The following is a 121896-nucleotide window of genomic DNA, read 5'->3' as shown; positions in this document are numbered from 1 at the left end:
GAGTTCTCGGGCATTGACGGGCCCCCTACAGACTTGGGGGCTGGGTGAGGCCCATCCAGGCTGCACCTGGGTGATCAGCCCATAGGACGACTGGGAGGAACCCCAGAGCTCAGCGCCCAGGACAGAAGGCCGCCATCCTTCATCCTGTACCATTTATAAATACATCGACCGTAGAAAAAGGGGGTTGTCAGAGAGGAAGGTCAACTGTGCTCTTCAATCAAGGGTCACATGGCCCCTCGGAGCCAGTGACCACACAGGGCGTGCAGACTGGAGAGGCCAGGGGTCACGCTGGAGTCCGGGCAGCCCCTCGGCCAAGTCTGGGGAGCTGAGGGCTCCATGCTGCCAGCCTGGCCACGCTCTCAGAGTGGGGTCAGCTCAGCAGCCCCAGGGTCAGGACTGGGGCCACCAAGTGGAGGCCGGGGGGGCCCGGCGGTGTGGAGGCTGCGGGGCGTCTCCATGGAGGTGGACCATCCTGCAGGCAGGAAACAGGGAGGAGGGTCACGTTCGGCTGAGCTGCCCCGCCTCACTGCTCCCTTCGCCCACCAGGCTCTGGGTCCCCACCAGCTGCCCCGCTGTGTGTCTGCGGCAGAGCACACAGAGGGCCCGGTGACTCCAGCCCCCGCCCTGGAACAGAAGGCAATGGGGCACCTTGGCTGCCAGCTCCCAGGTGCCCCGCCTGTGCCTGCTCCGTGCTTCCTGGGCTCCGACAGGCCACTGAATTTGGCTGGAACTCGGTCACCCCCGGTGGAGGGGTGCCTAGAGCGGCCCCAGGAGCCCCTGCCTGCCCTCCTTGGAGGCTGTTCCCACCATCCCCACATGGCGCCTCCAGGATGCCGTGAGGGGCTCCGTCCCTAGCTCAGGCCACCCCCAGGCGCTGGTGCAGGGGGAGCTGCACACCTCTCAGGGCCGTGCCCATCCGCACAAGGAGACCCGGGGTGGATTCAATGGCAAACCCAGAAGCCCCCTGCGACAGACTTCGGGGACTCGGTGAGGGACAGTTTTCTTAGGAGCCGTGGCTTCACGTGGGAAGCCAGCTCTGCCACACAGCACACAGGACAAATACAATTCCTAGCAGCCGGGTCTGACCCGTTTCCTACTTCCGGAAGTTTACCTAAGTGGCAACACTCAACATCTCCCACGGATGAGAATAAAGGTGTCAGGTCCTATTTCAGCAGAGAGTAAGATTCATCACAAGGAATCATCAAGGAAGATGAGAAAGGACTGTGGGGGAAGGCAGTGGGTGGATGGACCCCGCAGCCTGGGTCCAAGACGGCTGACCGGGAGGAGGGCTGCGTCCCACAAGGCCGACACAGCACGCGGTGCGACCCCACCCACACTCGTCTGGAAACCCTGGGCCACCGAAGGAGCCAGGTTCTCTATCTCCAGACTTGCTGGTGAGGCTGCTGTCACCTGAGGGAGGGGCAGGGGCCCCAGAGCGTCCCTTCCCAGTGGTGCTCGCAGAACTGTCTTCTGTAAAACGTCTGTTTGGGTCGCCCAGGGAGAGGGCACCTCCCTGTTAGGTGGGGAGACCACTTCACGCAGCCGCCTCACAGACTGACATCAGGGCATGTTGGTGTTCCGGAAGGTTCCAGAGGTGGGTGGGGGAACAGGCTAGTTGTCAGCGATGGGAGGGTCTCAGCTAGGGCTGAGTCACTGATCCCAGGACCCTCAAGGCTGCAAGAGCCTGACTGGGCTGCCTGGTCCAGATGGGAAATCCTCTGGTTCCAAAAGCCAGCATCAGACCCCGCACGACCACCTCTCAGGGGCACCTCTGCTTTGGTGTTTGGAGCGCTCTGGATTCTGAATCCAGGGCCCCGGAGAAGACACGGCTGTGGAAGGAGCCCGGAAAATGGGAAGGAACCCCCAGCGGGAGCAGGAGAGGGAGGGTGGCTGGGGCCCTCTCTCCAGCACCCTGCCAAGGCCGCCCGCAGAGCCCCCGCCCCGCGTGCGAAGGCGTCACGTACCAGCTTACTTCTCTAAACCACCGGAGCAGGAGCCGGGCCCCAGGGCTGCGCAGAGGAGGAGAGAGACGGAAGCTCGGTTAGCAAAGCGCTCAGAGGGACCGGCACGTTCCAGGGCAGAGGCACTGGCTTTAGGACAAGGTGCCAGGGTGGGGGTGGGATATGATGGAAATAAATGCCACACAAACCGATGTGCTGACACAAAAGAGACACGTGCTGAAAACGCTACCTGAGAAACAGCTCTGGGCCCAGTGCTAATGAAGAGGAACCCAGCCCAGGGAAGGATGCAGGTAGCTGGGGCAGGGCTGGAGGCTGGGCGCAGTGGAGCCCAGGAAGGGCCCCCACCCCGCAGGGCTGCTGGGATGCCGGACATCTAGGATTTCTCCATTTTATGGATTTGCCCCCATCTCCTTTCTTCCTATCTACGGGATACACTAAGATTCACTGAATCACGCTCCAGCCAGCCAGAGAACGCGGTGCTGTTAAAAAGAATCGAGATCCCTGCGTGTGTGCATTCTTAAACACACACACTGATGTGGAAGATGTGTAGGGTCTCTGCTAAGCAAAAAAGCCCGGAGAAAACAGAGGAAGAGGCGTGGGAATGGACGACTCAGAGGTGTGTGTGTCCACGAGGACCCCTGCCTGCCCCCCAGGTACAAGCAGCCATGCTTGTGAGGAGGGGGTACAGGACACCCACGTGCAGCCTCCTCTCTGCTCTGGCATCGAGAACCAGCCCCACCCTGCTGTCCAGTCAGGCCCCACAGCCAGCTTTTTGGCCTCTGTGGCCTCTCCTCTACCACCTCCAAAGCCGACTGCCTCCACCCCCAGTGTGGACCTAAAGAAGGCCCGAGACATGCACTGGGGGATCCAGAGAGCCAGAGGTCCTGCTCTCACCCGTGGGCTGGGCCAGCCGGCTGTGGCCTGTCCTGAGCTCCTGGACACTCCGTGGGGCACTCGAGGTGTGGGAAGTGAGGGGTGGCACTGCAGAGGCTGCGTGCACTCAGGGTGCCCTCACCCACACCCAGGGGCTGCCTGCAGGGTCAGGACTCACTCAGGGCTCTAGGAAGCTGAGTCCCTCTCCTGACCGCCCCTCAGCCCCCGACCAGGTTTTCATCCTCATGATATACTAAGTCCTCTGGAATCCTGTGTTAATCTAAGGTCCCAGACACAGCTTTCACCCAGGGGTTCCTTTGGGTAGGCCCGTGTGTGTCAACGAACCAACTAGTGCCCTCCTTCCTCACACCTGGGGACCCACTGTCCTCTAACCACACCCTCTGTCTGCACAGGCCGCTGCTCGTCCAGAAGCCCAGGAACAAGAGGCCCTTCCAGACCAAAGCACATCACAGTTCCCCCAATGCCCAGGCCAGGGGACCAGGCAGTGGTGGCTCCCGAGACAGGTAGGGGCGAGGAGAAGGGGCTTCCCAGCCACGAGGAAGCAGCCAGGCTCTGAGGGCAACGTGGTTTTTTATCTTGATTCCGGAAACCTCAGGTGGTGTCCCAGCAGGCCTGGGCACAAGCGTCTGAGAGACCCCTACTCCCGTCCCGTCTTTGGAGCCCAGGACTTGAACCTGAGGATCTTGACCCAGAGGAGCAGCGAGCAGAGCTAAGGCCACAGGGCCCTAGGTGGGGGCCTGGGAAGGGGTGCGAGGAGACGCAAGACCCCTTCCTGCTGCCCTTGGGCCTCGCTGGCACCTAGTGCCCCAGCCTGTGTCCCTTGCCCTGGCTTGGATGTGCTGCTTCACCCGGGCCCAGGGAGACTGTGAGCCCCAGGCCAGTGGTGGAGCCTGTTGGCCCTCGCCAGGCCTGCAGCCAGCGGGGAGGTTTCCGTCTTCAGCTGCCTGGGCAGAGGCCCGGCTGCTGGGGCACCCAGCACAGCCCAGGGATGAAGGAAGACAGCAGTGGCAGTGGGACCAGATTTGCCCGCCTGGACTTAAACAAGAAGCCTTTTCTGCCTTCCTGAGGCTGAGCTGGCTCCGGGATGAAAAGGAGCCTCAGGCACAGGCTCTGCCCCAAAGAACCAGGGGCTGCAGGGTGACTGTGTAATCCGGGCCTGGCCGTGCTTTGGGGGTCAATGGAAGGAGCGTGCGCTCAGAGCCAGGGATGGGGAAGTGGGCTTCCCCCAGGCCTGGCAGGCTCCCAGCGCCACCGGCCGAGTGCTGTTACCTGGCAGGTAGATGTCTGCAGCTGCGCTGGGCTGGCCTCGGCTGCAGGGCTCGGGGCTGCCGTCCTGCAGGACGTTCTCGATAGACGGCACTCGGCTCCCTGCAGAGGAAGGGGCAGGTTCGGGACCGGCAGGCAGGAGTCTGGGACCCCAGACCCCACCCTGGGGCCCAGACCCCACCCTTGACTCCCCCTCTGCTCTCCCAGGACCCAGAGGTAGACGTCTATTTTCTTTCTCTTTCCTTTTCTCCTACCCACCAGCGTGGGGCTTTATTTTGTTTTTATTATAAAAACATCACATACCCACATTTAAAAGACAACATGGAATGGTAATAGATCTGACTGTCTCCTATCTTCCTGGACAGGCAGGTGGGTGCTCAGCCCTCTGACCCCCAGGCCCGCAGCAGGGAGCTCACATGTCGGGGAACAGGGGGGTGTCCTCTCTCTCACACATCAGTTCTCAGCCCGGGACCTGCACTGTGCTTGTGGGGGCATCCCCTCAGGCAGAAGAGGGACCTGGATCCTGTGACAGGGCCTCCGGAGGGCCCCCAATCCTGGCACATGCTATGTGCAGGCGGGAAGGAGCCACAGCCATGGAAGGTAGGGAAGCTTAGGCCTGAGAGGCAGAGGGACCTGGCCCTGCACGCCGGGTGGGAAGTGACAACACCATGCTCCTGGGGGACACCTTAACCCTGGCACCATTCCCAGGCCCAAGGCCCTGCCCAGCGGCCTGCAGGCAGACATGGGTCACCCAGCGCAGCACTGGCCAGGGGCCACCCAGCAGGGAGGGGGTCACAGTGCCAGGGTGGCTGCAGGTTGCTCTGGGGGCCTTGACCACACTTTGGCTACCCCCTGGCTCTGTCATTCTCAACTAAAGGGCCTTGGGCCTCCCCCGACACCAACCCTGAGCCTCAGTCTCCTCATCTGTCTGATGCGGGGAGGAAAGACCAGGCCTGCAGAGGAACAGCGTCTTCCCACCTCCTGTCACCTCCCCACTCACAGCCAGTGCCGGCAGCGGCGGCTGGGACTGGACCCCAGGGGGCTGCCAAGTGCTAAACCTCTGCTCAGGAGGGACACCAGGCCCCTTACACAGGGAACACGCCGGGGAGGGGCCTGGCTGAGCTGCGCACCCACCGGCCATCGGCTACCCCAGGCCTGGGCAAGGCCCAGAGACCCCGGTGGGACCCTGCCCTGGAGGGAGGGGCACAGCCCAAGCCCAGGAGCATGGAGCACCGACCATGGGCAGAATGATCCAGGCGGGAAGAAAAAGGGCTGCTACCACTAAATGGACGGATAAGGAGGGAAAACCAGGAGCGGCCCAGGGCTGTCCTCCATGAGACCATGTAGGAACCAAAGTGTGTGGTCCCAGGAGGGCAACTAACACAGCTTGGAGGAACCTCCGGAAGAGACTTGGAGGCCCCGCTTCCTGCCGGGCAGGGATCACCAGGGCCTCAGGGAGGAGAGGGCTCACCTTGCTTTAGTGATGAAGTCTCGTCAACCTCCTCCGTTATGAAGCTCTAGGAAACAAAGGAAAAACATGCCTGGACCCTGGTGCTGACAGCTGGGCACCAGGCTGCAGGTGGCCGGGGAGGACACAGGGTGAGTCGGGTCCAGGACAGGCGGCGCCTTTGGGTGTGTCACACACAGCTCCTCCTACGGCCCTCGCTGGACTCCACCCAACAGCACCCACCCGACAGATGAGGAAACGGAGGCTGGGGGAAGTCACAGCAGCCAAGGTCAACGAGCGAGCGCGAGGGAGTGGTGGAGCGTGGGGATGGAAGGACAAATGGCAATGGCATGCCTGAGGAGGGCGGGCAGGGGCCTCACCTCTGGGGAGCTGCTCAGCGCCACCCCTGCCCCGCTCGGCGGGGGCGGGGCCTCCGAGTCATCCTCTTCATGGATGGGGGACGATGGGGACCGCAGGGTGCTGGGGACAGAGTGGGCGGAGGACAGAGGATGAGCAACGCCAACCCCACCCAAGCCAACTCCCCAGCTGGGCCAGCAAACGTGCGCTAGGCCTGGGGAGTAGGTGGCCCTCCACCTGCAGCCTGCACACGGCACTGTTTGCGGGGGAGAGGGGAACCGCGATGGTATAGGCTTAGGGGGAGGGCTGAGCAACAGCAGGAGAGACCCATGTGTCCTGCTGTATCTTTGGAGTTGTTTTGTCACACGTATAAGGCGCACGGGCTGTGGGAGTTTTATAGAACCTGTGCCTTCTTTATACTTTTCTAGAAAACCAACACACGTCTGAGCAAAGACTAAACACAGCAGGGCTGCTCGCTGGCACCTCCAAGTGTCCAAAGGACCAGGACTGACCCTTGCCCAGCCCCTGGGCATGTGGCCCTCGAAAGTCCCTTACATCAGTGATGATGATCCTGTAATCGCCAAGCAAGGCCAGGGCTGGCTCGTGGGGCACAAACAAGGTGGATGAGGTGCACCTGGAGGGTCCCGCACACCTTCCCCAGGGGGCTGCCGGCGGTGGTCTCACCTGTCGGGGGATTTGCTCCTCAGCTTGCCCTTCTGGAGGCTGCTTTCCATGATCCGATCGATCCCAGCAAGTGGACAACTCGCTTGGGACAGGCCGTCTGAGACGCCTGAATAGGTGATCTCTTCATAAAGGGGGGCCGAGGGAATGGCTGGGGAGGCAGCCCGAAGGCCGTTGAGCGCCTCGAGCAGGGAGATGGGCTCGTAGCCAGGCGGGATGCTGTCGGAGCTCTGCAGGGACAGGAGCAGGTGAGGGACGGGCCGGCCAGGCACCCTGCCCACTGCCCATGGCCACAGAGCCCCAGACGCCGGCCTGGCGCCCCAGGGATGGTCTGCTCCCCAGAACCTGCTCTCTGACCATCTCCTGTCCACTCCACCTTCCAGAGACTCATATCCCCCTCCCTCAGAGGGGCGCCAAGAACTCCAGAGCAGCATCGGACACCCAAGTGGCCCACTCGGTGCCCAGGATGGAGGAAGAGAGGGCCTTGGCCAGCCCCTACCTGGCTTTCTGCTCCTGCCTGGTGGGCGCAGAGAGTGAGAGAGGTGTTAGTGAGAGGAGGGGGCAGGGGCAGGGGCAGGAGGGGAGCAAAGCCATGGCAGAGGCGGGAGAAGCCGGTGGGAGTGTGTGGCCTAGGCCAGGAGGACCTGCCCGACACGGGGGCCCAGCCTAGAGATCCTCCTTGGGCCGGACAAGCAACTGCAGGGCTGATATGGGCTCCGGGGAGCCTAACAGGCACCTCCTCAGGACCAGTCTCACCCTCTCTGGGAGTAGATCCAATCAATAGGCTGAGTCTTGCTTTAGGGTTAAAGGCAAAGGGAGATGTTAGGCCTCCCAAGCCGGGGGGTTGGGCAGCCGCCTGCCCTCACTCTCGTGAACAAGGTGAAGGGCAACGCTCTACATGGGACTCCTGCCTGCCCGGCTGACCTGTGAGAAGGAAGGGAGCTGCCCTTCAGGGAGGTGACAGAGTGACCCTAGGGACCAGGGGGAGGCAGAGGAGCCAGGTGGTGCTCTCTGTCCTCAGCAAGCACCTCCTGGGTTCCCTGGGACCACGGTGTCTGCATTTGTCCCAAGCCACCCCCTTGCCCCTCGAAACAGGGAGAAAACCTCTCTGTCTAGGCTGACCCTCAGTGACCCCAACCCTCTACCATTTTCCAAAGGGGCCCGGGGCTCAGCGGAGGCCCCAGGCAGAGGCCCGGCCCAGCCGCCACATGCTGTCTGCTCCCTGAGATGCAGAAAAAACGTGAGAAATACAAGTGTTGGCCTGCAGAGCAGGGATGCAGGGTGAGCAAGCACGAGGGACGTTTGCAACAAGAGCGGCAGCCTTAGTTCCGCCTCCGTCATTCCACTGCCAGCAAGAAAAAAAAGGGAAACAGGGCATCAGGAGACCACGGGCAGAAGCAGAGCTGGCGAGAAGGGGCGCCCGGGGCTTTCTGCCGACAGACCTTGAGCTTTGCTTGTTCCACAAAACTCCCTTCCTGGGCAGGGACGCCGGGACTGGGGAGAGTGGATTTGACAGATTAAATGAACAGAACACGTTAGCCTGGGGTGAAAGTGACTTCCCATTCTTGTCACTGGTACAATAATCAGGGCACAGGGCAAAGACGTAGCCACAGGGCCAAACACACTTACTGTTTCCCTTTTAGGTTTCTTGCTGGCCAGTGAGGCAGGGTGCGACTTTGATTTTTTAAAGGGACACTGTCAAGATAAAAATCATAGATTTTACCGCTGCCACCCCCCATGCGGCGCTGGAGCTGGCTGGCTGGGGTCTCCCTGGTCTGCTGGTCTCCAGGTGTGCCATGAGCCAGCGCTTCGCAAACTCTACGTGCATGTAAATCGTGGGGACCTGGCCGAGCATGGGTTCTGCCTTGGGCCTGGGTTAGCTGCGCCTGCACATCCTTGCAGCTCTGGAAGAGCCCATCCCCGTCCGCAGCGGCCACTCATGGTCTGGGTCACCTTGAGCAGCAGGTCCTGGCCAGGGCAGGTGTTGACAGTGGCCAAGCGCTCCCCACAAGCGGGCCTGGCTGGGCACAGGGAAGGGACCTGGAGGTCCCAGCACAGCCTCATTGACTCATCACCAAGTCTAGCTCCTAAAGGTGGGGCTAAAGCCCCCGATGACCCCCACTCTGCAGCGATCTTAACAGACTCACTGGAGGAAATGCCCAATCTGGACTCTAGTACTACGTGGAAATTGCTCGTGCAGGGAATGTGGCAGAGAACAAGGGCCACTTAATTGGGACTGTAACCTCCAGAGAGGAAGGCGGTGGCCCTCTGGAGTGCGAGCTTACCATCCAAGCCCCAGGCTGCCCTGCACTGTGGGAGGCACTTCGGCTCTCAGGACAAGAAGGATAAACATGGGAGGATCCTGCCTGACCCTCAGATGCCAGGGCAGAAACCCAGAGAGGCGACAATAAAAACCCACCACCTGAGCCCACCCTCCGTGGAAGAGCAAAGCTCCTTTCTCGGGGTCAGGAACAACTTAGTACTGTTTTTCTCTCCACCAAAAACATGGTGCTGGAGAAAGTACTCGCTGTTCTGAAAACAAGTCCACTGTTAAATGGCTGAGGGCCTGGTTTCAGAGCTGGAAGCCCTGATGCCTATGGGCCCCACAGGCTAAACAGTGTGGCTGGCCCGGGAGAAGTGGGGTGATGGGCACCCCAACCTGAGGGGCAGCCTTGCTCCTGATCCAGCAGCAAGACCACACCTTCAGATTTTGAAAGAGAAGCCAGAAATCTGAGTCTTAAGGAAAATTCCTAGACTTTTAAACATTGGCCCAATTTTCAGAAATGCTGGGCTGAACACATCACACCTGCTGGCCTGGGGCAGGCGCCCTCTGTGGGTATGCCAATCCAGAGGGCTTTGGCTCTTTTTCCTTTTCCTTTTTAATTTTTTTTAAAATAAATTTATTTATTTGTTTTTGGCTGCGTTGGGTCTTTGTTGCTGTGTGTGGGCTTTCTCTAGTTGTGGTGAGCGGGGGCTCTTCGTTGTGGTGCGTGGGCTTCTCATGGCGGTGGCTTCTCTTGTTGCAGAGCATGGGCTCTAGGCGCCCGGGCTTTAGGAATTGTGGCTCGCGGGCTCTAGAGTGCAGGCTCAGTAGTTGTGGCGCACGGGCTTAGTTGCTCCGCAGCATGTGGGATCTTCCCAGACCAGGGCTTGAACCCATGTCCCCTGCATTGGCAGGCGGATTCTTAACCACTGCACCACCAGGGAAGCCCTCTTTTTCCTTTTTAGAGAGCTGGCAGGGCCTCTAAGAATCACTGGATCCAAACCACCTCAATTGAGAGCCCAGAAAATAGGTTCACTGGCTGACAATGCTCAAAGTCAGCTGGGACCCAGGAGCCGGGAGCCGGGCCTACCCCTGTCCGTCCTTGGTCCTTCTGCCCCCACCTGCCCACCTCAGCGACCCCCTAAACCCCACCCTGTCTGTGTGTCTCTCCACATCTCTTTCTGTGTCTCCCTGTCTGCCCATCTCTCAGCATCTCCCTTCTGAACCTCATCCCCATCTGTCTCTCTCTCTCTCTCTCTCTCTGTATCTGTCTCTCCATGTCTCTGCATTTCTGTGTCTCTCCCTCCCCATCTCTGTCTCTGCCCACCTCTCTCTCAAGGTCACCTTGGTGGAGCAGAGGTGATGACACCACGACCCTTCAGACTCAGTGAAGGGTCACCTGCATCTTAGGCTCTTGCTATTGGCAAAAGCAACGCCATCCGGCAGCCAGAGCTCACTGGGCCCAGCCTGGACCACCCACGCATCTTCACAGCTGCCCGTCGGGACAAGGCAGGTGAGCCAGAGGCCCAGAGAGCTGGCAGGCAGGGGTGCTGGCCAGATAGTCTGGGTCCTGGCCTGGCACCACCCTGAGGGCAGAGCCTGGGCAGCCTCCTCCTGGCCACACCTCCAGGGCTTCCTGACCTACTGGATCCCACCTGACCAGCCCCACCAGGAGCCAGGCACTGTCCTAACATGAAGGCGGGCCCTGCACAGTAGGCAGGGGCTTCCTCCAGGCCCCTCCTGTCTCCACCCCCACACCCTCCAATGCAGGAAGGAAGAGGCACTTACAGAATGTTCATCGTGGTCCATGCTCTGGGCCAAAACGGGGCTGAAGGAGATGGGGGACAGGGCTCCTGGCTTCTTCCTCACTGCCCGGATCTGCAGAAGGGCCCGGAAAGCTGTGGCGGAAGGACAGGGTCATGTGAGGCAAGGGGCAGCACCACTGAGACCCTCCAAGTTTCGGGGACACTGACCACCCACCCACCCCGCAGCAATCCCAGGACAAGCCACGTTTCTGAGTTGAAGGCAGTATTTTTTTTTGACATCAGTCTCAGTAAAATTTTGAGGGGTATGTCTCCTCAGGCAAGGGAAACAAAAGCAAAAATAAACAAATGAGACTATATCACACTAAAAACCTTTTGCACAGCAAAAGAAACTATCAACAAAATGAAAAGTCCACCTACTGAATGGGAGAAGATATTTGCAAACAATATATCTGATAAAGGGTTAAAATCCAAAATATTCAAAGAACTCATACAACTCAACAACAAAACAAACAACCCAATTAAAAAATGGGCAGAGGGGCTTCCCTGGTGGCAAGTGGTTAAGAATTTGTCTGCCGATGCAGGCGACATGGGTTCGAGCCCTGGTCCGGGAAGATCCCACATGCTGCGGAGCAACTAAGCCCGTGCGCCACAACTACTGAGCCTGCACTCTAGAACCTGTGAGCCACAACTACTGAAGCCCGCACGCCTAGAGCCCGTGCTCCGCAACAAGAGAAGCCACCGCAATGAGAAGCCCAAGCACGACAATGAAGAGCAGTCCCCGTTCGCCGCAACTAGAGAAAAGCCCGCGCGCAGCAACGAAGACCCAACACATACAAAAATAAATAAATAAATTTATTTTTAAAAAAAAGATAGATGTACCCCCTATGTTCTCTACAGCATTATTTACAATAGCTAAGATATGGAATCAACCAAAGTGCCCATGAATAGACAAATGGATAATAAAGATGTGGTGTATATACAATGGACTATTGTATATGTATATACACCATCAAAAAAGAATGGATGGACCTAGAAGGTATTATGCTAAATGAAGTAAGTCAGATAAAGACAAATACTGTATGATTTCACGTACATGTGGAATCTAAAAAACAAAATAAATGAACAAACATAAAACAGAAACAAGAGTTATAGATACAGAGAACAAACATCTGGCTACCAGATGAGAGTGGGTGGGGAGAGGAAGAAATAGGTGAGGGAGATGAAGAGGTACAAACTTCCACCTGCAAAATAAATGTCATGGGTATGAAATGTACAATGTGGGGAAATATAGTCAGTAGCTATGCAATACCTTTGTATGGTAACAGACGATAACTAGACTTACTGTAATGATCATTTTGAAATGTACAGAAAATAATTATTATGTTGTATAACAGGAACTAACACAGTGTTGTAGGTCAGTTACACTTCAAAACAAACACACACACATAGAAAGAGAGATCAGATTTGTGGTCACCAGAGGTGGGAAGGGGGAGGGGGAATTAGATGAAGGCCATCAAAAGGTACAAACTTCAAGTTACAAGATAAATAAGTATTAGGGATGTAACGTACAACATGATAACTATAATTAACATTGCTGTGTGTTATACATAAAAGTTGTTAAGGGAGAAAACCCTAAGAGTTCTCATCACACACACACAAATTTTTTTTAATTTCTTTAATTTCTATTTCTTTATATCAGATGATGGATGTTCACTAAACTTATTGTGATATTCATTTTGTGATGTATGTAACTCAAATCATTATGCTGGGCTTCCCTGGTGGCGCAGTGGTTGAGAGTCCGCCTGCCGATGCAGGGGACACGGGTTTGTGCCCCCGTCCGGGAGGATCCCACATGCCGCGGAGCGGCTGCGCCCGTGAGCCATGGCCACTGAGCCTGCGCGTTTGGAGCCTGTTGCTCCGCAACGGGAGAGACCACAACAGTGAGAGGCCCGCGTACCGCAAAAAAAAAAAAAAAAAAAAAAAAAAAAAAAAATCATTATGCTATACATCTTAAACTTATACAGATCTGTATGTCAATTATATCTTAATAAAACTAGAAGAAATAAAAAATTTAAAAATAAGGTTAAAGGGAAAAAAAAAAAAGAACAGAAACAACATGAATAGATTCCTCCCGGTAGTAAGCCAGAAGCTCAAAGGAAGCAAGACACCTTCTTGGAATCAAATAGTAAGAATGATTTCCTGAAGACAGTAATTCTCAGATACAAGGAATTTTACTCAGTCAAATATAGCTGATGAAATAGATAACCACAATTATATTCTAGTTTTCAAATGCATAAAGAGTTTGCTTTGTGAAAGTAAGTTGGTTGTGAAGTAAGAGTCCATGAGATATTAAAGAGTATTAACTTATTATTGAAAATGAAAATATGATTTAATTAGAACAAATGCCTTCAAAATGCCCTCCCTTTATCTCCTCTTACTGTATATACTAACAACGGAATACCTTTAACCTGGAATGCAATTCACTAAAGACAACTAAAGTAAATCAAACTGAGAAACAAAGTAAAATAACATGTTACCAACAGAGACTCACTGAATCTAAGTTAGGTTTTTGAGTATGCTAAACACAGGGCAAAGAACACTTCATTACAAAGATCAATTTGCATTAAAAAAATGATAAACCTAAGCTTTGTTCTTTTGTCTTTTTCTGCCTCGGTGTGCAGCTTTCGGGATCTTGGTTCCCCAACTAGTGACTGAACCTGGGCCACGGCAGTGAAAGCCGGGAATCCTAACCACTAGGCCACCAGGGAACTCCCTAAGCTTTATTATTTTTAAAACACACTTTCTTTTTCTCCCCCAGGGTTTCCCAAGGCCATGTATATTGATTAATTGCTGTGAAGCATAATTTTAACGTAGCCATAGACTACTCAACAAAAGAGAGTTTTATAATGAACAGTCATGAACCTAGGAAGTAAATGTAGCAATAAAGAGATATTTTCACACTTGGAGTTTTAAATCGACCAATACATTATTTCTGAAAGTGACAGTAAATCTGACAGTCTTTGTCTATGCTAAAAAAAAAAAAGCTGTCATTTATCTCCTCAGAGAAAATGTCCTGCAGCTCCCATAGGAGGGTGCTCTTGACGCTCACACCCAGTCCCTGCCAGGACCAGCAGGAACCGGGCCCAGGACTGCTGACCCACCAGCAGGACCTACAACCTGAGAATGTTTACTCTCTATTGGAGGATGAATATTTTGTTCAGAATTAGGCCCAACATGACAACTTTCTTTTTTTTAACGCCGTGTGCGCCACTTGTGGGATCTCAGTTACCTGACCAGGGATCGAACCTGGGCCCTCAGCAGTGAAAGCGCAGAGTCCTAATCACTGGACCTCCAGGGAATTCCCCCAACGTGACAACTTTTGACTGAGAAAGTCCAGATGCTCAAGGAAACCAAATTTAACTCCTTGATCATTTACACCCACCACACTTTTCATTTTATTATAATTTTTTATCAAAATATTTCCCACATACTCTTTTGAAATAAAGATCTGACTTGCTGATCACTTCTGTGCAGCTCACCCCACACACTGCCCTGCAGCCCCTCCTGGATACTTGCCCTGCATCTGACTTCCCTGGAGGCAGACGGCACCACCCCATCGCCACGGATGTCCCTGCCCACGTCTGCCACCGTGCCCGTCTCCCTGCCCGCCCATCCCACTCACGCAGCCGGCAGATGGGGCAGTTGCTGGCCTGGTAGCGCAGCGTGTCGGCGCACGAGTTGCAGAGGCACAGGTGGCGGCAGGGCAGGATCAGCGTGTCCCGTAGGTCTGACAGGCACACCACACACTCGTTGCTGTTGTCGCTGTTCTCCTCGTCTGAGGGCTGTGGGTACACCGAGGGTCCCAGGGTCAGTGGCTCCCGAGGCCAGATTCCAGGGGCCTTCCTGTTCCCACTTCCCCTGGGGGCTGCGGTGGCAAAGGGAAGCCCCAGGGGCAGAGGAAGATCACCAAAGAGCAGGACGCCCCCCTAGCCCAAGACACCTCCCCAAATCGAGAGATCTTGGGTCTCCTACTCCCCAGAACCAAAGAGGAAATGTGGGAAGACTCGCGTCTGCCAAGGCTGCCCATTTACTTGCTTAAAACAGCAACAACAAAAACATGGCAACGGAGTTCCCAGGCAGTCCAATGGTTAGGACTCTGTGCTTTCTCTGCTGGGGTCTGAGCTCCATTCCTGGTCAGGGAACTAAGATCCCACAAGCTGCGCAGTGCGGCCCCCCAAAAATAAATCAGGCAAGTCTAACTTGTTGAAGTGTTTTCCTTAAGTAATGGCACCTTCTGGAAAACAAAATTAGCTTCTGGATCAAGAGGTAGCAACAGCCTAAACAGGGATCAGCCAAGTCCAGCCTGCTGCCTGCTTCTGAAACCAAGTGTTACCAGAATACAGCCTTGCCCCTGTGTTTCTGTATGTCTGTGGCTGCTTCTGCATGATCCCGGCAGTGCTAGACAGATGAGCAGAAGTGACAGACGCCATAGAGGTCGACAACATTAACTACCAGGCCCTCTATGAGAAGTCAGATGACCTCTGATGCAGAAACATGACCTGGGCAGAGAGCACTTGGCATCCAGCCAGTTCCAGCCACCATGGAAGCTGGCCTGAGACCCCAGAGGTTTTTTTTAAAAAGGCAGCAGTTTCATTTGTGTCTTAAGACAATGACAAAGGCATGGACTAATTCCCTGGCTGTGCCAGACCTTGGCTCTGTGGACCACCAGGCTCCTGTCACAGGCACTGGAAGGCGAGCCGGCCCACGGGTGCAGCGCGGGCTCAACTGCTGATGAAGGGAAAGGCCAAGGCTGCACCGGGGAAGGGGGCAGCAGGAGGGGGTCCGGCATCCCCATGCTGCCCTGATGGCCAGCTGCCCAGTGATGGTAACAAGCCAGTGAATTTGCTGGAAAAAGGACAATGTCCCACAGACTCTGCTAACTCTAGAAATTAAGGAAAAATGATGGAGTCTGGGGGCCTGGGGTCTCCAGGGGAAGGCTCAGCAGGGAACTGGCTCATCTGCCACCAACCTGCAGGGCCCTGGCCAGGACAGGGGCCCCAAGCAGGTCACCCACAGGCCTGCCTCCGAGCAGCTGGGAGGAGCACAGGGGAGCACGGCCAGCCTGGCCCGGTGGTGCCACAAGCACGCACCTTCGTCTCCTGGTTGTTCTTGTTCTCAATGCCGTAGATCTCCTGCAGCAGATAGCTGACCCGGTCCACCTGGAGAGCAGAGAGGTGTCTGGGCACTTGCTCCCAACTCAGTGGCTCCTCTGCACCCACCTTTCCCGACAACCCCTCCCAGGTGCCGGGCTCGGGTCCTGGGGGCAGGTGTGGTTGGCGATTCTGTCTAGCCCCACCCCCAGGGAGCGGGCACTACTGAAGACAGGCAGGGAGAACCGTCACCTGCCCAGCCGACTGGTATCAAGGACACTGGGCTGGGCCCAGGTTCTGCCTGCCCCGGAGGGCGTGGAGCCAAGCTCTACCCGGACCTGGCGACCACATCTTCTGCCCACCTTACTGTGCCCAACCCCAGAGGAAAACACCAGCCCCACAAGAGTGACCAGAGTAAGGCCTCGAGCTGACCACAGTTTAGGGGTCAGATACTCCTCCTGAGAGCCACGGCCCTGCCGGTCAGCTCTCCTGAAACAAGTGCCCAGACCATCACTGGGGTCTCCTGCCCTCCTGCCCCCTCCAGGTGTTGCACCTGCCAGAGTTCTCTCAACCCCTCTTTTAAAAAACTCAGCAACACCACTCCTGGGTTGTGGCTGACACACCTGAGCAGCTACACACAGGATAATCTGATAATCACAGCTTTGAAGACAGACCCCACCACGGCCGCTGTTAAATCAGTCTCCAGGCTCATTTCAGGGGACCCTGTCCGCTAAATCCTCACAGAACGTACCTAAGTCGGAGGCCACCAGGGCTAATTCTTCCTGGTGTTAGACCATGGAATTACGGACCCCAAAGAAAGGCTGTACTGGTCTATAGCTCCCATTGGTTCCAAGATATTCCATCCTTCTCTCAAATATGGATTAAGTCAATCTAAGTCTTTGCCCAACACAGAGGTGATTTCAGCAATTTGTGAAGAGGAGGGGAGGCTGCAGTGTTTCTCCCTTCTTTCCTCCCTCCCTTCCTCCATCCCTCCCTCCCTTCCTTCCCTTCTTCCTCCATCTGTCCATTCATTCACTCGGCAAGTGTTTACTGAACACTCACTCGGTTCAAGCTGGACAAGGTTTGGCTACGATGGTCAATGCAGGTACGTGGTGGGTATGCAGGACACGCGGACACACCCAGTGACCCCGACCCTGACTCCCAGAGCCCAGGGCCCACAGTAGTGGTGTCACCAGCTACTTCCACAGCGGCCATGGTGGCCCGGGGAGAATAATCCACAGAGACCACTGGGTCACATGTGTGCGCCTGTCTTTTAAATCAAAAGGGCTCACGGTATTTCCTCTGATGGACTTACGATTTGCTTCTGCTTTAAAGGCTTCACAGAGAAGCTGCCGTCGACGTGCTGCAGGGAAGAAGGACAGAGAGGTTAACTCGGCCATGCGGAAGGCCCGTCCTCGGTCAACCCACATCTACGGCTGAAAAAAGAAGGGGCCACACAAAGACTCGAGAGACAGGCCAGGGATCCTCCAACTGTGGTCCTCTGACCTGGCTTCGAAACTACCCAGAAAATCTTCTAAAAATATCGCCTCCTGGGTCCCACCCTGACCTACAAAACCCAACTCTCCCTGGGTCGTTCTCAAGAACACTCAAGTTCACCACCATCAGCCAAGTTCTGACAATGGATAGGCACCTCCCCAGCTGCAAGAAGCAGCACCTGGATGACAAGAACCAAGACAGACGGCTCCAGCCCTCAAAGGGCTTGGTCGAATCGCGAAGACAGCACAAGGATGTCACTGCCTTACGTACCAGGAAGGCCCAAAGCTCTGAGAGCCGTGAGAACAAGATAGAGCAAATGCGTCTGGTGGTACCTGGGGAGGCACACGGCTCCGAGTCCACACAGTTAAGCACGGTACCAGATCTGAACTCTCGCTCACCAAATACCCCTTCTGAGTCCACTGAGACCAGCACCTGGCACTTTCTGTAAGGCTGATGGGTTCTGACAGAAGTTTCTAGCATGCTGCACTCCAAAAATAAGGTAGTTTCTCACTGGACTCTACACTGGAAGCACCAAATGGAGTGTCTGCCAGTGACGGCCCATCGCCCTGCCAGAGCACACAGATGGTAAATAGTCACCATCTCCTCCGACAAGGCCGGCCTGGGGAGCACAGCTGGTGAGCCCAGAGATGGAGAGGGCCACCTCCACCACGGCCCCAGGAGGCCAGGGAGAGCACAGACCCAACGTTGCCAGAGGGGCCTCAGGCCCAGCTCCACGGACCCCCTGGGGCATCTGGAAAGACCCAGATCACACGGAGGAGATGGGCTCTGCACTTAAGGCTTTCAGGGCTACAGGTACACCCTGGGCTGAGGAAGCCAGGGCTTGGAAGGACGTCCAGAACAAGCGGTCTGAGACTGGTTTCCTCGTGAGGTCCTTGCTCCTCGTCCATCTGGGCCACAGGCCGGTGCTAAAAACACAACTGCACAGTGCCGACCAACGTCAAGGAACACTACAAGGTGGGGATCAGCCGTAGCCTTTTCAAATAGGGGACACACCCCACTACGCTGGCAGGACTCTCGGTGACCAGGGACCCTGTCCCAACACAGCTTGGCCCTCGCTCGCTGCATGGACGGACGCATGGAACTGTCTGGACCCCGGTGAGAGGACCATCCCTAGAACCCGAGACACCCTAATGCAGAGTAAGTGGTGGGGCTGACTGTCCTCACCACCAGCCAACACCCCCACCACACACCATAAACACGGCCACAAAGCATGGACAGTCAGGGGCCTGGGGACTCAGGTCTGGTGGAAAAAAGGGCAAACACCTAAGTTCAAATACACATAATGCTAAAAAGGTAGTAGTAAATGAATCCTTCCATGTAAATGGTCTCTTTATATGCGGGGCACCCCCAACTCGGGGACCCCAGGAGAGTATGTATGTCACGTCTAGGACCGTACTAGGCAGGTGGCAGACCCTCGTCCACCCCACCAGCATTTACTGGGCACCTACTGCGTGCAGGATGCGATGACAAATGAGGAGTCGGCTGCACGATCAGGAGCAAGATGGCACTTACCTTCTCAAAGGCGGCCAAGAGCACGTGGGCGTGGCCGGTCACTTCCACACCTGCCCGGGAGAGAGGAGAGTGGTCAGAGCCGGCCTCTACCACCCCTGGCCCCCTGCCTCAGGCCTCCTCTTTCCAGCTGGCACGTCCCCAGCTCTCAGCCTGCAGGCAGGGCCTGGTCCTCTGAGGACCCACTGAGGTCTTGTCCTTGCCTCGCCCTCCTCTGCCTGCAGCTCCCTCCGACCCGCGCACCTCACCCGGCCCCAAAGCAGCCACTGCCGGCTGCCCACGGTTGGCTCTGCTCCCGTCTCACTCGGCATGGGGACAAGCCTAGGCCGGGCAGGGCTCCGGTGTCTGCACCCTCGCCCGGGACCCCACAGCCCACAGCAGGGGCAAGGAGAGGCCAGCAGGACTGGCAGGAAGAGGCAGGCGGCGAGGGGTCAGCGTGGCACTGGCAGCCTTCATTGTTCCACTGCGGGGTGGACACCAGCACTGGAGGCCTGTCTTGCCACTGTCAGCGCCGCGAGAGCCAGGCTCTGCCACAGGGGCGCAGGGACGGCACCAGCAGCAGGAGACAGAGCGCTCGGCGCCCGAGCCCCTCGGCCCCAAGCCCGCCCAGCAGGCTGAGCCGACGTCGTCCGCTGTTTCTGGACTGAGATCCCCGGACCTGGCTGACTGGGGTGAGGAGGGCCTCTTCCCAAGTGTGCACGCCTGGAAGGGAGACCGAAGGGAAGGGCCACTCACCGTCCCCCTCATCCACCACAGCCTGGATGACCACTGGAAACGTGCCCCGGTCCAGGTCAAAGTTCAGCTGCAGAGAAAGGAGGTGACAACAGTCAGACTGAGCTGGAGGGAGTGGGTGGGATGAGTAGGAGGCGTTGAGGTGACAGAGCTGAGGCCAGACAGGCGCCCTTTTCTTCTTTGTGGTAAAGCAGATTAAAAGGGCACATTTGTGTTCTAAGTGTAACTCAGTGTCATTAAGTACATCCGTACGGTCACGCGACCATCAGCACCATCTTTCCTGGAACGTCCTCGCCAGCCCTCAGCGGGCCGCCCAGCCCAGCCCAGCCCTGGAACCTCCATGCTGCTGCGTCTGTAGATGGGCCGACCCCTGGACATTCACAGAAATGGATGCACACAGTGTCTGTCTTTTGTGTCTGGTGTCTCTCAGGCAGAATCATCACGCTGCAGGCGCCTCCCCCTTAAGGCTGAGTAGCACTCCCCGCCTGGCCAGACCTCACTGTCACCCATTCACCTGCTCAGACACCAGGCCCCCCTTCGGCTGTGTTGAGCGGGGCTGCCTCTGCTGGACTCTGCTGGGTGGACCCCTAGGCACGGGAGTGCCGGGTCCCACGGAGATCCCGCGTCTAACCTTGTGAAGAAAGGCACCCAGCTCGGCCCCAACAAAGACGGAACCAACGTGAAGGAGAGACCACGTGGCTTGTCCGAGCTCACGGAGAAACCTCCTCTCACTTTTCCTTCTCCTCCTGCTTAAGTCCTCCGGGGATCCCCGCTGCCCTCTGGCTGCAGGCCACGTTCCTCCCCACGTGTCCACTCAGGTGCAGCTTCCACGGCTGCTCCCCAGTGGGGACCGTGGGGAGGTCACACAGAGCCTGCAGGGCAGAGGCGCTCAGCCAAACACACCCACCACGGGAAGGGTGCCCAGCGGGTCCCTGGCCATCAGTGGGCGGGCAGGGCCGGGCCGGGGCCAGTGCTGGGACAGGGCATACTCAGCACTGCCAGGTTCGGGTCTGGCTCTACAACCTGAGCATCAGGTCCCGGTCCTAACGCAAAAGTTCCGAGCAGGCGGCCGAGAGAGCACGCGGTGAGCACCAGCCCCTGGAGCTGCTTGTGTCCAGGCAGCGGGAGCCGGGGAGGGAATTGGCCCAGGAGGACCACGTTGGGTAGGGACTCCAGGGCACGGGGCTTGGTAGGAACGTGTGCGCACGGATCCACACGCGGAGAGGTGTCCAGGCCTACCCAGGACCCACAGCCTCAGGGTAGAAGGGCTGCACCACCAAAACTTGGACCTGGGAGAGGGAGGGACCCGCTTTCCCCGCTCCTGCCTTGCTCGGGGGTGCCCCACGGGGTGGGGGGGTGACCGCCCGAGACAGGAGTCACACATCCTCTACAGCTATCCCGGGGCCAGGGGCCTCCCACACGCCTGCTTCTGCCCTCCCTACACCGAGCCAGGGAACAGGGAGCCATCTTGCCAACGACCATCCCGCAGTTACCCCGGTGACGACGATGACGATGATGACGATGACGACGATGACGAAGCTGAGGTGGGTGTGATGCGCAGGTGCTGCCCTTCCCAGGCTGTAATCAGGCCCAGGAGGGGAGCTATTCAGGTGACAGAGCTGGACGGGGAGCAGTGCGGGCCCTGCCACCCCCGCGCTTCCGGCCTGTTGCTGAAATATAGTCGTCAGCGCTGACGTGGCGACTTGGTTGCTCTGAGGAGCTGCCAGTGATTTGCATTTTCTTTCTCTCTTGCACACTGAGTGCTGCCTCAGCACCAGCTGACGGGTGGAATAAAAGACACTGGTCTGGGGAGGTGTGACGGGGGCTCCTGCCCCGCTGGCCGTCGGGTTCACGATGGACAGCCTGGCTAAGTAAGCACCCTGCACCCCGACTTCATGGACCCCTGCGGCCACCTGCGAGGGAGGGACTGTTTCTATTTCCAGCTGACAGATGGGAAAGCAAGGTTCGCAGAGGTGGCATAACTTGCTGGATGCTTCATAGACAGAGTGACAGAGCCAGGGTTGCCTCCAGGCCTCGCCCACCTGTGTCCTCCCAGCTCCTGGGAAAGGCCATCACTGCTTCCTGCATGCCGCTGGTACTTCTGTCCTGGAGACTCTGCTCTTATCAAGCCTGACCCACCTGGGGCCTCCTGTCCAGCCCTGTCCAAACCCTACTGCAAAGGTGCAAATGACTGTTGTCCCACTTTTCAGGTGGCAGCACCCCGACTTTCCCTGAGGAAATGTGGGAACAACTTCTCTCCTAGCCTGGTACTGTGTGGCCTGGCCAGAGGATGGTATGTCTACCTGAGCACTCTGGGACGCAGGCGGGGACCGCACCTCTCACTGGTCTGCAGGGCGCCAGCAGAGAGCGAGGCCAGCTCAGCAGGAGCATACCCTTCCTGATGACACGGGCCCCTGCAGACACCCAGCCTTTTCAGAATCTATGCCAATTAGTTCCTGATTTTCTTTTCTTAAGTCAGACTGAGGTGTTTCTGTCACTTGTAACCAAAGAAGTCCTGACACAGACACCACTTTGAAGGCTCTGCCGCAGCAGCCTTCCCGGCGCCTCCCACGAACATTCAGTGCCCAGACCACAGGGCAGCACACTACATGTGACATTTGTCCAACAGACTTGCAAACCCAACAGAAGACGCGGTGCTGAGCCAGGGACAGAGGTGGAGACGACAGGGCACCATGACCCCCGCTCTCCCCAGACACCAGGGCCTAGGGGTGGGGGGGAAACCCTGGGAGTACAGGGACCTAGGGAGCAAGGACCACCTCCTCCCAGACTCCTGCTCCCCAGAGCTTGGCACATGAGTCACGCCCCAGAGCCAAGCATGCGGGGAGAGGACAGAGACTTCCACCCTCCCAGAGAGTCTGAGGGAGACGCTTTTTAGTTTTTGGCCACGCCAGGCAGCATGTGGGATCTTAGTTCCCTGATCAGGGATCGAACCCGCGCCCCTGCAGTGGAAGCTTGGAGTCTTAACCACTGGACCACCAGGGAAGTCCCAGGAGACACTTATTTTTAATGCAGGGAGTGAGGCTTTCTTAGGGAAAAAGGCAGCCAGGTGAGGAGAGAGAGCAGCAGCTGACGGCAGCAGGAGTCCCGCCCAGGCTCCCCTCAGGCTCTGCTGTCACAGAGGAGCCGTGGACGAGGGTCTTTGCAAGGCCTAGGTCAGATGGACACTGGGAAATAGGGGAAAGGCAAGGGGTGGGGGAGGAGGGGACGTGGCTTTGACTGAAATAAATGGAAGCCCATGAGGAGCTAGTGGGAAAACTGCAAAGAAGCCCCACGCGTCACGAGGAGATCTGTAGGTGTTGACCTGGAAAGACTCCACATCATGGTGCAGTAAGAAAAGAAAATGACGCATGTGTGGGGCAGGGGGCATATGGGAAACCTCTATACCTTCCTCTTAATTTTGCTGTGAACCTTAAACTACTCTAAAAAAGTCTTACAATTAAATTAATTTAAATTCAATTAAAAAGCAAACTGCACCCAAGAGGAATGAAAACATACATCCACACAAAGACTTGCACACAAATGTTCACAGCAGCAACATTCATGATGGCCAAAAGGCGGAGACAACCCACATGTCCATCAGCTGATGAAGGGCTAAACAAAATATGATCCCATCCATCCAGTGGAATGTTATTCAGCCATAAAAAGGAATAAAGCACCGATACATACTACAACCTGGACAAGCCTTGAAGACATGATGCTGAGTGAAAGAAGCCAGCACCAAAGGTCACATAGTGTCTGATTCTGTTTATGAGAAATATCCAGAACAGACAAATCCAAAGAGACAGAAAGTGGATGGGCAGTGGCCAGGGGCTGGGGGAGGAATGAGGAGTGATTGCTAGTGGGTAGAGGGTTTCTCTTGGGGATGACAAAAAAGTTCTGGAGGTAAGGCAGTAGTGACGGCTATACAACTCTATGAATATAGTAAATACCACCGAATTATACACTTTAAAAGGGTGAGCTGGGGACTTCCCTGGTGGTGCGGCGGTTAAGAATCCACCTGCCAATGCAGGGGACACGGGTTTGAGTCCTGGTCCGGGAAGATCCCACATGCCACGGAGCAGCTAAGCCCATGCGCCACAACTACTGAGCCTGTGCTCTAGAGCTTGTGAGCCACAACTACTGAGCCCACGTCCCACAACTACTGAAGCCTGTGCGCCCAAAGCAACAAGAGGAGCCACCGCAATGAGAAGCCCGCTCACTGCAACGAAGAGTGGCCCCCGCTCACCACAACTAGAGAAAGCCCGCGTGCAGCAACGAAGACCAAACACAGCCAAAAATAAATAAACAAAATAAATAAATTTATTAAAACAGAAACAAAAAAATAAATAAAAGGGTGAGTTGTATAGTATGCAAATTATGTCTCGATAAGTTGTTTTAAAAAAAACAAGCTACAAAATAATATTTGTAAAGTATGACTGCATTTTTGTAAAAAACAAATGCATACAGGAGAAAGTCTAGAAAATACACCCCACATGGTCAGAAGTGGTCACTTCTGGAAAAGGAGACTGAACTGGGAACATTCTGCTTGACAGATTCTGTGTAATCAGAACATTTTACTATAAGCATACATTACTGTTATAATCTTTAAATAGGCAAATCTGGGGAAAACGGCTAAAAAAAAAGGGAGGATGGCCAGGCCTCTGATGGCACAATGCTTGCAGCTGAAGGGACACCTGTGTCTGGAGACATCTTCAGCTGTCACAATTGCAGCAAGGGACATTCCTGACACCTGGTAGGCAGGGGCCAGGGAGGCTGCTCAACATCCCACAGAGCACAGGACAGTCTCTGCCAGAGAATGACCCAGGACCCAAATGTCAACAGCACCGAGGCTGAGAAACCCTGGTATAAAGGAGAAACCTGAGTTTGGTGCCAGAGTGTCGGTCACAACTCTAACACCTACCAACACCCGCTTCAAGGGGTGGCAAGGACGTCAGCTGGCAAGGACGTCATGCCAGGATGTAACAGCATCCTTCTGCTCTCCGTACAGCTTAACTTCCAGAACCTTCTATTTATGGCAAATCTTAGCCGTTTCCTAGCTACAGTAACGACTGATGAAGTTTCCATTTAAAAATACATGTAATAGGGCTTCCCTGGTGGCGCACTGGTTGGGAATCCACCTGCCAATGCAGGGGATGTGGGTTCGAGCCCTGGTCCGGGAAGATCCCACATGCCGCGGAGCAGCTAAGCCTGTGTGCCACAACTACTGAGTCTGCGCTCTAGAGCTTGTGAGACACAATTACTGAGCCCGTGTGCCACAACTACTGAAGCCCGCGTGCCTAGAGCCCGTGCTCTGCAACGAGAGAAGCCACCGCAGTGAGAAGCCTGTGCACCGTAACCAAGAGTAGCCCCCACTCGCCATAGCTAGAGAAAGCCCGCGCGCAGCAAAGAAGACCCAACGCAGACAAAAATAAAATAAATTCAAAATAAAAAAAATAAAAATAAATAAAAATACATGTAATAGAGGGAGGAATTGGGGGTGACTGCTTAATGGGTGCAGGACTTCCTTGTGGGTGATGAGAACGTCCTGGAACTGCCCAGTGGTCACACACTATGAATGCACTGTCACTGACGTAAGTTTATATTGTGTGTATTCTATCACAGTAAAAAACACCTGTAAGAAAAACTGAGCTGATTTCAACAACATATTAGTGGGAATTCTCTTTCGGTCCAGGGGTTAGGAATCTGCACTTTCACTGCCGAGGGCCCAGGTTCGATCCCTGGTCAGGGAACTAAGATCCTGCAAGGTTTGTGGTGTGCCCCCCCCCCCCCAAAAAAAAGAACATCTTAGCTGAAGTGATAATCAGAAAAGGCAAAGATGAGGACGGGGTCCCAGGATAACAACACTGGACAGGCCCACCAGGCCACATGCTGACAAGCCGAGGACGCAGGTTCCCTGATGCACTGAGGGAGCCAAGGGGGTGCCCTCGTGGAGCACCCAAGACTGGCTTACAAGTCAGGTGTGCGCTCAGGACAAGTGACCCAAACCGCTGGTGATACAGGACATCTGCAAACGCACAGGGGATGTTTCAGGGCCAAAATGCCAAAACTGGGTTATTTCAGAGGTCACCAAGCTGAGGTGCAGCCTCAGCCCAGCCGCCCCGCAGTCACCATAGGTGGGGGCACCCACTCACCTGCCCTCCCAGCCCCTCTGCCCTAGGGGAGCTGCCCCATCCCATTCACAGGAGGGTGGGTGGGACCAGATGCACCTGCCGGGCATCTGAACCGGGAATGTGTGCACACGGGGACGGAACCATCCTGACGGCACGGGGCTGTGGGCAGGGGGCCCCCAGGACTGCTATTCAGCTTGGCCTTTGACTTCGAGGGCCCCACCTGGCTTCCAGAAGACCTGCCCTTCTCACGTGGTAAAACAGAGGGGGCTCCTGTTGCTCGACATCAAAGCGCTCTGACCAGCAAGCACACGCGGCCGGGAGTAACTACCAGGGCGTGGCCTTCACCGTCTGACATATCCGTGATCCAGAACCTTCCTGGCAATTCCCACACCACACCATACCCTGCTACCTCCAATCCTTCCCACTCATGTATTTCAGTAACATAAGACGGGACTACCCTCTGTCAAAAAAAACTAGAGAATTCAGCTACGTCAAAGAAGCCAGACATGAAAGGCCACATACTGTACAGTTCCATCCATATGAAATGTCCAGAACAGGTAGATCCAGGGAGACAGAAAGCAGATTAGTGCCAGGGGCTGGGGCAGGAACAGGGATCAACTGTAAAGGGCATGAGGGATCCTACTGGGAGGATAGAAACATCCCCAAACTGGATTGTGGTCATGGCTGTGATCACAGATTTACTAAAAATCACTGAATTGAACACTTAAAATGGGTGAGTTTTATGATATATAAACTCTAACTTAATAACCTGTTTTTTTAAAAAAAACAAAATAATTCAGGGGTGTACACAGTACTGATACTCACACTGTACACATGTAGTGTGTTTGTGTGTGTCTTCCTTATACCAAGCTCCTTTGCAGAAATAACTACTGTCTTAAGCTTGACGGGGAACCTTCTCTGGCTTTTCCTCAAGGATTATGTACACATACATGTACCTGCAGAAGTGGTCTTGTGCACATCTGTGGCTGCCACATATGTGCGATTACATGGTATTTGTCTGTAATGTGCTCTTCTCCAAGCCCAGGAGGTGCTTCCACATCAGCACGTACAGCAGACATAAGCTCTGTCAGCTACTCTAAGGCTCACGACATCCCAGAACGGAGCTGGACTATGGTGCCCCCATTATGTATACAGGGGGTTCCCATGATGTCAGTGAACCAAGCGATACCTCCGTAATGGACATGTAGATTGTTTCCAATTTACTACTACAGACAGAGCTGCAGTGAGCACCCTCCACATCGTGTAAATCACTGTCCTTAGCTACAGAACCACTGGGTGGGAGGCATCCTGCCAGGCTGCAGCCCCGTGGCCCTGACAACCATACCAGAGCCCATACGGAGCTTCTAACTGCTGCTGCTCCGCCCGGCCACGATCATCCAGTCCAGCCAATGCCTGCACCGACCACAATCCACAGTCCAGGTACCCTGACTGGGCACACAGACCTTGGTCAGCAGCCATTCCTGACACTTATCAACCATGTGAGGAATCTGAGTGAACAGGCCCCACTGTGCTTGCCCCCCTCCAGGGGAAGGAACTCGGGGAGGGGCCAGGGGAAAGGGGGGCCCAGCCAAGCTGTTACCTCATCATCCTTCCACTCCGAGAAATCGATCTTGAAGGAGGGCAGGGAGAACTGCTGGCTCACTCCCCGCTTGTAGTGGACAGTTTCGGACTGCAGGGCCGGGCTCTTGGGGGTGTACCTGAAAGGGCCGAGAGAGAAAGGACAGTGAGACAAACTCTCTGCCGCATCCCATTCTCCCAGAGCCCATACCTGCCCAATTACTGTTACCTTTCCAGACTTGGCTACAACTTTCCACTAGGCTTTTATGGTTTGCTGACATTTTTGAATGAATACAGTACAAAAATGCACAGTGCAAAGTGACCCCAAGCCCCGGCCTCACGCGTGCTCCCAGCCACCTGCTTCTCTGCCCCGTCCACAACCCGTGTGTCACTCCTGGGAAAGCTGAGGCATAATCATGCCTGCATGAGCAGGTGTTTCTTCTTTAATATTCAAACAGCAGTCCACCTACAATCTGCTCCGACCACTTGTGTGCCCGAAGCTGTCCCACAGTCATCACAGATGGAGGTGCCGTGTTCTTGGGACACTGCATGGGTTCCACTACGGTTTTACTCTAATTGATTCAACCAGGCTCCCAGTGGTGGACACCAGGCGGTCGCCAACATCTTGCTATTCCAAACAAAGCTTCCAGGACTCTCCTCTGCACACATCTTAACCACACATGCAAGCATGTCCCCAAGATAAATTCCCAGGAAAGGAAAGGCTGAGTCAAGCAGCACACACATTTTCAATCCCGGTAGGCTCTGGCATCTCCCTATATAGGAATCCAACCCAGGACCTTCACCCACCTCCCCACACCTGCTGTCCCTGGGGCCTCACTCAGTCTCTAGGACAAAGGACACTCTCAAGGGCCTTGGCACGTCCGGCCTGAGACTGACACTGGGGGAGGGGCTGCTCTTACACGAACAGGGACTCACAGACCGAGCTCTCAGCCACCACTCCACCCCCGGATCAAATCTGGCCTCCGAGGGGTTTCCTCCGACAGGACGGAAGTGGGTGCGTTTCTGCCCATCCTGCCTGGGTCTGGCCTTACAGCCTGGAGGCAGGCCTGCCACGGTCATGCTGAAGTTGCAGATTTCAAACTTTTGGGGCCAGCAGGGCCCTATTTCAAATCAAAGCTCCGAAAGTTCAAATACACAATACAGACAGAAGCAGAACCACTGGGCCTGCCAGGCCCCACGGGGACTCACGCAGCCGTCCCATTCAGGAACTCCTCCACTGCCTGGCAGTAGATGGTGATGGCCACCCGGGCGTCGGCATCGAAGGTGAACTCCAGGCTGTAGAGGACTCGGGGCTTTTCGCCGTCCTCAGTGGGGCTGTCAGCACCGTCCTTGTACCTGCCCGGGAGACAGAGGAACAGGGCAGGTCAGGGGCTGTGCCTGCGACGGTGTCCCCACCCCATACAGCACCCCCGCCCCCGCAGGGGCCCCAGAGTCAGCTGCCTGGCTGCATCCCACCTTCCTAGGAACGTGGAGGCCGTTCCCTGTTTGGACAACAAGGCCCAACAACGCAGGGTCCTCCTTCCCTTGTCTCCTGCTCACAGAAAGGGAGACTAGTCCTCTGGGTTTAGAAATGGCCCCGATCCCTCAAGTCTTCCGGGTTTGAGGCGGTTTCTCAGCCCACTGACGCGCCGGCTGGACTGCTCGAGGCAGTGGGGGCGTGCTGAGCGCCGTAGGGTGCCGAGCGGCATCCCTGGTCCCTGCCTGCCAGATGCCAGTAGCACCGCCCTCACCCACCCCCAGCTGTGACAACCAAGACTGTCTCCAGACCCGGCCCAACACCCCTGGGGCACAGGTGCCAGGCTGAGGCCCGGCTTAAGGCTGGAGTTCCACAGGCAGAACCTGCGGGCCCCTCCCCTCCCCCCCCCCGCCCCCCAGGGGCAGCTCTGGAATCGAGTCCTGATTCTACACAAGGGGGAGTAGGGCCCAGGGTCACTCTCTCCCAAGCACCAGGGGGCCCATGGGGGGCCACAGCGCGGCACAGGGCGGGGGGGAAGGGTTACCTCACAAGCCGGAGGGAGTCTTTGCGGATGTTCACCAGGCTCCTCAGTGTCTTCACAGGCTCATGGGGGGCAGGGGTGACGTAGGGAAACTAGGAGGGAAAGAGCAATTCCAGGTAACCCCCAGGGCATGGCAGCGGAGGGAAAACAGGGCTTCATCAGAGCAATGGTCACAACCCTGCCTGATCATCCTGGGCCCTCGCACTGACCACAGGACAGCACTCCCCTCATCCACATCCAAGGAAACCACAGGCGACACGGCCAGCATGTGGGAGAGCCGGGACTGGAACTGCCCTGAGGATTCTGGGTCCCCAGTTGCAGGAAGGACCCTCAGCTAGGTCCCCGGGGCAGAGGTTAGGGTTGGGGCTCTCAGGCCACGTTCCTGGAGGTGGGACCTGTCGTCTCACTGCTGCCCTGAACAAGGCAGGCTCTCCACACAAGGACGATAGTCAATACAGATTTCGGAAGGGACTTGCGCCCACACAGGCACGCACGCACGCACACGCACGCACACACACACACACACACACGGGTGCTGTAAAACTGGTGGTGTCTGGAAGGCTTGGGCACGGGGTCAGTCTCCTGCTGGTGACAACGCACTGAGTCTTAGCAGATGTTTTCACTGGGAAGCTGGGTAAAGGACACCCGGGGTCTCTCCATCACTTCTCACAACTGCAGGTGACTCTACGATGGTCTCAAGGAGAAAGTGACACAAGACAACAGATCTACAGGTGGCCTGCAGAGCCAGGTCCTGGGTCTGAGCCAAGGCTGCAAAGACATGCAAGGCAGGTTCTGCTCCTGCTGTCACAAACTCGGGAGGGTGGGGAGCTCAGTACAACGTGGAAGCCCCACTGGCCCCATGGGTGGGGGACCAGCACTCTGGGCCCCAGGCCAGTTAAAGGACCAAGACTTCATGTCAACCAGCTGCTCTACAGCTAAAACAGCCTGGAGACCCCTGGTCCAGGGGATAGCACCCCCACCAGGCCCAGGACTCAGCAGCCTTAGGGGACAGAGTCCAGTGTCTCGTGAGAGAGAGGGCCTCCTGCCTGGGCCCTTGGCCACGCAGGGGACCATTATCTCAAGATGCAAAACCCAGGCCCCTGCTCAGCAATCCCCCACAGCCCTCTCTCTCTCTTTAGTCTCCATCCATCAAACATTCCCTTCTTTATTGCCTGCACCCCACATACTAAACAGGGCAGGGTCTGTCCTTCCAGCCCCTGGAAGAGTCCTAGGTACACAGCAGGTGCCAAATGTGCGTTGAACGAAGGGACAGCAGTGTGTGGAGTGCACTCCTCTGGTGACTAGTGAGGGCGAACTTGTAAAAAAGAGTCCTGGCTGTTTGTGTTTCTGCTTTGGATCACATCTCTTGCCCACTGCCCTATGGAATGTGGATGTTCTTTTCTCTTTTGAAAGACAGCCATCCAAGAGGCCTGGGATGAAATCCAGAGCCTTCCTCAGCCCCACAGTCTGGATGCACTGGGTTCAGTAGCAGCTGCTCTGTACCCCAGGGACCAACCCTCGGCCATCCAGCCTCTAAGGGGGGACAGGCCTCATGCACACATCACATGCCCACGTCCAGATGGCACCTCCGCCCCGTTTGGGGAGACTCGGTGCCTGCTCACAGCCAGGGGCATTGCCACCACTGCCCACGTGCCCAGCCCCACCGAGACCCACCTGGACTGGGCGATTGCCCAGGAAGTTCAGATCCATGTTCTCTCCAAAGAGGTAACCTTCAGGGTGGGGGGTGTCGAATTTCTCACCTCCCATGAAAAAGTGGGAGGCAAAGTAGTTTCCTGGTTAAAAAAGGAAACACAACTGTAGACGATGAAGCTCAATACAGCCCAATGGGAGCATCTCATGGCCAAGAAGCTCAGCCTGAGAAAGGCCAGCTCCAGACACGGCCTCGGCCCCTCCACCTGGCCCGGGGCCTCTCCTCCCCACTCCTGGACTCATCCAGACCCCCGCTCCAATATCACTTCCTTCTGCAGCAGGTTGAACCGCGTCCCCTACAAGGACATGTCTCAGTCCTCACCCCTGGCACCTGTGACCTTGTATGGAAATAGGTACTTTGCAGATGGAATCCAGTTAACAGGAGTCAGACTGGATGGGGGCCCCTAAACCCAGTGACTGGTGTCTCCATAAGAGAAAGAGGGAGATGTGGACACAGACACACACAAAGGGAAGAAAGCTGTCTGACAACAGAGGCAGAGATGGGAGTGACGCGGCTACAATCAAGGAGTGCCTCGAGCCTCCAGAAGCAGGGAGAGGTGGGAAGGAGCCTCCCCTAGAGGCCTCAGAAGGAACCAACCCTGTGGACACCTAGATTCTGGACTTCTGGCCTCCAGAACTGTGAGAATAAATTCTGTTGTTTTAAATCACCCAGTTTGTGGCACTTCGTTACAGTGGCCATAGGAAACGAATACACTTTCTCTGACCCCCAGACTAAATCAGCCTCCCTGCCCCAAATCCGAGCCCTGAGAACTTTTTCACCTCAGTGCTGACCACAGTTTAAAACTGTGTGAACCTGAGTTATTTCATTTCTATCTGACTCCCCTCCATGAAGACTGAGGCTATACGTCCCTGGCACACTTAGGCACTAAATTCACGTTTCTTGTAAACATAGATGGCTACAAGGCATCGGACATGGGTCAGCTTCAAAGAACTGAGCTCACAGCCTTGCTGGGGAAACACTAGAAGTACCGCCTCCCCCAAGCTTCCTGATCTGATACTTGCCCACTGTCCCTCGCTTCTCACTGGCACAGAGAAAGGCCAGGTAACCAGAGGGCCCTGTGAATTTTGTGGACCAGAGGGAATTCTGGGCCCCTTGAGCTTTGGTGGGTGCCGTGCATGGATCTGTGTGTCCTTCCTGAGAACCACAACCCCAGTTACGCGGGACACAGCCTTGGCTGCCTAGGCTGGGAGGCCCAGAACCAGGAGTACAGCCTGGTGGCTCTTGACTGAAGGGAACATAGCCAGGACATATCAGGCCAGGGCGTAACCCCAACCCACGCGTGGACCAGGAACCAGACAGAGCCAACTGCAGTGAGAGAAAAAGAATAAAGTGGTGACTAGTTAAATAAATACAATACTCCTGATTTTATGGAACACCATATAATAGCTGCTAAAGAGGGTCAAACAGACCTGGATACTGACACAGAAAGATGCTCACAGAATATTTGTTGGATGCATTCCAGAACCCCTTTTGAGAGGTAACTGCACACTTAGGCGTGCATGATGCAAGTTGTGAGTACACAGAGAATGGTCAAAAGGACACACCCAAAAAGCTGCTGAGAAGTCAGTCGGGACCAGGTGCGGCATGGACAAAAGCCCAGACGTTCTGCTCCATGTTAGATCTTTTCACTGAACACGAACCACCCGTGGTGCACTTATCAGAATAAAAAGACTAAGTGTGATGCAGGGAAGCACCTGGGCCCTTCCAAAATCACCTGGGATTTGCACTCAGTCCCGTCTACCGCACTGAGAGCATCAGTGGATTTTAATGTGCAAAGGCTTTAAAAAGGTGGTTGTTCCCACACTGGCCCTATTGGGGTGGGGCACAGGCGGTCTCTGGACCTGTCTCTGGACAGGTGTGCCTGTGGCCTACCCAACCTTGAGCCCGAATCACAGGGCAGTTGAGAAGGGTGTCAGCTGGGAGCTCTGGGGGAAGCCAGCTCAGAGCCACCTGGTCCGCCAGGACTACGATAGGCCGTGACAATGTCACACAGCACAGCTGACAAGCAAAGTCACATGCACTAGGCTCTGTGACAAGTCAGGGCCGCAGTGGCATGTGACAGAGGGTGCAAGAAAGCCCAGCGGCTGCCTGGGCCCCACCCTGCCAGGACCTCCACACTGCTCACAGGCCCTGAGGTGGATCCAGAGGCCGCACAGCACTGGTCTGGAGGGAAGGTTCCAGGCGAGGCGGAACTAGGCCTGGGGCCCAGCCATCCTTGCAAAGCCCTCCAGGAATAGACAGACCCCTGGCCCGGAAAATCCTGCTCCAACCTCGCCCTGGGGGGACCCCAAGGCCCAATCACATTATGTCCAACAAATCTCCAGAATTTCCGCTCCACAAGCAGAAAGTGGGTGAGGAGGTTCCCCTCTAAGAAGGCCCCATGTTCTCACCTCCTGGTATTCATGTCTCTGGGGAGACTTCTCAGACTGAACAGGGCTGACCTGTGTAACCAGCAGGACACTGTGGAATTGACGGAGTGGGACTTCCAAGGCTCTGGGGGAGGAAGCCGGCTGCCGTGCTGGACACTCAAACAGCCCCGTGAAGGGGTCCATGTAGTGACAAACTGAGGCCTCCAGCCACTGGCCAGCACCAACCGGCCAGCCCTGCGAGGGAACCACGTGGGAATCAGACCTTGTAGCCCAGCTGACGGCAACCTCAAGGGAGACCCTGAATCAGAACCACCCAGCGAAGCCACTCCCAAATTCCTGACCCATAGAAACCGTGATAATAAGCATTTATTGTTAAAAATGGCTAAAATTTGAATTTGTTACTCAGCAAGAGATAACTAACATGATGGGCTTCGAAATCCAGTCTGAGTGACCCTCTCTGGGCTCCTGAAAATAACATTTTTCTGTGGCCACCACGCTGCTCAACACCACCACCATCTACTGCTGGAGTCCTGCAATCCACTCCCCGGTCTCCCCACTTCCACAGCCCCAAAGGCTGTTTCCCACATCCCAGTGCTCATAATGAGGGGCCTTCTGATGCCTCCCTAATCACACCAAAACAAGTCCCAGACTCCTCCCCATGGCTTGCGGCGGACCCTGCCAACCCCGTCCGTAACCCCAGGGTCTCTGTACTTGCTGTTTCCTCTGCTTATGAAGTTCTTCCCCAAGAGTCTGCCTTGATCCTTAGACCTCACGTGTCCTCCTCAACAAGGCCTCTTCTGATCATTCTTTTTAAAATTTGCAACTTCCGCCCTCCCACCCTGCCTGCTGACCCCCCACTCCCAGCCCCCTTCCCTGCTTTATTCTCCTCCACAGCTCTGCCTACAACCTGACGATACACAGGAGGCCTGCACGTCTTAGTGTAGTTTTAAGCATTAATAACTTCAGAGGTATAAATGCTACAAACGGAAACCTCCGGATTAAGAGGCAACGGATGAGGGTTTTTTTTGGGGGGGCTAGGTTTTTTTGGGGGAGGCTTTAACTGCTTCTTTTCTAAATTAATGTGTATTGCGTTTTTTTTTTTTTTTTTTCATGTTTGGCCACACCTCGAGGTTTGTGGGATCTTAGTTCCTGGACCAGGAATCAAACACGCACTGTTGGCAGTGAAAGGGCGGAGTCCTAACCACTGGACCACCAGGGAATTCCCTAACGTGTATTGCTTTAAAACAAGAAAAATTATTTTTAAAAGACTGGAGGGGGATTTCCCTGGTGGCGCAGTCGTTAAGAATCCGCCTGCCAATGCAGGGGACACGCGTTCGAGCTCTGGTCTGGGAAGATCCCACCTGCCGTGGAGCAACTAAGCCCGTGCACCACAACTACTGAGCCTGCACTCTAGAGCCCATGAGCCACAACTACTGAGCCCACGTGCCTAGAGCCTGTGCTCTGCAACAAGAGAAGCCACCGCAATGAGAAGCCCGCGCACTGAAACGAAGAGTATCCCCACTCGCCGCTACTAGAGAAAGCCCACACGCAGCAACGAGGACCCAACACAGCCAAAAAAAAAAAAAAAAAGACTGGAGACATGGGACAAGGATGTTAGAGCAGTGACCATAAGAATCACAAAACTGGAACCGTGTTCTGGAAAAACCACTGGATCGTACATTTTAAAAGGGTGAAGTTTGGGCTTCCCTGGTGGCGCAGTGGTTGAGAGTCCGCCTGCCGATGCAGGGGACACAGATTCGTGCCCCGGTCCGGGAAGATCCCACATGCCGCGGAGCGGCTGGGCCCGTGAACCATGGCCGCTGAGCCTGTGCATCCGGAGCCTGTGCTCCGCAACGGGAGAGGCCACAACAGTGAAAGGCCCACATACCGCAATAAAAAAAAAGGGTGAAGTTTGTAGCATGTGAATTATATCTCAACAAGGCTGTTATTATGAACTGGAAGCACTTCAGTTGTCAGCTGGTAAATCATCAACAAATTTTTTTGGTATTAGATCTTCATATGATCTTTCTATTTTTTGGCAAGTAACTTGGAATTAGATGCTATTGCTAAATCAAACCCCTGTTAATTCCCATCTACTTTATTTACGTGAGCAAAGTTTCTTAACTTAAAATGAAAAACAGAACTAGAAGTGCTGTTGAGCCGTCTCATTCCAGCAACAGGTTCTATTCAACTGTGACTACATGAATTAACTGGGGGGAAAGCAGCCTATCCACTGACTTAAGAGATATATGTTCAACTTTTTTTTTTTTTTTACTATTTATGTTTGTTATTTATAAAAACTGTAGGGACTTCCCTGGCGGTCCAGTGGTTAAGAATCCGCCTTCCAATGCAGGGGACGCAGGTTCCATCCCTGGTCAGGGAACTAAGATGCCACATGCCGCAACTACTGAGCCCGCACACCACAACAAAAGAGGCCGTGTGCCACAACAAAGATCCCGAGTGTCACAACTGAGACCTGATGCAGCCAAATAAATAAAAATAAACATTAAAAAAAAAACCTGTAATATTTGTGATGTTTTGACCAACTGGTTATTTGTAATGGCCACTCAAACCAGGAGAAAAATTCTCCCTTTTAAGATTCTAATTTCAATTTATGTACATATTTTGGTTGCATACAATATAGGGACCAATAAAAGACTTTCAAGCATAAAAAGTTGGAAACACCTCACATGCTCGATAAGGAAATGGTCCAACACACCGTGGCAGTGACAGGATGGAACCAAACATCAGGTAAAGGAGGGAGCGGGGTCTCCGAGTATTAGCACAGAGCAGGTGCAGAACCAACACAACTCAAACACGGAGGACGTGAAAACATATCACAACGCAGCCCTACAGCACAGATGGTGGGACCCCACATTTGGAGGAGGAAGAAACCAACGTGGGGAGGACATGCCTGAGTCCACAATATGAAAAATGTAAACTGTGGACTCTGAATGGAGGGCATTCCCTATATTCCTCTCTGTATTTTCCTGTATGTTTTTAGATGCTCACACTTTTAAAATATTTATTTATTTATTGGTTGTGTTGGGTCTTCATTGCTGCACGCAGGCTTTCTCTAGTTGCGGTTAACGGGGGCTACTCTTTGTTGCGGTGCGCAGGCTTCTCATTGCAGTGGCTTCTCTTTGCTGTGGAGCACAGGCTCTAGGTGCGCAGGCTCCAGTAGTTGTGGCTCGCAGGCTCTAGAGTGCAGGCTCAGTAGCTGTGGTGCACGGGCTTAGTTGCTCCGCGCATGTGGGATCTTCTTGGACCAGGGCTCAAACGTGTGTCCCCTGCATTGGCAGGCGGATTGTTAACCACAGCGCCACCAGGGAAGCCCTAAGTGCTCACATTTTAACGAAAGGAACTTTTAAAGGAGGAATGTGCATCCTAGGGAAATGGCAGCAGCTCCCAGGTGTGTGCCTGTGTGTGTGTACAGGTGTATCGTGCATACGTATATGTGTGGATAGGTGTGTGTGTATCGAAATGTGTGTGGTGTGTGTGTGTGTGCGCACATGCATGCATGTGTTGTGCTTGTGTGTGCATGCATCTGTCATGTACACATGTATACGGTGTACATGTGTTGTGTGCATGCATGTGCATCTGTGTGTGCACACTTTGGAACCAAGAGGAGCAGGCAGGGCTATGAAGAGGAGAGAGGGAAAGAGAAAGACAAGACAACCGAGGGGGAGAAACAAAAAGGAAGACCTGGAGATGGGAAGAGAAGAGAAACCACCCCCACAGCCCCCAGGCTCTTCTTCCATGCCCCCGAGTCAGTGCCCCAGCCTGGGTTCCCCACAGAACCCATTGAGAGGGGATGGAACCTGCCCCCACTTTCCATGTGAGAAACTGAGGTCAGAGATCACCAAGCTAGTGATGGAGTCACGGCTCAAACCTGCCGACACCAAGCCTACCGTGTGTCTTTTTTTAAAATTAATTAATTAATTTATTTATTTATTCTTGGCTGCGCTGGGTCTTCGCAGCTGCGCACAGGCTTTCTTTAGTCGTGGCGAGCGGGGGCTACTCTTTGCCAAGCGCGGTTTGACAGACAGGGGACGGCAGTCAGTGGTGTCACTGCCGGTCACACATAATGAGCCATGTGAGAAGGGCGTCTCAATTGTGAAATCCTTCCAGAGGGCCTGCCAGAGGACACGGGTCCTGATTTTGACCTAGAAGCCCCAGCTACCTGGCACAACCCACTCCAGTACTCCAGAGCCTCAGAGGAGCCATCCTCAAACTTTATGGCTAGTATGTGGGTTCCTCAAAAAATTAAAAATAGAACTGCAATATGATCTAGCCGTCCCACTTCTGGGTATTTACCCAAAGGAAACAAAAACACTAATTCAAAAAGATACATGCATCCCAATGTTCACTGCGGCATTATTTATAATAGCCAAGGTATAGAGGCAACCTAAGTGTTGTCAATAGATGAATGGATAAAGAAGATGTGATATATATATATAGATAGATAGATAGATAGATAGATACACATATAATGGAATAGTACTGGACCATAAATAAAATGCAATCTTGCAATTTGCAACAACATGAATGGACCTAGAGGGTATTATGCTAAGTGAAATGAGTCAGACAAAGACAAATACCACATGAACTCACTTAGGTGTGGAATCTAAAACACAAAACCAAACAAACAAAACAAAACCAGACTCATAGAGAACAAACAGGTGGTTGGCAGAGGGAGGGGGCTGAGTGAAATAGGTGAAGAGGATTAAGAGGTACAAACCTCCAGTTATAAAATAAATAAGTCATGGTGATGTAATGTACAGCATAAGGAATACGGTCAATAATATTGTAATAACTTTGTACAGGAACAGATGGTTACTAGACTTGTCATAATGTGTGCAAGTGTCAAATCACTATGTATCAACAGTACAAAACTAACACAACATTGTATATCAACTATCTATCTATATATTTATAAATACACATATTGCTTTCACCCGTCTTATTTTTTCTTTTCCATTATAGTTTATTACAAGATATTGAATATAGTTCCCTGTGTTATACAGTAGGACCTTGTTGTTATTCTATTTTATACACATTAGCTTGCATTTGCCAATTCCAAACTCCTGATTTATCCCCCCCACCAATTTCCCCTTTGGTAACCATAAGTTTGTTTTCTATGTCTGTGAGTCTGTTTCTGTTTCATAGATAAGTTCATCTGTGTCATAGTTTAGATTCCACATATTAGTGATAATTAGTATGTTTTTACCTCACTTAATATGATAATCTCTAGGTCCATCCATGTTGCTGCAAATGGCATTACTTCATTCTTTTTTATGGCTGAGTAATATTCCATTGTATGTATGTACCACACCTTCTTTATCCATTCATCTGTCAATAGACATTTAGGTTGCTTCCATGTCTTGGGTATTGTAAATAGTGCTGCTATGAACACTGGGGTGTATGTATCTTTTCAAATTAGAGTTTTCTCTGGATATATGCCCAGGAGTGGGATCACTGGATCATATGGCATCTCTATTTTTAGTTTTTTAAGGAACCTCCATACTGCTTTCCATAGTAGCTGGACCAATTTACATTCCCAGCAACAGTGCAAGAGGGCTCCCGTTTCTCCACACCCACCTCCAGCATTTGTTATTTGTTACATCAACTATACTTTAATTTTTTTTAATTATGGCTAAAACAAATCCATGTCTCTGTCCCCTCTCTGCTGTCGCAGCCAAGGGACACTCAGGCTCAGACAGCTCACCTCCTCTCTGCCCGTGGGATTCAGACTCTGCCCTACTTATGGGTGTCCCAGTGACCTGGATGACAAACAGATGAACAGCCACCAAAACAAAGACCAAGAGTGCCCTTCCCGGGAGGCTCCCAGCGTCCCCTCAACTGGCTGTTTTCCTTTACATAAGTCAGGCGTGGAAGAACAAGTCAGGTGTAAGGCAGACACATGTTCATCATCTTCCAGGATGAGGAAAATCAAGGCTGTTTCTGTGACGGCCTGTGGAGGTGGAGGCAGAGAGGTATTGCCCCTTCCTCACGGGCCACAGAGCGAGCCGAGCAGACTTCTGGGGTTCCTTTCTGCTTTGTGTGTTCCACTTTTACACGTCTAGCTGTGTGCATGTGTGTGATGATCATCATTTACAAATGAAAACTGGAAACATTCTAGTTGCTTAAATGAACTAACCCTGCTAAAAGAGCTAGGTGCCAGGACACGCAAAGATCTCCCTGAGATCAGAGTCAAAAGGCAAAGTGTTGGTCAGCATAGAGAGCACAGATGGACTCTAGGGGAAAGAAAGGGTCAGGCAGGATCCATGCCAAACAGACAGGAATCTCCGAGGAGGCGGGGAGAGAGCGGGACAGTAAACCATGCCTTCAATGTTCTCCCCAAGAACATTGGCTATGCACCCGGAGTTCTATTTTTTTTTAAATAAATTTATTTATTTATTATTTATTATTATTTTTGGCTGCATTGGGTCTTCGTTACTGTGCATGGGCTTTTCTCTAGTTGTGGCGAGCAGGGGCTACTCTTCATTGCGGTGCACTGGCTTTTCATTGCAGTGGCTTCTCTTGTTGCAGAACATGGGCTCTAGGTGCACGGGCTTCAGTAGTTGTGGCACACGGGCTCAGTAGTTGTGGTGCATGGGCTTAGTTTCTCCGTGGCATATGGGATCTTCCTGGACCAGGGCTCGAACCCGTGTCCCCTGCATTGGCAGGCGGATTCTTAACCACTGTGCCACCAGGGAAGCCCTAGAGTTCTATTAAAACCTGAGTTTATCAAGAGACCAGAGTTTGGAACCCTGCTATAGAGTGAATGTTCGTATCCCCCAAAATTCACATGCTGAAACCTAAGCCCCAATGTGATGGTGTTAGGAGGTGGGGCCTTTGGGAGGTGATCCTGCCTGATTTACCCAAATCTCCCAACCTCTGAAACACCCACAACAGAAAGAAGCTGGGCAGGACAGGTGCCACCCAGCATCCCTGTGGGGACAGCCACCACTACGACCACCACAGCCACAGGGCAGCTCCATGGCTTCATCAACTCCTGGTTTCCCCCAAGAGCTGAGTGAAGAGCCATCGTCAGAGGCGGAGCTCCTGCACCAGGGCATCCTCAGACTAGACGCCGTTCCAGGTGGTCCCTTAAAACGCAAATGAGATGTCTGCACACAACCCGGGACCCCTTCAGAGCTCCCACCTGCACCCCGACTCCTCAGGGGTTCACAGGCCTGAGCCCCTCACCTCCCACCTCCAGTCTCAGCAGCGGCCCACCTTCCTTCCAAGTCCTTCCTACACAGCAGTGCCTCTGGCCTCGAGGTCTCTGCGGGCTGATCCTCTGCCCACACTTTCACACCCCAACTGTCCTTGGCTCACCCCGTGCATTGCTCAGACCTCCATGTGCTCAGAGAGGCCTTTGCTCAGCACCCACAGCATGCAGAACACGGAGGGACCCCCACGCAGATGACCCTCACCTCTCCTCGACCCAGGAGCAGGACTGTGCATCTTGGAGATGGAATGCCCACATCCCCAGAAGCCCCACGAGGCCCAAGGGTCGTCTGTCTCAGGAACATGGGATCCCAGTGCCCTTTCCAGCGCAGTTTCAGGTAACCCAGGCTCCCCGCCTCACACTCCAGACACTCTGGACCAGGGACACTGATGTTATCCTCAAGGGCAAACATGCCTTGCTCAACCCACGGGCTAGGCTCCGGCTCATCACTCTGCAGACGCTTATTCTGCTCTGCGCTGCCCACCTCACCGCACCATCTCCCCGCCCTGTCCCGGATCCCAGAGCTCTCTCCATCCCCTCTGGCCCAATGGGTTGCTCCTGCCTTGCAACTCCCCGGAGGCCTCCCGTGCCCTCCTGGCAGGCCTTTGCCCAACTCTCTGCATGGTGTTGATCCCGACAAGCCCAGTAATCACTACCCTGGCCTGGACACATCAGGAGCCCAATGAAGGTGGATGAATGACACCTGTATTCCTATGTGACAGTCATGGAAACTGAGGAACAGAGAGGTCAAGGAACTGCTCAAGCCACACTACCAGTGAGAGGTGGTGTCCTCATTGACAACCCATGCTGACCCAGAGCTGCGTCCTCAACGACGCCAGCCCAGCCAGTGTTTTCAACCCACCAGGCAATTTTCCAATTCTCAGCCGACACTGCCCGGGTGGCCTACAAACTTAGTTCAATCCTGACACCATGTACCTGGACACAGTTGATACTGTCAGATCCCACAAGATAAGGGCTCAGCCCATATGACTGCAAACCCCTACCCCACTTCAGACGCCAATCACAAGTTCAGGTGATCGATCACCTATGCTCCTGACCCACCAGCTATAAATCAAAGGTTCCCAGGACCCCCTTCTCGGGTCCAATTAATTTTCTAGAGTGTCTCAGAGAACTCAGGAAAAGAGTTCGTTTGCTAAATTATCAGTTTATTACAAAAGGATACAACTCAGGAACAGCTGGATGGAAGGGATGCACAGGGCAAGGCACGTGGGAAGGGCTGCGGAAATTCCATGCCCTCCGAGGGTGCCACCCTCCCAGCACCTCCACATTGTTCACCAACTGAGAAGCGCTCCAAACCTGGCCCCTCTGAGTCTTTTTGGAGGCTTCATTACATAGATAAGACCGATTACATCATTGGCCACTGGCCATCATCTCAATCTCCAGCCCTCTTAAGCTCATGGCTGGCTCCACCGGCAACTAGCCCCCAACCTCAGGTGCTTTCCAAAAGTCACCTCATTAGTATAAACTCAGGTGTGGCTGAAAGGGATCTGTTAAGAATATCAAAAGACACCCATTTCACATTATCACTGATCCCTTAGGAAATTCCAAGGGTTTGAGGAGTTCTGTGCCAGAAATGGATGAAGACCAAATTTGTATTTCTTATTATAAATCACGATACCCCCACCGGGTAAACCGTGATATGGACAAAGACACCCTAGGGCCCCCTTCTAAGAAACACAGGTGGCCCTGGAACCTGGGCACCGGGTGTGGCTTCGCTCAGCTGCCTCCATCATTCCCACTTGCGTGGAGGGGAGCGGGGAAGGTGAGAAGTCTGGGAACAGTTCATTGATTCCACTGGCCAAAAATGCTTCTCATTTTACCACAGCACAGATATTCCGGGTTACCAGCTTCCTGACATCCGCTGCCACTAAGCCCCAGCTGGGCCTGAACAACAGGGAATCAGGATGTCACTGCCCTCAGAGAGGGCCGATCTCGGGGAAGCATCTCCAGGCCCATGAGATCACTCCGGTGAGAGACAGCCCCTTGGGCTAAGAGGCTGTTCCCAAACAGTCTAAGGAGACTGACACCCGGGGCCCACCCACCGTAATCACGCAGCTCAGCAATTCCCCTGGGTCGCGTTCACACATTGCACAGAATAGCTTCTCTGCTCCCCACACTCAGGCTGGGGGACTCAGCACAGCCCAACCTCTCTGAGCCTCAGTGTCCCCATTTGTAACACGAGGCCTCGGTGAACACCACGGGCTGCAGACTACAGACAGAGTAGTAGTCTGCTCTGCTGATGGGAGCATGAATGGGCTCAACCCGCCACAACATTGTAAAAGCTGTGGACTCCGCACACGCGCACCTGAGGGTGCCAGACCCACTGCCAGGTATGAAAACAGACCCAAAGAGATGGGTATCTGGGATTGTCAAGACGAGACACAGAAAGTAGAGTGGTGGCTGCCAGGGGCTGGGGGAGAGGGCAATGGGAGTTACTGTTTAATGGGGACAGAGTTTCAGTTTCACAAGAGGAAGACTTATGGGGATGATGGTGCAGATGACTACACAGCAGTGTAAATGTACTTAACGCCTCTGAACTGCACACTTAAAATGGGTAAAATGGTAATTGTTATGTGGAATTTACCACAATTACTTTTAAAAGTGAAAAAAATAAAATGGACCCAAAGAAATCAGACTCCTGGGAACCAAAGCCAGTCACAAGAGTGTCCACCCAGCATCATTCATGAGAGCCCAAACCGGAAACTCCCCGAGTGCCCTCCACGTGAGCTCGTGGGTGAACACACGGTAGCGCCAGCAGACACTGGGATGTCACGCAGCAGAGACAGGAAACCGACTGCCGCCCCACTGACAGCGTCCACCCTCTCATCCCCCAACGTGCAGCCAAGAGCATCCACTTCTGTTTATATCAAGTTCAGAAACAGGCAAAACTCACCTCCACTGGAGTCCAGAGGGGGCCTCCCAGGGAGGAGGGGGCAGAGATTGGGGAGGGGCACCGGGGCCTTTGGGGGCTGCTACTCTTCTATTCCTTCAACACGCCCACCTGGTAATGGTTCATCAAGCGGAAGCTCCTGACCTGTACGTCTCCTCAATATGTTACACTTTGGCTGTACATGTACATACGTGCATACACCACACGTTTTCTACAGCACTGAACTGAATACAATTCCTTCTTCCGATTCACCCCTAAAGCACTGCGGGCATCTGGTCACTCAGGACTATCACAGGGGCAGGAGACCCGGGTAACAGAATGCAGCAGTTATCAGAACAGTGGACCCCCCCAGCAGGCCTGCTCTGCAGGTGCCGGGCCCCCAGAACCAAGCCAACGCTGAGTAGGATGAAAGGATGAGAAAATGGGTTCTTTGCAAGCACTGCACACACAGGGGTGGACAGATTTTCCCGTGTCAGTCATTCCCAAGCCTCTACCTCCCCTCCCAGCTCGGAGAGAGCCGGCCATGATTTCTAGACAGCGAGTGGCCCCCCCATGCTGCTCCACACCACTGGCTTGTCTGCAAACAGCAGGGGTGCGGGCCAGGCGGCGGCTGGGCCTGGCTCCCCCAGCTCTGGGGAGCTGGGCAGACACGGGGACAGTTGGCAGAACTGAACAAGTGCACTGTTATTCACTGAGCCTGAGTCCGACGCTGTGTGGGTGGCATGTGTGGCATCACTGCCCTGCGTTTTACAGGACAACACAGAAACGTGAGGCCTGATGGTTGTACCTGACCACATGGAAACACGCATGGGAAACGCCCACTGGACGTGGCCCCGTGCCAGCGTCTGGCCGCCGGCACCAGACTTGGGAGGCGAGGCAGGCAGCAGTGGTCACTGCCCGCAGGGTCATCCAGGAAGTGCAGGACGCTCCCAGGAAACTGCCAGGCCCCTGAAAAACACAGGCTCGGCTGGACCAGGGCTTGGTCCCTCCCCACCAGCTCCCGTGGACTCACAGAGTCAGGACTGAAAGGGGCCTGGGAGCAAGCGACCGGCTCAAGGCCACAGGGCAAGTCACTGGCATGGGGGCCGCTGCACTCTGAATCCAGTGCTCCGCCGTGGCTCCACAGGCGGGTGGGGGCAGAAGACCCCTCGAGGCGGGCTCACTCTCACAGTGCTGGGCTAAGCTCTGCCTGTGCCCACCCTGCTGGTGGAAGGGTATGTTGTCAGCACAGCGAAGGCCACCTCAACTGTGAGGATGAAAACACGCGCACACACCCCCCTTTGATGCTGGACAGCTGGGCCCTCCGCACCACGACCGACCTCCTGGCACCAGAGGAAAGGCCTGCCAGCCGGCTGGCCAGCCTAACCAGCACAAGCCTGGCTTCTTCCACTGACCAACAGGAGAGTGCAGCAAAGCCCAGGAGCTGGGCGAAGGATGCAGGGACCTCCGGGTGCTCAAAACCCCGAGGGCAGGCGACACAGCAAACCTCAGCTCCAGTGGCCACAGGGCCCAAGTGCCCACCGCAGGCTTCTAAACCCAAGCAACTGGCTTCTCCTTCAGGGAGACAGGTCCTCAGACGCCCACCCACCATGGCCAACTTAAAGGGTTTTTGTTTCTGCTGTTCTGCTGTTGTTGTTTTTACCTAAAACGTAACAACTGAAATTCCAAAAATACAGCTTATTTATACAGCTCTTACAATGATAAAATCCAAACCGAATTCATGTGAGCAGAAGCACAGAACTAGTTCTGCTATGTGAACGGGCACAGGTGGCACAATGCCGGCGATGATGGTGCAGGACTCTGAGCACGAAGGTGAAACCCCCGTGTGCAGGTGGAGCCCTTTCCCCACACCCCACCCCTCTGCCACTGACCCTGGGGCTCAGAGCACAAGCTCACTGCCTAGGGACAGTGATGGGGCCCAGGGACCCGGAATGTCCCCAATGACAGAGGACGCCCTCGGTGACACAAAAAGTGCTCCCTCGTCTTACAACACCTGCCTCGGTTCTTTCCTTCAGGCATCAATTATCCAGAGTCAGCAAGGCCCCACTTCAGAAAGGGCAAACCCAACACAGGCGGCAGCACTCATGAGCAGACGTCTCTAGACTGCCACCAGCACAAAAGTACACACCAAAGTCTCCTGGCACACACCTCAGGCCCCTCATCGCGTGGCAGCAGGCCCAGGAGTCCCCGGACCCCCGCCTGACACCCCAGGGGATAAGATGCAGCCCAGTCTGAGCAGCTTGTACACTAGGGAGAGGGGAGTTGTTTTCTGCAAGGCCTGCTGCACAAGCATTTATTAAACACCTACCGTGTGCAGGCCCAGGTGCTAGGAGACAAAATCAGCCTGATTTCTAGTTCCTCTGCCAAAGAGGACAAAAGTCTAGTGTCACAAGGACATGGCAAAGTTCCAGTGAGATAAAGGAGGTAAAAATGCTCTGAAAGTACATGCACTGATATACAAAAGGTTTAGGTCTGGGGCATAGTTCACCCCCACCTCCAGGGTTAGTGGATCACGTGGCTGACTGCCCCTCCTGATGCTTCTCTTGGGTGACCTGTCCCTACCATGACCTCCCTCAAACACCAGGGCAGGGCAGCCCACATGGCTTTAAGACACATGAGTAACAATAATAACGCAGGAGGAGGAACAACCAACCGTGGCAGCCAACAACAACGACCAGGCACTCCTGTGGGGACCTGCTGTGCTCCAGGCTTCCGTCTGCCATCTTCTCTTTAAGAACTTGACCGAGGTGTCCTAATGCCTGCGTTGACACCAGCCAGCCATGTGATCCGGGCAAGGGACTGCAGGGCAGTGGAGTGCAGAAATAAACTCTCACATTTATGGTCAGCTGATCTCTAATGAAGGTAAAAAGGCAATGTGATGGGAAAAGAATAGTCTTTTCATCAAATGATGTTGAAATAACTGACTATCCATATGCAGAAAAAACCACAAAACCCTAAATCTTTACCTCAAACCATACATTAAAAAATTAACTCAAAATGGATCACAAGACTTAATGTATGAGCTAAAACTATAAAACTTCAAGAAAAAAAAATAGGGGAAAATCTTTGTGACCTTGAGGTAGGCAAAGATCTTTTAGATATAACTCCAAAAACATTAACCATCAAAAAAATTGATAAGAATTCCCTGGTGGTTCAGTGGTTAGGACTCTGTGCTTTCACCGCCAAGGGCCCGGGTTCAATCCCTGGTTGGGGAACTAAGATCCCACAAGCCATGTGGCGTGGCCAAAAAAAAAAAAAAAAGAAAAATGATAAATCAAACTTCACCAAAACTTAAAATTTTGCTCCTCAAAAGACACCATTAAGAAAATGAAAAGACAAACCACAGACTGTGAGAAAATATTAGCAAATCACAGAGCTGATAAATGAACTGTATCACTGTATCCAGAATTCATAAAGAACTCTTACAACTCAAAAAGAAGACAATCCAACTTTTAAAAAGTGAACAAGACTAAAAGAGCCAACCCCCCAACACACACACACACACACACACACACACACACACACACACACACACAATATACAACGGCCAATAAGCACATGAAAAGATGCTCAAGGGCTTCCTTAGTGGCGCAGTGGTTGAGAGTCCGCCTGCCGATGCAGGGGACACGGGCTGGTGCCCCGGTCCGGGAGGATCCCACGTGCCGCGGCCGCTGGGCCTGCGCGTCTGGAGCCTGTGCTCCGCAGCGGGAGAGGCCACAGCAGCAATGAGAGGCCCGTGTACCGCAAAAAAAAAAAAGAAAAAAAGATGTTCAACATTATCAGGAAAATGCAAATCAAAACCACAGTGAGATACCTCTTCACACCCACTAGGATGACTATAATTAAAAAGGTAGGCAATAATAAGTATTGACAAGGATGCTGAGAATTTGGAACCCACACACACTGCTGGTGGGAATAAATGTAAAATGGTGCAGCCATTATGGAAAACTGTCTGGCAGTTCCTCAAAAAGTTAAACACATGACCCAACAATTCCACTCCTAGGTGTATACTAAAGAGAACTGAACACACCAAACAAACGTTCAGCAGCATTATTCATAATAGCCAAAAGGTGGAAACACCCCAAGTATTCGTTAACTGGTGAAAAGATAAACAAAGTGTACTATAACCATACAGTAAAGTACAACATGGATGAACCTCAAAAACAATGCTAAGTGAAAGAAGCCAGACACAAAAAAAGACTACATGCTGTACGATTCCAGTTGTATGAAATGTCCAGAAAGGGCAAATTTTAACGACAGAAAGGAGATCAGTGATGGGGTAGGGGTGAGGGTGACAGCAGAGACTGCCTGCAAACAGGCACAAGGCAAGGAAACTCTGATGATGGAAATGTCTAAAATTGATTGTGGTGATGGTTGCACAATTCTATAAGTTTACTAAAATTCTCCAGATCATAGGTTTACAAAGGATGAGTTGTACGGCACACGATTGATACCTCAATAGCTGTTATGAGTAAAGTAAATAAGTACAATAAAAACAAAGCAAATGCTGTTAAATTCAAGCTAGGTACTGTTGCAGGGCATGTTGAAAACTTCAAAGTAAAAGAAAATTGGACAGGGACTTCCCTGGTGGCACAGTGGTTAAGAATCCGCCTGCCAATGCAGGGGACACAGGTTCTAACCCTGGTCTGGGAAGATCCCACATGTCACGGAGCAACTGACCCTGTGCGCCACAACTACCGAGCCTGCGCTCTAGAGCCCGCGAGCCACAACTACTAAAGCCTGTGTGCCTAGAGACCGTGCTCTGCAGCAAGAGAAGCCACCGCAATGAGAAGCCCGCACACTGCAACGAAGAGTAGCCCCCACTCACTGCAACTAGAGAAAGCCCGCGCGCAGCAACGAAGACCCAACGCAGCCAAATAAATAAATTAAATAAATTAATTAATTTTAAAAAAAATTGGACAGATTTTAAAAGTCCTCACATACACACACACACACACACAGAGGTAACCATGAGATGATGGATGTGTAAATAACCTTATTGTGATAATCATTTCCCGATATATACACATATCAAATCATTACACTGTACACCTTAAACTTACGCAACGTTATATGTCAATTATATCTCAGTAAAGCTGGAAAAAAATTGGACAGTGTTACAGAGGTGTTAAAAAAATACTAGCACCCAATGATTCTTTCTAATATAATCAACAAAATTGACAGAGACCTGAAAAGATAACAACTGTCTCATAAATTGATTGTACAGTCCATGGTCCCTAAAATCATCTCAACCCCCCTTCCGTCCCCAGTCCATGCTTGGGAACACATACTCAAGTACTGCTTAGGTTCCAGACTGCCTCCCGGAATAAGGTGGCCCGAGGGACAGGAAGCAGAAAAGACAGCCTTTGAACTGGAGAGGCTGAGCACTCTAATCACTGGCAGCAAAATCGAGGTGGCCCATGGTATTCACCTGGGTGCCAGCCCCAATAGATTGTGGTTGACTCGGGTGTCCACAGAGTGAACCTGACTGATTAATAAGGTCTACCAAACAGAATCCAAAAGCAGTGCTGTAAGTGCCTTGTATTTGTGATTTTGTCCAAATGCCCAACTGAAGGGACATCAGGTTTGCTCTGGTCCCAGGCGACAGGAGGTACCACCTTAAACTTTTTGATATCTCTTCCAAGACACTGCTAACTGCTATTAGAGTCTAAGTTGTTCACTTAATTTATTTTTTGAGCCATTATAGGAGCTAACATTTTTCAAGGACCTCTTAGGCGCTAAGCACTGTTCTGAGCACTGTATGAGGATCAGCCCATTTTACAGATGAGGAAACCATGACCCAGGGGGCTAAGCAGCTTGCCTAAGATGACTCAGCCAAAGACGGGCTGGAAGAACATCAGAGATGGAAGAGGATGACTTCAAACAACTGCTCCATCAGATCTGGGGATGTCAGCCTCCAGGGGATCTCTATACCAGGCTGGGCTGCCCTGTCCTTGTGCCTGGGAAAAAGCAGGCGTGGATATCTCCCGTGCCTAGTAGGGAACAGAGCCCTCTGCCCAGCTCTGACTGCATCCCCTCTGACTGCCCCGAACTGTGCTAGTCTCCACTCCCTTTATTTCTGGTGGTCCCAGACACTTGCCTTCTTTCACCTTCCAAAATGAGCGTGAAGCAGTTCTCAAACTTGAGTGGACATCTGACTCACCCTAGGAGTGGGTTTTAAATGCAGGTTCCTAGGCCACAGCAGACCCCAACAAGTCTGAGGCAGGGCCTGGGAAATGCATGTTAAACAAGCTTCCCCACTGTTGGAAGCAGGTGGTGCTGGACCATACTCAGAGGAAACCTGGCCCAGGGGATGCCCACAGGCCAACTGTGAGGCCTAGAAGACCACAAGATGGGATCAGATATTTCAGAAGCCAGGATCAGAGGCTCCAGTCTGAAAGTCTCCATGATGTCCAAATGCCCTGTTCTCTTTCTTCTCTCCTTTCCAGGCAAGTGACCAGACGAGGAGATGGAGCATGAGGAACCCAAACTAAAGTTCCAGGGCAGGCCACACTCCTCATCAGAGGCAGAAAAACAGTGTGGATGAGCACAACTGGTCTGGTAGTCTGACTCATGGTCCTGTACCCAGATGAGCTTCCATCCAGCTCGGAGACCTTGGAAAAGTCACTTCCTCCCTGGGGTTCAGGTCTTTCAGCCACAAAAAAGGAGACTGGAGAACCTGGTAGGTCCCCTCCAACCATTCCCTGGTTGTCCAGCACGGCCTCCCAGCTCCTCTTCCACCGACAGTAATGCCTCCTTGGGCCGAGACCCCCCCCCCCCAAACACAAGCGCCAGGTCACAGGAGAGCTAAGCCTCTGTCCAGACGGGACGGATAGTGTCCAGAACCACTGGCCAGGTCTTCACAAGAAGCCACCAAAGAAAGGGAAAACCGGCGATGGAATGATGTCAATCCTTTTGACAATGACCACTTTGTAAGCACAAGCAAAGCATCGAGCACCGTGCTAAGCCCTCCCAAGCGTCGCGCCCCGGAACCTCACGCCGACCCTGGGGGATCCCTATTGAGCATACCCCAGTGTGCATACAAGGGAGCTGAGGCGCGCAGGAGTGAGCTGACTGACCCAAGGTCACCCAGCCGGGACGAGGCAGTCAGCGCCGTACCGACCCACGCCCCGGGGTTCGGATGGAGGGCGCGTGGAGCTCCATGCAGGGAAGCTGCAGGAAGGGCCGCGGGCCGAGCAGAGCCCCCAGCCCACCCTCCGAGGAGGGTCGTGCGCCCAGCCCCGCCGCCCCCTGCCCGCCCCGCGCTCCAGCCCGCGCCTCGCTGTCCGCAACCGGGACCGAGACCCGGGCCGGGGCGGCCGCTCACCGGATTTCGGGGGGTAGCGATAGGCCGAGTTCGCCTGGATGTCGATGTCCTCCACGCCCGCGATGCGGCGACTCAGGATGGAGCCCATGGTGCAAGGCGGGCCGGGCCGAGTATGGGATGGGGGCGGCGGCGGCGCCGGAGGCGTCCTCACGCGGACATAGCCGGTACCAGGCCGCACGGACGCTCGCCCACTGCCACGGGCGCTCGGCCTCCGAGCCCCCACCCCCGGCTCGGCTCGGGGCCAGACGCCACGGCAGCCCTCCGCCCCCCGGGCCCGAGGCACCTCGGGAAATGGAGTCCCCTTGCCGCCGAGGGTGCCCGGCGGCGGCGCGGGATACCCACCTAGGAACTACATTTCCCAGGAAGCTCTTCGCCCGGGCTCGCTGAAGTTGTTGACAAACGGTCCGGGACAAACCAAATGGACCTGAGTCCAGAGGGGAGGAACCATCAACCACACTGCAAACTATCCTTCCCTTTGCATTCCAAGCACAAGACTAACATTGTAACTCTTTAGCTTTTTAATAATCTGTTCATACATAGATCTTGCTAGGAACCAACGCCTTCCATTTACTCCCTCTCTGAAATATCTCCCGGAGCATGGTTCTCCCCACTTCCCTGGGTTTAATCTCCTGGCCCGGCCAGCAGAGGGCAGACCCTTACCTGCCACCCGCAAAGAGCTGGGATGGAACCCAAGATTACCTGGAGCGGTGCACACAGGGGAAGGGAAGCAACTTTTCCGGAACTCTAGGCATCTCTCTGGCTCCACGTCCAGAATAATTCTTTGAAGACATAATTTTAAAGTCCCCCGTGGAGGCAGTAGACCTCTCCCCATTTTACATATAGGGAAACTGAGGCACAAAGAAGGGAGGGGGCCACACATAAGGGTGCTCAAGTTTACAAGAATCAGGGTTAGAGTTAAAGCCTCTTCGCAGATTGCAATGTACTTTCTTGGCTTTGTGACTCACACAAAACTCTGTAAGGCCAGGTGAGGATCTGTTTCTACCTACTTTTCATTTGAGAAACAGCAGTTCTGAGGAAGAAAGTGACTTCCCAAGACAAGCCTGTCTATCCAGAAAGGAGCTAGGGAGGGCAGAGGCTGTCTAAGAGTCTCAGATGGTAAATTCACCACAGTCCACATTAAAGTGAGTCCTACACCTTTCCAGACACCAGAACCCAGAATACAACCTTCCTATTTTCAGGGGACCTGGGAAGCCAAAAGTAATAAAAGAAGTGAGGGACTTGTGTTATTATAAGGGAGAGTCCAGGTCTTGGAGCCTGATTTAACCTCTCTGCCCTGCAACCAAGATCCCCATTTACTGAGCACCTACTATGTGCCAGACATTGGTGTTGAAGGTTATGCACATATTCTCTCTTTTAATTCTCTGTTGTAGGTTCTATTTTCATTCCCAATTTACAGAAGAGGAAAGAGGCCAGAAGAAGTGAAGTACCCCACTCAGCTTGCATAGTAGATAAGTGGTAATAAAGCTGGAATTTGAACCAGGCCACTCCTCTTAATGCCACACTCCCCTGCCACCCCCAGCCCCTACCACCCCAGAGACCAGGAATGCTCCAGTGCCAGATTCCCTGTCTCTTGCTCCCAGATGGGCCTGAAGACATCCCCACCCCATGTGACCTTTCTTCCCTTACTTTAAATTTCTTTCTGTTGAATCACATAACACTGTTGAATCATATATACACAAATAGGTATACCAACACAGCATTCAATTTATCGGTCTCTCTGCTTGTGGGGAGGGAAGGAGAGTACTGAGGGCCTAGATGTTCCCACTGAAAAATAACCCTAAGAGCATGTCCTCCCTACAGATAGTGGGCCAGGGCAGTCATTTCCATGGGCTGATGTTTGATCAATTAAACATTCCTCTTAATAGAGCTTTGGACTTCGGGTATATTTTTCTGTGCTTATCCATGCCCCGGTGGGAGACAGGCCCTTTTTGATTTGATACTGGTTCTACTATCAACATCTTCGCTGGTTCACTTATTTATTCAACAAATATTTATCATGCAGCTACAATGTGAAAAGCAATGAGACAGGCAAAGAGCCAGGAAATAGAGATTAAATGGTGAAACCACCAGATATGAAACATCTAGTGAGGAAACAGACACTACAGGTGAACAAGTGTATAAATACAAAATGTGGTGGGTGCTATAAGGGAAAGGACTGAGGTGCAGTGAAATACTAGGAGAGACCTACTATTCATAGGGGAATCAGGGAAGGCTTCTCTGAGGAAGTGACGTTTAAGCTAGGACTTGAAATACAAGTAAGAGCCAAGCAGGCAAACGCTGAGGGAGTAGGCAGCCCAGGTTCCAGGCAGGGAGAGCAGCATGTGCAAAGGCCCTGAGGAGCTGAGTAAGATCAATGAGCTCAAAGGCCAGTGTGGCTAGAATCAAGTAGGCAGGAGAGTTCAGGAACAGAGGTCAGGAGTGAGGCAGTGGCCAGATCTCAAGGCCCCTCAGTCAGCCAGTATCGGGTCCTTTGAAACATGAAGAAAGACCCTAGGCATACTTCATGGCTAGTATGAATCCCTCAAGTCGACTTCTCAAGCCTTCTGAGGGGGCAGGATCCCTGCCTATTCATTCTTGTGCTCCCAGAGCCAGGCACCCAGTGGATGTCTGATAAACACATCTGTGGAGTGATTGAAGGAATGGAGGTGGAGAGGAGCCCGGGGTCCTGGGCCTACCATCAACTGGCTATGCCAACTTTGCCAAGGTCCTCAACCTCCCTGGACCTCAGGTAAGATGAAGGCATTGCCATAAATTCCTTTTATACCTCCATTATCCCCCATCTACTGGCCCCAGCTGTCAGGCCCAATCCGAGCCTGCTAAGAAATCCAAAGTCCACTCTCTAGCCAGGCTGATCCTGGCTGAAAACAAGGTTGTTTTTTCCTTCCCGCTGCCCCTGGGAAAACAAGCTGGCTGGGGGGCCATAGGGGCCAGAGGGGTGACCTTTGCTCCTGCTAGCCCCACCTGCCCCACCCAGCCAGCCAGCTGGCCTGGAAGAGCTCCTTCTGGGCTGAGCAAGTCTAGGCAGGTAACTGAGTAGTGCCCAGATGAGAGTGAGGGAAGGGGTGAAGGTACTTCCTGCCTCCCTAAGCAAGAAAAGCCCCCAGTGGTCCCTGCCAGGACAGTGCCCACCCTCCTTGGCCAGAAACACACCCTGCTGGCCCACTGGGTGCCTACTCTTTTCCACTGGCTCTGAACACTGTCAAGAGTGTAAGGAAGTTTGGATTCCAGCCTCGGTTTCCTTATCTGTAAAATGGAGCTTGGGTTCCCTACAGTGGTCCAGATGGAGGCAAAGAGGTGAGTGCTAAAATGGTGCTCTGAGCACCACAGGCATTAATCCCCCAGAGCAGTCCTGGGAGAGTTCTAAGCTGCTACCTTGGGTTCTACAAATGAAGGAACTGAAACTCAGGGCCAGAGAACCTTGTCCCAACATCAGAGTCATTGGCAGAGTCAAGACTAACAGCCAGGTCTGTCTGGCTCCAGAACCTGCTCACCTTCCACCATACCCTGTTGCTGTCCCAGTAGTAATAGTGATAGAGGTAATGACATTCAGAACTGCCCACCCCGTGCTGTGCTGAGCACTTTGTCCACATTAATTCACACTTATGATGCTTTGTGAAGGTGAGGGGCCATTTTTAATAAGAGCAGAACTCTCCTGGCACCATCAAGATTTGCAAAAAATGGTGCAGCCTGAGTGATCCCCATGTGGCAGAAAGGGGCTGAAACCTTATTTCCTGAGTGGACTTGGGAAATAAGTCCCAAGGTGACTTCTGCCAGGGTTGAGGCACCCACCTGAAGGGGACACTGAGTCCTCTCCCTGCCAAAGGGCCAAGCTCCCATCTCCAGCCCTCAGAGGCCTTTTAGCAGTCCCACTGCTCCAGGCTCCCCTCCTTCCCCCAGCTATCCCGATGCCCCAGCCTCCCCGGAGCCCCCATAACCTTGGGAGCCTTCAGGTCCTGTCCACCATCTTCCATCCTCCTCCTCTTACCAGTCAAAGCCAGAATCCCCTGGAAGGGTTGAGGGACCCAGGAAGGGCTCCTCCCAGAGCCCTGCAGGTCCTCCTCCTCCCCCCAGGGTGGGACAGTTCCCTCCATTCAATCTAATTCTGCAACAAATCCCTGGGCAGGGACGGACTCCCCTGGAACCAGACAAACCTAGAACATCACCTGACCCGGACTGGTCCTCTCTGCCACCATCTGGTCTCCACACTGCTCAGCCACAGTGATCCTAATGCACACAACGGATCAGATGTAGTAAACCCCCTCAATGGCCTTTAGCCCACCATCTCCAAGGCCTGTGCCTGCTTCCTGAAGGTACTTTCCACACTTGTAATTCTACATCTCTTCTTGGGATTTTTCTTTTTTTAATTTATTTGGCTGCATTGGGTCCTCGTTGCTGTGCACGGGCTTTCTCTAGCTGTGGCAAGAGGGGGCTACTCTTCGTTGCAGTGCGCAGGCTTCTCATTGTGGTGGCTTCTCCTTGCGAAGCACAGGCTCTAAGTGCACGGGCTTCAGTAGTTGTGGCACACAGGCTTAGTTGCTCTGTGGCATGTGGGATCTTCCCGGACCAGGGTTCGAACTCGTGTCCCCTGCATTGGCAGGAGGATTCTTAACCACTGGGCCACCAGGGAAGTCCCTGTTCTTGGGATTTTTGATGCACGCCCCCACCCCACGCACCAGCCGACCCTTCTAGAGTTTGTTCTCTGCATCCCTGGCCAGATCAGAGCCAGGAACAGAGTAAGGGCCCAATAAAGAGTTGCTCAACTAATGAAACTGGTGTCCAGGGAGCGCGGGGAACCGGGATAAGGTCATTCTGAGCCGCAGTGACGAAGCCCCCGGCCCCAGCTCCGAACCCGCCCGGCCCCTACACTGCCGAGCGGCAACGTCAACCGGAAGCGGCGCGTGCGGAGCTGTAAACACAACCCTCAACACCCTACCTAGCGCTCTCCTCAGCCCCGCCCCCGCCCTCCACGTGACGCGCCCCGCCCGCCCCAACCCAGTGCCCGCCCCCGCTGTTGCCTCATTGGGCGGCCAGCTTTGTTTACCTTATATGGCCAGGTCCTAACACCTCCCGACAGCCCATTGGCTGAGACGCGGCCTCATTCACTTGACGTCACAAGGACTGAGCGATGCAAATAAACCAGGGCATTCTGGGAATGGGAGTTCGGGGCCGCCCCGGAACTGGCGCCGCGCGGTCCTAGAGTCCGCCTACTAAAAGCTGAGATTTCCGGCAAAGCGCACGAAATTTTGCGTGGGAAAGTGCGAGCATCCCGCAGAGAGTATGCAGAGGCTCCAGAGACTGCTGGTCTCGCCTACCTGTCTCGGTCGCCATCCCTTCCTCTGACGTTCCTTGGGTTTACCGTGTGCTTGGCGGAGCGCCAGGCCGGGGAGGGACCCGTGTCACAAGTGGGCGACGCGAGCTTGTGCCCTGGGTGTTGGGGTGACTCGGAAGGCTTCCTGGAGGCGGTGACTTTAGGCAGAACCCTAAAGGGCAGATTAATTCATTCACTGAACGAGTATCTGTAGGCGCCTACTGTGTGCCAGGCTTTCGGGGCCTTATGGCCCTAGTGCTGTTGATTTGTGCCAAATTCTTGGCCCATCCCCCTCCCCAATAGTGCGCCTACTCAACACAGAGGGATGCCAATCACACTGGGGTTCGGGATACTGGGATCTTGGTAAATACCCTGAGGCTGCGTTTGCGCCCATGCACAGTGTCTATGGCCCCCGTCTCCTGACCCTCCTCAGTTCAGTCACGGGCCTCGGTACGTGCCCGTCCAGCTTCTGCACACAGTAGGCGCCCAACGCTCAGACACACCTTCGGCCCCGGGCTGGCCCGCAGCTCCCGGCCGAGCGCGGCGGAAGCGGCGCGGGACTACATCTCCCAGCATGCCCCCCGCGGCCCGGAGCGAGGCGAGGCTCGGTGAGTCAGAGCCGCACAGTAAATATTTGTATTAGCCGGAGCCGGCTCGCTAATGGTGGACGCGTGAGGCGAAGGAGCGCGCGGCGGCGGGAGGCCGGAGCGGGCAGGCGGCGGAGGCGCCATGTCCGTGAACATGGACGAGCTCAAGCACCAGGTCATGATCAACCAGTTCGTGCTGACGGCCGGCTGCGCAGCCGATCAGGCGAAGCAGCTGCTGCAGGCGGCCCACTGGCAGTTCGAGGTGCGCGGCCGGGCTGGGGCCGGGGCGCGGGTGTCCGTCCCGCGTGGCTACGCGTGCAGTGGAGCATGTGCGGGCCGGTGTGGACACGTGCCGCGGCGCGCTTGGCCGGGGTCGGGCCCGCGCACTCGGCCCGGAGCCCCGGCGGTCGCGCGCCCCGGCGGCTGGGCCGCAGAGCGCACACGCGGCGTGCGGGTCAGGCCCGCGGCGCGGCCGCGTCTACGCGGCCCCCGGAAACGCCGTCCGCTCGGGGTGGGCGGAAGGGGCAGTCTGCCTCCCCCGGGCCCGAATCCCCGCCCCCCAAATTCCTGGGCGATCGGTTTTGGGGGCCCCCCTTTTTGTGCGGGTAACGGCCAGGGCGGGGCGGCGCCGAGGCCCAAACGGACAGACTGGCGGGCGGCCGGAAGGAGGACGCCCCAGGCCTGGGCCGAGCTGGGCCCACGCCGCCCCCGCCTTGGGAGCTGCGGGTTTAAGATAAGGGAGCCCCGAGCCCGCGGTTGGAGCCGCCCGGTGGGTCTCAGGGTCTGAGGATCTGCGTGTGGGCTGGACAGCTCGGCGGCGCGTGTCCACGTACATGTGCATTTGTATTTACGCACGCGCCACGCTGCGCGTGGACATGTTGGCGCGCGTGCGCGCGTGTGTGTAAACACGCAGTCCACCGGTGCGCGGGTGCGGGGTGTGTACCCACACCACAGGTCGCCGTTTTGCAGACGGTGCTCTCGCGTGCGCACACATGTGTACAGGTGTTGTGTCGGAGCCCCCCACTACAGCTACGTGTGCATCTGTGTACCCTGCTCCAGAGGCGTGTCCAGGTGCTCTCCTCTGTGCTGGCCGGCGAATCTACCTGCACAGTGCATGGCATGATATACACGGTTCAGTAGCTTCTAGCTTTCAGCCAGCTGGGCAGGAGGTGGGGCTGCCCCAGCCTGGCCCCCACCTCCCCAGGCCTCCCCGACCCATAGGGCACTAGTGCCCAGGGCTTGTGCTGCCAAGAGGCCACCTGGCCTTCCCTACTCTGCCGCCCCAGAAATAACCCAGGATGGTATCTAGGGATGAGGCCAGAGCCCCTTGAGCTCTTCCCCTCACAAGTGTAAGGTCACAGCCCCAGCCAGTCTGTAGAGTCTGTGCCCAGCCCAGGCTTCAGAGCCTGGTTTCTAGATGGGGAGCAAGCTCAGGGAAGGTATTTGGGCCGTAGGAGGGACAGGGAGCCAGGGTACTCTGGAATTCAGCTTCCTGGGGGTGGGATGGGGATCAGAATTGCTGCCCGAAGGTTGGGACAGTCTGGGGAGGCAGTGGCCTGTCCACCCAGGGGAATCCTTGCTCACTTTCCTACCAGAGATCTCAGGGGGACTGCTAACCCTGCGGTGGTCCTCACATCACAAGATGGGAGGCTGCTCTGGCTCTCTGAGCAGGTCCCACTCTCTGGCCTCAGTTTCCTCAGCTGTACCTGGGGCATGTGAGTTGACCTCTAAGGAGTGAATGGCCAACCCCAGCAGCCCCACCCTGCAGGAAGCTCCCCAATCAGCCCGTTTGTCTCAAGAGCTGGATGTGGCAAAACTTGCAAAACCACATTCATGGCAGTTTGCTTGAGTCCCACATCTGCATACACGGCTCCCCCGTCTGCCTGGGGCTGGGCAGGCAGGTAGGTGTCCGGTCTGCCTGGGGCTGGGCAGGCAGGTGTCCGGTGGGAAGCGGCCCTGCCTGTCCGCACTCTCAGCCCAGCCCACAGAGCCTGGCACCAGCCTGGCAGTCACTCAGGCAGCACTGGTTGGTGTCGCTTGGTCACAGGACTTGAAAATGTAACTTTGAAAATGGAAATGCCTGGGGAAAAACTCTGATCTCAGGAGGAGCAGGAGCAGCTTGCAGACTGGGGAGCTCTGGTGGCCCCCAGGGTAGGAGCCCTGTGCGCCAGGCTCCCTGAATCTCAGTTTCACCATGTGTAAAATGGGGAGGCGGATAGTAGGGAGGTCTGCTTAAGGTAAAAATGGATTGTGAACATCCAATCCTTAGGTCTTCCTGGGAGTGAGTGGGGTTCCTTGTGGCAAACTCCCCTCTGTGCCCTCCTCCCTGGCTGGCTGCACACTTGGACTGAGGGCTGGCGCAGCAGGAGGCCTTGTTTTTGGGTCATACTCTCTGTGATTCAGGTGTTAATGGGGACAGAAGGCTGCTGGAGGGGGACCTGTGTGCTTTAAGGTTGGGGGTGCTTTAGGAAGGCAGGAAAAGGGCAGCCGTTTCTCCCTGGAATCCTCACACACAGCAATGGCCTTCAGAATTGCCGTTGGGGGAGGAATGGTTTGGTGGGTCCCTTGGGGCTCCTGGGGGTGTGTGTCACAAGGAGGTGCTTAGAGATCAAGGCCCTCCCCCCAGCTCCCACACCCATGTTTGGGGACACTGGGGTAGGGCATCTCCAGCAGGAAATTCCCAGAGTAATTCACTTGAATTTAATAATAAAACCCCTAGGGTAAGCCCTAGAAGCCAGGCTGGGTTTCTGGGTGTGTTGGGAGTGGGGGAGGGGCTGACAGCGATGGGCTGTGTGGTGGTGAGCCCGAGGGGGGAGCCATGGAGGGCAGAGCTGCCTGCAGACCCTTCACACACTTGACGCTCCCTCACCCAGCACTTTTGCAAGAGCAGCTGGTTCCTTTATTTTCCTGGATGCCTCTCCTGCAGGGGTCGAACCAGGACACACCAATGCCAGCGGAGGCCACCCTGGGGCCCCTTCTCCCAGCCCCCCAGGGTCACTAGAGGAGCTTGTCTGACCCAGGCCAGCTGCCACCCCCTTTCCCACCCACTTCTCACAGTCCTGGGTGCATACCCCACTTCAGCCTTCCTCCTGCTCCACCACCTTGAGAACATTCCAAGGAAGGCACAGGTAACTGGACAGGGGTGCAAACCCCAGACCATCCTACTTAATTCCGGCTCTCCCAGCTGGACCGTGGATCTCCGGAGGTCACTGCGGCTAGGGAGGGGAACCTGCAAGCCACCTAGTCCCATCACCCTGTGGTGCAGACGGAGAAACCGAGAACCAGGGCAGAGTCCCTTGGCCAGCCTAGGAGAGGAGCAGATGGGTTACACACTCAACATCTGGGTGCCTTTGCCGTCCTCTGGCTCATAGACAAGGAAACTGAGGCTCAGGGAGGAGTAGGGACTTGCCATCCATGGAGTTGGTGGCATAGGGCTAGAATCTGCCGGAGGCCCTTCCCCATGAGACAGGCCCCCATGTCAGGTGAGCTGGAAGCACTTGGCAGCCAGGTGGCAGGCAGTGTCATGAGGGTCCTCCCCACCCACCAGACCTGCCCAGAGGTCCACAGTGCCTCTTTGGGCTGCGGCGAGGGTCGAGGGATGACAGGCATGCTGCCTCAACTTGCCAGGCCAGGGCCACAGGGGTCCTGAGGGTAAGCGTGGGCCTTTCTTCCCGCAGACGGCCCTCAGCGCCTTTTTCCAAGAGACCAACATCCCCTACAGCCACCATCACCACCAGATGGTAAGTGTCCCCTGCAGCCCCAGGGGCAGCCCTGCGGGGCTGTCCCAGTTCAGGGCAGGGGGAAGCCACCCAGGGCCAAGGAAGGTGCAGTGGCTCTTGGCCACGGAAGAGCCGCTGGGATGGGACTCCTGGGAGCCTGGCAGCAGGCACAGTGGGCTAGCCCATCTCGGACACCACACCTTTCCTCTGTGAGCTCCTGGCTGGTGGACCGCCTGCAGGGTGGGGTGCCTCTAGGGAAGGGGCATGTGTCTCCTCGTGGGAGCCCGGGGCCCTTCCAGAAAGGGGGTGCTCACCCCTCCCTCTCTGTTCCTCTTCCCCCACAGATGTGCACTCCAGCCAACACCCCCGCCACGCCCCCCAACTTCCCCGATGCCCTCACCATGTTCTCCCGTCTCAAGGCCTCCGAGAGCTTCCACAGCGGAGGCAGCGGCAGCCCGATGGCCGCCACGGCCACGTCGCCCCCGCCGCACTTCCCACTCGCCGCCACCGGCAGCTTCGCGGCACCCAGCTGGCCGGCTGCGGCCTCGCCCCCAGGGGGGGCACAGCACCACCAGCCGCAGCAGCCGCCCCTGTGGACTCCGGCACCCCCTTCCCCGGTGTCAGACTGGCCGCCCCTGGTCCCCCAACAGGCCGCCTCAGAACCCAGAGCCCACCCTGCCATGGAGGCCGAGAGATAAGGGAGGCCCCTCCCCCCTCCCGGAGGCCAGAACCCCGTGGGGCGGGGGAGAGGACGTCTCTGCGGGCCCCCTTCACCCTCTGTCTGCACCCCCATTCCCCAGAGCCCTGGGGGGGAGAGACCGGACCCTTGTGCCAGTACGCAGGCTGCCCGCATGCGTACCCAGCAGCGCGGGCCTGCGGCACCCAGCTTTCATGGATTTGGTTCAGAGTCGTCTGGGTGCTGGTGGACAGAACCTCAGAGAACAAGCAGCCTTCCCCCGAGGACTCACCTGCCCCACCCCACCCCAGGGGGCTGCGGAGCTCCCTGGGGCTGGTGGGCCTAGATCCCCACCCTCGGGAATGCAGAGCCTTCTCCGCATGTGTGCGTGTCGCTGTGTCTGTGTATTTATATGTATGTCGCTCTTCGAGAAGCAACCTAGTTTATGGGGCAGCTGGACTTTGCATGTTAGAGTGAGCCCCCTCTCCCCTTGTCCGCCGTCCCTCTCCCCAGGGCCCTGCCCCTCTCCCCTGCCCCCTGGGCAGTCAGCCTTGCTGTTCCCTGCAGAGAAAAGGATTGTGGGAAACTCCAGGACTCTTCCCACCCATCCCCCAGCGCCTGCCTGCTGGGGCTGCCTGCATGCCTCCCCAGAGCCCGGGGGTACCCCATCCCCAGTTCCTTTCCCCCTTTTAACAAAGGAGAAGAAAGAGTTCCAAACCACCACCAGGCTCTGTGGTCTTGCCTCGTATCCTAAGCTTTGCTGCCAGCTGGCCCTGTGTGGAGGGGGAGGGAGCCAACGGAGCCCAGAGCAGGGGCCCACCCCCCAGTCCCGCCTGGCTCCACACCGCTCCTGTCTGTTGCTGTCTTTTCAACCACAACATGCTCTGGAATCTTCCTGCCCACCCCAGGCTTTTCCCATGAAGTTAGTTCCTGCCCTGTGTTCCCAGAACCCCTGCCTCCATCTGCTTACCCTTCCCCCTGTCCGACTGGACAGATCCCGACCTCCAGGGCTAACAGCTGCCTTCCGGTCTGCCAGGGTTTCACAGAGGACTTTTCTTCCTGGCTTAGGGCCCCAGTGACTGGCTGCAGGCTGGACCCTCAGCCCAACCTCCAGCAAATATGCTGTGTGGGCAGGGCCCTCCCTTGGGGAGGCACAGGACACAGCACCCGTAGTAAGATAGCAGGCTTGGCTGCAGAGCCCGTGGGGGCTAGCAGCAGGGACCGGACAAGGCTGAGCAGAGTCTAACCCGCAGCTCAAACCTTTGGTTGCTAAGGAGACAAACCACTCGGGCAACAGTGGATCCCCGGCTGCTATCAAGCCAGGCTGGGGCAGGCACCTGTTCTTGCTCCAAGGGAGAAGCCAGGGCGCCCCACTCTGTCCTGGGCAGCCTGTACCAGTGGAGGGCATCCCTGGGGCGGCTTTGGGAGAAGGTAGCCTTGGCCTTGTACCCCTTCGTGACGAGCTGGAACGTGGGGAAAGAAGGAGGCGGGGGCCTCTGCAGCTCTTCACTGACAGACCTTACTCCCTAATCCGGGAGAGCCTGCCAGCACTCAGCCCTCTGTGGACGGCGTCTGGGTTGGGGAGTTCTATTTTGGAAGGGCTCCTGCTTGACAGGTGTCTCAGCGCCTGCCATCAACAGTCCTGCTCTCGCTCCCCAGGGATGCCGTGCTGCCACTTAGCCTCACCTCTGCCCTGTTGGAGCCTGGACAGGCTCTGCGGACCACTGTCTGTCCCCGCTTATCACTGAAGACTGACCGCGGCGCCCCTGCTCTAGCTGTTGCTTATGTTCTGGAAGTGTGTCCTCACCTTGAAGCCCACCCTTCTAATGGCCTTCAGAGGGGGCGCAGCTCTGTCTGGGGTGCCTGTGGTGAGGGAATTGCGGGATGGGGCAGGATGAGAAGGGGGAGGCTGCCCTAGGCCTCTTTACTTTCATCCTTTTGGATGGAAGACAATTCTCAGGGAGCTGCCACGTCTCCCTCCAAGTGTAGGAAAAATGGTTTGTAGAGGCAAGTAAGTATTTCTGGGTTATCTGTGACATGGGGGTCATCTGTAACAGTGTGCCTGAGCTCCCCAGTGCGCAGATTACTGAGGTGGCCGTATGCGTTGGAGCCACACAAGACAGTGTACAGTCCAGAATGTGCACTCAGGCTACCCCTAGGTGGGCCCCTGGGTGGCCTGTAAGTGATCCACACCCTTGCTACTCAAAGTGTGGTTCCCAGACCAGCGGCATAACCTGGGAACTTGTTAGAGATGCAGGACCTCAGCCCCCAGCCCAGATCTACTGAAACAGAATCTGCTTCTGACAGGATCCTCACGTGCCCAGTGGACATTCAAGGGTGAGAACGTCCCAACCTGACCAAGCCTAGTTCTGTTTCTGGAGGCCCCCACGGGCTGGGCCTGGAGGTCCCTGGTGGTCTCATTAGGGCTGGCAGGGACTTGAGGTTCCTGTAGATCCAGCTCTTCTAGCGTGGGCACTCTAGACATCGGAGGCTGGGTCCTTCTCTGCCATGGGCGCATCCTGTATGCTGTGAGATGCTGAGCAGTATCCCTGGCCCCTTCCCATGAGTAGATGCCAGGAGCAGCCCCCAGTTGTGACAACCAAAAAATGTCTATAGGCACAGTGAAACATCCCCTGGAAGCAAAGTCACCCCAGTGGAGAGATCCCACGCTGCCTGTGGTTCCGTAGCTGGCTGCACAGCATGGCCTCCAGGGAGCTCCCAGGCCCCACGGCATCAGAATCCCTGGGGAGGCCCTGACAGTACAGTTTTAAACATTCCCCAGGATATCAGTGATCGACTTGTGAATGTACTAAAAACCACTCAATCGTATACTTTAAAAACTGTATGGGGGCTTCTCTGGTGGCGCAGTGGTTGAGAATCTACCTGCCAATGCAGGGGACACGGGTTCGATCCCTGGTCTGGGAAGATCCCACATGCCGTAGAGCAACTAAGCCCGTGCGCCACAACTACTGAGCCTGTACTCTAGAGCCCGTGAGCCACAACTACTGAGCCTGTGTGCCGCAACTACTGAAGCCCATGCGCCTAGAGCCTGTGCTCCACAACGAGAGAAACCACCGCAACGAGAAGCCTGCGCGCTGCAACGAAGAGTAGCCCCCGCTCACCACAATTAGAGAAAGCCCGCATGCAGCAACAAAGACCCAACACAGTCAAAAATAAATAAAATAAATAAATTTATAAAAAACTGTATGGCATGACACTTATGTGTCATAGCTGTTATTAAAAGTAGAATGGTTCCCGGGTGATTCTGATGCAACACAAGCCCCTCGTGGCAGCTGGGAGCCACCAGACTCGTGACCCTCCAGCATGCAGAGCACAAGGGTCCCTTGGGTCCTTGAGGCAACTGTTCTGGAGGAGGGCCCAGGAATCTGATTTCTCTCTTTTTAAAAATTTTTTTAATGGACTTTATTTTTTAAAGCAGTTTTGTTTTTTTTAATTCTGTTTTTGAATTTTATTTTATTTTTTATATAGCAGGTTCTTATTAGTTATCTGTTCTATACATATTAGTGTGTATATGTCAATCCCAATATCCCAATTCATCCCACCACCACCACTTTCTCCCCTAGGTGTCCATATGTTTGTTGTCTACATCTGTGTCTCTATTTCTGCCCTGCAAACTGGTTAGGAATCTGATTTCTAACAAGGGCCCCAGGCACAGCGGAAACTGGAGCAGGAGGGGGCAGAGGGCAGGGCTGGAGCTTTCCAGCAATGCTGAGGCCCTGCCAGGTGTGAGCCTCTGAGCATCTCTCAGGCAAGCAAAGGGGTCAGGAAAACTCACTCAAGGGGAGCTAGAGGTGGGACAACATAGATGCCACGTGACCCAGAACTCAAGGGCAGCACAGAACCAGGAACTTCAATTTCCCCAAACCTTGAGTCTCAGAAGCAAAACTGAAGGAGTCAGTAACCACCTACTACACGTTCAAGTGTAAACTGGCTAAAAAGCAAAGCTGCTGATGTAGGAACGGAAGAGACTCACATTTACAGCCATCCTCAGGTGTCCACCTCAGGCACCTCCTAGGAGCTGCCTCAGCAGCACACAGAGACCAGCCTTGTCACCTCAAAAGTCCAGCCTCTGGGCTTCGTCACCACTAGACTTGAGCTCCAGATCGCTCTCTTTCCAAGATTCCATTGTGAAAACACCATTTGCATCCATGAGGTTGCTGGAAAGAATGTGATTGGAGCTCTCATTTCTGAAAAGGGTACATGGCAGCATGTGGAATGGAGGCCTGGCCTCCCCAGGTGACAAGCGGTGGGTGAGCCCTTCAGGTCTGATGTTAAATGATCAGGGCGTGGCTGTCTTAGGGGTTTGCAGATTCACAGGCCTCTGATATGTGCTGTTGGGCTTGATTTGTCGGCCAGCACTTTAAAATCAGGAGAGTTAAATAAAAAAAAAAAAAAAAAATCAGGAGAGTTTACAAGAAAAGCCTCACTTCTGGCTTACCTTAGAAAATTTGTAGTATCTGGACCAAGTTCCCTTAAGGCCACAAATGGTTGAAGCTGACCACCACGGTGGGGACATAGCTCAGCGTGTCCCTGGCCAGCCAGCCACTCCTCTGCCCACCATGGACATGTGCGTGTCCAGCGTCTGTCTTGCATCTGCTGGAATCTCTGAAGGGGATTTGCTCTTCATCAGGAGCATCTGTGGAAGTAAATGTCCTGCTCTGTGGCGTGGCAGGGTGGGGGGTGGGGACCTGGGTGTGTGGGGGGGGTGAATGGAGGCTCTGAAATGCTTTCTGTGGGCAGGCAGGGCTCCTCCTTCAGAGCTTTAAAGAGAAGGGCTTGTTCTGAGATTCCCTTGGATGAAGGTGGATTCTCCCAGGGCCGCTGCGAGCCCCCAGGGCTCTCTGGGAACACATTGTGGCCGCTGCAGAAAACCACACCGCTCTGGAGACTGGCCCCCCAGCCCAGTGGCGGGCAGGGCTGTTGTGGCCCTGGAGGTCTCTGAGGGGCTTTTTATAGCAGGACTCATCTGAGGACAGATGAGGGTTTTGACTCCAGCCCCTGCCGCGGGAGGGGAGGGGAGGGCCCACTTCCTGGAGGCCTGTCAGTGGCGCAGCACGAGGTGCTGGGAGCCTGTTGGCAGAGTCCTGCTCTGCTTTCTGGGGCCGTTTCTCATCTGGGGAATATGAGGTGTAAATACTGGGGATCTCATTTTCTATGGATCCTGGGGAAGCCATGAGCAAGAGGAAGAAAGGGGAGAGAGAAGAGAAGCCCCTCTGTGGAGGGGGGTGTGGTGTGTGTGTGTGTGTGTGTGTGTGTGTGTGTGTGTCTGTGTGTGTGTGTGTCTCTGTGTGTGTGTGTGTGTGTGTGTGTGTGTGTGGTCAAGCCAGCCAAGACGGTGGTGCCAGGGGGACCTGTGTGTCCCTAAGAAGTCCCTGCACAGAATGTCCTCCCTCCAGTGCCTCCTGGTGGCCTGCTTTTGGGTACTGGTGGTGCCTTTTACCAAGGCAGATCATCTTGTTTGGGACATGTTTGCTGTTGTTTATACCTTAGGGTTAATGAGTTTGTGGTCTTTGAAAGAAAGAACATGTTCAGTGACCCTTTTACTTGCATCGGTGGGTTATGGGGCTGGGTTTGGGGGTGCAGAGCAATCACCACGCTGCACCTCGAGGCAGGACCCTCTGCTCGGCAGCAGGCATCTCATTCATGCCCCTCATACCAGGCCAGCCCACATGCTTCCCTCTCCACATGACTGATTCATCTCAGTCTTTTGTTTGTTTTGTTTTGGCTGCCCCACATGGTTTGTGGGATCTTAGTTCCCCAACCAGGGATCGAACCTGGGCCCTTGGCAGTGAAAGCCCGGAGTCCGATCCACTGGACCATCAGGGAATTCCTTCTTGGTCTTCAAACTGAAAGTTCCAGGGATCCCCTTCACTCCCAGGCAGACCAGGATGGTTGGTCACCCTACTCCTTGTCCAGCTTGGCCCTGCCACTGTGTCCCAGTCCAGGAGCTGTGGTCCCCCCTGCAGAAGAGGAAGCTGGACCCAGGGCCTCCAAAAATTCCCACTCTACTGACCCCATCCCCAGTTCTGTCTGCTCCCCAAGCACCTTCCCCTGCTGGGATGGGGTGGGCCACCCTTCTGAGCAGCAGCCCCAGGAGTAGGTGCAGTACCTCCCTCCCAGCTGCCAAGACCTGCAGGTCCCACCCCCAGGGGTGGGGCTAGAATAGGCGAGCCTTGTCCTTGGCAAAGATCCTGCCTGCACCTCCCACCTGGGATCAGGTCAAAGGTTGGCTTCCCTACCAACCCCCACGGGAGATAGAACTGTCATCTTCAAGATGGCTCCTGGCTGGCTGCAGTTGGGTTCATGGTTCCCCACCTTTCAAAGCACCCAGTAGGCCTGTCAGTATGAAAATGGTTACACAGTGACCTACCTGGGTCTTGCTCGTCGCTCCCTGGGCTGCAGGAACCCACTCAAGCACTGATTCCATTGGTAAATCTGAGAAATGGGCTGGGAAGGCAGCTACGAGGGGCTGAAAGAGCAGGGCTTGGATGCCTGTGGTTCCACACATGTCAAGGCTGCAGTGCAGGAGACAAGCCTGACCACACCTGGCATGGGCGTGTCCCTAAGAGCCCCCACCTCTCCATCTGCCCGAGCCCAGGCCACACCTCCTTTTCCTGAAAGTTGGACCCCTCATACCTGTGTACAGCACCCACCCAAGAAGTACAGCCTTCTGGGCAGGTGGCCAGAGAGCTAAGGCCTCACTGTGTGACCCTGGGCAAGTCACACCACTGCCCCTCCCACAGGCCCGTGATCTGCCCACCACACAGGACCAGGGCCACACGGGGCGCTTTGCCACGGGGCGACCAACATGACGGGGTAGGGGCGGTTTGTTGTGATTCTCTGCTGAGACTCAGCCATGGTGGTTCTGGACAGTGGTTCTGGGAGGCTGACCCTGGGCTGATGGCCCGAGGAAGGACTGGCAGGTCCACCCACCCATGTGGGACTGGCAAGGCCTCCCCTCGCAGAGGGCATGGGGCCAGTCACCCTTATCCACAATCAGAAAAGTAAAAGATTTTATTCTGGGGAGAAGCTGACAAAAACACTCATCTGTGATATGGGGGTGGGGCCAGGGATGCACTGGCCAGTATCCCCCAAGGCGGTGTAGGTCACCTGGGTCAGGAAGAGCTCGGCCTCATTTGGACACAGTCCTTGGAGAAAGAAAAGAGAAGTCAGGAGTGGTTGCAGGTGAGGAGCAGGGGGAGGGGGAGGCAGGGCTGGGGGACAACTGGTGGGGAGGGGCAGGCACGCAGCATCCAGGACTCCTTTGGCCGCCCGTCCAGAGAACCCTCCTCCATGCCAGCACCCTGGCTCCCCCAGGCGGACCCCCGGGCAGCTTGCCCACCCCACTCCCTGACTCGCTCCAGGAGCCTCTGGTGGATGTTTGGGGGAGCCATGCCCCAAAACTATTCAGAGGGAAATTTTTTTTTTTTTAGTCTTTGTGGAATGTGATACAAGTATCAGAAGCACAGAAAGGGTAGAGGGCGCAACTGGACAACCTAGGGGGTGGAAAGGGAGAAAACGCGAAACGGAGAAGGAGGGACCAGTAAACCGTCCAAGGGGCAGAAACCACGCCAGGCTGCAGGACCCGCCAGGCAGGCATGAGCAGGCCGGGCTCTGAACCCCAAATCAGGACGCTTTGACACCCCCGCCCCCTCCATCAAGTGCATAGGCAGTGAGCGCGGGAACCAAAGAGGCAGAAAGATGCCAAACAGGACAGAGCGGTCCTGGAGGATTCCAGGGCCATTGCTCCAAGTGCCTCATGGATTAGCCAGAAGTAAATACAAACAATCAGGTTCTTTAAATATCCAACTCATAACTAATTACTGGTGGGAACAATCAACAGACAATAAAAAACCATGCACGCAATAAAATTTGGTTCCCATGAGAAAATTGGTCCTGGTAGAAATAATGGTCCCCAAAGAAAATGGACAGTGGCGTTAGCTGTAATTGGAACTGATTCTGATAAAATCATTTCAGCAAAATAAAAAGGAAAGTGATTGTTTTTAAAACCACTTTGTGTTGTATTGAAAATTGGTCAAGGAATTAAATTGGTTTAGTGGGAAATTCTATCTAGAAAGCTGTGTTCTCCATGAAACGTAGCATGAGAAGGATTGTATTACAGGTATTTATATGACAGTTAAAACAGCTACTGGATCAAAATGAGCTCCTTACAGAGACCCTCCCCTAAGTCCAGGGCCCCTGCACCTTCCCCAGACTAGGCTCAGGGCAGGGTCTCCACCTGCTCGGGGGAGGGGGCGACGCTGGCACTGCAGGCTCACAGCTTGGTGGGCTCCTTGGTGGACTGCATGCCGGCTTGGGACTCAAGGCGCAGAGGCCTTGGGTGCCCGGCAGGCCCTGGGGCCGGCTGGGGATCCTGCAGGGATGGCATCAGCTGTGGCAGCAGTGGCAGGGGAGGCAGAGACGGAGGCTGAGCTGGCATGTCGGCTGGGGGCCTGAGGTGGCTAAGCCCATGCTGGTTTGGGGGGGCAGGCTGCTGGGGGGCAGGTGAGACCCATGATGTGTCCCAGGAATATTCTGGAGAGAGGCTGGCCCGATGGGGTCATCTTCTCCACTAAGGAGAAGAGAAGCCCCAAGACTGGAAGTGCTCCACCTCTGCTCACCCAGTCCAGGCACCTGACACTTCCTGGGTTTGGGGGGCGGCCCAAGATAAATGAAACCAGAGGTGGACACAGAAGTGGAGCAGGGCAGCCGAGAGGACACAGGACTTGGAGTCCAGGATATGGACTTTGGCCCAGCTCTTGCATTCCCCAGTTCACGGTCGTGCGCCTCAGCTCCCCCACTTTAAAATGGGCTAGCTGTGCTCACCTCAGCATCCTGGTTAACGGGATAAGGACTGGGTGAGATGAGAAGGGAGGAAGTGCTTTGTATGCTGTAAAGTGCTCTCAGATGCCTGGTACGTGGTGATGTGACCAGAGGAGTCATGAGCTCAGTTGCCCCCAACTTGGCTCACGGGCCCTCAGCAGAGAGGCCTGAGGGAATGAACAGGCTCCCTCATCCCAGCTCTGCAGCCGGCTGGACCCCAGGGCACAGACACCTGGCTTGGACCCCAGGGATGGCTTCTGGGCCAGGAAACCTGGCTGAAGGGTAAAGGTGGAGCCCAGGATGGCTGGAGGCCCTGGCCAGGGTGCTGGGTGCCAGGTGGGGGCCACTCGAGGGATTTTCTCTGGCCCAGGTCTGGGCAGGGCAGGTGAGATATGGATGAGGTGGGGTAGGAGAGCCCCAGGCTGGGACTGGGGGGCCCAGAGACCCTGCAAGAATCCCAGCTGGGCCAGGGAGTTGGGGGGCAGGTACTCACAGGGGTAGATGGCACCGAATAAGGCACTCGGGCGCGCACCCTCATATGGGCTTCGAGCTGGGGGATGCGGAACCTTAACAGCTTGGTGGAAAAGAAAGGGGAAGAGACAGGAGCTGGTGGGGGGTGCTTCCAGGGCTCTGCCCCACCCTGGAGGCCCTTTCGCTCTGGTGGGACCTGCCCTGCTGCCCCCTGCCCCACTACCCGCTGCCGCCTCTTCACATACCCAATCCCCACCCAGTCATGCAAGGAAGACCCTTCCTCCCTCCCCACCTTCGTAAGTCTAGCGCTTCTAAAAGCTGAGATGTCAGAAAAAGGCTTTTTGAAAGTAACTCAAGGCCAAGGAGGAGAGAGACATTATTTTAGCATGAAAAGATACAGGTGACGTGCTGGCCAGCCTGACAGTTCTTCAGCTGTTCCCACCAGGACCAGGCCACCACAGTGCCCCACCCCACCTTCCTGGCCTTCATCTTCTGTGCATGCACATTTTTCTGAGGTAAACTTCACATAAAATTAACCATTCAAAGTGAACAATTCAGTGGCATTAAGTGTATTCACAAGGCTTTGCAACTGCCATCTCCATCTGGTTCCAGAATACTTCATCATGCCCAATAGAAACCTGTACCCATGAGGCAGTCACACACACCCCCATTCACCCCTCCCCCGAGCACCCAGCAACCGCTAATCTGTTTTCTGTCTCCGTAATTTGCCTGTTCTGGACACATCATGGCAGGGGTGGGGGGTCACACAATATGTGGCCTTTGGAGTCTGGCTCCATCCTTCACTTTTGAACCCAAGGCGTCCCCCTCTCCCCGTCCAGCCAAGAGTCACCATGACCGGCCATCCGGACCAGAGACCGCTGTACGAGGTGGGAACGTGCAGGGAAAAGAGGCCATGAGAGCGAATATGCAGGAAGGACGGGGGTGGTGGTGGTATTGGGGGGTCGCAGACGGCTGAGCAGGGCACCAAGTCTGGAGGGGATGGGCCAGGCCTCCCACCTGGGACGAATTACAGGGGCACGAAGCTCCTTCCCATGCAGGACCCCGACTGTTCCTTCTGCTTGGACGACTGTGTCCTTCCCTGGCTGTCTCCTGACCTTCATTTTCAGAGAGTCCTTCAGACCACATGCTCCACAGGGACAACCTCCCGACCCCAGTCATTCTCTCCCTTATTTCCATGTTTCATCTTTTTTTTTTTTTGGCCACACTGCACGGCTTGTGGGATCTTAGTTCCCCGACCAGGGATTGAACCCGCGCCAGAGGTAGCACCTGCCAACCAGCCAACCAGTGAGACTGTCATACTGCTTCCCTCCAAGGTGAAGCACATGAGCCTGGGATACAGATACAGAACCAAGACCCATTGAGGCCTGGGAACCCAGCTCTGAGCCTGCACTCTCCTTGAAGGCCCACAGACACCTTGGATGCAGAGGCCCAAACCGGAACTTGCCACCTGACCCCAATATCTGCTTCTCCCACGATCTCCTCCACGGCTTTCCCACCTCTGCAAGAGCCAAAAGCCAAGCAGCTGGGAGGTTCCCAACGGGAGGGGACATTTGAGCCCTGGCAGATGAGAAAGTTTCCCCAGGGATTCCAGGCAGAGCACATGGCACATGCAGGGGCTCACAGCCTGGATCGTTGAGAGAGCAAGCAAGCAGTTTTGTTTTGTTTTGTTTTTTGTTTTTGTGGTACACGGGCCTCTCACTGTTGTGGCCTCTCCCGTTGCAGAGCACAGGCTCCGGACGCGCAGGCTCAGCGGCCATGGCTCACGGGCCTAGCCTCTCCGCGGCATGTGGGATCCTCCCGGACCGGAGCACGAACCCATGTCCCCTGCATCGGCAGGCGGACTCTCAACCACTGCGCCACCAGGGAAGCCCAAGCAAGCAGTTCTGGGAGGCTGGAGGCAGGGAGCAGACGAGGCTGGGGCGGGGAGTGGCCAAGGGGCCCTGCAGACCAGCCAAGGAGATCGGACTCTGGGGACAATGCACCCCAAGACATCCCTGTCCTAATTCCCAGAACCTGTGACTATGTCACCTTACATGGCAGAGGGGGCTTTGTAAATGTTATCAAGTTAAGGATCTTGAGATGGGGAAATGATCTTGGATTAACTGGATGGGTCCAATGTAATTGCACGATTCTTATGAGGGGAGGCCAGAGGGTCAGAGTCAGAGAAGGAGATGTGAGGACAGACACTGAGGTCAGAGAGATGCACTTTGAAGATGGCAGAAGGGGCCACGAGCCAAGGAATGTGGGAGGCCTCTGGAAGGACACGGAGTCTCCCCTTGAGCCTCAGAAGGAACCAGCCCTGCAGACACCTCGATCTTAGCCCTGTAAGATTCACTTCTGATTTAACCTCCAGAACTAAGATAAAACAAACTTGGATAGTTTTAAGCCCCTGTTTGTGGTAATGTTACAGCAGCCATAGGACACTCACCCTGCCGGGTTCTGAGTGGGGGAGGGGCCTGGTCAGGAGCAGGTTTGAGACCATTCACTCAATGCTGGTGAGGACAGTGAGGCTGGTGAGGCATCTCCCCCTCCATCTGCTCCCCTGCTGCCTCTGCCTACCTGAGCCCTGCCTGTACTTAGCCCCCCTTCCACTGAGACCTCTCTGGAAGTCCAGCCTCATGCTGGGGGCACTGCTTACTAGGGCTCAAGGGTTCCTCTGCCCGGCCTGAGATCCTGACCACTGTGCAGGCATCAGGAGGGCACAGGCTGGCTGGACGGCCCTTGATGGCCCTGTGGGCAAAGGATGGATGGATGCATCTGGGATCAGGCTGGACCTGGGAGGGGGCTCACATCAGCTAGTTTAGGTTTAGATATTGAGTGTGTTTTGGATTAGAATTTTCTTTTGAGTAAAAAAATGTGCAATAAGACAAACTGGTCAAAAGATCCAGCCACAGGTGGGTTTCGAATTGATTCCAATTTCTAGTTAGACTTTGTGGCCCCCAAGCAGGATAAAGCAATTGAGGCATCCTGATCCACTCCTGCTTTGCTGCATGGGTCTGGAGAACAAACAAGCCCTGGGGAGAAGAGCCCCTCGCTCTTGATGACAGCCCTGGGGAGCTGGGTGGGGACGCCATCCGATGGATGACTAGAGATGAAGGGCGGGTCTGTAGATGACCCTGACCCCTCCACCAAGGGTGGGCTCCTGGCAAGAGACCCTCACCTGCTCATTTGTGTAATGCCTCACCAGCTGGTGCAGGGTGAGAGGAGGCAGTGCAGGACCTGGCAAGAAGTTGAGTTCATTAAATATTGGCCACCATTGCTGTTATCCTGCCTGGTGATCCCAGGGGCCCAGCCTGAGTTTCTTCTCGACAGCATCTGCGTCCGGGGGCATCGTCCAGGTGGAGCCATTAACACTGTAAGGGCCACATCTGTGCCCCAGGGGGAATGCAGGGTTCAAGATGGTGACCTGCTCCCTGGACCAGGGCAGGGGCCTGTAGCAGGTTGAATGGCAGCTGCCCAAAAGATGTGTCCCCCTGGAACCTGTGAATGTGACCTTGTTTAAAGAAAAGGTCTCTGCAGATGTAATTAAGTGAAGGATCTTCAGATGAGGGCATCTGAGTTAAGAGACAGAAGAGAAGAAGACACAGGGAGAAGCCACACGAAGAAGGAGGCAGAGACGGGGGTGATGCAGCCACAAACCCAGAAATGCCTGGAGCTCCCAGAAGCTGGAAGAGGCAGAAAGGATCCTCCACTAGGGCCTTCAGAGGGAGCACGGCCCTGCCAACACCTTGATTTTGGATTTCTGGCCTCCTGTACTGTGAGAGTTAATTTCTATTGTCTTAAGCCGCCCAATTTGTGGTCATTTGTTGCAGCCCCGGGACACTAAAGCAGGGTGCTGTCCTCTCTGTCCAGCACACCCAGGAAAAGAGTACCCTTTCCTTTGCTTAGGGGTCTGGTGGATGTTCTCAAGTCAATGGAGGCAAAGTGGGGTGAGGAGGGACACCATGGGCGGAATTTAACCCGCTGACCACTTTGTGGCTCCTGGACCAGCCCCAGTAGGGCAGTGTGTGGAACCCCTCTTCCCAGAGCAGGGTAACCTCAAAGGGGCAGGCAGAGAAGGTATTGCTGGCCCAGTGCAGGAGCTGAGTCCCAGGGTCCCTGGTCGGAGCCAGCTGGAGACAGGGCCTCGACACTGCAGTAACCAGAGCAATTCATTCCATGTCTCCCTCTGGCCCAACCCTCCCCAACCCGTGACAATTAGGACACAGGCCTCCAGTCTGTCCTGGCGTCCTCCTCATCATGCTCAACCCCAGCCCAATCTTCCCACTCCAGGGAGACTCACCTTCCCGAGTTCCTAAGTGTGCCTGCCTTCCACCCACCACAGGGCCTTTGCACTGCTATTCCCTTCCCCCAGATCACTCTCCTCCCACCTGATCCCTTTATCCAGCTAAGCCTTATTCCCTTTTCAGAGGCCTCAGGACAGCAGTCTAGGACGTCCTCCTTGAACCAGTGTCCCTTGTCACAACTCTCCCATCACCACCCAGCATTCTTCTTTGGGGAGGCCATCCAGTACCCCTCCCCAGCATCCCTTGTCACAAGCTGTCCCAGTACAGTACCTGGCATACAGCAGGATCCCATGTTTGCGAGTGGCTGTGTGAGGAACCCCCAGTCTCGGATGTTGCCGGCTCTGGGCCCCACCTGCATCACACTGGGCCTCACAATGCCCAGCAAAGGCAGGGCACGGGTCAGGGGTGCCCAGGAAGGCCTGATGCTCCTCACCTGCCAGCTCCTTCTCTGTGTCGGTCAGAGGCCGCGCTCTGTCCTTGCTGTTCATTCGGCCCTTGTACAGGATCCCGTCCACTCCCAGGATGTCCACCTCGGCCTGTTGGGCAGCCCGGGGCCCCGGGTAAGGGAGTGTTCACAGAGGCAGCAGGGCCTGGCTTACCCCAGGGTTGCCCACCACCAGGGGCTGCAGCCTGACTCATGGAATCATAGTCCAACAACTCAGGGTCCCTGTAGGGGTAGATTGTCGACAAGTTACATGATTTGAAATCAAGGTTGGCATCATTTCAGGGGCCATCACCCCAGTCCTGCTGGGAGCCCAGCGAGTCCAGGCTCCCCTCCAGGGCTGCAAGGTTCTGGAGCTTCTGCAGCTGCTGCTGTTCCCCGGGGCAGGGCAGGGGGGTCAGCAGCCACTTGGAGACCCCTCCGCCCCAGAGGAGCCTCAGGTTGGGTCCGAGGGCCTGGCCAGTAGCGAGGGAAGACTGGAATTTCTTCCAGCTTCAGCTTGGGTAATGCAGCCGGGCAGGCCTGGGGCCTGGTGTGTGGATACAGACAGGCACCGTCGGGGCAGAGGGCAATTGAGACCCATGTTCTCCCAGACCTGGAGCCCTGGTCTGGCTTGCCAAATGCAGGCTCTTAACCTCTTTTTTTTTTTTTTGGCCGCACTGTGTGGCATGTGGGATCTTAGTTCCCTGACCAGGGATCAAACCGGCGCCCCCTGCAGTGGAAGCGCAGAGTCTTAACCACTGGACCGCCAGGGAAGTCCCTCTTAACCTCTCATCCCAAGAGGGAGTCAGGCAAGTGAGGGTGGGGGCACCGGGCACAGGCCCCCATGTCCCTCCCCTTCATGTGGCTGTGGCTGCTATTCAGCCATCACTCCCCACCTGGCCAGACGTACCCTCGGGCCTGGGGGCCTGGGAGCCAGAAGCACCCATGAAGCTGTGGGGTGTCAGGGGATGAGGGGCAGGGCTGGGGCCCAGGGAGCTAGCCATGGGCAGAGGAAACCTGCAGGTTTAGGTGCCAGAGCCCGCCACTCACTAACTGTGAGACCTCAGGTGGGTTGCTCAAGCTCTTTGAGCCTCGGTTTCAACTGTGAAATGGGATGATAGCAGAATGACCTCAGAGATAATGTGTAAGGATTCAACGAGGTCAGGTCTGTCACAGAGGTTGGCACAGTGCCTGCCCGGCCGCAGCAAGCCCCACAGAGGACCCAGGGTCATGAGTCACTTCTTCCAGCGGGAAGCAGGCCCATCAACCCTAGCTCACAGGGGGGTGTGAGCTTTAAATGGGGGGTGTGAGCTCCCTCCCTTAACAGTTCTTGGCCCATGACAGATGCCCAATAACCTGTCCGTTCCTCTCCCCATGAGCACCTCACGTGCCCGTCTGCAGCCCCACCACCCAGGACGGCTACCCTGCAGACGGCTACAGTGCCCCAGGCAGCCTTTGCATCTTGGAACTGGAGTTTGCGTCTCTGTTGGCGCCTGGACCCCCACCTGCTCACCTCACCTGTTGCCGCTGCAGGTACTCGTAGCTGTTGGCGCTGGCCGGCCGCAGCCGCGACAGCAGGCGGGCACTGTGGATGGTGATGAGTTGCCTGTGGAGGACAAGAGCTAAGTGGGAGGCGTACGTGGCCAGCAGAGGGCCCAGCTTCCACCTCTTCCAGGAAGCTCGCCCTCAAACACAGCCTTCCCTCTAGAAAGATCCACAGCATGGGGCCACCACCCTCTTCATAAATCATAAAGAACAGCTGTTCTGATAATAAAAGGAAAACCCCCGAACAGGTGAGTCCTAGAAGTGGGATGCAGGTTGGAGGTTGGCAGGGGTGGGTGGAGGGGAATGGGGAATGATTGCTTATGGGCACGGGGTTTCCTTCCGGTGGGTGGAAAGGTTCTGGCAGTAGATTGTCCGAGGTGGTGGCGGCACAATATTGTCAATGTACTAAATGCCCCTGAACTGTTAACTTTAAAATGGTTAATTTATATTATGTGTATCTGACCTCAGTACAAGAAATAAAAATAGTAAAAACATCAGCCTTCTGAGGAGCTGGAACTGTTCTACTTCTTGATCTGAGTGGTGGTTACCAAGGTGTGTACACATGTTAAAACCCATCAAGTTGTAAAACAAACGTTTACATACTTTACTGTATGCATGTTAAGCCGCAATAAAAATTTAAAGTCATGCATATTGTCAGCATTTTAGAAAGTATAGAAAAACACAAAGAAATCACTGTAACCACTGTAATCAAATATTTTGATATGTGTCCTTCCAGTATTTTTCCATATTCATGTTTTTTTTTTTAACAAAAATAGGGTCATAACACACATCCTACTTGTTTTTCTCATTTAAGTTACTGCAAACGTTTTTCCAGGTCATTAAACATTCTTTTGTGACTGTGCCATCCAATATGGCAGCCACTGGCCACATGTGGCTATTTAAATTAACTAAATTTATTTTAAATTTTAATTTTAATTAATTAATTTATTTTTGGCCACGCCGTGTGGCATGTGGGATCTTAGTTCCCCAACCAGGAATAGAACCCGTGCCCCCTGCAGTGGAAGCACAGAGTACTAACCAATGGACCACCAGGGAATTCCCCATATTAACTAAATTTAAATAAAATTAAAAATTCAGTTTCTCTATCTCATTAGCCATCTTTCAAGTGCTCCACAGTCAAATGTGGCCAGTGGCTACTTCACTGGACAGCACAGCTATGGAACATACCCCCCCACATCTCAGAAGGTTCTACGTAAGGCCTTCCTCTACGACTTGCCTTACTGGCTGATGTGAACGTACCGTGACTCACTCACCACTTCAGGTTGTTTCCTTTCCTCTTTTTTTGAAAAAAAAAATATGGGGCAGGCAGGGATAAATTAGGAGTTTGGGATTAACATATACGCACCACTATATATAAAACAGATAACCAACAAGGACCTACTGTATAGCACAGGGAACTCTACTCAATAACTTGTAATAACCTATAAGGGAAAATAATCTGAAAAAGTGTGTGTGTGTGTGTGTGTGTGTGTGTGTGTATATATATCTATATATATCTGAATTACTTTGCTGTACACCTGAAACTAACACAACATTGTAAATCAACTACACTTCAATAAAAATATTATAAATAATGCTGCGATTTTGAAAGAAAAATTCTGGCTGTATATCCCAACATGGCCAGGTGTGGGGTGGTGAGCTTCACGGGTCACCAGGAACAGCCTAGCAGCGCAGAGGCCATGGGCACTGCAAGATCCTAGGGTGTGTCCACACAGTGGGATATTATTCAGCCATAAAATGGAATGAATCACTGACACAGGCTACAATGCAAATGAACCTTGAAAACATCATGCTCAGTGAAAGAAGCCAGACACACAAGGCCACATACTGTATGATTCCATTTATACAAAACGTCTAGAACAGGCCGATCCGTAGAGAGAGTGAGTAGATTGGTGGTTGTCAGGGGCTGGGGGAGGGGAATGGGAGTAAGTGCTGACGGGTCAGGATTTCCTGGGGGAGATGGAAATATTTTTGAATTAGAGGTGAATGTGCACTAAATCCCACTGAACTGTTCACTTTAAAATGGTTGATTTTATAAGTGAATTTCACCTTGATAAATAAACAAAAGTATTAGACTATAAAAATATGTGCAAGGAAGTCCCACAAAGTTCAGCTTTTCCCCAGAGTTTCCTTTCATCCTTTTCCTTTTGGAGTTGACCCTGCCCCTGGACACAGTGGGCACCAGACAGGGCTGGTGAAGGGAGGGATGCTAGCGCCTTGCCCAGGTCGGAGGCTAATGAAATGATGTGTATAGAACGGTGTACACGGATGTACACGTCACAGATGATCCCCGGCGGTACTCACGGGCAGGTCATCATGTTCATGGGCCGGTGGCCGGAGATAGATTTCACCCGCTCAAACAGTTTCCTGGAAGACACCCAGCTCCATCAGCTGCTGCGCCAAACCAGGCCCTACGAGGCCACGCCTGTCCCAGGCAGTGCTGGCGGCGGAAGCTGCAGGTCCATCTGTGCCTCAGGGCCAGGGCTTCCCCCACATCCTACTCCCACTGGCCCAGCCCCTGCGCTCAGCTCAGCTCTACTGGCCCCTGCTGACCCCCATGTGCGGCCACTTGGGGCAGCAGCAGGCGTAAAAGTGTGTTTAGTTTCTCTCCTTGCCCCAAACACAAAGGAGGTCTTTAAAACCAGGGAAAGCTACTCTTCACAGTGGACATTTGGGAGCATGAGGGGTGATCTGAGGACAGGAGCACCCCCAGGAACATCAAGTCCCTCTGCCTGGGGCTCTGTCTGGAGCGGGTTGGGACCTGGCTCTAGTCCCAGATCTGCCCAGGCTCCCTCTGGGGAGCCCCTTCCCTCTCTGAGCCTAGGTTTCTTCACATGAGCACCTGGAGCCCCCTCTGCACTCAAGGGCAGGCCTGCCCACCTCTGAGCCCCTGGGTGCTCGCAGCCCCATCCCCCAACCCCGCAGCTGGGAAGCCCCGCCCCCTCTCTCTGGGTCCACAGGTCTGAAATCCTTCCTCCCAGAGTTCAGAATCCACTGGGATACTCCTCTTGTTTCCTCTCTGGAGAGACTCCTAGCCTCTGGGAGCTGCACCCCTATCTGGGAGAGGCTCACTTCCTAAAGCCAGCAGCACTGTTGGGGTCAAACCAGAAGCCTTCAATCAGCAGCTTCCTGACTACTTTCCAGACCTCATCCATGTCTTTCTTCAGATCGTCCAAATCACTGGGAACCAGCTGTGAACAGCCAAAGGAAGAAAAGAGACTTTAGTCAATTAATTCACACTCTGCCTTGCTCCAGAAAAGGATTTGCAGCAACTTGCAAAGTTATGTAGAGTGTAACAAGATTAATCAAGAAAAGTGAAGTGGTGAAGGAAAGGGAAAATGACAATGCTTGGGTTAAGGCTCAGACCCATAATGCATGCTTTTCCTGGAGGGGAGCTGCAAAGTGAGCTTCCCGGCAGCCAAGGCAAGGAAACACCATCAGTTACTGCCTCCAAAAGACAAACCAACTCCACTGCTCTTCTGAGTGCAGGCCCGAGAAACATTCTCCCGATGGCTCCAAGACACCTGATCTTCACGCATTCAACACCTATTTAATGAGTGTAAAGTGTATATTCAATGGCTTTTAGTACATTCACAGATCTGTGCAACCATCACCACAATAAGTTTTAAAATGTTTTCATCATCGCAAAAGAAATCTCATACCCCTTAGCAGTCACCTTTCTTTTCATCCCAAACCCCCAGGCGTAGGCAACCACTAATCTACTTTCTGTCTCTATGGATTTGCCTATTCTGGACACTCCAGATAAACGGAACCACACAATCTGTGTCCTTTTGTGTCTGGGTTCTTTCATTCAGCATCATGTTTTCAAGGTTCATCCATGTTGTAGTGTGTAGCTGTACTTCATTCCTTTTTATGGCTGAATAATGTTCATTATATGTATATACCACATTGTGTTTATCCGTTCATCTGTTGATGGACATTTGGGTTGTTTCCACCTTTTAGCTATTGTGGAAAATGCTGCTGTGAACATTGGTGTGCAAGTTTTTTTTGTGGGCTGTTTTCATTTCTCTTGGGTATCTACCTAGGAGTGGGAGTGCTGGGTCGTATGGCAACTCTATGCCTAACTTTTAAGAAACTGCCAGACTCTTTTCCATGGTGGGAATTTTGAATTTTTAAAGTGTTCCTTCCAGTGCCCAGATTTTGGTCCCTAAACACCATTCCCCCTAAAGGCACCAAGACTCCACAGAGAAATGGCTGATTCAGGTCTGAGGAAGGGAATGTAGAAGATGAGCCTGGAACATCTTGTCATAAGAAAGCAGGACAGCTATCCAAGACAGAGGGTCACGTCAAGGGGCTCAGGGGCCAGCTTGCAAGCCTAAGATGAGACCATGTGAGCGACAAAACAGTAACTTAACTGATTGAACAAAGTGAATATTTAAAAACTCATGATTCATAGTGACACCCACAAAAAAGAAAAAAAACAGAAACCCTCATTTGCCGCCATGTATCGGAGGTGGCTACCGCACCAATATTTTACCCTGAAAACTGGTAATTAAAGGAAATAATTCACCATTATCTGTCTTTCCTGCAAGAACCCTATTTCAGGGTTATCAGCTCAAGTTGGTGAGGGAAAGCTCTTCTTTACAGATTTCTAGCTGATATAGAAGCTAGGATTAGAAAAATCACCATTTTGTAACCCTTAATGAAATAATGGGTTCAGGCAACAATCCTCAACTTAGGAGGAAACTATCAATACCAGGAGAATGGCCAATGAGGCAATGGCCATTCCCAGAGTGACAGAGAGTTACCCCCAAATTACTTGCTGCTTATAAGGGGAGAATATACGTTTACACTGGTGGTATCAGCTAGGCTAGCACCGCTGGGCCCTGACGAATCTTCACTCCGGAAGGGACCACCTGCCAGCATCGACTTACCTGCTAATCAAACACTACAGGAAGCGCATGGCATACCAAGAAGATTCTTTTCCCCAACATTCTAAACTTAAAAAAACTCAAAAACTTAAAAAAAGTTATTTATTTTTGGCTGCGTTGGGTCTTAGTTGCAGCATGGGGGATCTTTCGTTGCAGGGCACGGGCTCTTCGTTGTGGCAGGCGGACTTCTCTGTAGTGTGGCATATGGGCTCCAGAGCACATGGGCTCTGTAGCTGCGGCACGTGAGCTCTCTAGTTGTGGCATGCAGGCTCAGTATTTGTGGCACACAGGTTTAGTTGCCCCGCGGCATGTGGGACCTTAGTTCCCAGACCAGGGATTGAACCCACGTCCCCTGCATTGGAAGGCGGATTCTTAACCAGTGGACCACCAGGGAAGTCCCTCAAAAACTTTTTTTTTTAATTAATTTATTTTATTTATCTATTTTTGGCTGCATTGGGTCTTCATTGCTGCGCACGGGCTTTCTCTAGTTGTGGCAAGCGGGGGCTACTCTTCGTTGCGGTGCGCGGGCTTCTCATTGTGGTGGCTTCTCTTGTTGTGGAGCACGGGCTCTAGCCACGCAGGCTTCAGTAGCTGTGGCTCGCGGGCTCTAGAGCACAGGCTCAGTAGTTGTGGCACACGGGCTTAGTTGCTCCGCAGCACATGGGATCTTCCTGGACCAGGGATCAAACCCGTGTCCCCTGCATTGGCAGGTGGATTCTTAACTACTGCGCCACCAGGGAAGCCCCCCCTCAGAAACTTTTAAACTTACAGAAAAGTTGCAAGAATAGTCCAAAGGATACTCCTATATCCACTGAAATTCACCAATTTTTAACATTTCTTCATGTTTTCTTTTTCTATACATATGTATGTGTGTTTTTGTTTTTTTCTGAGCCATTTGAGAGTTAATTGCAGACATCACTATATATCACCCCCACAAAAACTTAAACACAGAATTACCATACGACCCAGCAATTCCACTCCTGGGTATCTACCCAAAGTAGCTGAAAACAGGTGTTCAAACAGAAATTTGTATGTGAATGCTCATAGCAGCATTATTCAAAAGGTGGAAATAACCCAAGTGTCCATCAACAGAGAACAAACAAACAAAATGTGGTCTATCCATTTGACGGAATATTATTCAGCCTAGAGAGAAATGAAGTTCTGGGACTTCCCTGGTGGTCCAGTGGTTAAGACTCTGCCTTCCAATGCAGGGGGCACAGGTTCAATCCCTGACTGGAGAACTAAGATCCCACACGCCATGCAGTGTGGCCAAAAAAATTAAAAAAAGAAAAGAAAAGAAAAGAAGTCCTGGTTCATGTTACAACATGAATAAACCTTGAAAACATGATGCTGAGTGCAAGAAGCCAGACACAAAAGGTCACATACTGTGATTCATTTATATGAAATGTCCAAAATAGGGTAATCCAGAGACAGAGAGTAGATTAGTGGTTGCCAGGGGCTGGGGGAGCAGGGAGTGAGGAGTGACTGCTTGATGGACCTGGGGTTTCCTTTGGGGGGATGGAAATGCTCTGGAACTAGATAGAAATGGTGCCCACACAACACTGTGAATGTAACAAATGCCACAGAATTAGTCACTTTATAATAGTTAATGGTTAATTTTATGTCATGTGAATTTTACCACAATTAAAATACACAAAGAAAAGAAGAGCAATGAGGATAGGATCACTTCAACCAACAAACAACAAAAAAGCTTTCAATCAGGAAAAAAATTCAGACACATAGAGAGGAGAAAAGACTAGAATCATGAACCCTGATATACCCACCATGTAGATTTAATCATTATTAACATGTTGCTACATTTGCCTTTTTTTCTTTGTTTCTTTTCTTTTTTTTTTTTCCATGCCATGCAGCTTGTGGGATCTTAGTTCCCCAACCAGGGATCGAACCTGTGCTCCCTGCAGTGGAAGCACAGACTCCTAACCACTGGACCGCCAGGGAATTGATGGAGTGTTTTTTTAAAAAGTTACAGAAATCATAACATTTCACTCAAATATTTTAATTTTCTTACATGCCTGCAATACCATTATCCCATCTAACATAATGAGCAGTCATTCTTGACGTTGATCTAATTCCCAGCCCATTTTCAGAGTTGGAGCAACTGAACCAGGAAACAAAGTAAGTCTCCTCGTGTGTTGCATTTGGTTGTTGTGCCCCTTGAGACTCTCTTAATCTAGAACAGTCTCTGTCCTACTTTTTTTCACCCTGCCATTGAATTATGGAAGAAAAACAGGTCAGTTGTTCTGTAGATAACTGAGTTACCCCGGCTATAATCCTGCATTGATTTGTATGATTTCTATGACAAGTGTGTTCCATATCTGTTTTGCTTATCGTCATATCCTCGCTAACCAGCATCAGGGGTACCCAATAGGTGGATGATGAGTGAATAAATCCTCATTTTACAGATGAGAAAACTGAGGCTCGAAGAGGTTCTATAACTCAAGGCATACTGCCAATCATGGTGGGGCTGCAACTCGGACCCAGAGCTGCCTGATTCTAAACGCAAGCTCTTTTGTCCTCACCAGCCACCCCAGCTGCAGGAACCACACAACGCTGAAATGGCTGGCCTGACTGTTCCTGTCTCTCTATTGGATGGTACACATTAAGGCTATGACTTCTTATCAACATTTCCCCAGGATCTGGCTCAACACAGGTGATCATTAAATGATGAATAAATGAATGACCAGCAGGACACCCCCTCTGCCCGCCATGTCCCTTTGCTTGCGTTATGGTGGTCAGCCTCCAAGATGCTCCACAACTATACCTCTTGGTATTCACACCCCCATATGGTCCCCTCTCGCACTGAACAGGGCTGACCTGTGTAACCAACAGGATACTACAGAAATGATGGAGTGTGAAGTCATCAAAGATGTTGCAGCTTCTGTCTTGCTTTCTTGGACCATGTGCTCTGGGTGGCCCACTGGCTGCCATGTTGTGAGGCCAGTCAAGCAGCCCTAAGGAGGATCCGTGTGATAAGGAAGTGAGGAGTCTTGCCCACAGCCATGTGAGGGCGCCATCTTGGAAGCAGCTCTTCCAGCTCCAGTCAAGCCTTCATATGACAGCAGCCCTGGATGACATCCTGACTACAGCCTCGTGGGAGACCCTGAGCTACTCAGCTAAGCTGTTCCCAAATTCTTAACCCTCAGAAACTCTGAACGTTTGCTGTCTTAAGGGACTAAATTTCAGGGTAGTTTGTTATGCAGAAGGTGGTGACTAATACAGGGGTTCTCACCTTGGTGCGTAGGTCTTTGTCCAGCTGCTCCACAGTCTTCTTCCAGTCATCCTCATTGGCCATAACCCTGAAGAGCATGCCCTGAATCGTCTCATTCAGCTCCATCGCCACTGCGTCCAGGTCAGCCCGGCTTCCCTTGCCTGCCAGGGAGCGCCTGTCGGCTTTCTAGAGAGAGATGGGACTCAGGGAGGCAGGGCTGCTGGGGTGGGAGCAGGAAGAGGCTGGGGGAGATCAGACCACTTTGGTCAGTTTTTCTAGTTTGGGACCCTAGATACCCAGCCTTGGCTTAAATTCAACCTTGGGGTCTCTGTTGGCTCAAACACAACCATTAGATTGAAGCAAAGGTTTTCTGTGATGGAGAAGGGGCACGGTTTTTAAATTCACATAAATTGTCACAAACTCTAATTCAAAAAGATACATGCACTCTATGTTCATAGCAGCACTACTCACAATAGCCAAGACATGGAAACAACCTAAATGTCCATCAACAGATGAATGGATAAAGAAGATGTGGTACATATATACAATGGAATATTACTCAGCATTAAAAAGAACAAAATAATGCCATTTGCAGCAACATGGATGCAACTAGAGATTATCATACTAAGTGAAGTCAGAAAGAGAAAGACAAATACCATATGATATCACTTATATGTGGAATCTAAAATATGACACAAATGAACCTATATATGAAACAGAAACAGAATCATGGACATAGAGAACAGACTAGTGGTTGCGAAGGGGGAGGGGGTTGGGGGACGGATGGAATGGGTTGTAACTATTATATATAGGATGGATAAACAAGAAGGTCCTACTGTATAGCACAGAGAACTATATTCAATATCCTATGATAAACTATAATGGAAAACAATGTTAAAAAAGAATGTTTATGTATAAGTGAATCACTTTGCTGTACAACAGTAATTAACATAACACTGTAAATCGACTATACTTCAATTTTAAAAAATTGTCACTAATCCTGAGTTAACTGAAAATAGGATTTGATGGAACAACTTTTGAGAACTTCCCCCAAACTTTCTACATGATAAAGGTGGAAGGAGACTCCGGAAGTCTGCCTGCCTTTGTCTTGGCTGGATGATTCCATTATCCTGGTGGGAAAGCTGGGCTCAGGATAGGGGAGGGGGTAGGGAGAGGAATCTCTGCTCACTCACCTCTTTCAGCTCCTGCTCCATCGCACTTTTGTCTGCCTTGTACATTTCTAGGTTTTTAATCTGAGAATGGACAACCTAAGAACAGAAGCAGAGGGCATGTCAGGTATCCTCGGAAGTCCTGAGGATAGCCTCTACCTCCCACATCCACCCTAGGAAGGGACAATGGGGCCAGGTGGACAGCAGGCGGGTGGCACATTGGAAGGCTTGGGCTCCAGGTGCCCAGATCAGAAGGGAAGGAACATGGGACTTGGCAGAAGAAGTCCCCTTGGAGGTGGCCTCACAGAACTACAGGTGGCTACACAGGAAAGGAAGGAAGACCTGAGGAAGGAAAGCATAAACAAACGCTGATGCTTTGGGTCCCTAGATGTTTAAGACAAGTGCATCTCTTCTGATCTGTAATGGGATCCCCGTGAGAATGAGAGTCAATTCACCCACCAAGCACTTATATTCCACACATGCTGTGCCCCAGGGTCAGGGGAAAACCTTATTTCCCATCCCCATGACTCCATGAAAAAACAACTCCCTGCATTAATTCTGCCCTCTCTCCACTTATTGGGCCCTCCCTATGACAGCAGCAGCCAGCTAACCTGCTTGGGAAGAGCCTCACATCCAATGGGCCATGTCCCCAGAGGGTAGGGTCACTCCTCCTCCAAAGCTGGCAGCAGGCTTCTACTTCTCCCTACATATCTGGTCTCCCTTTTACCCTCAGAAACAGAACCCCCAACTTTTAGCTGGCATCTGGCAGACCAGAATCATGACTATATTTCGCAGCCTCCCATATAGCTTGATGTGACCACTGAGGTGTAAATGGAAGTGGGTCAGTGTCCTCTTCACTGCTGGCTTGGAAGCAGAGTTAATGACTGGAGTGCCAGCAGCTGTCTTGGACCATGTGGTGTCCTTGTGAATGGAAGTGACACACCATGGAGTTCAATACCAGCTCTGAGTTTCTTGAATGTAAAAGAGAGATACACTTATGCCTTAAGTCAGTTATTTGGGAGTTTTATGTTATTCAAAGATGAACCTAATTCTTTTTTTTTTTTAATATTTATTTATTTATTTATTTTGGCTGCACAGGGTCTCAGTTGCGGCATGTGGACTTCTTAGTTGCAGCATGCATGCAGGATCTAGTTCCCTGACCAGGGATCGAACCCAGTTCCCCTGCATTGGCAGCGTGGAGTCTTTACCCACTGGACCACCACGGAGGTCCCAAGATGAACCTAATTCTAATTAATGCAAAGCTCCTTCACATCCACCTTGCCCCAGATGGGTCTCAAGGTCTAGGATGGACGGCGGAGGTAATGGAAGGGAGATCCTGCTTCAGCCTTGTGTCAGGCTGCTTCCTCCAACACCACATTAGCAGGGAGCTGACCTTTTGGAGTCATCAGGCCCAACATTAACACTTAGATCCCCACTTGGCTCTTCCTAGTTAAAATCTAGAAATAAAGAGGAGCCGGGAGCCTCTAACTTCCACTGCCACAGTAACCTGCGTACTGGGTTGACTAATGTCCTCCCCAGAATTCATGCCGGCCCAGAACCTGTGGACATGGTCTTATTTGGAAATAGATCTTTGCAGATGTAATTAGTTAAGATGAGGTCATACTGGATTAGGGCAGCCCACATGGATGAGGAGGCCACGTGAAGACACAGATATACACACAGAGAAGAAGGCCACGTGACAACGGAGGCAGAGATTGGAGTGATGCGTCTATAAGCCAAGGAACACCTGGAGCCACCAGAAGCTGGGAGAGGCCAGGAAGGATCCTCCCCTAGAGGCTTCAGACAGAGCAAGGCCCTGCCAGCACCCTGATTTGGGGCTTTTAGCCTCCAGAACTGTGAACGAGTACATGTCTTGTTTTAAGCTATCCAGTTTGTGGTCATCTGTTACAGCAGCCGCAGGAAACTGGTACACCCACTAAGTGGCAGAATCGGGATTGAAACCCAGGCCTATCCAACCACAATAGCAGGCTGCCTCCCAACTGGCTGGTTACTCTGCCTGAATCTGTTTCCTCCTAGTTCAAGTGGCATTAATACCACTCCTGTCCCAAAGATGCTGAGGGGACTAGAAATGGCACTTTCCTAGGAGAGTTGGCATTTGATACACATCAGCTGTCTTATCCTTCCCCTCCTGCACCAAGCCAGAGCCTTGGATATAATAGTTTGTTCCAAGAATGGCTTTGGAATGCAGCCTCTGGCTTATAAAAGACACCTGTCCACTTGCAAAGGGCAAATAATGTTTTCACATTATTTGGGTCAGTAAGAAAGAGTTCTATCCTCACTTATTTTCCTGCTGGGTTCTTAGTGGGAAACACTCCAAGAGGAGCACTCTAAGGTGATGGAAACATTTCCATCTTGATTGGGTGGTGCTGACATGGGTGTACCAAGAGGCAAAAATTAATCTAGCTCTTACACTTCAGGCCTGGGCATCTTACTGTGCGTAAAGCATACTTTCATTGAAAGCAGATACTACTGCTCCCCCGCAAAAAACACGTAAGGGCTTTGGTGCTGTCCATCTTGTTGACTGCTGTATTGCTGGGCCCTGGAAGGGCACCTGGCACACAGTGAAGGCTCAATGACGTTGGCTGAATGACTCAGGGAATGAATGGGGATTTCTCGTGCCACCTGTTAGGTCCAGAACATTTTCTCCCAGGCATCCAGGTAACACAGTAACAGCGGTGTTTCCTCTCTAGTCCCGATGTTGCGACAGAACCAGGGCAGAGGTGTCTGCCCTCCATCCTTCCTCTACTGGAAGGGCTCCATGAGGCTGCTGATCTCTTGCAGCCCATGTTCATTTAAGAACTATTTAATGAAGCGTGCTGGGTACAAAGCCCAGCTCCTGATCCTTCCAGGGTTCACTTTTATAAGCAATTAGTTCTTGCTGGCACAACGGGCAGGAAGGAAGTCTGGACAAAGGCTGACTTGATCCATTTGGTCTGTTTGGCCAAACTCCTCTTGACTTTCTCTCAACGAGTGACGAGTGACAGCTCCTTGGAGGCAGATCCTACACCCACCCCCGCCACCCCGAGCAGGGCAGGACATGGTGCTGGACACACATCAGAAGTGCTGAAAGAACTGGCCCCAGTCTCCAACCAGGAAGGACACCAATAGGTCCCTAGGACATGGCATCCCAGTCTCTCTGAAAAGCAGTGGCTAAATGAGGGCGCAGAGTTGGCAGGAGACTATGGAGTTCCTGATCCTGGTGCTCACAAAAGTCTGGGCCTGAAACTGTGTATTGGGAGCCCACACACGGCCCAGGCACTCCCTTCTTTCCCCACTTGGGCTGGGCATCGGCTCACCTTCAATGAACTCCTCTCCCGTCCAAGTTGCCTTGTGCACGCTAGCCTGGTCACTCTGTGTGACCGCCTTGGGAGGGGGAGCTGTGCCCTCGCCTTTCGCTCCCCACACCCTAATGCATCCCACCAACAGCCCCCTGACTTGGAATCAGAAGCCCTCTATGGAAATCACCTCAGGTGGATCTGTTTGGGATTTTGTCTCTTTATACCCTGGGGTCATCTCCTCCCACCGGGAATAACTTTGATCCTTTCCCCAAGGGTCTGGGATGCCTCTGGGACAAGGCACAGATGGGACTGGTCCCGAGGTCATCAGGGCAGGGTCATCAGGCCAGCTCAATGAGCCCAAGGGAGAAGGTGTCTGGTTGAATGACCCCTGGGAGGTGCTCTGCATCGTCCTCACATTTCTCATGTCAGACTCTGCTGTTCCGGACAGGTCCCATGGTGTGAGAACTCGGGAACAAGCCAGTTTAGGGGAAAGGTTATGAACATGAACAGCTGGCCCAAGAAATCCTCTTATCCACTCACCGACTCATTCAGCACATTCTGAGCCTTCACTTTGTGCCAGGCACCCTTCTGGCGTGGGTGACCCAAGCGGTGAACGAGACAGATCCTGTTCAGGCCCTCTTGTTTATGTGTTGGGGGTGCAGGTGGCGGGATTTGTTTGCTTTTCATGGAAGTATAACTTACACACAGTAAAATGCCAGGAAAGTGTCCCTGGTTCCCCTGCCTTCAGGGTGTCTGTGAAATCTTTGGGGAGAATCTGAATGTCCCAATGAGGAATCCTCCCTCCTCTGGGCCCTTCCGGACCTCCGAACCTTAAACTCATCCAGGCGAATCTGGAGCTTGTCCACTGCCCTGTCCAGCACGAGGTGGTGGTCCTTTATCATCTCTATCTGGTGGCCCCAAATTCTCTCAAGTTCCTCCTCCTACAAGGGGGAGACATAGACACAAGAGGCCTCTGCTTCTGAGGTCGCCACGGCTGGGAAGGGACTTCAAGAGAGTACCAGACCAGGGCGTCCCCAGCCTGCCAGCCAACTGCCACTTTAGACACTTGTCAGAGGGAACCATGTGGCCGCCCACCACTGGGAGCCTTGCACCAGCCGGGGCAGACCTGCCTCCGCGGGGCTGCACCTCCCTTCTGAGCCCCACTCCCTCCCCAGGGCTCCTTTCAGCTCCAGGACAAATGCTGCATCCAGAAGGGCAGGGCCTCCACCTGGCTCTGGCCATGGAGTCTGCCATCACCTCAAGCCATCGTCTTCTCAAATGCCTTTTCTGCCCGGGACACTGACCCTCATCCTGGATTTCTGGAGGCTGCCAATCTTTTCTTGCAATACGTCCGCCGTTGTCCCAAGCTTGGAAGAGGCTCCCATATTAGCTGAAAGCAAAGGAGGGGGTGGCTGTTGGGGGCAGGGATGGGGGAAGATGCTTCATCTAGAGTTCCACCTGCTTCTGTTATATTTAAGGCAGTGCTTTCCAACAGAGAGATGCTGTGAGCTTGGGGACCTTTGAGATCATCTAAAATTTTCTAGTGAAAATTTAAAAAAAAAATCTAAAAATAAGCAGGTGAAATTAATTTTTTTAAAGATTTTTTTTTGATGTGGACCATTTTTAAAGTCTTTATTGAATTTGTTACAATATAGCCTCTGTTTTATGTTTTGGTTTTTTGACCCCGAGGCAGGTGGGAGCTTAGCTCCCTGATCAGGGATCAAACCCACATCCCCTGCATTGGAAGGTGAAGTCTTAACCACTGGACCACCAGGGAAGTCCCAGGTGAAATTAATTTTAAGAAAATATTTTGTTTAACCCAATATAATCCATGTGGGTTTTGGGGGGGCCACACTGTGGGGCATGCAGTATCTTAGTTCCCCAACCAGGGACTGAACCCGTGCCCCCTGCATCGGGAGCTTGGAGTCAACCACTGGACCGCCAGGGAAGTCCATAACCCAATATAATCCAAAATAGCATCATTTTGGGAATTCCCTGGCAGTCCAGTGCTTGGGACTCCACGTTTTCACTGACGAGGGCCCGGGTTCAATCCCTGGTCAGGGAACTAAGATCCCACAAGCTGTGCAGCCAAAAAAAAAAAAAAAAAGCATCATTTTAATATGTGATCAACAAAATGATTAACGAGATATTTCACATTCTTGTTTTCGTATTAAGCCCTCAATATCTGGTGTGCACTTTGTGCTTGGACCATATGGGAACTTGAACTTGCCCCATTTCAGATGTTTGACAGCCTCGTGGTTATCCTATTAGGGAAACCTCTCTGGAATTTATTGCCCTCCCAGAAATGGTCCTGAGAAAAACTATGGAGTATTTACTTGTGAGAGTTTATGAAATGTATTATCTCATAACAAGATGCAAAGGGGGATTTAACATAAAAGGAGAGGGGTGAAAAAAAAAAGTGCCCTATATCCAGTTTTGGATGAGAGGCCAAAAAGTGATGTACATGACACAGCTAGGAGGGTAGGAAACACTGTAGCCAAGACACATTCACAACCTATTTTTAGTTTTCTTAACAAAAATGGCAACTAGTCAGAAGTAGAGTTTGGGCTATTATGGCATTATGTTTTATATTTAAATTCATGACTATCATGACCTAAGCTGTGCCCCAGAATTCACAGAGATCGATGTGGTTCTTTTTAGCTGCTCGAAGTTCTTTTTCAAGATCTGTGGAATGGCACTGCCCATCAGGGGTGGCACCATGTATGGATTTGACTTAGGCTAATTCAACTATTACACCTGGCAGAGAGCGAAAAAGCAAGATAATGATTCAAAGAGGGGAGGACAGTGGATCTGAAAGTGGGTTCCCTGAGCCAACAGCAGCATAAGCAGCATCCCCCAGAATGGGTTAGAAAGAGAAATTCTAGGGCCCCACTCACACCAACAGGTCAGATCTGGGGCTGGGCGCAGCAGCCTGTGCCTTACCAAGCGCCCCAGGGATGCTGAGGTGAGCTTAAGGTTGAGAACCACTAGGGTAGGCCATTCTCCTCTCCACTCCCCACAGTGAACATATGCCCATCATGGGCATGAACTGGGATCATAAGTCTATTGGTACTACTGCCACCTAGAACATGACTGTGGTCTTTTTTTTTTTTTTTGCGGTATGCGGGCCTCTGACTGTTGTGGCCTCTCCCGTTGCGGAGCACAGGCTCTGGATGCGCAGGCTCAGCAGCCATGGCTCACAGGCCCAGCCACTCCACGGCATGTGGGATCTTCCCGGACCGGGGCATGAACCCATGTCCCCTGCATCGGCAGGCGGACTCTCAACCACTGTGCCACCAGGGAAGCCTGACTGTGGTCTTTAAGAAAACATATGTTTGCCCAGCTGTTGTTCCTAATCCCAAATTGACCACTTCATCTGGGGTCTATTCAGTGCTATTAGACACTCTGGTTGATCTGGACTTATCAAAATACTGTACAGCAGTACTATTTTATGGGCTATTGAAAGGGAATTTCCAAGAGTAATTTTGACTTGATTTTCCTTCTTGAGCACCAACTTTAGACCCTAACCACCCTTCTTCCCTAAGATAAGACCTCACTGTACATTCATTGTAAAATAATAGACTAGTAAGAGGCTAATGCTTAAGCCAAAGGAATGAATGGCTAATGGTTGAATGCACATTTTGTTGGGGCAGCTAAATGAAGGAGAGGAGGTGCTTTTCAAAGGCCACAGGGAGGGCCTGAGCCCTTGTTACCCTTCCAGAAGCCAGGCCAGGCCTACCTAGATAAGTCATATGCTGATGCAGGTTGGATGACAGCTGGGAAAACTCTTCTTTCAGGGAGTCATGTCTAATGAGCATCTGGGCTATGTGGCTCATGGAACACCTGACAGCCTTCTTCTTGTCTTCAGGGGTCATGGCCTGTTTGGCAGCCAGCATGGCCTGCGACAGGGCCATGTTGGGAGGGACACGGGCAGAAGAGAATGAAGGAGAGAGGACGTCCTCACAGTCCACCTCTTGCAAGTCTTCCATCTCGCCGTCCTCGGTGAAGGCCCCACGGGAGGTCCCTGTGCCCAGGATGTCTGCAAGGACCCCTAAGGGCCCGGATGCGGCCACGGCTGTTGCTATGGTGGCCAATTTGGTGGCCGCGGTGTCCTTGACCAGCCTGGCAGCCGCTTTAGCTGCCCGGGCTGCCGATGTCGCTGCAGCTGTGAAGGTGGCTGCGGCAGCAGCTGCAATGGCAGCATTGGATTTTATCTGCTGAACCGCAGACGGGGATCCCTTAGGGAGTACTTCCGTGGAGGCCTCAGCCCTTGGGGCTCCATCCTGAGGGACTCCCACTTCCACGGAGGAATATTTCTCCTCCTTTTCTGAGAGAGCTGAGAGCTTGGATGTGTCTCCCTGGCGAGACCATGACTGCAGTAAATGAGGCTAACCTGAGCCTAGTTCCGTGGCTGGGGGTAGGGTCCTAGAGCCCCGGAGCTGGGCAGACAGGGAGCCCGACGGGCCTAGGCCAGGCTGGAAACAGCCCAAGCTAGTCCCGGGCAAGCCTCTGGGAGGAGGCCAGCCTCGTGGTGGTACAGGCCAGGATCCTGATTGTGTGGGCTGAGGACCTGGGGCAGGCCCCAGTCCAGGGGCAGGCCCAGGTCCAAACGCAGGCCCAGGTCCAGGTGCAGGCCCAGGTTCGAGCACTTGGGCCTGGTCCGGCCCCTGGGCCCTGGGAAGCAGAGCTGCTTGGGCAGACTCCTCCTCCTGTAGCTGCCCTGGACTTGGTAATGCCAGATGGTCTCCAGGAACTGGGGCGCTGGATGGCCTCCACGACCTGGCCGTGGCTAACTTCTTCGTGGTACTCAGCCGTCTGAGGAAGGTCGATCTGCAACATGTTCCGCAATCTGCCACCGCTTGGAATCATCCAGCAGTTGTGGAGCAGTTCCCTGCGGAAGAGGGGGCTGGGCTGGCCAGGGCTGCTCCAGACCAGCTCAACGATCACCCTGCCCACTCCTCACTCCGCCTTCCCCGATGCTCAGATGCTGCCTCTCCGCTTCCTCCTTCACTTACCAGGGTGAACATGGCCTCATGGAGGCTGCTCCAGAGCACCATGTCCTCAGTTTTGGGCATGGTAGTTATCTTGTTCTGGAGAGAAATCTGGGGGGGTGGGAAGGAGATTGGGAATAAGGGTCATGAACCCAGAGGGTGTGGAACCCTCAGTGGCTCCCTCCTCCATGCTGCCCTCCACACTTGCAAATAAATTGGCCTTTCCAGATTGTGTTCTCCTCCTACCCCTCCTTGCCCCCAGCACCCCTGGGCCTGGAGGGCGGGGGTCTGGCGTGGTAGGATGGGCCCCAGACCCTCACCACTTCCAACTGCAGTGCACTCATCTTCCAGTTCTGCCCTTTCAAATCTTCAGAGAAAGCATCTATTCTTTCCAGATGCATCTGTCAAATGAGCCGAGCCTGTGAGCCAGTGGGTACAGGTTCTGGTCCCAGCCCTGCTTCTCCCCCAGCTCAAATGCAAAGCCTTAGCTGTAGGTAACTAAGAGATGGAGAAGGAAGAACAGATTCCAAAATAACTGTTTCCCACTGAGTGGGAAAGGGTTCCCTGGGCAAATAAGTTTGGGAAATGCTAGGCTTAAAAAACATTCAGGGCTTCCCTGGTGGTGCAGTGGTTGAGAGTCCGCCTGCTGATGCAGCGGATGCGGGTTCGTGCCCCGGTCCAGGAAGATCCCACATGCCACGGAGAGGCTGGGCCCGTGAGCCATGGCCACTGAGCCTCCGCGTCCGGAGCCTGTGCTCCGCAACGGGAGAGGCCACAACAGTGAGAGGCCCGCGTACCGTAAAAAAAAAACCCCAAAAAACATTCAATGGGTTTCTATACTGAAGGACTTCTCAGAGCCTTTAATGGGCCAAAGTACCTTAAGAATCTCCAAGAGGTAAGCTGAGAAGGCATTGTTTCCCAAACAGATTTGGCCAACTGTCTGTTTTAGTGTTTCATGACAGTTTCCTGGCAGTGCCCTTTCTGCTCAGATGGGAGCTACACAGCCCAAGACTGAAGTTCTCACAGTTGCCATCATGATCAAATACGTACACTGACCTGTGTATTAGGGATGATACAGTAAATCATGTTATTTGGGGACAAGTTGTAAAACCTCAGCCATAACACCAGCCTGGGGTGTTGAGGCCTGGCTTTGGAGCCCAGCTCTGACTCACCAGCTGTGACCTTACACTTCAGGGATTCCATATCCTTTCCCATCACGGTAAGGAGTTAGAACATGTCTGGGTTGATATTCTTGTGGCTACAGAGGGAGCTAGAGTGTATGCCTATGCTAGGTTTACTCCACTTTTCAGTGTGAACAAAGTTTTCTAGACAAGGAATAAGTATTCTCTTTCTGATAAGTTGATGGACTATTATAAGCCTGGAGTTACCAGGACTTGGGGAGTACCTGCGTGAGAATGAAGCCAACCCAGAGGAAAGCATCACTGAGGGAGAGATGTTGAGCACCTTGGTATGTGGTATGAACATCTTGATCTGGCTGTAACTGAAAGCATTCCTGACTTTTTAGTAAATGAGACAATAAATTCTCTTCTTTTGCCTAAGCCAGGATGAACTAGGTTTCTGTCACTTACAAATGATGTCTTAACACAGCAGGGTGAGGATCATTGTGTAAGCTGCAGAGAGTTCAGTGGGATGGACCAAGTGGCTCAGCCATGTCAGACCCCTTCTCCTGCCCCCATAGCTGTGTTCTTTGACTAAGAACAGGCTTCTTGGATTTACCCTGTTACCCCAACCACCAGATGTCCAAGCAGCATGGCCAGTATGAAGGATGCTGGGGAGGGTCTACCTTGTCAAACATGTCCTTCAGCATGGCCACATCCTTCCTGAGGGTTTCAACAGTGACCTTGAGTGCATAAATGTCGGTGAGCAAATCCTGCAGGGTCTTCATGGACTGAAGAGGGAGAAAGGAAAGGAAAGTGTGAAGTTAGGTGCAGCTGGGGGAAAAGGCAAGTAAAGTGTGGAAGCTCTCTGGTGATGGCCATGGTTCAAGAAGTCTTTTGGGCTCTTCCAAGGCCTAGGCTGGAACATATTCAGAGGCCAGAAAATGACACTGAAGTGAATCCTGCTCTGAGCTCTCAGGTGGCCTAAGTGGGAAGGAGGCAACCCTCGGTTTGAATGTGTTCAGTAAGCAGGAGTCACTCATCATGAAGCATCTCATGCCCTTTGGTAGGAGCCACTGGAAGATCAACAAGGAATTTATTGGATTTATATTTTTAAAGGGTACTTCTGGCCGCATGTGCAGATTGGCCCTTGGAGGGTAAGGGGGAAGCCAGAGGAGCAGGGAGGAAACTTCAAGGCAAGAGCTGATGGGTGCAATGTTGGTCTCATAGCTCAGCTCCAACAATGACTGGGGCTGTTACTGCATCTTCCTAGATTTTAGACTCCTCAGTAATTAAATGGGTATGAAAAAACTGTGATAATTTATATAAAGGGTCTAGTGCATAGTTAGGCATTCAGATAACAAAAATAACAAATAGTGAAATGGCAGAAGTCCTTCTTACCTGTAATTACATTAAATGTAAATGGCTGAAATTTCAGTTAAAAGGCAGAGATTGGCAGAATAGATAAGAAAACATGATCCAACCTCATGCTGTCTATAGGAGACACATATTAGATTCAAAGATACAAATAGGTTGAAAACAAAAGGATAGAAAAAGATATACTATGCAAGTCAGTAACCAACAGAGAAGCAGAGTGGCTACACTAATATCAGACAAAATAGACTTTAAGATAAAAATTGTTACTAAAACACAGAGGTACATTTATAATGATAAGAGGGTCAATCCATCAGGAAGATATGATAATTATAAACAAACATGCACCTAGCAATGAAGTCCCAAAACTAAATGAAGCAAACACTGAAATAACTGAAAGGAGAAATAGTTGAAGACTTCAATACCCGATTTTCAATAATGGATAAAACAATTAGATAGAAGATCATCAAGGAAACAGAAGATATGAAGATCACTATAAACCAAATGGATATAACAGACATCTATAGAACACTCCACTCAACAATGGCAGAATATACATATTGGGTTGGCCAAGAAGTTCGTTCGGGTTTTTCCATAAGATGTTACGGAAAAACTGAACAAACTTCTTGGCCAACCCAATAGAACATTCTACCGGATAGACCATATGTTAGGCCATAAGACAAGACTCAATAAATTTAAAAAGGACTGGGCTTCCCTGGTGGCGCAGTGGTTGAGAGTCCGCCTGCCAATGCAGGGGACACGGGTTCGAGCCCTGGTCTGGGAAGATCCCACATGCCACGGAGCAACTAGGCCCGTGAGCCACAATTACTGAGCCTGCGCATCTGGAGCCTGTGCTTCGCAACAAGAGAGGCCACGATAGTGAGAGGCCCGTGCACTGCGATGAAGAGTGGCCTCCGCTTGCCACAACTAGAGAAAGCCCTTGCACAGAAACGAAGACCCAACACAGCCAAAAATAAATAAATAAATTTAAAAAAAAATCCTCAAAAAAAAAAAAAATTTAAAAAGGACTGAAATCATACAAAATGTGTATTCTCGACCACAATGGAGTTAAATTAGAAATCAATAACAGGGGCTTCCCTGGTGGCACAGTGGTTAAGAATCTGCTTGCCAACGCAGGGGACAAGGGTTCGAGCCCTGGTCCAGGAAGATCCCACATGCCGCTGAGCAACTAAGCCCGTGTGCCACAACTACTGAGCCTGCGCTCTAGAGCCTGCGAGCCACAACTACTGAAGCCTGGGCTCCTAGAGCCCGTGCTCTGCAACAAGAGAAGCCACCACAATGAGAAGCCCACGCATGGCAATGAAGAGTAGCCCCTGCTCACCGCAACTAGAGAAAGCCCACACGCAGCAATGAAGACCCAGTGCAGCCAAAAATAAATAAATAAAATTTATTTAAAAAAAATCAATAACAGAAGAAACTTTTGGAAGTTCACAAATATATGGAAATTAAACAACATTCTCCTAAATAACCAATGGGCCAAAGAAGAAATTGCAAAGGAAATTAGAAACACTTTGAGATGAATTAAAATGAAAACACAAACACACCAAAACTTACAGGATGCAGCTAAAGCAGTGCTTAGAGAGAAATTTTAGCTGGAAGTGACAATATTAATAAAGAAGAAAGATCTCAAATCAATAGCCTAATCTTCTACCTGAAGACACTGGAAAAGACAGATCAAAATAAAACTAAAGAAGGTAGAAAAACTGAAACAATAAAGATTAGAGTGGAAACTAATGAAATAGAGCAGGGGTCCCCAACCCCTGGTCCACGGACAGCAGGAGGTGAGCAGCGGGCAAGCAAGCAAGCTTCATATGTATTTATAGCCGCTCCCCATTGCTCACATGACCACCTGAGCTCCACCTCCTGTCAGCATTATGGTGAGTTGTACAGTTATTTAATTATATACTACAATGTAATAATAATAGAAATAAAATGCACGATAAATATAATGCTCTTGAATCATCCTGAAACCACCCCACCCCCTGGTTCGTGGAAAAATTGTCTTCCACGAAACCAGTCCCTGGTGCCAAAAAGGTTAGGGACCACTGAAATAAAGAACAGAAAAATAATAGAGGAAATCAATGAAACTAAAAGCTGGTTCTTTGAAAAGATCAACAAAATTAGCAAACCTTTAGCTGGATTGACCAAGAAAAAAAGAGAAGACTCAAATTACTAGAATGAGAAATCGAAGAGGGAACATTGCTATTGACCCTACAGAAATAAAAAGAATTATAAAGGAATACTATGAACAGTTGTATGCCAACAAATCAGATAAGGTGGATGAAATGGACAAATTCCTAGAAAGACATAAACTGCCAAGACTGACTCAAGACAAAATAATCTGAATAGACCTAAAACAAGTAAAATGACTGAATTAGCAAAACAAAAACAAAAACAACACGTGAAAAAAGGCCCAAGCCCAGATGGCTTCACCAATGACTTTTATCAAAAATTTAAGGGACAATTAATACCAATTCTTAACAAACTTTTCCAAAAACCAGAAGAATTCCTAACTCATTCTATGAGGCCAATATTGCCCTGATAAAAATCAAAGATATCACAGGAAAACTAGAATAGGGATGCAAAAATCCTCAACAAAATACTACCAAACTGAATCCAGCTACATATAAGAAAAATAATCCAATTAAAAATGAGCAAGGACTTCCCTGGGGGTCCAGTGGATAAGACTCCACAGTCCCAATGCAGGGGGCCTGGGTTCGATCCCTGGCCAGGGAACTAGATCCTGCATGCATGCCACAACTAAGAGTTCGCATGCCGCAACTAAAGAGTCCACATGTCACAACTAAAAGATCCTGTGTGCCTCAAGGAAGATCCTGCATGCCACAACTAAGACCCAGCGTGGCCAAAATAAATAAATAGTTTTAAAAATGGGCAAAGATCTGAACAGACATTTCTCCAAAGATGATATACAAATGGGCAATAAGCACAAGAAAAGGTGCTCAACATCATTAGTCACCAGGAAAATAAAAATCAAAACCACAGTGAGATATGCTAGGATGTTTATCATCAAAAAGACAGAAAATAAGAAGTGTTGGTGAGGATGTGGAGGAATTGGAATCCTTATACACTGCTGGCAGGAATATAAAATGGTGCACCTCTTTGGAAAACAGGCTGACAGTTCCCCAAGACTGAAACACAGAGTTACCATGTGGTCCAGCAATTCCACCTTTAGGTATATAGAAATGAAAGCCTATGTTCACAGAAAATCTTGTACAGCAATGTTCGTAGTGGCATTATTCCTAATAGCCAAAAGGTGGAAACAACCCAAATACCCATCAACTGATAAACAAAATCTGGTCTACCCATACAATGGAATATTATGTGGCCAAAAAATAAAGTACTGATACATGCTACAGATAAGCCTGAAGACATTACGGTAAGGGACTTCCCTGGTGGTCCAGGGATCCCATTGAGGCACACGGGATCTTTCATTGCAGCGTGGGCTCTTCACTGTGGTGGGCGGGCTTCTCCCTAGTTGTGGCATATGGATTTTCTCTTTCTAGTTGTGGAGCCCAGGCTCCAGGGTGCACGGGCTCTGTAGTTGTGGCCTGCAGGCTGCAGGGTGCATGGGCTCTGTAGTTTGCGGCATGTGGGCTCTCTCGTTGAGATGCACAAGCTCAGTAGTTGCGGCATGCAAGCTTAGTTGCCCTGTGGCATGTGGGATCTTAGTTCCCCGATCAGGGATCGAACCTGCGTCCCCTGCATTGGGAGGTGGATTCTTAACCACTGTGCCACCAGGGAAGCCCCCAGTATACTTTAAATGGATGAACTTCCTGGTATGTGGAATATATCTCAATAAAGCTTTAAACAATAGCATTTTTGTTTTAACTGCGGGAAACTGCAACACTGTCTATTGGGTGGTATTCACAAGTTACTGTTAATTTTTCTGGGAGTGATAATAATATTAAGAGACCAGTTTTCCAAGGCCTTATCTGCTGTAGATAGAAAAATGCTTTTCAGAGAAATCTACAAGGTCCAGATTCCCCACGTATGCAGGGATGCTTCCCCCTCCCCTTATATCTCTGGGTGTAACCAGGGGACCAAATCACCTGAGCAGGAATCATACCCCTCTCCCATGGGTAACTATAGGGCAAACCCAGAAACGATGGCCTGGTGGGCTGCTCCATGGGTAGGGGCTGCACAGGAGAGGAGGAAGACGCTTTTCTCGTGGGTCTCCTAGGACATGCAGTTAAAGGTTTCCCACAGCAGATCTAGCCTGCTTCTCACCAGGGGGGGTCACGCCCCGAACTCTGGACTGTGTTGGTGGGAGAACAGCCAGGAAGATCCCACTTGGCCCCTCAGGCCACAATCAGGGCTGGGATGGAGCCAAGTTCAGGGAAGCGAATTCTAGAAAGCTGCCCTTCTTGGAAGCAGAATGTCCAGACATTCATTCTCCCTCTGTCTTTCTGTCTCTTTCTCTCTGTCTGAAGATGGCTTCAAGCATGTAGGTTCGACCTGGGGTCCAAGTGCTTCCAGAAGCTTTCAAGGGCTGATAAGGGGGTCCAAGACAAACATCCTCTTGAACAATCAGCTAGACTGGTCTACAAGGCCTCAGAGCCAGAACTTGGGAAATGGGAATGCTAACATCACTTCCTTCCCAGGGAAGGAGGAATGCAATAGCTCTTCCCGGCACCCTGGGAAGAACACTGCCAACGCAGGAAGTTCATTACTATTACTGCAATGACTTTCACCTTGATTCTCTAAAACCCCAAAGGGTCTTCCGTGCCCTTAAGCTTTGATTTGGAATTCTCAAAAACCAATTTAAATTTAAAATCATTTTAATTGTGGGATACACAGCAGGAGATTTTGGTTGGGGGAGTAAAATGGGGAGGGAGTTTTGAAATTTCAAAAAAAATGCAGCAACAGGTTGTTACAATCCCCTAGTGGGACACACAAGTTTACTTATGGAAATGAGGTTAGCCAGAACAATCTTAATAACAGACAGTGGACATGGCCCCTGATTTTCCCCTGTGACGCCAGCAGGGGTTATCATAACAGATGAGATAACCTGAGATAACCGAGGCCTCGAAGAGACAGCCAGGGGCTTCTGAGCAGCTTTCTAAAACTCCTGTTCAGGGCTGCCTGGGAGATGCAGGCAGGGCCTGGGAACCTGCAATTCTGGAAATGCTCCCTGGCGCCGGGAGCCTGGGTGGGTGCCCCCCTGGAGGTTGCACAGCAAGCAGGGAGCCCAGGTTTTCTAAGCAGTTCTCAATGGGGCGATTTGGCCCCCAGTGGGCATTTGGCGAGTCTGGAGACATTTCTGGTTGTCATGACTATGGGGTGTTCCTGGCATCTAGTGGGTAGAGGCCAAGGATGCTGCTCAGCATCCCTCAGTGCACAGGACAGTCTCCACCACAAAGAATTATCCGGCCCCAAACGTCAGTCATGCTGAGGGTTAGAAACTGCAATCTAAGCTTGCTTAGCGAGGACCTGCTGCCCTACCCGAGCCCCCAAATCCAGCGGTGTGCTGACCAAGAGCACCACCCCTTGTGCTGCACCTGTGGGTCCTCCCAAACCTCTCCAGAAGCCCCCTTGGTGCCTGCCCTAGTTTCCAGGGCACCATTCACCCCATCTAGGGTAGGTGCTGGGGCTGGAAGGCTTGTCTTTCCCCATGAAGGGTGGCATTTGGTCTGCCAGCCTGGCTGACGTGGGCCGGAGTTGGGGGGACAGTGGGAGTGGGTTGTAGATTCTTAGCTAAGCAGCTTGCACCGCCCTAGAACCAGCTACCATGGCAACCCCGACAATGGGTCAGCGTGGTAACCCTGGCAACCTCAGCCAGACTGGGACTTGGCGACATTCTCTAACGGTGGCGGGGACATTCCTAGGTGCACAAACAGTCCTCTGAGGGCGGCATGACCAGTTCCGAACCTGTCCACCAGCCCCCTGTGTGAGCTGGCTGGGCCACTCTGGGTCCTCGTGCATTCTAGGAGACTTCATCCATCAAGGCAGGCCGGGAGCAGGCTGCTCCGGAGGGGCTGGCACCTCAGACATCGTGTCCACCTCTCCAGCTTTGAGGTCCCTGTAATCTGCCCTCAGCCACCCCTGCAGCCTTCTGTGTCTCTAGTAACACTTCTTGTCTTAAAGTCTATCCTGTTCTGATGTTAGTACAGTAACTCCAGCTCTCTTCTGGCTACTGCTTGTGTGGAATATCTTTTTCTATCCTTTAACTTCCAACCTATTTGTCTTTGAATCAGTGTGTCTCTTGGAGACAGCATATAGTTAGATGATCTCTGCTTTTTGTGCGTGTGGTAAAACACACATAACAATACTAAAGTGAACAATTCGGTGGCAGTTGGTACATTCACACGTTTGTGCAGCCGTCACCACTATCTAGTTCCAGAACATTTTCATCGCCCCAGAAAAAAACCCATACCCACCAGCACTCAACTCCCAGCCCCCGGCAACTGACATTTTCTGTTGCTACCGACTTTCCTATTCTGGGCGTTGTCTATGAACAGAATCATGCAGTGTGGTTCTCTGTGCCCGGCTGCTTCCACTGAGCACGAAGATTTATGGCTCACACCGTGTTGCTTTGCCTCTCGCCTGCATCAGCCCATCTCAGCCAGAACGGACGTCCAGCTCTGTGCTAAGCAGTTCCCATGCTTTATCTTGTTTGGTTTTAATTGTTGTAACAATCCTGAGGGGAGGAGGCCGTGGCCATCCCTCACCCCTTCCAGGGGGTAAGTGGCATCTCAGCACCCACAATCCTATGCCTTCCAACTACCCACTCGGCTCAAGTTGGCACTGGCTCCCCATTTTCTAACTCTGTGACCTCGAGTGGGTTACTTAACCTCTCTGTGCCTCCATTTCCTCATCTGTAAGCACGGGATAATGACAGCACTTTCCTCTTAGAGTCGTTAAGAAGATTAAAGGAGTGAACAGATGGAGCATCCAGCTCACCTGGCATGCAGTGAGCGCTTGTTCTCAAGATCATTCCCCTGGGGAGGGAGCCAGTGGAGGAGTGAGGGTGAAGGGGACAGTGAGGAGAAGAGGCACAAGGCCCAGGAAAGTCAGGCTGGTGGACTCTGCTCTGTGCTTCTCATGGCCTATAGAGTCTCTGAGTTCTAGGAAGGGTTCTTGCATTGTCTGTTTCTGTCACCTCTACAAACACCTGCACCAGGGCTCCCACCTTCTTCAGCCCCCAGGTTGGACGTAAAACCTGGTGGTCCCTGTGTATTGATAGCTTTGGGGTGCCTGCCAGTCCAGGCAGTGGGAATGGGCCCCCAGGAGCTCTAATTCTTAGGCACGACCCTGCCTGCCTGGCCAGGAGTGGACACCTGACCCCAGGTGTGCCATCTCATTCTCTTACCCAAAAATTATAACCAGAAGACCCGGAGACTGGCAGCTGGAAGCTGAGACAAGTTAAGGGCTGTTTTTAAGATGCAGGAGATCTACGAACACTTCCTCCCTTTGAGGCCTGTCCACCCACTTCTTCCTTGGTGCCAATGAGAAGCCCCAGCGTCCTTCAAATAATACACTGCTTTTGTTTAAAAAGAGTCTCAACCCAGGAATTCCCTAGTGGTCCAGTGGTTAAGACTGGGTGCTTTCACTGCAGGGAGCCTGGGTTCAATCCCTGGTTTGGGAACTACAATCCTGCAAGCTGCACGATGAGGCCAAAAAAAAGAGTCTCAAGCCAAATGCCCAGCAACAGGTGAATGGTTAAACCCAATGTGGTCTGTCCCTACAATAGAATACTATTCAGCCATAAAAGGGAGTGAAGCACAGACACAGGCTACAATGTGGATGAACCTGGGAAACATGACGCTCAGTGAGAGAAGCCAGACACAAAAAGCCATATATTGTATGATTCTATTTATATGAAATGCCCAGAATTGGTAAATCTTTAGAGCCAGAAAGCAGATTAGCATTGTTGGGGTGGAGGGAGGAGGAGTGGGGAGTGACGAGGACACAGGGTTTCCTTTTCGAGCCATGGAAATGGTTTAGAAGGGGATAGAGGTGGTGCTTGCACTAACTATCAATGTACCAAATGCCACCCAGCTGTTCACTTTATGTTATGTGACTCGCACCTCAATCTAAATAAGAGGAGTGTTAACCTAAGACATCCTGGAATGACTCCTCCGTGTGATGGATGTTCTCTGTTGCCCCCGCACATCCATCCTCTGCCCCTACTCAGTGCCCTCAGAGGCTCACCCACAGGCACTGCGCTCTCCACACCCCTGGCGCTCTGACTTCTGGCCCTCTTATTTGGCCAATGGGAGAAAGGGAGGAGAGAGAGGCTGGGGTATTTATTCTTCAAAATCCAACTCTTCCCCAAGGCTACAGCTCCTGATGGATAACTGTGTGCTGGGTGGGGAGGCAGGGGAGCAAGGGTTCCAAGGTGGGTCCTGAATCAGAAGGCCTCGGCTCATCCCTGTTCCCCGGTCACTGGCTGCTGCACCCGCAGCAAATCAATGATATTTCTTTTATTTTATTTTTTTTAAATTGGAGTATAGTTGCTTTACAATGTTGTGTTAGTTTCTGCTGTACAATAAAGTAAATCAGCTATATGTATACATATATCCCCTCCCTCTTGGACCTCCCCCCCCATCCCACCCATCTAGGTCATCACAGAGCACTGAGCTGAGCTCCCTGTGCTATACAGCAGGTTCCCACTAGCTACCTATTTTACACATGGTAGTGTACTTATGTCAATCCTAATCTCCCACTTCGTCCCACCCTCCCCTTCCCCCCCATGTCCACATGTCCATTCTCTACATCTGCGTCTCTATTCCTGCCCTGCAAATAAGTTTGTCTGTACCATTTTTCTAGATTCCGCATATATGTGTTAAGATGTGATATTTTTCTCTTTCTTACTTCACTCTGTATGACAGAGTCTAGGTCCATCCACATCTCTACAAATGACCCAATTTCGTTACTTTTTATGGATGAGTAATATTCCTTTGTATATATGTACAACATCTTCTTTATCCATTCACCTGTCGATGGATATTTAGGTTGCTTCCACATCCTGGCTATTGTAAATAGTGCTGCAGTGAACATTGGTGTGCATGTGCCTTTTTGAATTATGGTTTTCTCAGGGTATATGCCCAGTAGTATTGCTGGGTCATATGGTAGTTCTATTTTCTGAGTGTCAGTTTCCTCACCTACAGGTCCTCAATTATCTTTTTTTCATTGAGGTGAGATTCACATAACATACCATTTGAGGGCTTCCTTGGTGGTGCAGTGGTTGAGAGTCCGCCTGCTGATGCAGGGGACACGGGTTCGTGCCCCGGTCCGGGAAGATCCCACCTGCCGCGGAGCGGCTGGGCCCGTGAGCCATGGCCGCTGCGCTTGCGCGTCCGGAGCCTGTGCTCCGCAACGGGAGAGGCCACAACAGTGAGAGGCCCACGTACAGCAAAAAAAAAAAAAAAACATTTGAAAGTGTATAGTTCAGTAGCATTTACTGCTTTCATAGTGTTGTGCTCTATTTAGTTCTAAAACCTCATCACCACCCCAAAAGGAAACCCTGTAACCACTAAGCAGTCCTTCCCCATTTCCTCTCCCTCCAGCCCCTGGCAACCACCCATCTGCTTTCTGTCTCTACGAATGTGCCCACTCTGGACATTTCACACAGTGTATGGCCTTCTTTCCTCTACACTGATGAAGGATGGAAACTTGGAGCTTCGGTTCTGCCTGAGTCCAAAGCCGAATTCCTCTCCTGGTTAAGGGCAGGGCCCTTTATCAGGGGCACCAGGTAGGGGTGAACAGCCTGGCAGGAGAGCCAAGGGGGACGGCAGCTTCTGGAGTCCAGGCGGCTTACCTTGGCCATGGCTTCCTCATTGCCCTCCACTATCCGGAGCTTTATCAGGTTCCATAAGTCCTGGGCGGGCTGGCCAGTGCCCTGGCTGCCCTCCAGCAGCTGGGAGGTGGAGGGCAGTTCCTGCAGCACGGCCAGCTGGCTCTCCATCTTGTCCACATGGCTCACCAGGTGGTCGAAGACGTTGCCGAGCCTCTTCATGGGGTTAAGGATGGGCTGGGAGTCTCCTTCCCGGGGCATGAACATGGCTGGCGAGGTGTGGTGGAAGTCCTCATCCGCCGAGAGGACCTTCTCAAGGTCAGCCATGTGGATGTGCTCCAGGATACCCTGGAGTAGGAGGTGCAGGGCCTTGAAGTTCACCACCCTGCACTGTGGGATGGTGATGTTGACCAGCTCCGAGAACGTGAGCGAGAAGCTCATTCTGCCGGGGTTAGGGGCAGGCTGGGCTGGCCTTCTGGGAGTTCATGGGGACAAACGGTGGCTTTCAGTGGACGCGCAAGCTGTACGGACAGGTCCTCAGGGGCCCGGGGAGCCTGCAAGTCACAGTGGTCAGGTAGAAAATGGCCTCTGTCCCGGCTGGAGCTCAGATGAGTTTCCGGTTGCTAGGACACCAGAGAACGTGGGCGAGCGGGCAAGCTTCTGAGAGCCTGGGGTGGGCAGAGCAGCTGCCCAGTTAATTGTTGAGGAATGTTCCAACAGACCAACAGGCCGCCTTTTAATTCAAGCCCTTCAGTTTTGTAAGACCAATGACCCCTTCCAAGAAGCGTGCAGGGGGCGTGATGGAGAGGCAGCTCGCTCCTTGGAAGCCTCCAGAATCGGGACAGAAGACAGAGTTCTCGGAGTTAGGAAACCCCAGCTTCCCATAATGGAAGCCCAATGAACCGGGCGGATGTAAATTTGCTAGCGGATCCCAAAGCCCTGAATTTCTCCTTGTCTAACCAACAGGAATTTGTATTGGAACAGACACTTCTTGCAGCATCAGTGTAAATACCACATAAATACCACGGGTCAAGTACACAGCTCATAACTGGTCTCCAAAAAGAAGTCAATGGGGTCAAGTACACAGCTCATGACCGGCCTCCAAAAAAAAGTCAATGGGGTCTCTAGGGAAAGATGAGCCCGACTCTGGGGCGGTTTTCAGGGCCTGGGTTTGGCAGTCGAGGTCTCTGTCTTCAGGATCTGGTACCACAACCAACAGCCAGTTTTGTTTCTGACATCTGCCTGTGTTGTGGTGGCTGATGTCTGCTGTCCAGAGCCTTAAGTGCAGCGACTGCCCCATGAGAGGGCTGGACAGCTCACATGCACAAAAGTGGGAGGTCTAATCACACACAGTCCAGCTACAAACCTCCTGACCTGCATGCTTTGTCAAGGGCAGAGTTCTGGGTATCGAGATGAGCGGCCTGAGGGCTGACCTCGTCTGCCCTCAGCTAGAAGGGGCACGGGGGAGGAGAGAGGCAGTGTGGACGGGAAACTGGCCCAGCTGGGGGGGCCTTGGTCCACTTCAGTGAAGGTGACTTCCCAGAAGCCCCAACCGACAGGGCCGCTCTGCCTGTGATGGGCTCAAGACCAAACAAGGCTGGTAACAGTCATGTCTGAACTCAAACAAGAACAGAACGTCATCCAAACTACAAATATGACCATGTGGCCCCTGTCCTGGCTGAGCCGAGTGACTGCTGCTTCTTCACCAGCTAGACCGTTAGCTTTGCTTCATTCCTCCGGCCTTTGAGATAAGATTGGTTAAAATACCATAGAACTACCCCTGCTTCCTGACAGCGCCAACCCAGAATGCTCCCCGCATCGCCTGACAAGGGCCAAATCCCAGAACAAGTCCTTCTACCTTAACCCTCTTGTGAGATGTCCCTGGGATCCCCACTGTGTTGTTAGACTAAAATTTCCTTTTTCTTTTTCTTTTGGTGCACTGTGTGGCTTACTGGATCTCAGTTCCCTGACCAGGGACTAAACCCAGGCCCTGGCAGTGAAAGCACCGAATTCTAACCACTAGACCACCGGAGAACTCTCCATAGACTAAAATTTCAACTGCTGCCTTGACATCTTTGGGTCTCATAGGCCCCCTTGGTTTCCCCTGCTCTTGTCAGAGGTGCCCCCCACCCAGCAGGGAAGGCCCCCCACCCTGCTAGTTCCCCCACCAGCCAGACCAGCTGCACTCCACCCCGTCCTCATCCTGAGGGGCTTCGGTTCCCTGCCAGCCTGTGAAATTATTCAAGCAAGCCCATCATATCCTCCTGTGGGAACCAGGGGAGACCCCCACCCCCCACTACTACAAAGACTGCACCCACAGCCCTTGCTGGTTCCCTCTGCTTCCTAACTCCAAGAACTCTGTCTTCTGTCCTGATTCTAGAGGCTTCCACCAGGTGGCCCTCAGTGTCCTCTTCCCCCAGCTGTGAGTATATGCGTGGATCTCACCTGTCCAGTGCCAGGTGTGGTACTATTGAGGGTGGGGTCTCTTCCTACCAAGGGGTGAGCGGGAGGTGATCAGAACAGGCACGCTGTATGTTCTCCCTTATGGCAACAAGTCCATGAGGCCAACTTTGCTCAACTACAGCTGGGTTCCTGGTGGTCTCGGCTGGAAGGACAAGACCTTAGAGAAAACCTTCAGTGGCTGGAGCTTTTTGGACTTCCGACCAGCACACTGGGGACTGTGGCGCTGTATTATTACGGAACCAGAAGCAAGACCTGCCCAGGTGGGTGAGGGAAGGTAAGGGGGGGTGAGTGAAATGGGCTGCTTAGTGTAGCAGCAAGGCTGGAGGGGAGAGCATAGGGCCAGACTACACGCCCCACAGGCCTTACAAAGAAATGTGAGAGACAGAATCTGAAGCAATTCTCAGTCACTGGGGGCCAGGCTGGGCAAGCTGGTGTAATGACAAAGTGGCTCTTTGTCATTTTGGGGGGGATGCCTGGCATATGAAACCATTCCTGTGTCTGGAGAAGTCTCCACTGTAGGAGTCCTGGTGGGCAGTGGAGCGTTACTAGGCCCCAGCTTACTCTGAGGCTAGGACACCAGCATTTAGGGAAATGTCACAGTCGGTGCTGGCAGCTCCTGCAATCTCAAAGAAACTCACCTCACAGAGCCCAATCTGGTCTCAGACCTTCAAGATAAGGGCTGCAAGCCCACCACAGAGATGCTGATATACTTCCCAGAACCCGGCACTGGACCTGACACTGATTCTTCATTCTCTCCTTCAACCAATATTTATTGAGCACCTACTGTGTGCCAGATGCTGCTCTTAATCATGGAGGAGACCTCAGTGAGGCCTGAGGAGGTCTCTGATCTCACAGAGCGTACAGGTTAGTGGGGGAGATGGACACTTATTTTACAACAAAGAAATAACTTCAGGTAGTGAAAAGAGTTATAAACATAATAAAACAGGGCAGGGAATTCCCTGGTGGTCCAGTGGTTAGGACTTGGCACTTTCACTAATATGGCCTGGGTTTAATCCCTGGTCGGAGAACTAAGATCCCACAAGATGCACAGCACAGCCAAAAAAAAATTTTTTTTTAATTAAAAAAAAAAGGGACTTCCCTGGTGGCGCAGTGGTTGAGAATCCGCCTGCAAACGCAGGGGACATGGGTTCGAGCCCTGGTCCGGGAAGATCCCACATGCTGCGGAGCACCTAACCCTGTGCGCCACAACTACTGAGCCTGTGCTCTAGAGCCCGTGAGCCACAACTACTGAGCCCACGCGCCACAACTACTGAAGCCCACGCGCCTAGAGCCCGAGCTCTGCAACAAGAGAAGCCACTGCAATGAGAAACCCACGCACCACAACGAAGAGTAGCCCCCGCTCACCGCAACTAGAGAAAGCCTGCTAGCAGCCTGCTAGCACCGCAACTAGAGAAAGCCTGCTTGCACCAACAACAAAGACCCAATGCAGCCATAAACAAACAAATAAATAACTAAATCTATAAAAATACAATAAAAGAGGGAAAAATGAGAGTGGGGGATGGGCATTAGTAGGCTTATTGGAGTAGCTAGCCTCCAACATATACTCCAAAGATAGCCCCTGGGATTCACACCCAGTGGTCTCCCCAAGCACTGTACCAGCTAACCTGGTCCTGGTCCCACCAGCGTGCATCGTGTACACACATGCATTTGCTCATTTCACATTGCAGAATGGCAAGACCTCGGAAAGCCGTGTATGTTACAGGTGATTTGATGCTGCTAAATCAAAACACTGATGATGAAAATGCAAAAAAAAGTCAATGTGTTAGACTTGAAAGGATCCATAAACTTTAAAAATTGTGTCGTTCACCATAAAACTCCTAGAAGAGAATGTAGGCAAAACGCTCTCTGGCATAAACTGTAGCAATGTTTTCTTAGGTCAGTCTCCCAAGGCAATAGAAATAAGAAAAATAAACAAATGGAACCTAATCAAACTTACAAGCTTTTACAAAGCAAAGGAAACCATAAACAAAACAAAAAGACAGCCTATGGACTGGGAGAAAATATTTGCAAGTGATGCAACCGACAAGGGCTTATACAAAATATACAAACAGTTCCTACAACTCAAGAACATAAAACAAACAACCCCATCGAAAAATGGGCAGAAGACCTAAATAGATATTTCTCCAAAGAAAACACACAGACGGCCAATAGGCACATGAAAAGATGCTCAACATTGCTAATTATTAGAGAAATGCAAATCAAAACTACAATGAGGTACCACCTCACACCAGTCAGAATGGCTATCATCAAAAAGTCGACAAATAATAAATGCTGGAGAGGGTGTGGAGAAAAGAGAACTCTCCTACACTGCTGGTGGGAATGTACATTGGTGTAGCCACTATGGAAACCAGCATGGAGGTTCCTCAAAAAACTAAAAAAAGAGTTGCCATATGATCCAGCAATCCCACTCCTAGGCATACATCCAGACAAAACTCTAATTCGAAAAGATACATGCACCCCTGTGTTCACAGTAGCACTATTTACAATAGCCAAGACATGGAAACAACCTACATGTCCATCGACAGAGGAATGGGTAAAGAAGATGTAGTCTACATATACAATGGAATACTACTCAGCCATAAAAAAGAATGAAATAATGCCATTTGCATCAACGTGGATGGACCCAGAGACTATCATACTAGGTGAAGTAAGTCGGAAAGAGAAAGACAAATACTATATGATATCACTTTTATGTGGAATGTAAAATATGACACAAATTAACTTATCTACAAAACAGAAACAGACTCACAGATATAGAGAACAAACTCGTGGTTGCCAAGGGGGGGTGGGGGAGGGAAGGACTGGGAGTTTTGGATTAGCAGATGCAAACTATTATATATAGGATATATAGCACAGGGAACTATATTCAATATCCTGTGATTATCCATAATGCAAAAGAATGTGAAAAAGAATATATATATATGTATAACTGAACACTTTGCTGTACAGCAGAAATTAACACAACATTGTAAATCAACTATACTTCAAAAAAAATTTTAATTGTGTCACTTTAGGTCTTAAAATAAAATGTATGTTATAAAAATGAAAGACCCAAAGAGCTGGCTGCTTGTATGGAAGAGGTCACCTCACAGGGTTTTCCCAGCTTCCTGGAGGGCCTGCTGTTGCTGGGGAAGGACCCTGCCCTTAGGTCGGCAGAGAGCAGCTGTGAGCTGGCACCACCCAGTTCTGATGGCAGAACCCTAATTCAGACAATTTCAGGACAAACTTGTCACTGGGAACTTCTTTGAATGGCTGGTCAGAGCCAGAAGCCAATTAACATGATTGGAAACAAGCAGTAGCATTTTTTTTCCTCCCAAATAAATTGAGGTCAACGATTAAATCAGTTCTGTAAAGTGCCATTCTTCTGCTTCACCCAGACAAACCATTTTTCTCGCTGGATAAGTAGCTAAGAATGATAACCAGGCAACCTTTCCTCTCTTGCTCTGGGAAGAACTGAGAGGTGGAAGGCTCAGGCAGCTGGTGGAGGATTAGAGCTTGTGGTGAATGTCTGCACTTTCTGGCTGCCCAGTATCTGGACTTTCTGCTCATCCAGGGTGGGGGTAGAGGTGAGGGATCTCACAGCAGGTGCAGGCGACCTGTCCACTCCTCAGAAGCTGAAGGTCTGGGAGTTCCTTGGTGGGCTAATGGTTAGGATTTGGGCTGTCACTGCCGTGGCCCAGGTTCAATTCCTGGATGGAGAACTGAGAAGATCCCGCAAGCCACGCGGTATGGCCAAAAAAAAAAAAAAAAAAGAACAAGAAGCTGAAGATCCCACCCTCCCCACCAAGGACTCGTTTGTAGTTAGATGTGAAAATTCAACAAGGCAACTGCTGTCCCTGGTTCTGAATTTCGAGACCGATATTTTTAAGAACCTGTTTCAATACAAATCAGCTCTGGACTAACCCACAGGAAGCTGTGGGGCTGTGGGGTAAGCATTAGTCTGGGATGGTCTGTGGAATTGCAGTGACTCAGCCCCTTCTTGCCATGTTGGGCAAGATACCTGATCTTAGGGAGGCTACTTACCTCCCTGAGCCTCAGCTTTCTCATCCCATCCTTATCTCACTAGGATGAAAGGCAGATGTAAAGGGAAGGGAATTTTCAGGATGAGAGCAGTGCAGTTGAAGGTCCAGTGACTAGATCACTGGGTAATGGCGCACTAAGCTTCCCTGCCAGGCTGTCTGGGGTGGCATTTGGCCAGGCCCAGCTTCCTGGTTCCCATCCAAGCTGGGTTTCCCAGCCAGGAACATAATTCTGTGAGCTACTGTGACCTTCCAATCAAGTCTTTTTCTGCTCAGGTAACCTGAGTCAGGTTCTGTTGCTTGCACCCAAGAACCTCCAACCAGTCCGAAATGCTCATTTGTGAGGCTGGCTAAACGAAAGGAAAATGCAAACAGAACCCTTACAAGTGGTAAGGGGCAGCTGGGTGTTCTGGGGAGGCTACAGCCAATTAGAGCCTGCACTTGTTGGGTTCCTTGATGCCCACCTCTCAGGAGAGCGTGTCCAGGTGGGAGTAGGAGCTGCAGGGCCCACATTTCTCCAGGGGGAGGGATAAAATATAAGTTTACATTTGTACTGGGACCCGGACAAGGCATTGTCCAGCTCCCTTAAAAAGACCTCAGACCACAGATTTCCAGGGACTCGTGAGAGATGCCCAGGGATCTTCTAGATGCCTTACTCCCAGCAATCATCCACATCACAACCTTCATCAGTCCCTACTGACTTTTCTTCCTAAATATCTCCAAATTCCATCTACTTCCCTCCTTGTCCACGGCCAGCCCTGCAGCCCCGTGCTTAGGACAAAGACCAAAGCACTTGACGTGGTCTACAGGGTGCATGGCTGGATACCTTCTCACCTCTTTTTTCTTTTTTTTATTTATTATTTTGTTTTTAGCTGCATTGGGTCTTTGTTGCTGTGTATGGGCTTTCCCTAGTTGCAGCGAGCGCGGGCTACTCTTCGTTGCGGTGCACAGGCTTCTCATTACGGTGGCTTCTTTTGTTGTGAAGCACGGGCTCTAGGTGCGTGGACTTCAGTAGTTGTAGCACGCAGGCTCAGTAGTTGTGGCACACAGGCTTAGTTGCTCCGCAGCATGTGGGATCTTCCCGGATCAGGGCTCAAACATGTATCCCCTGCACTGGCAGGTGGATTCTTAACCACTGCGCCACCAGGGAAGTCCCTAATGTTTTTTTTTTAAAGTATATTTGGGAAGTTTTCAGGCATTATTTCTTTGACTATCTTTCCTGTTCCTTTCTCTCTCTCCTCTCCTTCTGATACTTCCATTACATGTATGTTGGTGCACATTTCTCTGAGGCTTTGTTCAATTTTCATTTTATTTTCTATTTTTCAGATTGTATAGATACAAATCTCTATCGATCTAGCTTCAAGCTCACTAGTTCTTTCTTCTGCCAGTTCAAAGCACTTCTGTTTTACAGATGAGGAGAAGAGGATCAGAAAACTTAATTTACTAAAGGTCACACATAGCTAGTAAGTGGCAGGGCCAGGACTTGAATCTAAGATCTCAGCTCTCATCCTGCCAATCACTTATTCAATCATTCATTCAATCATTTCTTTCAATAAATAATATTTACTGAAAGTCAACTATGTGCCAGAAACTATTCCCAGGGCTGGAGAACACCAAAAAGACAAGATTCCTGCCCTCATGAAGACAGCAATAAGTAAACAGATAAATAAGGTAACAGATGATGTATGTGCTATGAAGAAAGTGAAGCAGGCAATGAGATAATGGGGGTAGGTGCTCAGGGAGGCCTGTTTGCAGAGGTGACATCTGAGCTGAGACCTGAAGAGAGGGAGTTCCTGGGGTTCCTTTGACAGAGACCTTTCTCCTCCTTCTCTGTGTCTCTGTCCCCAGAACACACAGCCCAGCACATAGGAAGGACTCAGTAAATGTTTGCTAAACTGGATGACAGGTGCAAAGGAGTTGTTAACTCTCATGGGCCATATTAATGATAGAGAAATGTTAACATTGAAATCGTTCATGTTTCCATTTAGAATCATTCAGCATTTAGATTTGAAGGTTTGGTAATACCAAGTGTTGGCAAGGATGCGACTACAGAACTCTCATATGCTTTGGTGGAGTGTAAGTTGGCAGAAGCACATTGGGAAACTTTGTGGCACAGTCTACAAAGCTGAACATAGGAGCACCCTGTGACCCAGCCACTCCACCCCTTGGAGGGCACCTGACAGAAATATGCTCATGCCATACACCAGAAAGTCTGTGACAGCAATATCAGAATAGCTAAAAATTCCTACCTGGGAATTACCCAGATGCCCATGAACAGCAAAACAGACAAACTGTGGTCTGTTCACAAAATGGACTATCACATGACAATGAGAATGAACACTGACAACTATATACAACAATGTGGATTCCTTTCTTTTTTAAAATTAAAAATTTTTTTTTTATTTTTTAGGCTGTGCCACGCAACATGTGGGATCTTAGTTCCCTGACCAGGGATCGAGCCCATGCCCCCTGCATTGGGAGCGCAGAGCCTTAACCACTGGACAGCTAGGGAAGTCCCTGGATGACTTTCGTAGGTGTAAGATTGAGCCAAAGAAGTCATATACAAAAGAACTCATACTATATGATTCCATTTCTGTAAAAATTACAAAAAGGGAGAAAACTAATCTTTGTTGCTAGACGTCAGGAGCGTGGTGACCCCGGGGTGACCTCATGCTTGGAAGGGAGCGTGAGGCAGGTTGCTGGGAGGTGGGTACAACAGTGTTCGGTTTGTGAAAATGCATCATGCTGTAGCTGCTCTTTTCTGTGTCAAAGGTCTGAGAATCTGCAACAATTCAAACAAATCAATCATCCAATCATGTGGATTCTGCAGGGGTGGCAGGCTCCCCTCCTGTCCTGTGCAACGTGAGGGCCTGAGTCTGACAGCTTCCTCTCTCACCTCGTCCGTGCTGGCTAGCGCCGCCTCTGGAGAGCAGTGTGGGTGGTGAGGAATCAGTCCAGGGTCACAGGAGCTGGGTCTGCCGGCCGCTGGCTCTGCAACTCCTGGCACATTACTTCTCTGCTCAGCTTTAGGTAAATGCACACAGGCTCCTTGTGGGAATGCAGAGAGGGGTGAGTGTAAAGAGCTTAGCATGGCACCTGGCACAAAGCAAGTGCTCAGTGATGTTAGCTGCATCTCCCAAAATGATCACAAGGCTGTGTTTGAGGCTTTCAAGCCAGTAACGCATCAGCCTGGTGGGTGGAAGGGGGTTAAGGAGGACACAGAGGACTGTGGGAGGAGAGCGGCACCCAGAGGGGCTCAGGCTCTGCTCCAATGGGCAGAACCCTTTAGTTACCTGGAGTGTTGCATTACAGAGCTATACACGTTATGCTCCAACTGGCTCCAACTGGCTCCAGCTTGTAATAGAAGATACAAAAACAGGCAAAACAAATCTATTCGTAGAAGTCGGGCTAGTGGCTTCCTCGTGGGGGGACAGTGAGTGGAAGGGGGCACAGAGGAGGTTGCTGGGGAGAGGAGGTCTCACTCTGTGTCTTGACCTGGTGCATTAACGAGTGAGGTTCATGCAAATGCATCAAGCTCAACACTTAAGACATGCACTTTTCCTTTGGGTCTCAATGTAAGAATCAGGCCCAATTTTAGCTCTGGCCTGACAGAACTAAACAAAGAAGGCTGAATATTACCCCGGCCCCCATGTTCTGTAATGCAGGCTCCAAGTCAGGAAGGAAAGGCCAGCGGGGAGGCCACCTCCACATGTGCGCCATCGTTTTGCCAGCAGATGGCACTGGTTTAGAAAGGATGGAGGAATTCTGACTTTTCCCACTCTGGGCCATTTTCTGCACAACCTGGGAGGCAAACGGTTGGATGAAAGTTGTTGGGAATCCAGTGGGCCAGCCCCATTGAAGGCCAACATGTGTTCATCCAGCGGCAGGAGGATGATCTAGTGGCAGGGGCCCAAAGGCACCCGTCACCAAAGGCGTGCTGGGCCTGAGGTGCTCCAGCTGGCCCAGTTAGGGTCAAATCTGCACTGAAAATAAAGGGCGGCTGGCTTTGCAATACAGGTCGGTGGGCAGAGGAGAAGGCAGGTGACACGGAAGGAGCCGTGGGTGTGTGTTCATGAGGATGGAGGTGTCTGCAGAAAGTGAATGCTCCCCAGGAAAAGGTGAGACAAGCAGTTATCCTGCAGGATGGCCAATGACTCCTGCCACCTCCTGGGACGGCTGGTCATGGGCTCCTGGTCTCACATACGCCCCTATGGATTCTATAGTAAATAACACGGAAAACATCTCTCTCTCTGCACAGAGGGGGTGGGGGCTTGCCTTTATTTTGTTGTTTCATTATGTGTCTGAATTCTTTTGAGTTGCTTTGGGTAGTGTCTTTCTTTCTCTCTCTCTCTCTCTCTCTCTCTCTCTCTCTGTCTGGTAACTGCTTTAAGGTATAATTCACATTCACCCATTTAAGTGTACAATTCAATGGCTTTCAGTACACCCACAGAGTTGCGCAACCATCATGACAAACAATTTTAGAACGTTCTTATCACCCCCCAAGATAAAACCTGTACCCATTAGCAGTCACCTCCACTTCCCCTGAACTCTCCCAGCCCTAGGCAATTGCTAATCTTTCCGTCTCTATAGATCTGCCTATTCCGAACATTTTACATCAACGGAATCATAAAATACGTGATATTATGCAATAATATTTTGCATACATTGGGTCCTGTGTGATTGACTTCTTTCAACTCGCATGATGTTTTCAAGGTTTATCCATGTTGTAGTCTGAATTTCAGTCCTTTTTATGGCCGAATAATAATGCATTGTATGAACAGAACACATTCTGTTGATCTACTTATTAGTTGATGGGTTGTTTCCACTCTCTTGGCTATAGTGAATGTGAACATTCATGCTATGAATATGAACAAATGCTGTGGACATTAGTGTATGTGTTTCCGTGTGGACATATGTTTTCATTTCTCTTGGGTGTATTCTTAGGAGTAGAATTGCTAGTGACCCCATGTTTCATCTTTTGATGAACATTTGCCTTTGTTTTTATTTATTTTTTAAAATATTTATTTATTTCTGGCTGCGTCAGGTCTTAGTTGTGGCATGCGGGATCTTTTCGTTGCAGCACGAGGGCTTCTCTCTAGTTGTGGCATGGGGGCTTTCTAGTTGTGGCACACGGGCTCAGTAGATGTGGTGCACAGGTTTAGTTGTCCTGCAGCATGTGGGATCTTAGTTCCCCAACCAGGGATCGAACCCGTGTCCCCTGCATTGGAAGGCGGATTCTTAACCACTGGACTACCAGGGAAGTCCTACCCTTAGTTTTAAGTGCAAATACAACTCAATCATCTCATTTATTCCTTGATTCCTTTAACAGCAAGTGGTAGATGGCAATTCCATTTTTGTTAAGTGAGGGAACTGAGGCCCAGGGCATTGAAAGGATAGCAAATAGTAACAGCTACTATTTGTATCGAGTGTCAGTAAGTGCCAAGATCCGTGTAAAGTGACCTAACTGCAGTAAGCCAATCCATCCTCACAACAGCCCCCTGAAGCTGGTCTTTTTTTTTTTTTGGCCATGCCACACGGCTTGCAGCATCTTAGTTCCCCGACAAGGGATTGAACCTGGGCCACAGCAGTGAAAGCGCCAAGTCCTAACCACTGGACTGCCAGGGAATTCCCAAAGCTGGTTTTATATTTAATCTCATTTTGTGGTTAGAAAAACTTAGTACTTTGAGGACTTCCCTGGTGGCGCAGTGGTTAAGAATCCCCCTGCTAATGCAGAGGACACAGGTTCAAGCCCTGGTCCGGGAAGATCCCACATGCCGCGGAGCAACTAAGCCCGTGCACCACAACTGAGCCTGCGCTCCAGAGCCTGTAAGCCACAACTACTGAAGCCCGCGCACCCTAGGGTCCATGCTCCGCAACAAAAGAAGCCACCGCAATAAGAAGCCCGTGCACCGCAACGAAGAGTAGCCCCCGCTTGCCGCAACTAGAGAAAGCCCGCGCACAGCAACGAAGACCCAACACAGCCAAAAATAAAGAAAGAAAAACTTAGTACTTTGAATAAGGCCACACAGTGGTATAGTCCAAGACTTGAACCCAGTTCCATCTTACTAAATTGTAGGTTCTCACTGGTGCTCAATCCCTCTGCCATTTCATGGACTCTGGAGGGTCAGCAAATCCCCACCAGCCTCTGGCATAGTAAGGTTTGCCTGTTCTTTTCTACTGCACAGAACACTCTGGACCACCCTTTGCCCTCCCTCCTCTCTGACCCTTCTCAGTCTCCACGGGGCTTTCTTCTCCATCCATCCTAGGGTCCTTTCCCTTCCTAATGGGTCTTCCTGTCTCCGGTTTCCACCCCTTCCCCGTTGCCAGAATGATCTGTCTACAGCACAGATCTGATCACATCACTTAGCTTAAAATTCTCACCATTCCCCATTACTACTTAACAGGGTAAGTTCTACATTCCATATATTGGTCTATAAGACCCTCTTGTTTCCTTACCCACCACCCTCACATTTCATTCCCCACACTCCAGCCATAAAGAACTGCTTGCATTTCCCCAGAGATGCTCGGCATCATTTCTCTGGGACTTCGCATAAGCAGTTCTCACTGATAGGAGTGCCCTTCCCTACTTCTTCCACCTGGGGATCTCCTACACATCCTTCAAGTCCCAATTTCAATGTCTATCTCCTCTCTGAAGCTTTCCCTATCTGGGTGCTCCCTCCCTGACCTCTCAAAGCACTTTGTCTTGCGGTCTTCAACACAAGCTGTTACATTAGTCTCCCTAGCTGGAGTGTGCACTTCAAGAACAGAGATTGGGCTTTATTACATTCTGTATATTTCCAGGCCTACAACAAGATCTTGCTTGGTTGAATGAGTAAATGGATAAATGTTCAATATCTGCACTGTCTCATATAATAGCTACAAGACACATGTGGCTCTTGAGCCCATGAGATGTAGCTGAACCAAACTGAGATGTGCTGTAAGTATAAAATACACACTGGATTTTGAAGACTTGGTGTGGGAAAAATAAGAATGTAAAATATCTCATTGATAATTTTTTATACTGATTAAATATTGAAACAATAATATTTTGCATATATTGGGTTAATTAGTACAAATTAATCTCACCTGTTTCTTTTTACTTTTTTAATATGATTAGTAGAAACTTTAAAAACTGCATGTGTACTCGTTTCCCAGCTTCCTAATTGCTTCTCTTGGTCTAAACCACGTTCTACACAGCAATCAGAATGATTCTTTAAAATGTCAATCGAGGGCTTCCCTGGTGGCACAGTGGTTGAGAGTCCGCCTACCGATGCAGGGGACATGGGTTCGTGCTCTGGTCTGGGAAGATCCCACATGCCGCGGAGCGGCTTGGCCCGTGAGCCATGGCCACTGAGCCTGCACGTCCGGAGCCTGTGCTCCGCAACGGGAGAGGCCACAACAGTGAGAGGCCCGCGTACCGCAAAAAAAAAAAAAAAAAAAAAAAAAAAGGTCAATCGAGAGACTGCCCTGCTGGTGCAGTGGTTGGGAGTCTGCCTGCTAATACATGGGACACGGGTTAAAGCCCTGGTCCAGGAAGATCCCACATGTCACGGAGTGACTAAGCCCGTGTGCCACAACTACTTTGCCTGTGCTCTAGAGCCCGCGAGCCACAACTGCTGAAGCCCGCACGCCTGGGCGCTGTGCTCCACAACAAGAGAAGCCATCGCAGTGAGAAGCCCCTGCACCGCATAAAATCGAATCATATGCAGTTGAGTCTCATTATTAGTGGTATATATGTTCTATAAAGTTGCTGCAACTTCTCAGCCATAAAAAAGAATGAAATATTGCCATTTGCAGCAACATGGATGGACCTAGAGATTGTCATATTAAGTGAAGTAAGTCAGAAAGAGAAAAACAAATAGATGACATCACTTATATGTGGAATCTAAATTATGACATAAATCGGGAACTCCCTGGCGGTGCAGGGGTTAGGACTCCGTGCTTTCACTGCCAAGGGCGTGGTTTCAATCACTGGCCAGGGAACTACGATCCTGCAAGCCTCATGGCACGGCCAAAAATAAATAAATAAATAGTTAAAAAATAAAATATGACACAAATGAACTTACAAAACAGAAACAGACTTACAGACATAGATAACTCACAGACTCATGGTTACTAAAGGGTAAAGGAGTGGGGAGGATAAATTAGGAGCTTGGGATTAGCATATAAAAACTACTATATATATTGAATAAAACAGATAACAAGGTTCTATAGCACAGGGAACTATATTCAATATCTTGTAATAAACCATAATGGGAAAGAATGTGAAAAAGAAAAAATATATATGTATAACTAAATCACTTTGTCGTACACCAGAAACAAACACAAGATTATAAATCAAGTACACTTCAATTAAAAAAAAAAAGTTGTGGGCTTCCCTGGTGGCGCAGCGGTTGAGACTCCGCCTGCCGATGCAGGGCACGCGGGTTTGTGCCCCGGTCCGGGAAGATCCCACATGCCGCGGAGCGGCTGGGCCCGTGAGCCATGGCCGCTGAGCCTGCGCGTCCAGAGCCTGTGCTCCGCAACGGGAGAGGCCACAACAGTGAGAGGCCCACGGCGGTCCAGTGGTTAGGATTCAGCGCTTTCACTGTGGTGGCCTGGGTTCAATCCTTGGTCGGGAAACTAAGATCCTGCGAGCCACACGTTGTGGCCTAAAAAAAAAAAAAAAGGAAAGGAGGAATATCATTTGGATAAATTAAAAAATGACCAAAGGCTTAAAGGTTAACAATAAAGTATAACTAAATCCCTTACTAGGCTGATTAAGAAAAAATAA

General features: G+C 52.2%; 3 protein-coding genes across 6 annotated transcripts; 1 reads left to right on the top strand and 2 right to left on the bottom strand.

Moving 5' to 3' along the window:
• Positions 1–241: 241 nt before the first annotated feature.
• MGRN1 (mahogunin ring finger 1) lies at positions 242–56671 on the bottom strand. Of its 4 annotated transcripts, none has more exons than XM_079943677.1 (18): positions 56548–56671; positions 56181–56348; positions 30946–31064; positions 29275–29363; positions 28463–28609; positions 27276–27393; positions 19548–19614; positions 18816–18865; positions 17101–17148; positions 15786–15854; positions 14318–14477; positions 10658–10767; positions 8236–8301; positions 6610–6836; positions 5949–6048; positions 5593–5638; positions 4125–4223; positions 242–472 (listed from the first exon to the last, which is right to left on the bottom strand). In XM_079943677.1, exons 2-18 carry the CDS (start codon positions 56194–56196, stop codon positions 360–362), a joined length of 1644 nt encoding a protein of 547 aa, XP_079799803.1. In that variant the 5' UTR covers positions 56197–56348; positions 56548–56671; the 3' UTR covers positions 242–359. The 4 variants fall into 4 exon arrangements, with proteins under 4 accessions (XP_079799803.1, XP_079799800.1, XP_079799801.1 ...); XM_079943676.1 differs by lacking the exons at positions 56181–56348; positions 56548–56671 and adding exons at positions 1965–2009; positions 50848–51088 and having other exon boundaries at positions 337–472; XM_079943674.1 differs by lacking the exons at positions 56181–56348; positions 56548–56671 and adding an exon at positions 50848–51088.
• A 126-nt stretch (positions 56672–56797) lies between these two features.
• UBALD1 (UBA like domain containing 1) lies at positions 56798–61942 on the top strand. The gene is made up of 3 exons (XM_079945061.1): positions 56798–57025; positions 60441–60503; positions 60827–61942. The coding sequence occupies exons 1-3, from the start codon at positions 56906–56908 to the stop codon at positions 61178–61180; spliced, it is 537 nt and encodes a 178-aa protein (XP_079801187.1). The 5' UTR covers positions 56798–56905; the 3' UTR covers positions 61181–61942.
• Positions 61943–65094: 3152 nt separating this feature from the next.
• On the bottom strand, positions 65095–107922 carry LOC307198487 (uncharacterized protein C16orf96). Its single transcript, XM_079945458.1, is given in 23 exon segments — positions 65095–65815; positions 66954–67139; positions 67550–67694; positions 68290–68327; positions 75214–75316; positions 75420–75503; positions 75507–75677; positions 76723–76810; positions 79075–79137; positions 79843–79961; positions 84913–85077; positions 86085–86159; positions 90190–90300; positions 90664–90749; positions 93099–93747; positions 93751–94085; positions 94088–94120; positions 94123–94138; positions 94197–94250; positions 94375–94461; positions 94671–94751; positions 96155–96259; positions 106645–107922. Coding segments are annotated over 21 exon segments (2886 nt in total). The 5' UTR covers positions 107062–107922; the 3' UTR covers positions 65095–65815; positions 66954–67139; positions 67550–67688.
• Positions 107923–121896: the final 13974 nt, after the last annotated feature.

Source organism: Stenella coeruleoalba, assembly GCF_951394435.1.
Source record: "Stenella coeruleoalba genome assembly, chromosome: 15".
NCBI lineage: Eukaryota > Metazoa > Chordata > Mammalia > Artiodactyla > Delphinidae > Stenella > Stenella coeruleoalba.
The sequence above is the reverse complement of the archived record's forward strand: the minus strand, read 5'-3'. Positions and strand labels throughout refer to the sequence as shown.

Coding starts and splice junctions, on each gene's coding strand:
- MGRN1 (XM_079943674.1), bottom strand. CDS start 50,935: ATGGGCTCCATCCTGAGTCGCCGCATCGCGGGCGTGGAGGACATCGAC. Junction 15,855..17,100: donor CTTTAAAGCAGAAGCAAATC/GTAAGTCCATCA, acceptor TCTGCTCTCCAG/GTGGACCGGGTCAGCTATCT. Junction 8,302..10,657: donor TGGACCACGATGAACATTCT/GTAAGTGCCTCT, acceptor TTATCTTGACAG/TGTCCCTTTAAAAAATCAAA.
- UBALD1 (XM_079945061.1), top strand. CDS start 56,906: ATGTCCGTGAACATGGACGAGCTCAAGCACCAGGTCATGATCAACCAG. Junction 57,026..60,440: donor CGGCCCACTGGCAGTTCGAG/GTGCGCGGCCGG, acceptor TTCTTCCCGCAG/ACGGCCCTCAGCGCCTTTTT. Junction 60,504..60,826: donor GCCACCATCACCACCAGATG/GTAAGTGTCCCC, acceptor CTTCCCCCACAG/ATGTGCACTCCAGCCAACAC.